Source organism: Silene latifolia, chromosome Y, assembly GCF_048544455.1.
Source record: "Silene latifolia isolate original U9 population chromosome Y, ASM4854445v1, whole genome shotgun sequence".
NCBI lineage: Eukaryota > Viridiplantae > Streptophyta > Magnoliopsida > Caryophyllales > Caryophyllaceae > Silene > Silene latifolia.
Genome location: NC_133538.1, coordinates 182,603,515 through 182,747,693, shown reverse-complemented (window position 1 = coordinate 182,747,693; position 144,179 = coordinate 182,603,515). Strand labels below are relative to the sequence as shown.

Here is a 144,179-nt window from a genome sequence, read left to right as displayed (position 1 = left end):
ACTCGATCGAGTACTTTTGCCAAGAGAATCACTCGATCGAGCAATATTTCTACTCGATCGACAAGCTGTGAATTCACGTTTACTCGATCGAGTGATTAGTTTACTTGATCGAGTCCTTTTTGACACCAATTCACTCGATCGAGCTATTCCAAGCCACTCGATTGGGTTGTTTTGTCTTCCAGCCGCTACTTTTCGTCTGTTGAGCTACTGCTTGACTTCCTTTGACCTCCCATGTTCATGGTCGGTTTGGGAAGGTCTCTCTTCACGACGTTTTGTAAGTCTTCTGCCTCGAGTTATCCTTTTCTCCTCAGTTTGCATTTCTTTCCCTATTTTTGGTACAATGAGGGCATTGTACGGTTTGGTTTGGGTAGGTAAGCATCCATATCTGTGTCTGCATGTTTTCTTGCATTTTCGTTTGCACATTTATTTATTTTCGCATGCATTGTTGTTTTTAATTAAAAATTTCCAAAATCACATAAAAATAAAAAAAATTCACGTTTATTTTGAGTCGGAACGTTTGAACTTTGACGCTACATTGAATCTTTACCTTAGCCTTGCATATTCTTGACATCTAGTTGGCATGATTATGTGCATGATCTACGAGTTTTTGTTTCTCTCTTATCTGAACAAATAGACTTGACTCACATACCGGCAAACTACTTTACATTCTGAGGTTAGAGCTTTGTAAACTGGTGACATTCATGACCGATTTCATTTAGGATGTGAGTAGTACTCTCTGTAAGGCATGTAACATCAACTTGCATAAGCATGAGTCTAGTCTTCTTAATACTTGTATGAATTTGGTCTGTGGATGGTGACACATGTTAGGAGAGGCAGTTACCTTTTATTTCATTCTACCCATGAGCCCCACATAGCCAAATTGCTTTTTTTGTCCTACTAGCTACAAACTATAATTTTTCTTACCCTAGCCAAGCTAGTGATGTGTAGCTGTTTGGAATGCTTTACTGTAGTTTGGTTACTTTTATCTGATTTCAGAAGATGGTGGAAGAACTGAAGGGAATGAAAAGATAAAAATGATGAATGAAAACGAAAAAAAAAAGAAAAAAAATGAAAAGAGAAATTTGGAAATACGAAAAAGAAAAAGAAAAAATCATGTGCGAGAAAAATGAGAAATTGTATGATGCTTTTCACTCCCATATTTCATTTATATTTTATGGGGAGTTGACAAGTTTATGGTGTAATCGTGAGTTGAGTGCATTGAATTTGCACCGTTTTGTTTTGTTATATTGAGTACGAAGTTGGGATGCAGTTCAATATTTTGATTCGTTGTTGCTAGCCTGGCTACTAACTCCACATATCCAAATTCATCTTAGCCCCTTCTTACCCATTACCTCACTTACCCAAATGTAAGTCCTCGGCATGTGTCTTGGTCATTAGTATGGTTGGAATGCGTATGTATGGTTGCAGAGACTTTATTCATGTTAACTGCATGCATGTTCTTATAGGTCGAGTTAGGTGAGTGTCTTTACTTCTTTCTATCTTTTACATATATACTCACCTTGTGCCTAATTTTGAGTGATGAGCGACCCGTGAGATTCCGATACTTTTGAGTCTTGCAAGGTCGACGGTTCAGTAAGTTTGAGACATTGATTTAACTCGTTTGCACTCATCATTTGCCACTCTGTTAGTTGTTGAATTAAACTGGTTTTGGTGGATGATTTGTAGCTGATGCATTGGTCCCGTTCTGCTGTTATTTCTTAGTTGCATTCATAGTTTGCTTGGGGACAAGAAAAGGTTTGGTTTGGGGAGATTTGATGCGTGTATTTTATATAAGGTTTTTACCTAATTTCTACACGCATTTCTGTACTATTTACGTGGCATCTAGCTACAAATACTCCCGAATAGTCTACTTTGGTTCGTTTTATGTAAATTGCAGGAATAAACCAAAGAGGAACTAAATCAAGCCTAAACTCGTCCCATTTGCATGCATTTACGGAGAACAAGGAGTCGGAGCTTGGAATCTATCACTTTGAAGACGTGTGAGCTGGTTTCAGAGGTGTCATGATGTCTAACGTGCCAAGATAGCTCGATCAACTACTTTTCTAGTCTATCGAATGCTTTATATAATGAAGGTTACTCGATCGAGCAGTTCGAGTATTCAATCGAGTAGACATTACAAGGAGTTAGTCGATCGAGTTGTTTATTTCCACTCGATCGAGGGGTTTGTCACTTAGTTGCTCGATCGAGTGGTTTATTTTCACTCGATCGAGTGGTTTTGTCTGTAATAGAGTTTTTCCGCCTAATTTCGTATGGGCTTTTGTAATTAGGCTATGGATTAGGTTTAGAGGAGGATTTTCGTATGCTACTAAGGCGTTTGTTTCGCGCATGGGTATGGGTTTGGAATCAGGAATCATACCTGGGTGGTATGGGGTTGGAACTCCATTCCTCATACCATGTGTTTGTTTCAATTCTAAGCGGTATGGGTTTGAAACTCGATTGGAGTTGAAATATGTAAAATAATATATTTTAAATAATAATTTTTGATATTATAAAATCATGAAAATAATTTTTTGCTCAAATAAGTATATAAAAATTTTATTTACAATATGCCATAATTTTTGTTTTCACATATGTTACTCATTCTAATTTGATACCCATGGGTATCAATCTCATACCCACCCCCCTCCTTGGGTATGAGAAACCCATACCTCATGGGTTTGAGGTATGGGTATGAAACCCCTATAAATCTCAAACAAACACTTGGTATGGGTTTGGCTCATTCCAAACCCATACCTCATGGGTTTGAGGTATGGGTATGCTACTAAGGGAGTAGACTGCGTAACTCTTCCTCATGGACTTTCACACTATATTTTTCTACTGCTTCTTCATTTTACTCTTCTTCCACCCTTTGCTACTGGGATTCGGATTTGTGATCGGTATTATTATTCCATTTTAATTCCATAATCATAATTGTTGTTTTATTCCTATCTTTCTTTTATTGCTTTCATCATTACCCTATTCAATCTTTACTAGCTTTATTATCATGTTTAATTCCTATTATTTATATGTTATTGTTGTTGATTCGATAGTAATGCATAGCTAATATCCCTTTGCTAAGACTAGGGGATCCATGATTATGAAGGGATAGTAATTGCCATTTTAGGTGTTGTGCTTGTGTAGTCCTTGTTGTTAATCGCTGCATTTGTTTGTATCTGTCTAATTGAGTCGACGCAATTAGGCATTTAAATCATAGTAAACCTTGACCTAGACTGGAAGGTGGGAAGGGGTGAGACTCGTAGCGAACATTAGGGCACTGTAGTGAGGGCGGAAGCTAAGTTATTTGTGCTTTAGGGCGAATTGAGACCGGAAGGAGATTTTCACTGCTCCTTGGACCGTACTTGCATTCACCTGGGACCTAGATTACTTGACCGAATGATCATGGTGAACCGTCTGTCTTAGCTGCTTTCTTTATCTGCTTAATCTTTTTTCTCTACCTTTTTCTCTTTCTTATTCTCATTAGTTTAGAATAATTACTCAATTAAAACCCCCCAATTTGGTTACCGTGACGAACTTAGACAAAGCTGACATTTTCCCATCTCCCTGTGGAGATCGACCCGACTTCCCTAGCTATATTAGTTAGAGCCAGTTGGTTATTTTTGATAGGTATACGATTGCCCTGTCAGTTTAGAAAGGGGTTGAGATGGCAGGTAGGTAATGGTAGCAATATCAAATTTTGGACTGACAATTGGGTCTTTTCTTATCCTCTTACTAGAAATATATATGATCATAGTAACCTTGATTTAAATCTTTTGGTTAGAGATTTCTTAACCCCTGATAAACAATGGGATGTCAATAAGTCATCAGATATAGTAAATAATGATATTTTTAACCAGATAGTTAATATTCTATTGCCGCACAATGATATTCCAGATACCCTTCTTTGGGGGTTGTCTGTGGATGGAAATTTCTCGACCAAAATAGCGACATGGTTAGTGCAAGGCTTCTTCTATAGAAATATTGATAAATGTGAATTTTACTGGATTTGGAAACTAAATGTTCCTCCAAAATTGAAATTTTTTTTTGAAAAACTTGTGTAGATGGTCTCCTTACGAAAAGTAGGCTTCTAAAAAATCATATAATTGTCCCACCTCAATGTATTTTGTGCAATCATCCAATTGAAGATAAAGATCATTTCTTTTTCAAGTGTTCCTTGATTGCATCAGCCATCCAAGACATGAATAGCATTAGGTTTAACAATTTTTTGGCAATATAGGATAATATTGCAAGTCAGAGATTTATAGAGAAACTTAATCATCTTAAAATTTTATTTCCAAAAGCCGATTCCATTAAGATTGTATTTATTTGGTGAAATGCATGGTTCCATAGAAATGACATTATTTTTAATGATGTTCATTTTAATATCAGCAAACTTATCCTTTTATGTAATAATATCATCAAGATTTGGAATGAAACAAGACATAAAAATCTTAACAATCCTGATAAAGACGTGTCAGTTAGAAATACTATTAGTAAGGAAGAAATTTAGTGAGAGAAACCTAAAAATGGGTTTCTAAAGCTAAAATTTGACGGATCAAAAATAGATAGTGATAAAGCTGCTCTAAGATATGCTATAAGAGATTATAATGGTAAAGTCATTTTGCTAGGAGCAAAAAAGTGCGGATCTAATAGTATTCTTGTTGCTGAAGCTCTCACTTTAAAAGAAGGCATTTTAGCAGCTAAATACTTAGGAATCTCGAAGTTAATTGTAGAAAGTGATAATTTATGTGTTATCAACTCAATCCGTAGTACTTGGCAAATTCTTTGGGAAATTTCTAGTATTATCAAGGATGTAAAATTAGATCTTCACTTCTTTGATGATGTGATAATTAAACATTATTTTCGTGAAGCCAACAAAATTGCCGACTTTATGGCTTCTATTGGACATTCATGTCCAACTCTTTCGAGGTGGTTTGAAAGCCAGTGGCTTCAACTTACCTCTATCATTCGAAAGGATGAGATAGGTTGGTCCTACCTTAGAGGATCAATCTAGTTTTATTACCTTAAAAATTAAAAAAAAAATGCCTCAAATACAACATATGAGGCGTTTTTTATAAAACGCAGCAAAAAAAAATGCCTCACATGTGATGAGGTTCAACACTTTCCCAAACTTACACAAAATAGGGTACTTTTATTTAGAGGCAAAGCAAGAAAATGGAGTTTGTAATTTTCTAAAAGAAGCCTTTGGTTTTTCAGAAAACAAAGGGTGGAAAACAAGTCACAAGGTGACAAGTTTTCACCAAAATGGCAAAAAGGAAACCTTGTTGTATAAAAGACCAAGGAGTCAAATTGGCACAAAGAGGAAACAATTTGAATTGGTAATTAGCTAAACTCTTTTTCTAGAAGCCCAATTCTTCAAAGATAAATCTTAAAGTTTGTTTATAAAATCCGAGTTGCTTTAAAAGAATAAAAAGGATTTTCGAAAAATAAAAATAACTTTCAAGTGTTACGGATCATAGTGACAGTCTAGGCTATTGTTACTTGTAAAAGTAACCGTAGTCTTGATTTGTTTTTTCTTTGTAAAAATCGTACTCTCTAACTTGTACATTAGATGACGCCTATGACTCAATACTTTGGGTGATCAACAATTCAACACGTCTTAATCCAAACTTGATTTGATCATAAATCCTGAAAAGGTAAACTAAGATAACACACATTAAATGCGCATGTTATCATCAATCAAAGGAACCCAAAAATCAATTTTACAGATCGAACTTGGGCGACTTGTATTTGAAATTGAATCGAAGTTTTAAGAAAAATTAGTCGACACTCGGATTTATTGCTTCTTTTATTGTAGTGGTGCAACATTCACATGATAAAACGATCCATTTTTGGTTTGTTGCTACATGAGGTTTGGAGCAAAATTCCGGTAAGAAGCTAAATTTGGAATATGATCAAATATCACGCCTGCTAATAAGGGAACGCCGACAAAGTGAATTTGGTAAATGAGGTTCAAAGGAAAAGCAAAGAAAAAAAGTGTAGTGTACAGCAAAGAAGCAAAGCAAATTCCATGTTCATAGAAGTCAAATAATGATGAATCATTTACACACCTTGCGTGGCTCAATATGCAATGGAGTCTGAAACTGATAAGAAAATGAGTGTATGAGTGTATGAGCATACACCATGCAGCATCCGTGTACAGGGACGAAGCTCGGACCAAATTTGGACCAAATTTCACCCCGGGCCGAAATTTTTTGTTGCGTTAACTATAAAATCGCTTTCTTATGAAGGCTTTATGTAATAAAATATTACTCTCGTAGGTGTATTTGTTGACGGTTCGTTTGTCTCTTTTTTTTTTTTTTTTTTTTTTGACAGCAGTAAAGAAAGTGTTCTTACAAAGTACCTACCCGACTCTCGGAGTCGGATTTAATACTACATTATTAGGAAAAGCAAATAAATTACAGATGGGGTTGATAACCAATAAAGGTTTCTTAGCAGGACGGTCAGAGCTGGCCAATTGAGCAAACAATTCTTTTCTCTTCTTTAACAACTGAGCCTCAGAGGAGTACCAAGACACACTTACGCCACGAAGACGTAGAAATTTATGGGAGAGAGGTCTACTTTTTGAGAAAGTAGATAAATTGTGTCTTGGAGGTTCCTCCCCTTTGCTGTGATTCCTCTTGGCCGTGATGATTCTCCGTCTCTCGCGCATATGATTAGTAGAGGGGTACCTGCAAAACAGAGGAGTAAAAGGGGCGGCTGATGGCTTCTCAACTGAGAGAATCTTACACTTCTTAGGGCGAGCTGCAAAGACGAAAGGTTGATGGACATTAGAATCATCCTGAGCTTGGGGGACATGAGTACCGAGAGGAGTGAAATTGTCACAAACTGAAGATGCGCAAGACGTCCCGGCCCCAGTAGTAGACGAGCTCAAGCTTACGCTAGAAATATCAGGTTCTACCTTGATAACATCGGAGGGGGGAATGTCTTCCTTCATTGCCCCCCTCATCTTAGAATTTCCCTTAATAGAACCTCTCCTCTTTTTCTTCTTCCTCTTCTTCTTCTTCTTCTTCTTCTGGTAACGGTGTTCATTTATAGAGTCTATCTCCTTAGTAGTCTTACCCTTAAGGATTCGAATTGTTAAAGTTGACAAATCACGTTTACGGTAAAAACTCACCGTTTTTCCTTCCAGTAATTTTTGATAAGAATTTACTGGGATCCTTAAAGTAGAACTACCACCTCCCTTTTTGGAGAACTGAAGAACTGACTTATTAGCACAAATACTTTGAACCTCCATCTCTTCCATATTCACACTCTCAGTGTCCCTTATACTCATATTATTTTGTTCTTCCATCACCCCCGTAACCACGCTTTCACCAGTATCATTAATACCCACATCAGACGCCGAAACATGGACAGACTGCTTGTTGTTTTTCTCCACGCCATCTTCATTAGCAACCTCCAACACTCTTTTTCCATTTTCCTTTATGAAAGGTGACCCTTTACCACCTCTAATTCCCTTAACACATCCTTATTACTTGGTTCCACCATTAAGGCCTGAACCAGATCCAATTCAGCTTTCGAAAACCTTTTCAACTTCATATAAGCAACCGCTCTACGAAAAAGTGCCTTAACATTACGAGGGAAGGTGTTCAAAATCATGGAGCATAAACCCGAGGCGACTCTCCGTATTCCTCAAGTTCGGGGCACATGCGGCCATATTAGACATAAGAGAAAGCGCAAGGTCGGATAACGATTGAATATCTTCACCTCCAATATCTCCCAAGCTCAGACTAAGTAATTTACAAGCTTCATCGTAACACTCCGCTGCACTATCAAAATCATTTTGCCTAAAAAGACCGTTCCCCTTATCTTTAAGCTCCTTCACCTCAGCTAAAATTAATGGAGTTGACCCCTGCAATTCCATAAAGTAGCCTAGCATCCTATCCCCATTATTCTCCATAAACCCATCGCTGACATGGGCACTAGCAAAAGTTTCAAGAAACTTTTGATAAATGTTAGCGGAAGACATAGATACACAATTCCTAAGAAGGGATACAACACACCACAACACCGACCCGACTCAGAAAAACTGAAAAAACAAGAGCAGACCAGTACACCACAACATCGAGCTACTTCAGAAAAACTGGGAAAGGGAGAGACCCCTCGACAGATGAAGACCTTCTAAAGCCTTTTGCTCCAATCTAGTTACAAAAACTGATACCGCCGATTGTAACCAGACTGAACGAGAACCCAGCAACCAGGCTGAATGAAAAGCCCAGAGAAACAAGCTGATAGACAAAAAACAAAACACCAAAGAAGACGATCGGAGAAGATGAAGTCCCCGGTGACTTAACAGCCACTAATTAACTAACAATAGCAAGAAAACAGACGATTAAAATAAGGCGATAAAGGAAACAAACCCGGACCCGAAAATGACAAAAATCAAGCTAGAGGGGAGCAACGGGCCGAACCCAGAAACAAACACCACAGAAGGCGATCGGAGGATAAGCGATTGCCGGATGAAACGGGTGTGCGACCTAGCGATTGATAGCTGAATACGAACACAAACGATTAAAGCGAACAACTCACCGGATGACAGTGAAAGGAAGGATTATAAAAGGTTGAAATAGTCTCGCCGGCGACCCAAAGAGGCGATCGGAGAAGCCGCCGGCGAGGAGGTGATCGATAATTGGGGGTTTTTTAATTTGGGGGATTTTTTTTATTTTCTCTCTCTTCGAAGTTAATTTATTAAGTTTATATCTTGTTATTTACATGGATTTGTAGTGACATCGAAATGAACAATTATTTCGTATGCATTTGGTGCAATCTTCACTCGATCAATTGTAGATAAAAGAATTCCATCAAAAACTCAAATTTTTGATGAATTGAAGGACATGCCTAACAATTTTTCAGCGCTCACCTGAGCAGCTGAGTTAATGTGGCTGTGCACAATGATTCCCGGTTCGTTTGTCTCATTTGTCGAAATTTCACCATTTTTCCTCTCGAAAAACTCAATTATTGTTGGAGTTTAGTTGGAGTTTTTACCTATTATAACTTTTAAAAAATATACTCCTTATATAATATTAAAGTTACGATGTACTCCGTAACATTTTATTTGATGAAAGAAGAAATCAAAAATAATTGAAGGGCAAAATTAAATTCACCCAAGTCCCTAAAAATTACTGACCCACCATACCTCTAAATCCAATTAGACAAATTATTGCTCCCATTTCTATGTAGTAAGCCCGTACGGAGCAAACTCCATCTTCAATTTTCTTATCATCTGAAAAATACAAAATCAATTATTTTTGATTTCTACTTTCATTATTTACAATAAGGTAAGTAATCTATCTATGTTTATGAATTTTGCGATGAAATAAAAATTCAATAGTTTAATTGAAAGTTTCAATCACCTCTAGTTCAAAATTAATACACTAAGCTTGTTAATTGAAAGGAAAAAAAATAAATTAGATAAGAAATTACTTGAAATTGATCTCCAAATACCGAAGTATCTACTTCCTATCAACGCAAATCGGCAATGGAGACTCCTCGACTTTTTGTATAATGGCCTTTTGTTTTATTTACTTTATTTTCCAGTAGTACTTATAATTTTTTTTACCATATATAACATAGAAAATTTTAATTTTTTTAATTATGGCATTTATTCTGCAATTAATTTCTATACAAATTTAACTATGTTTCTTTTTGTTATGGCAACAATGAATATGGAGAAGATTCAGAAAAGGAAGGAAGGATTTTTTTAAAATTTTTAGTAATTTTTTTTAAGTGTAGAAAATTTCCGGAAAATCCGCCCAGGCCATGGCCCGCCTGGCCAGGCCTGTGCTTCGTCTCTGTTACCGTGTATTAGCTAGCAAGCCTCTATGATGATGTTTGGTATCGTATATAAATAAGATTGGTGTGGAAAGAGCTTTTAAAGCTGCTGTTACAAAAGAATCGGCTTTGTAACCTTGTTTCAACGGGCATAGGTGTTATTATTCCTATTAAACACAAAAGATATGGAGTAATTAGCTTTGACCAAAATTAAATTCAAGCCACAGAATTTCGGTTCAAAATATGATTTGTGCAAATTGATTTGTTCATTAGTTTACTGGCCAAATTGTTATTTGCTCATTAAGCATGTAAATAAATGAGGGGATAAGGTATTGACTAAGTAAAGGCATAATTGTAGGAGGTTATCTCATAATCTCGTTTGGAGGAAATGTCAGTCCTGTGCGTACAAGCAGGTGCGTTGTGTATATTGTCTGTCGAGGTACCGAAGCTATGGCCTATGGGTTAGTCAAAAATTTGTTGACATACATTTGTCTGATGTTTACTACCGAGGTTACAAAATTACCACGGTAAAGGTAATGACTAAAAATTGGTACAAAGTCGTCCGTTAAGTCACATTGTCAGGGTGATGAACCAACTTTTACATGGCACTCTTTTAAAATGCTTATAGACCTTCAAGTCGAGATGAAAGGGGGTAAGACAAAAATTACATGGTTACTCTTACGACAAGTTAAGTACTCATCGATTTCCAAGTCATTCAAAAATTCACACGGGTACTCCTACGATAAGTTAAGTGCTCGTTGACTTCCAAGTCAAACAAAATTCACGCGGGTACTCCTACAACAAGGGGTTGTTTGGTTGACACTTGAAAAACACAGGAATTGAAAAATCCCATGAATTGCTAAAACATGGGTTGTTTGGTTGCCATATTTTTTTGGAAAATGGGGGAATTAGAAGTTCCCAGGAACTTCCAATGCCTACATGATGTAGGAATTGGCTTACCTACTCCCCCCTTGGTCATTGGAAGTTCCCATGGAATTTAATTCCAACATGAGCAACCAAACACTTTTGTCAAATTCACCCGAATTGGATGCAGGAACTTAATTCCCATGAAATTGAAGTTCCTAGGAAAATTAAGTTCCTTGATCAACCAAACGACTCCCAAGTTAAGTACTCGTAAGACTTCCAAGTCAAGCAAAAATCACATGGGTACTTTTACGATAAGTTAAGTGCTCGTGGACTTCCAAAGTCAAGTAAACAAAATTTCACATGGGCGCACCTACGATAAGTTAAGTGCTCGTGGACCTCCAAGTCAAACAAAAAAAGTCGAGACCTCCCCACGTCAAAAACACTCAAACGGTGCACGTGACAAGGTCTCGATGGGACAATTTGTAGGCACATAAATTTTATTAAAGTGTCGAAAATAAAATAAAATAAATTATTTTTAAGTTAATATCAAATTTTAGCTTAATTTAATTATATTTGTCCCGTTTAATAGAATCCGGATTATAATTCATATTACAAATTGAGTTATTTGGGCTCTAAAGTAAAGTAAATGGTCAATTAGGCCCAAAAGAGAAATCAAGCTCACAAACAAAGCCCAAACTTCAAGTCTATTTACCATGAGAGAAATCTCTATAAATAAGAGACTTCCCCACCATTTCAAAAGGAGTAAAATCATTTGAGGCAAACCACCTGTGAAAGTTAGAGAAAGAAAGACATCAAAAGCTCTCAACTTCTCTCTACAAATCTCTCTACAAATCTTCTTGGCAAGTAGACAACAAGTACCATAAAATTGTGCCGTCTCTCAAGAAGCTCAAATCAAACTCAAATCGAAGGGTGATTCAAGTCAACGTGACCCTCTCAAGAAGCTAAAGTCAAACAAGCCGGCCTGGTAGATGATAGACTTGTACCTTTAATATTATATAAACTCATTTGTCTATGTGTTTTGTGTTACAGTTTTATTGCAATACAAAATTTGTTGTTACCGCAGTCGGCAGTCACCATTCATTCATCAGCCATAACTCGTAACCCGCCCTTATCCTTCATCGTTCATCACCCTCAACTTCAGCACCGTCCAAGGCGGACCATCGCCGCTCACCACCGACTCGCTCACGTAAGTTCCCATCTCTCTCGTCTTTTTCCATCTCGAAATTTCTTGCTTTTGATTATCAGTCGTTCTTTTTTCGAACTTGATTATTGTTAGTTAATTCAAATTTATGTGAAATTAAGGTTCACATATCTCCTATTGCAAGTAAATGTAACTGGGTAGACAAATTTAGGAGTAAATATGTATGATTTGGAATTAGGGTTTATGATTGGGTTGGGGGTTTGAGGGGATTACTGTATAAAATTCAAAATTTGTATAATTTTTTGTATAATTGTTTACATTATGCTCCTAGAAATTCGAATTAGGGTTTAAGATTGAAGTGTTCTTGTTTTACTTTTATGCATCTGAGTGTATGTATTTGATGAATTGTCTCGATGAGTTTTCAATATGTTCATGATTTTCTGTAGTTTGGCAGTACAATTTCGCATTTATTTTCTCTAATTTATTAAAATTAAATTCACTGTTATTCAATTAGTTATGTAGTCTATATGTTCGATAAAATGTTCTTATTTTTTTGTGGGTTTGAAGTACAATTTTGTGTTTGTTTTTCAGATTTATGAGCTTAATTTTTAGTAATCATTGTATCTTGATGAATTTATGATCTTATTGTTGTTTTTTGTGTATATTAAGATGCATTATGGACGATCTAATCAATTTCTGAGTTATAAATCGCTCAAATCTCAATACGTAGTGTTTTCACATTATAATCATATTGTTGTCATTGTTATAACTTGTTTATATTTATGCTCGCACTATTTGTTTCAATCATAGTAGTATCATTTATATTTTTTTACCTCGCACTAGCACTATTTGTGTCAAAAGCTCTTTATTTCAGATCATGTATGTTGTCTGGTCATTTTTTGTGGTTATATTACTGCTGGATAGTCACGCTGTTATATTACTATACTACTAAGTGCATATAATTTTTTTCCCTTTGCATGGGGTTAGTTTACTTGTAGTCTAGGTAGCTACTTGCTTTTCGGTTTTAAGTTTGCTTGGCTGTTATTATAACTCACTATAGCCTCTCATATGTATCTTTGTCTCGTTAGATATACAAAGTTTAGCTGACTGTAAGTGTGGGGGACGGATTTTTTTCAAGTAATTTACTAAATATCTTGCTCACTATAGCCTCTCATATGACCATGTTTGGACTAAGGGTATGTTTGGATTGAGGGATTTAAAGGGAAAAGAAAGGGAGGGAGAGTAGGGGATTTAAAATCCCTTGTTTGGATAGCAATTAAGGGTGAAAGGAAATGGAGGGGGAAAGATTTGGAGGGATTCAATTTCCCTCCTCCAAGCCTAATCAAAATCTCTTCACAATAGGAAAGATTTGGAGGGAAATTGTATCCAAACACCCACATCCCATTCCACCTCCCCTTCTCTTCCCTCCCTTTTCCTTCCCTCCTTCCCCCTCCCCTCCCTTTCCCTCCACTTTTGCTATCCAAACAAGCCCTAAGACGTTTTTGTGGCTCTAATTAAATCTTGGATTGAGTTTTGATCTTGATATCATTTGTCACGGCCTGATCTTGGTCTTTTTGCTATAGTTGCAGCCGACCTCGCCTCTAATTTTAGTCAAGGCAATCTTTGTAGCTTTGATAACATGTTCACTATGCATGTAGTCCACTCGTTAAAAGGGTGTCACAAGTCACAACAGATGCTCCCTTAGTTAGTGAAATGTCTAAACTCCAACAAGAATAATGACTTTTATCTGCTGCTTCGCCAATGTCAACTTTGACCATTAATCTAATCATTTTGTAAAAATTCAGTTAAAAAGACTAAGCCTTGATAAGTAATACAGTCATTGTTATGGTCATTGTTTAGTTCAGTTAGTCTGATATCAAGTGTGTTACTGCAGTTCAAGAGGAATAATGTTGTGTAACCAAAAGGAGCATCACATGTGACAGCAAGGGCTAAGAAAATTATGATAATGGCTGGTATTCGATTCATTGGTATATTCTTGTCAAGAGTCCTTGTTAACGACCAGTGTTGGATCACGAGGTTACCATGGAGGTTGTCTTTCTTTCCCTGAATTATTCCTAGTTTCTGTGTCTTATTGCTTGCTCGATTATTTCGGCAGTCCTGCTTATATTAGTTCTCATGTAATAGGGTTTTCGTCTTAGTTGCTCAGTTTCTCTAAACTGTGCAAGTGAAAACATGAATTTATGCACGTGCTGATGTTTGTTGTTCTGATGCATATGAACAGTTTGTATGATTCTTCGTATTTTTGTTTTTACCTGATGCTCATAGGGATTTCTAATTAGGGTTTATGGATTCCAATTAGGGTTGATTGAATTCAGGTTGTGGAGCGTTTGATTGTATCTGATTTGTGTGCCTTGCTAACATCCTTAAGGTATGAGATCGTTTAACTGAATGCTCATTTCATCAAGTATTAGAAAAAAGTTCATTTCTTTTGGTGTTTTGTTCATAGATTTGCTCCAAAAGCAATCACAATACTACCTTAACTTGCAGATAGTATCACTTAAGTTAAATATTAATTTAACATTTCTTTCCAATCTGCCATTTCAATGCACTAGCTCAACTTGCAGGTAATCAGCTTTTGTTTACTATATCATGTCAGTCCTCTATACGGCTATGCCTATAGTTGAAGACCGTCTGATACCAAATTGCCAATATATTGAGATTGAGCTAGTGCATTGAAATGCGCTATGCCTATTGTGGACTCAACAACATAATCAGCTCGTTTGGTGAATCAACTGCTCTTTTCGCTCAATATATTGCAGTAGTAAGAAAGGATAATTTAATTCGGATATAGTGATATTGCCTCAACAATAAGTTCCAGGTCTTGTGAATCTTAGATTCTATACTGTCTTTTCCTCTTTATTTATGTATCTGATGTATTGTTTATATCATTATAGTCACTTCCTGAAGACGATTCTCCTGCCAGAGCTTAACATTGTACCCAACGCTATCTGTGCCACCAACTGCTCGTGTAGTGGGGATCTCCTGTACATCAGAAACCATGATAGATGCATAAGTGAGTTAATTAGCCTTGACACTTGTGTGGGGTAATTGTTTATTTGCTAAAACTACGAGTCCATTACTAGTCATCCATCTCATGTAGGTAAAAATGGCTCTGACAAATTTCTTTTGGCAGCTATATGGAGTATTTTGTTAGGCTTGGCTATGTCTGTTGGTAAAAAGAAAACGCCACATTTACCCTTTATTTAAACTTCTCACAAATTCTAAGTGTCTTACGCGAGTGACTGTATCTTTACTTCAACCTACATTGTTGTTAATCAATGTTTCTCAGACATAGCTATAACTGTCTTGCATGAGTAACTGTTAAAGAAGCAGCCATGGCTCACCATAGTGTTTGTACTTTGTGTTGTGAAGTAGCAAAGTGTTGATGTCACTTTGTGTCACAGCCCATAAGGAGTGTCATGAGGAAATGTAGCCATGTAGGCATAATTTGTCCAAGTAACATAGATGTGAATGCCACTTCATTTGGTTTTGTTTGTGATTCTCACAATGTTTCATTGTTACCCTGCTAGATTATGTATATCCTTTGACAAAGTTGACAGGTGAAAAGCTGAATGTGAGGAGGAATGTTGGTTAGAAAAGTATAGCCAGGTGAGGATGCTTCACTATTTTCCTTTTTCTGAGTTCTTCAATGTTTAGTGTGTGATTCATTATCTCCACCCTTTCACTTCTTTGGATGAATGATGAATTGCTCAATGATATCACCTTAGGTTACTCTTGAGAATAGCTCATTGTGAATTAGTTACTCTTTTTAATTTTAGGGGTATTTATGAGTTTCCTAGCCGAAAATGCTTGTTTTTCTATGTATAGATGATCGTTTATGTTTGCACAATTTGCTTGCGCATTTCAAAGTTTGAATGTGTTTCACAACTTTCTTTCAAACCAGCTTTAAGGGGGGCTTCCCGGATATAGAAGAAAGATATGGTGGACCATTTTCTGACATCCTAGCACTAGGTATAAGCTCTAGAAGGCGAGTATAAACTAATCAATTTCTCACTATTGGAGGTTAGTGTGTTAATAATTCTTTTCTAGCTCCGTTTGGACTAAAATTCTTGATCTTTTTAGGCCTTTTTGCATTAGCTGAAATTGCTAAGTTAAGAATTAATTGAGTTGCGTAGATTTCTCAGATATGAAATAAAGTAAATTTTCTCTGTTAGACTATAAAGTTATGGTTCATATGAAAACTTAGGGCCTTCGTTATAGATAGGGGTTCCATTTTGTTTTTTTACAAGGATTGTGGAGTTCACTGAACATTACTTGCTAGCTAAAAAATGTGTATCCCCTATTTACTCACGCGAAACCCAAACCTTTTACTGCTAACCCATTGGTGCGCCACCTGAATCTCACCCACCACCGATTTTTTAATGTCAATGGATAAGTCAAGAGTTGTCACAGCTCTTACTCTTCTGAAGTCTCATGTTTTCAGTTTAGATTCTGAGGACTCTAGTTCAACCGAGCCCTCGTATATAAATAATATTAATTTCGTTCCTGGATCGGAAGATTGGAATGAACAGACAAGCATAGGGATATTTAATTTCTAATCAAACTAGTGTGTAACCCGTGCATAAATGCACGGGTATAATATGAGCCTATGTATAACAACTTATTTATGCAGGTAAAATATTTGTTACGAAAATGACAAGTAATTTGTAGAAATATTTAGATGTTTAAATAAGTAAATAATTAGATGTATGATTAATATAAATAATATTATGAAAATTGGTAATTTCATACATACACTTGGTTACATATTATTAAAATAGAATATAGTGTATACTTACAACAAATAATATTACAAATACTCAAACATTTGTTGATAAAGAACAGTTGAAAGAACATTACATATTTCCGCATTCGTTGTTCCAAATATTCAATCCACTTTTGCTGATCACTTGTCTCGAGATAGCAATATAGAGTTGGCCATGACAACAAACGGGTTTAGAAAGATAAAGACCAACTTTTATTGATTGTCATCGCAAAACATACGGTCACTCGAAACTATCTTCCTTCAAACCTAACCGAAAAATTTGTTGAATCTGAAGGTGTTAACGTGATTCGAGCAATATGGACTCTATCTCCCTTATTAATGCAGGATAAGATAGTTGCCCTAATAACGCGAACACCCAAATTTGTTGCGGCCAATCTCGTGCCACTACACAATCCTTTTGGTTGACCAATGTTTCTTAGTAGCATTATTGTTGCCCCTACCTTCAATTCAACTCGTGGTTCGGGAGACCAGAACGTTTAGTTGAATTGAGAAAATCTGCAGAGCAAACTTCGTGCATCTCTGAATTGCTCTCGTCTTTGTTTATTTGATCTGACAATTGTTGTAAACTTTGTCTTCACCGGGAATAAGAGACAAAACATAGTCATTAATCGTCTCCACAATCTCGTGAGTTGGGGCAAGAATTGATCTTTTTTGAAGATAATCTGAATTCCGGAATTGAGTAACAAAAGATGGATAAGTATTATGAACAGTAGTAAGATCATTGACATTCTTAATAAGGATATTATCGAGGAGTTCTATATCAACTTTTCCGTCATTTTGTTCTCTTGCTATACCATCTCCGACATTCAAAAAATTTTTGGATTTCATTAGCAATAGAATCCGAAATTCTCGATTGTAGACGCATGTTTTTCGTTAGCGTTAGTACCTTGTAGGATAAAAATGTAATAATGAGCAAAAAATCGTAGAAACAAAAAAAAATTTGTCCTCAATTCAGAATTTTATGAAAATAGAATTACCTGGCAAAAAGACCAAATATCATTTATGTATAACATTGTACTTATATATGGCAAAATCATGGACTTAGTAGAAGCACTGTTTTGTATAAATAGGCAACTCTTTTCTTCACTACAAATAGAGAAAACACGTATTTCAAACATCTCCACAACCTTTTTTTTTTTTTTTTTTTTTTTTTTTTTTTTTTTTTTTTTTTTTTTTTTTTTTTTTTTTTTGTCAGAACTCCACAACCTTGTGATGGGGCAAACACACTATCTCTTGAAGATATAGTGGATTCCATAACTAACTCTAAAATATGGAAATGTATATGTAAATTAAAATCAATAAAATCAATTATCGTGGGTATTGTTAATTTGTGATCATATTCTAAGTGACTAAGAATTTATATACACCATTTGAATTTTTTTAGTATATCTCCTATATATAACATTACATAATTTTATTGCCAATACTTTATATTTTTTTCCTATTTTTCGATTTAACAAAAAAGTCGTGTAAGAATTTATATACCACAATTTTGATTTTTTTTTTGTACGGAGGTCCACATTCTATAACAATATATTACATAATCTTTTTTCCCAACATCTTATATTTTTTTTTTCTTATTTTTCGATTTAACAGTAAAATCATGTACTATGTTTCAGTAAGCATACCACCGAACCTTTTCTAAATTAGTCTGCATTGACATAATCGTTGAATCCAAGACTAAGTGATACTCCGTACTAAAAGAGATTAAAAGGTTAAAAGATGTGTCAAGGTGATTACAACTGAGGTGCAATGGCTAATGGGTATGGCGGAATTGGTGGCTATATTTCGTTGAGAAGCGATATTGAGTTGATCGTATGGAGAATTTGAAATTTGTTACTACCAAAATGAAAAACAAACAAAAACTTAATCCAACAGCCCAAAAAATTTACTACCCTTATTTCTCACCTTCTTGTATGAGAATTAGGAAATTTTTCTCTCTTTTGCTTTGAGTGCCAATTTCCTATTTTCCCTTATAGTACGTTAAGTTACAGCCTTCTCTATATTTGTGATATCACCATTCACATCGCTCCTACTTGACTTTTTAGTGTTATATGTTTGTTGGTTTATTACTTTATTTATAGGCCTCATTATTAGAATTATCTATTTAAAATAACCCAATAGCCCAAATAATGGAAAAACACTCACCTTGGACTCTTGGAATTTATGTCTAGTTCAATTTGACATAGATTTAAGTATTACAATTCCATTTATGTTGATGTTAAAGGGTGCAGCTCAGGAATGCATATTGTAAGGAGCCGCAGTTGTAGCGCACAATCCCTAAAAATTGTGTGCGCGGTCTTTCCACTTCGAGCCCTTAGATTTCTTATTTGTACTCATGTATTTTCATTTCTATTTTTAGTTTCATTTAGTACTCCAAGACTACTTCCTGCGTGTCGAATCTTGGAGTCTCGTTTTTAGTTTAAGATATGTTTTTAGGCGTTTAGAAAACATATCGCTATTGTACGCATTCAATGTATCCTGCTACCAGGACCAAACTATTAAATTTGCCTCTATGAGAGGTGCTAGTCAATCAAAAATCGCTTCTCATCCAAAAGCTTGATATTGCTTGTTTCTTGCTTTCAATAATCGTATTGCTTACTTTTATTGCTTTCGTGTGCTGGACTTGATAATCGTGACTAGGATTCCCGACACACGCTACCGAGACCGCTTACGAATGCACTAGTGATCCCTCACTAGTGCTTGACGCTCTCGCTTGCATTCTTGTCGTGTGTTAGACAAGGGTGCGCGCCACGTTCCGGCTCAAAGTTTCGGACCGTGACATTTGGTATCAGACTCGGCCTTCATGACGAGCTGCTGCATACGATGACGAGAAAGATCGCAAAACCGAGTGGGAACAAAGAAGAAACTAGGACCCGGGTGTCGGCCTTAGAGAAACTACTTGAGGAGAAACTTCCTTATTTGGAAGGACACGTGGTGAGTCTCGGGGGCGGTGAGTCTCGGGGGCACTCACCAAGCCGTAGATGAGACGGTAAGGGGGCATGAGGCTCGCCTAGAAGCCGTAAACGAGACGATAAAGGGGCATGAGGCTCGCTTTGACGCCGTAGAGGCATTGATCCCGCGTGAGTTCGTAGAAGAGATGGGCTATGTCCACGAGAGACTCGGACAGCTCGAGAACATGTGCAATACATTGATGAAAATAGCCGCAGACGGAATTTTGGTGGGACTCCCAAGGTGAAGCCGCCTGCACCCCACAAGTATAGTGGGGCGATAGACACGAAAGAAGTTGATAACTTCCTCTTCGACATGGAGCAATTCTTCCGAGCGAGTGCGCTCGACGAGACAGTGAAAGTCACTACCACGAGCATGTATCTAATCGATGATGCCAAACAATGGTGGCGCTCCAAATACGCCGAGATTTAGGCAGGGAGCATAGTGTTGGAGTCATGGGATGATTTCAAACGACTCTTCAAGGAACAATTCTATCCGGAGAATACCGACTTCCTAGCTCGAAGAAAACTCAAGAGCTTGAAGCATACATGTTCTATCCGGGAGTACGTGAAGGCCTACTCGACGTGTATGCTGGAGATAACTGATATGACCGAGCAGGATCGCGTGTTCCAGTTCCTCGATGGTTTGAAATAGTGGGCTCAACGAGAGATCATGCGACAGAGACCCGAGTCCGTCTCTGCTCCAATGACCGCGGCCGAAAGACTAGTCGATTATTATACTGAGCGTAAAGCGGCGCAGAAGAAGGTATTCCCAGCAGCAAGCGGGGGTAACCACAGATTTGGAGGAAACACGTCGCAAGCCAAAACTCCTTCTACGGGAAACAGTCGATTCCGTCCAGGAGGAGATTATCGAAAGTGGGGGCAAGCTAATTCCACCCCAACTTTCTCGAAGGGGAGCACGTCGGAAGCGTCTACCGCTAGGAAACCGTTTGCTTGTTTCTTATGCAAAGGACCACACCGAATGTCCGAACCAGGGGGAGTTCAACACCCTCAAGAAGAATTTGTCTAAGATGTCGGTTGAACCAAACCCCGAAGGGACGGACCATGAAGTCGACCCGGGGGACGATGACGAGTTCAACGAACAGGGAGAAGTGGCACGGATGGGCGCGGTGCACATGATATGTTCGATGGGAAAAGGCACCAACCTCTCTGAGGCCAAGTCCACTGAGCTCATGTACGTTGAAGTAAAAATTAATGAAATTTGCACTCGTGCCATGATAGACACTGGAGCCTCCCACAATTTTGTCACCCCAGATGAGGCGAAGCGGCTCAGGATGGAGATAAACTGAGAAGGAGGAAGGATAAAAGCTGTTAACTCCAGTGCTAAGCCAATTCAGGGCGTGGCCAAAGATGTTGTGATCAAGATGGGTGAATGGAGCGGGAAGCTCAACTTCACCAGTGTCCCGATGGATGACTTCAAGATTGTCCTCGGAATGGATTTTCTAAAGCAAACACCGACCTTCTTAGCACCCCATAATGGTTCCCTTATGATGGTCGGGTCAAACCCTTGCTTGGTGAAGGCCGTGGGAGGAGATCGTAAGATGAAGGGACCCCTCCTTTCGGCGATGCAATTGAATGGAGGACTTCAAAAGGGCGAGCCAACTTATTTGTGTACCGTGGCCAAGAAAGAGGACACTTCTGCCGAATCAGAGCAACCCTCGATAATGCGGGTGTTGGATGACAACAAGGACTTGATGCCAGATTCTTTACCTATGAGTCTTCCGCCACGACGCTCGGTAGACCATAAAATCGAGTTACTTGTAGGGACAGGACCTCCTGCTCGAGGACCATACCGCATGGCGCCTCCCGAATTAGCTGAACTTCGAAAGCAGCTAGATGATTTGATTCGCTCGGGGTTGATTCAACCTTCTAAAGCTCCTTATGGAGCCCCAATGCTCTTTCAGAAGAAACATGACGGTAGTCTGAGATTGTGGTATTGACTATCGGGCCTTAAACAAGTTGACAGTGAGAAATCGCTACCCCATTCCTCTGGTAGCGGACTTGTTCGATCAGTTACAGGGCGCTGTGTACTTCACCAAGTTAGATCTGAGATCGGGTTATCATCAAGTTCGAATTGCCGAAGGAGATGAGCCAAAGACAGCTTGCGTGACGAGGTATGGGTCTTTCGAATGGTTGGTCATGCCTTTCGGGTTGACGAACGCACTTGCCGCGTTTTGCACGCTGATGAACCATGTATTCCATGAGTACTTGGACAAATTCGTGGTGGTGTACCTGGATGATATCGTTGTGTATAGTCGCTCTTTGGCTGAACACGTAGAACACTTCAAGCTTGTGTTCGCCAAACTGCAAGACAATCACTTATTTGTCAAAAAGGAGAAGTGCAAGTTTGCCCAACCTGAAGTCAATTTTCTCGGCCATATCGTGGGAAAAGGGAGACTTAGAATGGATCCGAAGAAGACAACAGCCATCAAGGACTGGGGCACCCGAAGAAACGTGTATGAGCTTCGCTCTTTCTTGGAGCTAGCAAACTACTATCGGAGATTCATTCGAGAGTATTCAAAAATAGCCGGCCCACTTACCGATTTGCTGAAAAAGGATATCAAGTGGGAGTGGACTATCGACAAGAGAAGGGCCTTTGAGAGGCTCAAGGAAGCGGTGATGCAAGAGCCCGTATTGGCGCTGCCAGATATCACAAAACCCTTTGAAGTGGAGACATATGCGTCTGATTATGCCCTTGGGGGAGTACTCCTCCAAGAGGGTCACCCAGTGGCCTTTGAGAGTAGAATGTTGAATGGGGCCGATACTCGGTATGCTGTTCAAGAGAAAGAACTTCTCATTATTGTTCATTGTTTGCGGGGATGGAGACACTATCTCTTGGGATCGAAGTTCGTTGTCAAGACTGATAACACCGCGGCATCACACTTCCTGACTCAACCTAAGCTCAACAGCCGACAAGCTAGATGGCAAGAGTTGTTAGCGGAGTTCGATGTGGAGTTCACTTATCGACCGGGAGCAGCGACCCTAGGGTCACTGATGCCTTCAGCCGTAGGTGTGACTTGTCTGCACTACATATGATTGCTCACTTGTCTACTACTACAGTGGTCACGGATATTCGATCTAAGGCGAAGGAACACCTCGACCAAGACCCTATGGCGAGGACTCTGAAACAGTTGGTTTTAGAGGGGAAAACTCGTAAGTTTTGGATGGAATATGGACTTCTATTCACGAAGGGACATCGCATTTTCATTCCGAAGGCCGCGGGATTAAGGAAGATCCTCCTACAAGAGTGCCATGATACCTTGTGGGCGGGTCACCCGGGATGGCAGAGAACTTTATGCCTATTGAAGAGGAACTACTATTGACCACAAATGAAGGATGATGTGATGGAGTATACGAAGACATGCCTCATTTGCCAGCAAGATAAGGGAGAGAAACAGAAGCCGGGAGGGCTGCTAAATCCTTTGCCGGTGCCAACACGGCTATGGGAGAGTATCTCAATGGACTTTATCTCCGGGTTACCAAAGGTAGGGGCGTTAAGTGTGATCCTTGTCATTGTGGATCGATTCTCGAAATATGCGACTTTTCATTCCCCTTCCTAAGGCGTGTAGCGCTGAAGAAACTGCCACAATGTTCTTCAGGCATGTTGTGAAATACTGGGGATTGCCTCAAAGTATATTCAGTGACCGCAATTCTCGCTTCACGGTACTATTTTGGGGAGAGTTGTTCAATCTCCTGGGTTCCAAGCTGCGGATGTCCTCAAGTTACCATCCCCAAACGGATGGCCAGACTGAACGATTCAATAGCATGTTGGAAGAGTACTTGAGACACTTTGGGGGCGCAACTCAAATGGAGTGGGTGAGACTCCTTGATGTTGCCCAGTTATGTTCTTTTTTAATGTTCAGACGAGCTCCCCCTCCAACAAGAGCCTGTTTGAGCTTGTTAGAGTTCAACAACCGTTATTGCCTCCCACAGTTGCCGATACCTTTGGAGGTCGGCAAAGAAAGCTCACGAGTATGTTAAAGAATGGAACGTGAATGCCGAGATTGCTCGAGCTTACTTGGAGAAAGCGCCTCACCGCATGAAGAAGTGGGCAGATCAGAATCGGAGACCAAGGGAGTTCAAAGTAGACGACATGGTCATGGTGAAGTTGAACAAAGAGCATATGAGATTCCTCCGAGGACGGGACAAGCGACTAGTACGAAAGTACGAAGGCCCCATCCAAGTGATCAAGCGGATTGGGGAAGTAGCATACAAGCTTGACCGCCCTGCCTGGATGAAGTGTCACCCTGTCTTTCATGTGAGCTGTCTGAAGCCTCACCATCCAGATCCTGAAGATCCCACCGGCAACAAGAGCAAGCGTGCCAACATTCGTTCCAATCAACTTCCAGCGACATCAGCCGGAGCAAGCGTGCCAACATCCGTTCCAATCAACTTTCAGCGACATCAGCCGACTGAACCAACCATGCAGAGTTTCAAGCGTTGCCGAGGACGGCAACAAATTAGGTGGGGGAGAGTGTAAGGAGCCGCAGTTGTAGCGCACAATCCCTAAAAATTGCGCTCGCGGTCCTTCCACTTCGAGCCCTTAGATTTCTTATTTGTACTCATGTATTTTCATTTCTGTTTTTAGTTTCATTTAGTACTCCAAGACTACTTCATGCGTGTCGAATCTTGGAGTCTCGTTTTTAGTTTAAGATATGTTTTTAAGCGTTTAGAAAACATATCGCTATTCTACGCATTCAATATATCCTGCTACCAGGACCAAACTATCAAATTTGCCTCTATGAGAGGTGCTAGTCAATCAAAAACCGCTTCTCATCCAAAAGCTTGATATTGCTTGTTTCTTGCTTTCAATAATCGTATTACTTATTTTTATTGCTTTCGTGTGCCAGACTTGATAATCGTGACTAGGATTCCCAAAACATGCCACCAAGACCGATTACGAATGTACTAGTGATCCCTCACTAGTGCTTGACGCTCTCACTTGCATTCTTGTCGTGTGTTAGACAAGGGTGCGCGCCACGTTCTGGCTCAAAGTTTCGGACCGTGACACATATGCATACCATGTATACAATGACCTGAGATAATGAATGTCTAACCGCCATAAACACGTCATGCCTCTTGATCTATGATTATCCAGAAAACAATACATTATTTAGCAATGATCGTCGTAAATAAACGCAAACAATCGTTTCGGAAAAAAACAAAAAATGCATCCATATTGTGCAATAACCCCCTCAAATCTCAAATAAGGTAAAAGAAAATGAGGGACTAAAAAAGCGATGCGAATATGAGTATGGAACTTTTTCAAACTCTACATTTGTCAAGTTTAGAGACAATTTTTTGGAGAAGCGTATTAAGAAGAATCCAACATTTGGCTTGATCGATTAACACAAACGTCTTTTGGTTGTCGATGTAAACAACTTATCCTTCTTTCCACATGCACCTTCCTTGAAATTTTGGACAAAATAGCAATATTATCACTAAACAAAACATAATAAAATTTGATCTCTATTTCTTAAGCAAAAGCAACAATTAGCAAGTTAGCAGCTAAAAAACAAACTTCAGAAGTAATCGTCAATCTGATCCTAATATATAGCAGCTCCTCCTACGCGGATGAAAATGAAGATAATGATGAACTCACTTCTTCAGTCATACGGAGTCAAATATTAGAAAATGCATTTCTAATAGATAATACGGTTAAGAGGTTCGATCCGAAAATCCCAATTAGTACTCTGATTGGATCGTTAGCTAAAGCGCAAATTTGTAACCGATTAGGACATCCTATTAGTAAGTCGGTCTGGATCGATTTATCGGATTCAGATATTATTGATCGATTTGGGCGCATATGCAGAAATCTTTCTCATTATTATAGTGGCTCTTCAAGAAAAAAGAGTTTGAAACGATTAAAGTATATACTTTAAATTTCTTGTGCTAGAACTTTGGCTCGTAAACACAAAAGTTTTGTGCGTGCTTTTTTAAAAAGATTAGGTTCAGAATTTTTAGAAGAATTCTTTACGGAGCACTGTGATGCTCGGACTCTTCACCTGACCCCGAGGATCCGGTGGACAGGATCCGGACACGGATCCGGACATGATTCCTTGACGGATCCTTCTATGAGAAATCGGTGTGACGATGTTTTATTTTTAACCTATGTTTTGTACAGCAGCCCTATATCAAGAGTGATCTTGACATGAATTTAATGCTGTAATAAAGTCAACATAAAAAAACTACTTTTCCTTTCTTTTCTTTGACTTTTTAAACTAATAATCAATTTATTTTCAAAAAAATAAAACATTAGCAGAGTGCAAATTCAAATTAGGATCCTCGTATCCGAGTCCTTGTTTTTTAGATTTCAAGGATCAGACCCTCGGATCCGTGTCCGTGTCGGATCCTCGTATCCGAGTCCGAGCATCACAGACGGAGCAAGAAAAAGTGCTTGCCTTGATCTTACCAAAAAAGGGCTCTAACTCGTGGGGATTCTATGGAGGATCTATTTGATATTTGGATATTATTTGTATTTATAATTTGGCTAATGAAACTTATCAATAAAACAGAGTCATCATACTTCTGTAGGATGATTAAAAACTTATGACTCGTGAAATATTCTTAAGTCGTCATTCACACTCCAACAATAAAAATAATAAAATAACTTTAGAGAGAAAATAAAGTCACATACCTTAACAAACAAAGCAAAAAAATAAAAATAAAGGAGTAATATTACACGTGACCAGCACATATGTCATTAATTTTAAACCTTTGTGTTGTTCAAGTACTACTCCATAATTGGTAGGACACTAAATAGTCTCTTTGAGCAGAAAAAAACTTTTTTTTTTTTTTTTTTTTTTTGACAGCTGTAAATAAAAGGTTTCACAGTTTAATGGCCTGCTTAGCTAAGCTATGCGCAAGACCATTTAAATGCCTTGGAAGGAAACTAAAGCATAAACAATGAAAAAAACTAAAAGCTTTCCTAATGTCTTCTAAGATCCCTTCAATCATATGGCTACCTTTGTCAACCTCTGCAATTTGGTTGATAAGTTGCAGACAATCCGATGAGATATCCAGATGATAAATCCTCTCCTCGCATGCCCATGCCACAATATCACGGACGCCCAATGCTTCAGCTTGCGGCGGTGATTACGCCCGCCTGCACGCACTTGCCTTCGACCCAGCTCCTGCCCCGTATCATCATACGCAACCCACCCAAAGCCCGCATCAAAGGACCTGACCCAACTAGCATCCACTTTAACCCTTATCACAGCACATCCTTCCGGTTTACCTAGGATGTGCACAGGATTGCCATTGCGAATAGCCATAATCTCCCTTTGGGACGATCCGTCTTCCCCAATTTGCCTGTCATTCCGAGTCTGTTTTGAGGCCAGATCATTGCACAAGATTTTTGCTCTCTCCCCAACGACGTTGTAGAACATAGTCGTGATCAAATGCGAGTGTACAACCTGATCCTGGAATTTTATTCTATTTCTCAGATTCCACAGACCCCACAAGACAGCCAAAAAATGAATCACCTGGCACATCCCCTCCTCTCGTTTGCTCAGATAGTATATCCAGTCGTAAATCCAGTCAGAAATGGGAGTGCCTCTAGCACCTTCTACCCTTATACCAAGAAAAGAACCTGCCCAGATTCGACTTGAAAAACCACAGTCCCTAAAGAGATGCTCAGAGGTTTCCATGATTCGTTGGTCCCCCTTGCACATACCACATAAGAAGTCTACTTCAATGTTCCGCTTGGAAAACTCTTGTCCAGTCGGTAACACATTGGTAATAATTTTCATATGAGAAGTTTCCACATCTGAGGTACAGGTAATTTCCATAGCACTCTCCGACAAAAGAGCCGACCTCGGTCATTCAGTCTACCGTTGTCCTTTATAGTCCCCGCATTTTTCATGTGTTCTTCAAAGATAAGACCATACCCACTCTTTACCGTGTAGCTGCCCGACGTTGTGCGTGGCCAGTAAGCTCTATCCCCCATTCGCAATTCATACCTCGGAATAGCAAGAATCCGTGTAGCCCATTCCTCCGTGAACATGCCCTCTATGAATTCTTTATTCCAGCTACCATCAGGCCGGAGGAGATTCTTAACCTCTAAGTTAGCAAGATGATTATTTCCATGATTTAGCCTTTCAATCCTAGGCTCCGGTCGCTCTCCCCCCACCCATCTCGCAGTCCAGACGTTTAACCTCGAATCAATACCAGGTTTCCAGCCAATATTTTCCATGACAATTGAGAGCCCATGCAGAATACTACGGATGCCCCACGAACATCCAGTGCCCCTGATAGGTGTCATACCCTGTAGAATTACTTGAGTCCCAAAGAGCTTTTGCCTGAATATCCTGCAAAAAAGAGATGACTCTCCAGAAACAATTCTCCATCCCAGTTTGGCTAAGAGAGCTTGGTTAAGGCATTTGACATTACGAATGCCTAACCCACCCACACTCTTCGGCAAGCTTAGGAAGTTCTTCTTTGCACCGGTGGATATTATTCCCCATCTTACATCCCGTCCACAAAATTGTGCCAAAATAGAGTTAATCTTTTTTGCCACACTTACCGGAACTTTAAAGACCGATAGAAAGTAATTTGAGAGATTGGATAGAACCGATGAAATCGAGTAAGACGCCCTGTTTGGTGAGAGAAAAATCCCGTTCCACGAAGAGATGCGTTTGGTGACATGATCAATAAGTGCATTGAAGATGCCCTGTTTTGATTCTTTAAATTCACAAGGATACCAGGTATTTCCCAATGCCATTGTTCTTCCGATGTTGAAGGCTTTCATAATTTTTTGCGCTTTAACCAAGGTAGTACTCGGACTGAAGAGTATCCCTGATTTATCTACATTTAACCTTTGTCCAGACGCATCACAGTAATCCTTTATGAGATGCACCAAGCGGGTCACCGTATCCCCTTTATCCTTGAAGAAGAAAACCGAGTCATCCGCAAAGAAGAGATGTGTAATTGGCCGAACCCCCCTAACTAGTTGAATTCCATGAATCAACCGGAGATTATGCTCGTGATCAATGTTGCGGGAAAGCACTTCCATACACAGAATGAAGAGATAAGGGGATAGGGGTCACCTTGTCGTAGGCCACATTTGGGCTTAAATTGTGGTAAAGGGCTGCCATTGACCAGAATTTCATAGCTTACCGTCGTCACGCAATTCATCATGAGTGCAATCAAATGCGGCGGGAATCCGTACCTTACCAAAACTGCTTCCAAGAAATCCCATCTGACTCTGTCATATGCCTTACTCATATCTGCCTTAAAAGCACCCAGAGCCTGTCTCCCGCATCCATGGGACGAGATTTTATTGATGGCCTCATGCGCCACAAGAATATTGTCACTGATGCTCCTTCCCGGAAGGAAAGCATTCTGTGTCTCACTTACAAGCGAGCCCATCACCTTTGCCAGTCTATTTGCTATACATTTCGTCACAATCCTCATCACCACGTTGCAGAGACTAATAGGACGGTAAAGTAACTCCCCCGGTGTTCTTTCTTTGGGATAAGCGCAATAAAGGTCCTATTTACCTCTCGTAGTACCCTTCCAGAGTTCAGGATAGAGAGAATGGCCTTTGTAAAATCACCTTTGACCATTGACCAGCATCGTTGGAAGAAAACCGTCGGTATACCATCAGGACCCGGAGCTTTGAGAGCACCCATTTGGAAAACATTGCGCGGACCTCCTTAGCGAAAAAGGCCTACTTAGTCGATCTAGCTCATCCTGTGGGAAAGCATGGTCAATACACTTGAGCGTAGACTCAAACAGGGAGCGGTCTCTCCATTCCACGCTGTCGTCCAGGGATAGATAGAGATCCATAAAAGCTTTCTGGAATTCTTCGCGGACCCGTTCCTCCTCATAGAGCCAAATTCCATCCGAGTCTTTTAACCCGTGGATATAATTTCGCCCCGCTCGACCTTTGACCCAATTGAAGTAGTATTTTGTGCAAGTATCCCCATCAATCATCCACTTAATCTTTGCACGTTGTTTCCAGAAAACCGCCGCCGCCCTTGCAAAATCCGTCACTTCTTCATTAGCTTTTGTGTACTCCTCATCCCCATTCCCTGCAATGGCCTGAGCCATGCCATGTTCTAATCGTTGATCAAAATCATCCCATTTGAGCATCCATTCGGCTCGTTTATCCAATGTCCACCGTTTAACACTCATTCGGATTCGAGAGAGTTTCCTACTGACTTGATACGCCGGAGAACCCTTATCACTTCTTTTCCAATCAACCCGAATTTTTTCCACACATTCTTCATGATCCAACACCCACGCATCAAGTTTATAAGGCCTATTTCCGGACATGGTTGCGAGATTTAAGTCCACTTCAATGGGTGCATGGTCCGAGATTTGGGTAGGGTAATGCTTGATACCCGTATTTGGGAAAACCGTGAACCAATCCTTCGACCCAAAAGCTTTGTCTAGTCTTTCGTAAACCCGTTGTTCCCCCTTGCGATTGTTACACCACGTAAAGCATGGTCCCTTAAAGGGGATATCCAAGAGTTCATTTCGAATTTTCCAAAGACTAAATTCATCCGCTCCTCCTATGGGTCGCTGACTCGAACTGGGTATCTCTAATGCATTTTAATTTAAGTATATTCTTTAACAACTTTTGTAAAAATGTTCTAGCTTCAATACATAAACCATAGAGAACCCACTTCTGTTTTTAATGATATATCCATTAATCCATGAAACAGGGGTAGTGCACTCCATGAGATGAGATTTTCTTAAATCTTACTCCCTTACTTTTTTCTTCTCACTTCTTCTATTATGTGAGGAATAACTTTAAAATATAAGAGGGATATGCAAAAGTAAGGTTGAAAAATGTAAGAGGGATAGGCAAAAGTAACCTTGAAAAATTATTTCTTATCACTCTTGGGAGGAAAAATAATTAGAAGTATGGAAGGCAATGTGAAGAACTATGATAGAGAGAGCTAATGTTCATAGGCCTATTAAGAAGTAATGAGACCAACAAACAATGTAGGTTTTTACCGTTTAAGAGGCGTAAAAGCCTTGATGTCTAAGAAGTTGGTAGAGGAAGCAAAAATAAGTGACTTTCAAATTTCAATGCTTTCACTCACCTAAGAAGTTCGAGCATCTTTAAATGTTATAATAGATATGATCCCAAATTTTCACTTAAGTCTGAATATTGTTACTAAAATTTATAATTTGCATCTCTGTTTAATTAGCTTATTTTGCAACGTCAAACACAATATAATAAAATTAGTGAAGTACTCCCTCTAATAATTGCCCTATTGTTCAAAAACACCATCAATATTTTTGAAAAATGCAACAATTCTAAAAAACAGATGTCTCAAAATGATTTACGAAAACTGACTTATCCTAAACAACTGAAGGTCGCATAATTGATAGTGCAACAATATATAATGCAACAAATGCTTATATTAACTTCAAACAACTCATTTACTTCAAATTTATCTATCAAAGAAGTTTCAAACCCAGTTATCAACCTAATAATTTCATTTTTGTCCTCTTCAATAGCCAATCGTCATCATTCATATATTTAATCTTAAAAACAAAATTTTATAGCATAGTGTGGTTAATCAAGAAATTGCCAAAACTCTCACTCAAGATTAATAAACAATTACTCTGTATAATGCAAACAATTACATCAGTGAGAGTTAGAAATTCATAGCCAGCAAACACAAATCCTGATTTAATGCAAACTTAAAATTTACAAAACGCTTAACTCCTACCTCTAAAGATTAGTAGGTTTTGAGCTAATTTCTTAAAAGATAGTTGTATGTCTATTACATAAACAATTTATGCAAGGTGAAGCAAAATGTAAAAAATTTTAATTTTACTTTGCAGGAGCGTCAAAGTACGTATCTAAGAATGAGAAACATATTATAGAAAATGATATGAATAATAGAACACTGCAAATTCAACTGAATACCTGTGCAAGAAAGGACAGAGAATTGATTCTCTATTTTACCACTTGAAGTGGATTTTGTGCAACTTGGTAAACGATAATATATTCAACTTCAAAGAATAAATACGTATTGAAAACACTAAAAATGTAGAGAGAGAGAATGTATCCACAAAAAATAAAAAAAGTAAATGACACAAATTCAACCTTTTTTCAGATGGCACCACAAACAACAACCCACCGCCTCACCGAGCCACCCCATCATCTGCCGCCACCATCTCTCGGCACCATCCCTAGTTCTCCTGCCACCACGAGTCGACAGAAGCCAGCGCACAACCGTCACTCTCAACCGCCCATCTCATCCCCGCCTCCACCAACCTCCTTCACCCCCAAAATCTCCCCCCCACCTTACCTCAGCCACCTACCGAGCCGCCCTCACCAACTCTATTCTCGACCCAGAAACCCCCGACCCTCAAAAAAACACCACCCCCACATCAAACACCACTCCCCCACGCTTTTCCCCTTTCTCCGCTGAGCCTAGAGTCATCCTCCCGCCGGCAGTTGTTAATTCTATCAAATCAACCTAGGAAAACACACTTATCATCAAACTCACCGGTAAATCAATTGATTCAATCCACCTTGCTACCTCCCTTCGCTCCCTCTGGAACTGCCGTGACCCGATCCATTTAATTGGTTTGGGAAAGGGTTTCTATTCTTGCAAAATCAAACACTCCTCGGATTTACTCAACATCAACAACAATGGACCGTGGTTCCTCTTGGGGCACTACCTGCACATCCAACTTCCAACCATCTACTGCAACCATCAATTTCGTACCAACTTGGCTAATTCTACTAGAGCTACCCATTGAGTATCACCGGCCTGACATACTCCGTGCTATTGGTAATTCACTTGGCCGATTTATCAAGTTCGACTCCAATGGATTAAGTAATAACAACGCGAGGTTTGCTCGGATTTATGTTCACCTCGACCAATCAAAACCACCACCAAGCAGAATTTGGATCGGAACCTTCTGTCAAGGAGTCAGGTTGGCAGATAAGCAAGTCTTCTGTTACAAGTTCCAGAGTCGGTGCAGTGGGTCGTGCACAGTCAACGCCACGGCTCCGGAGGCGTCAATTTCAAAGCCCTTTCCTGCTGATTTGTCTGATACTGATAAGTGTTATCAGTCACATGATGTCCCAGTTACTTTGCAGGATAAACATTGGTCTATTATTCCCTTTAAGGAGAAATTTAAGTTCCCTCTTTTTACTCCGAAAACTACAAACATTCCATTTCAAGCTCCCACCCTTCATATTTTTAACCCCATCCCTCTGGCTTATAAGACCTCTCAAACCTGCCCTCTCTCTTCTATCAATTTTCAACTTTTTTTTGAACCACTTTCCCTTAACCCTTTACTTTACCAACCACACCTTTCCCTCCCCCCGGATTTCATCTTAAAATCTTTCCTTCCCCACTTCATTAAACCAAACAAATACAGCAACAAAATCAACCCCCCTGGAAAAACAGAACAACAATGACGACAACCGACCCCGTACTCGCACGTTGCCTTCTCCCCTCTTCTTATCGCCCACCACAACTCCTCTTCCACCCAAACCAAAACGACCAAATCTTCCCCACTCCCCAGACCATGCTCCTCCTCCACTCCGAGGCTCCTCTAAAGGCCTCCTCCCAACCCCCACCACTCACCCATCCGGAAGTCCCAATCAACCAAACCATTTTCATCCTCGAACCTCGCCTCGTCTCATTACAAGCAAATGCCCCAACTCTCAGATCCATCCTCGCCAACCCTTATTCCCCTCCTCACCACTGCCTCAACCTGAGCCTTTTAACCACCCGACTCCCCTCCCGCTTCATAGCGCCAGCCCACCTCCCCGATTTCTCGGATCTCCAAGCCCTGCCACTTGTTCTCCGCTGCTTCCTCCATTGGTCCGTTCAGTTCAAGGGTCATCCGTCTCTAACACCAGCCGTCCCACCTGCTCTGGAATTTCTAGTGGACCCCACTCCCACCTTGCCTCGATTGTGGACGGTCTTGTTGTTGACCTCTGTGGAGAGGGAGCTAGTGGTACCGAGCTACTCCAACTCTGTCCAAGTCTTCAGGACCTCGGTCATAATGAAAAAAATGACCATTTGGCTCAGTTGGGCTGCTGCTCTGGACTGGGACCAGAGGGAAACGCTCCTATCTCTACTAGGCTTGGTAGACGCCGCATCCAACGCCCCACTGACCAGAAACCCAGGCGCAGTGGAGGACGAAACAAATCAAAACCGTCTGAATGAGGCCACGGTTCCCTGCTCCCTCCCTGCCAATATGAATATCTTGTTTTGGAATTACCGAGGCATAGCCAGACCGTCCTTTACTACCCATTTCTCTTACCTTGTCAATGCTCACAAACCCCATATCGTTATTCTGTCTGAAACCCGTACAAACTCCCCCAACTCTGTGACTATTGTGCACAAGCTTCCTTTCGACTCGTTGGAAATTTTGGATGTCGCTGGCTTCACTGGTGACATTATAATTCTTTGGAATGCTAGGGATGTTGCCATTAATCTTGTGGATAAAAGCTCCCAGATGATCAATGTGGTGGCTCAGGTGACTCTCAATAACTTTGTTTTTCTTTTATCTGTTATTTATGCTAGCCCAAAATTTAAACACCGTGTTAATCTTTGGTCCGGTCTGAACGCCCTCTCCCAGAACCACCTCACTCTTCCCCGGGTCTGCATTGGCGACTTTAATGAGATCATTGACCCTTGCGAAAAATTTGGTGGTAATAGTATTAAGTGGAACAGAGTGAATTTGTTTAAAACATCCATGGACTCTTGTAACCTTATTGACCTTGGATTCTCTGGCCCAAAGTTCACCTGGACTAATAAAAGATGCCACAACCCCATCCTTGAAATACTTGACCGTGTGTGGGTCAATCAGACCTGGCTCGACTAATACCCCAATTCCCATAATGCCCACCTTACCCACCTGTCCTCTGACCATTGTCCCATCCTTTTGTGTTCTACCCTACCTAGACGTGTCCAAGTTAGAGCCTTTAAATTTGAGTCTTTTTGGTTGTCTAACCCGAGCTTCCTCCCTACTGTTGAGTCCTTTTGGTCTTCCACTGGTGGGGATGTCCCCACTAAGCTTCTTTCTCTTAGTATTACTCTTTCGGCTTGGGCAAAAAACATTTTTTGGGAACATCCAAAAGAATAAAAATGCTCTCAACGCCCGTAACCTCTGTCACGCTCCCAACTCTGACTACCTCAACCATCTCCATGACTCCCTTACTCACGACCTCAATCGAGTCCTTGACACTGAACACTCGTACTGGCAAGACAGGGCCCGTATTAGCTGGCTCATTGATTGTTACAGAAACACTACCTTCTTTCAAAAGACGGTTACCCTACGACGTAGCTTTAACCGTATCATCTCTTTGGTTGATGAGGTCGGCCATACCATCTCTGGCCATGATGACCTGTCTGCCCACATCACTGCCTTCTTCACCACTCTTTACACAACTGGAAAAATGACCACCAACCGAACCGTCCACATCCCCCCCTCACCCATCACCTCCCTCATGATCCCTTCTGAAGATGAAATCCGCCTTTCCTTGTTCACCCTTGGATAAAAAAAGGCCCCTGGACCTGATGGCTTCCATGAAGGTTTCCTCAAGAATTGCTGGCACATCTTAAAAATCGATCTCATTCCCTTTATCCAACGTGTTTTCCTTGAAAAGTGCGTTCCTGAGTGTATCAATAAAACTGCCATATCTCTCATCCCCAAAATCCCTTCCCCCCAAACAATCAAAAACTTCCGACCCATTAGCCTCTGTAACACCTCTTACAAGATCATAACCAAAATCATCGTCAACCGACTCAAACCCCTCATACACAAAATTATCTCCCCCAATCAAGGTAGCTCGATTCCAGGCTGAGGTACCGATACTAACTTCATCATAGCCTCTGAAATTCTCCATTCTATGCACATCTCTAAATGTAAACTTGGATGGTTTGCCCTCAAACTTGACCTTGAAAAAGCTTTTGACCGTCTCGAATGGGACTTCATCCGCCTCTGCCTTTCCAATGCTCAGATTGACAATAACACTATTTCTCTTATAATGCATTGTATCTCTTCCTCCTCCACCCAGGTAGCTCTAAATGGGACCCTCCTTCCGAGCTTCTTCCCCTATAGAGGCATTAGGCAGGGAGACCCACTCTCCCCCTACATTTTTATCTTGTGCATGGAAGCACTTTCAACCCTCATACACTAGTCTTGCGACAACTTCGACTGGTCTCCTTTCCCCCTCGGCAAGGGTGGAGCCTCCTTCTCCCACCTCGTCTTTGCTGATGACATCCTCCTCATCGGACGAGCATCGGAAAAAAATCTGTGTGCCCTCCAAGATATTCTTCATACCTTCTGCTCTTCCTCAAGACAGAAGATCAACTTCTCAAAGAGCAAGATCATCTTCTCAAAACATACCACAAATGATCACATAAACATGTTTGAAACCGCTCTCAGCATTAAAGCCACTTCTAACCTTGGTACCTACCTGGGATTCCCACTCAAAGGGACTAAACCCAAGAAAGCTGACCTTCGACGCATCATTGATGCGATCCATTCCAAACTTTCCAACTGGAAAGCCAGCTTCCTATCTAAAGCTGGAAGACTTTGCCTCATCAAATCCACTATTAGTGCCATTCCCTCTCACTCCATGAAATGTATTCGCCTCCCCTCCTCCATTCTTGGTGATATTGATAAGCTTACTCGATCCTTTCTCTGGTCGGGATCCTCTTCCAAGAAACTCCACCTTTCCAATTGGGACCTTGTGACCCTGCCCTTGTCCGGGGGGGGGGGGGGGGCTTGATGTTAAGGCCGCCCGTCCCCTCAACGATGCCTACTCTGCTAAGCTCAGCTGGAACCTTCTGTAATACTCCGTATTTATAAGTCTTGGGGTACTCTATCGAGTAGGCCTTACTCTGTCGAGTAAGGGTAAGTTGCGTTTTAGAAAAGTTTCTGACCTGTAGGGTACTCTATCAAGTAGCCTTAGGTACTCGATAGAGTAAGGGGGTACTCTATCAAGTAGCCTTAGGTACTCGATAGAGTAAGGGGGTACTCGATCAAGTAGCCTTGGGTACTCGATCGAGTAAGGGGGTACTCGATCGAGTACCTTGGGTACTCGATCGAGTGTCCGGTTTTACGGGGAGTTTTCTCGAGTTTTGTTAATTATGCGATTAAGGTATTTAAACATAGCCGTCATTGTTTTAAATCACTTTTACAAAACCTAAAACCCTGTTTAAGAGAGAAAGCAACAAGTCCATCTTCTTAATCGCATTCTTAGCAATTCCCGGAGTTCAGACGGTCAGTTCTTGTCGTTGTTCGTACCGTTGAGTTCCTTGCGTCGAGGGTAAGATCTATGTACCCTTTTTATTGTATTTCCTTTGATTTGGTTAAACCCTAATTTAGGGATTTGGGGGTTTTTGTGTAGATTGTGATTCGGTAGTGTTTGTATGTTTGTATGATAGGAGGAGGTTTTGTAGAAGAGCCTTTTTGATACAGCTATAGATACCGTCGCTTGTTGTGCTTTCGGGTAGGATTTCTACTCGGTATTAGTCCCATAATGGGATATTGGTGATGTCTTTCGATTAGTTGTTTGATATGATGATTGTGATTGTGATTGTGATTGTGATTGATTGTCTATGGCTCTCGAGATGCGTTCTCGGCTGAGTGGGGTCACTTGCGGGAGTGACTTCACGCCCTAGTTTCGCCCTTCGTGAAACCCGCCACGGAAGGGGATGTGCACATTAATGGGACAGGGTTATCGCTCGGTATGATGAGCGGGGCTTAGGTGGGAACGGCTGCGGTCCCCCACTGGCAGGGCTGGTCCAGTGGACAGTCAGTATTGAGATGATGGGGATTGGTTGGTGGTGTGTGTGTGTGTGTGTGTGACAGTTCAGCTGTCTGTTTGTCTTATTATTGATATATATATATATAAGTTGTGTGATTAGTACTGACCCCGTTTAAATGTTTTAAAAACTGTGGTGATCCATTCGGGGGTGGTGAGCAGTTGCTTGGCAGGTATATCTTGGATACGCGTGGGATCTAGCTGGGGATGGAGTCATCACATATCAGAGTCTTTAGTCTTCCATTTGTGTTTATTAGAACAGTTCCTTTCGGTTGGTTTATAGTTTGAGAACAGTTGTATTTTGCTTACAATTGGTTTTATAATGTAATCACTTAAACTTATTTAATAAAGTATGTTTCTTCATTGTCATATGATTATCATGCCTCGGAGTAGCAGAGATGGTAGCATCCTTATACCTGAGTGGTCCTGGTAAGGCACTTGGAGTATGGGGGTGTTACAAATGGTATCAGAGCGACGATCCTGAAACCTGTAACCAATGAATCTAATGAATCTAGGGAGTCAATTAAAATGAACCCGGGGTAAAGGTTGTAGGAGCTAATGCAAAGACTTGGGAGACGTCCTAAAGTCGCGAACTCGCCCTACAATTTTGAACCGGTCACCATGGGATATGTGTCGGGATCGTTATGTGCTTATTGTGTGCTGTGTGTATTTATGTAGTAGTATGTTGTATGAATTGATGGATGAAAGATGATAATAACGTGAATTGTATGTTGGTTGATTGTAAAGCATGAAAGTATAATTATTGATACATGTAATTTGACATGTTATAATTACGCAAGGAAAAGTGTTTTGTCTATATATATATATAAAGCGATGTGTAAGTATACATGTTGTTGTCGTGTTGAGTAAAAGTACAGAAGGTTAGGAGTATGAATTGAACATGTCTTTGGGTGAATATGTTGAACGTATATGGTGGATAAATATGTGGTATGATGGATGAATTAGTGGAAAAGATGAATCATCGTGGTAGTAACATTTGAATAGGGGACTTGATGTCATGTATTTGTGATTTTGTTTACGAAAAGTGATAGAATAAAAACATGTGGGTAAGTCATAATTGGCAAGTTAGATAAGCTAAGTGCATGATGAATGTTGTTGTTTGGCTTTTGAAAATAGTAACATATGATTATGAATACTGGTTTTATGAGTTTTGGGTTGTTTTTGTTTAACTTGGTTGTTGTTTGGAAGTAAAAATCAAATAATTATGTCGTCTGATTACAGCAAAGTTGTCTTTAAACTGTTATAACTTGAGATGCGTAAATGATTTTAATGTGATTCCAATTGGAGGTGATAGCTTGCTCTTTTACGATTCTAACGATAGGTCACACGTCCAAAACGACCAAGAAATGAGTGAGTTATGACTGCATTTCGAAAAACTGGACAGTCTTGAGAATTGGGGTACTCGATCGAGTAACTAGGATACTCGATCGAGTAAGGGGGCACTCGATCGAGTACCTTAGCTACTCGATCGAGTAGCCCTGGTGATTTGTTTTACGTGCTTTTGATCTTCACCTACTCGATCGAGTAAGTCACTTACTCGATCGAGTGGCCTCAGATTCGATCTAGTGACCCCTATTTTGGGTCATATGTTTATCTTTTGACTTCGTTGCATATTATGTTTAATTCAAAGGCGTTATTTTGCTTCTTTATGCATTGTTTTACATGTATGTTGGTCTTGACGCGTAAGTTACCCAATTTTGTGGTGTAAAGAGTGGCACCTATGATGAGTATGAGTTCGGTGGGGAGGACATGATTTATATGTGTTGGGATTAGTAAGACTTAATTGAGGCATAGAGCATGTTGTGTGAGACGAGATGAGTGACATGATTGTATGTTGAGTAATGAAAATGTAAGTGAATGTGGGCAAGGCATGATGTAAGTTTAAGGAACGTGAGAATGAAAAGATTGAAAGAAAGGATGTGGATAGTAGCAACCTGAGATGTATAATAAATTATGGAGGGAGATGGTTAGAAATAGTGTTGAGTAAGAACATATGTAATGAAAGGTCGTTTGGAAATAGTGGTATATAGCGAACTTAATGGGACATGTCGTGACGTGGATTTGCAGGTAGTGACTGAGTTTGGAAATTTGTGTTATCGAGAGACAAAACTACTGTGTGATTTCCTTGGGTAATTAACGGTATTAAATGAATTATGATTTCTAGAGATGTAAAAAGGGAGATGCAATTGTTTGAACATTAAACGTTGATTCTATGGATAGATTAGTGGCAAGTGTGAGTGATAGCATAATAAGAGAAGATCCATGGTAAGAAAGAGTGGGATGATGTCGATAGAAAATAATGGAATTTGAGTTTTGGAGCAACGAAAGGGTAACTGGATTTCTAAAGAGTTAGCTAGAAAGAATAAGGAGTTGAACTATTAATTGGTATTATTGAGTGTAAAGAGAAAAGAAGGATAAAAGTAAGCTGAGGAAAATATTCACCGGAGTTATGTGATATAAAGGTAAGGAATCATCGAAATGTGTGATATTATCATGAGGATGCTAGCTAATGGTTATATGGGAGCTTCAGGACAACATGTTTAATAATGAGTTTCGAGAAATTAAGGAAAGTAAGAAGTTAGTAGAATATCTGCATGATATGAGATTTTGGTGGAAAAATGGATGATGATTCAATTAAGGAAAATATTAGGAAGAATGTTGAGGTAATTTTGTTCATGGATTCGATGTTCGTTGTTTGGGATGTTAACCAAAGATAGAAAAGAAATCATGATGTTTAGAGATGAGTGAAGAGGTTTGATGTCCGGACAGTGGTAGTGTTATGGTCTTTGACTAGTGGTTAAGGTTAAGGGTATATTAGAAAAGTGGCAATTCTAAAGAGGCTGATTTTGTAAAGACTGAATTGATAAAAGTATGGTTGTCAGGAAGTATAAGACATAGTCTTAGGAGGTGGTTTCTCATAATGAGTGTTAGTTGTATGGTTATGTATAGCAGAAGGTGCTGGTGATGCGAATGGAAGAATGTGATGAGGGGCATGCGAGTTAAGCTCGGACAACAGGTAACCTTTGTTGAGTGGTAACTTACGTGGTCAGGATTGACTAGTTGGTTGTTATTACGGGTCTATGATATGTGTAAATGTTTGTGTGAGGTTCTGACCTCACAAGAAGTGGTATGGTGTGATAATTATAAAGCTGTTTTATGAATGTTCTGTAATATATATGTTGGACACGGTAGTTTAATTGAATGATATCCAAAAAGATAATAATTTGATTAATTTGACATGGCTAGTTATAATTTTATGTGTATTAATAACACATGTGTATTCCGTGAAATGGTAGAGATGATGTTCATGAGATGCTTATCTGTTTATTCAAATAATATGTTGCGTTGTGATTGAGTAAAGTGGATTTGAGTAAGTTTTCTTGTCCGAAAGGTTATTTCCGAGTCAGTATTTATGGAATTGTATGTAGTTGTGATGTCTATCGATGTGGTTGGGGTGCCTCGGGTGGTGATCCGGGCTCGATATTTAGTGATGTGATGCGGGTATTTTCGCACTACGGTGTGGCTGTTGGTGGCGGTGTTGTGATGCCGTCACCGGTTGTGGTGGAGTAGGCGGGATGATTATGATACGAGTTTTCGAAAGTGCATACCAGTTATACATAGATTGTTGTTTTGTTTGCTGTTGTTCTTTGTGAGTTTTGGTTGAACATGTAGACAGTTGTCTTGCTTATTGATGTTTTCTTTACCAGGTTAAGTTAAGAATGAGGTAGAGTATGATATGAAATAGAGTTGAATATGTTTTCGTTGTTGTCATGGTACAGTGATGTTCTATTGATGGGACACGGGCTGAGAGGTTGTTACAGTAATTTTGATCTTGTTCTAGATAAGGCTTTAGTAGACATGGTAATGGAAAATGATTCGTGGAACATGTGTTGTAATGAACTGAAAGCGGCAGGTAGTTCATAATCTTTTGTTGGGACAGTGAGTGTAGGGTGTTGGGGGAGTTAGTGTCATATTAAGTTATGTATGAGTTTTGCGGTAATGAAGAAAAGAACTTGAGGATCTAGTGTGAGTATAAGTAACGAGTGTGGATCGGAAGTTATGCTTCTGGAAGATAAGTGCTTTACATAGCGAGGTATGTTGGTTTGCAGTGATAATGGAGAGTTAGTATGGTGATTTTGCTACGAGCCTTATGGTATAGGTTAGGGGTGTGTGATTGATTTGAAGTATGAGAACTGTTGAAGTAAGAGAGCCTTGAGAAATAGGAGTGATTATGGAAATGAAGTTATAGGCAGTTATCTTTGACATATGGTGGTGATGAGGATAATGAGATAATATAGCTAAGGGTTTAGTATTAGTGAGTTACGAGGACGTAACATTTGTCTTAAGAGGAGTAGGATGCAATAAAAGAGAGTTTCATGGTGGTGCATGCGGTAATATAATTGGAAGTAGAGTGTTAGTGTAGCGTAAAGGAGGGATTTGTTTTGTGGACAATACTTATAAAAGGCCATGGCCGTGCTTGTAGTAGTGTGATGCTTCAGAGTGTGGGAATATTTTATATAATGTTGACAGTTGGAGGATGATGTTATGAGTCTGAGTAAACTTCGAGGACGAAGTTCCTTTTAAGGGTGGTAGAATGTAACATTCCGTTTGATGTCTAGGAGTGTCTTGATTTTGGATTTGATAGTGGATGATATTATAGAGCTAGCAGTGTTAGTGGATGGTGGTTGGTTATGTATGAAGTTGGTGTCGTGAGAGATATATATGTGGTGGATACGATATCGTGAGTCATGTTAAGGAAGTAAACATAGTTGGTGGAGTGGGTGTTAAGAGTTCATGTTTTATGTTTGGTCGAGTTGTTGAGTTCTTAGTTATGTTGTTGTGTCTGGGTCGAGTTAGTATGGTTGTTTTTAGAGTATGGGTTGAACTTCGGGGACGAAGTTCTTTTTAAGGAGGGAAGACTGTAATACTCCGTATTTATAAGTCTTGGGGTACTCTATCGAGTAGGCCTTACTCTGTCGAGTAAGGGTAAGTTGCGTTTTAGAAAAGTTTCGACAGAGGGTACTCATCAAGTAGCCTTAGGTACTCGATAGAGTAAGGGGTACTCTATCAAGTAGCCTTAGGTACTCGATAGAGTAAGGGGGTACTCGATCGAGTAGCCTTGGGTACTCGATCGAGAAGGAAAGTACTCGATCGAGTACCTTGGGTACTCGATCGAGTGTCCGGTTTTACGGGGAGTTTTCTCGAGTTTTGTTAATTATGCGATTAAGGTATTTAAACATAGCCGTCATTGTTTTAAATCACTTTTACAAAACCTAAAACCCTGTTTAAGAGAGAAAGCAACAAGTCCATCTTCTTAATCGCATTCTTAGCAATTCCGGAGTTCGACGGTCGGTTCTTGTCGTTGTTCGCACCGTTGAGTTCCTTGCGTCGAGGGTAAGATCTATGTACCCTTTTTATTGTATTTCCTTTGATTTGGTTAAACCCTAATTTAGGGATTTGGGGGTTTTTGTGTAGATTGTGATTCGGTAGTGTTTGTATGTTTGTATGATAGGAGGAGGTTTTGTAGAAAAGCCTTTTTGATACAAATTGTAGATACCGATCGCTTGTTGTGCTTTCCGGGTAGGATTTCCTACTCGTATTAGTCCCATAATGGGATATTGGTGATGTCTTTGTAGTTAGTTGTTTGATATGATGATTGTGATTGTGATTGTGATTGTGATTGATTGTCTATGGCTCTCGAGATGCGTTCTCGGCTGAGTGGGGTCACTTGCGGGAGTGACTTCACGCCCTAGTTTCGCCCTTCGTGGAACCCGCCACGGAAGGAGATGTGCACATTAATGGGACAGGGTTATCGCTCGGTATGATGAGCGGGGCTTAGGTGGGAACGGCTGTGCGGTCCCCATTTGGCGTGGTCGGGTCCAGTGGGGTCGGATTGAGATGATGGGGATTGGTTGGTGGTGTGTGTGTGTGTGTGTGACACGGTCAAATTGTCTGTTTGTCTTATTATTGATATATATATATAAGTTGTGTGATTTATCTTCCCGTTTAAATGTTTTAAAATCGTGGTGATCCATTCGGGGGTGGTGAGCGGTTGCAAGGTGTATATCTTGGATACGCGTGAGATCTAGTGGGATGGAGTCATCACATATCGTAGTCTTTAGTCTTCCGTTGTGTTTATTAGAACAGTTCCTTTCAGTTGGTTTATAGTTTGAGAACAGTTGTATTTTGCTTACAGTTGGTTTTGTAATGTAATCACTTAAACTTATTTAATAAAGTATGTTTCTTCATTGTCATATGATTATCATGCCTCGGGTAACCGAGATGGTAGCATCCTTATACCTGAGTGATCCTGGTAAGGCACTTGGAGTATGGGGGTGTTACACCTTCTCCTCAAAAACAATTCTCTTGCTCCCATAGCTATCCGAAGCAAGTACCCGACCCATTCTTTCTATTCCTTCCGCAAGGGCTCCCACATTTGGAAAAATGTGGGCATTGACTTTCCCCTTCTCCATGACCATACCATTTGGTCCATTGGTAATGGTGACTCTATTTGTCTTTGGACTGACCGCTGGTCCTCCCTAGGCCCCCTTAGATCGGTTATCCATGGACCCCTCAATGCTACTTCTCATAATGCTAAGCTCAAGTTTATCATTTCTAATGGCACTTGGGCTCTCTACAATCTTGACTTCGTCCTCCCCGGTGATATGTTAAACACTATCCTTGCCATCCCCCTTCCCTCCTCCTGTAAACCCGACTTACTCACCACCTGTCTTGCTCCCAAAGATAAATTCTCGATTAGCTCCGCCTACTCCTCCCTCCTTGACTTGAGTAACCACCCCCCATCTTTCACCCCTACTCTTGACTGGGTTTGGGACCTCCCTACTCTTCCAAAAATCAAATTTTTTCTTTGGCTTGTTTGGTGGGACAAGTTACCACGCAATAAAACCCTTTTTAAAAGAACTATCCTCCCCTCCCCTTCTTGCCTTTTTTGCCCCAATCCCTCCCTGGAGGAATCCTTTATCCACCTCCTTCGCGACTGTAGTATAACTACCTCTGTCTAGGCCCAGTTTGATGTTGACCAATCCTTCTTTTCCCTTTACCTCCAGCCTTGGATCCATAAGAATTGCACCTCTCGTAATTCTTCTTGGGCTACTCTCTTTTCCTTTGTCTTATGGCGCCTTTGGACCCAGAGATGTGATTCGTCCTGGGCCTCTGCCTTGTCCTCTAGCCTACCACCCTCCTTACTCGATCCTACCTCTACCTCTTACTACCCTTGTAGTTTGGCCCTTCCCCTGCTTTGTTGGTTCAAAATCAAAATTGATGCGGCCTTCTCCCCCCTCTCTTCCTTAGCTTGTATTGGGTGTGTGGTTAGGAATGACATGGGCTCGTGGGTGCGGGGTTAGTCTAGACGGCTCCTTGCTCCTAACCCCTTTGTTGGTGAGATCTTAGCCATTAGAGAGGGTCTGAGGGCCGGTCTTGCGTCCATGGATCGTTTTATTATTGCCTCTGATTGCCTTATTGCTGTTACTTCTATTTTGAGGAAGGTTCCACCTTGTGGTCAATTTGCTAATGTTATCCTTGAGTGTAGGGATCTGTTGGAAAGCTCTCCCCGATTGAAGATTGTCTTTGAGAAACGGACGGCCAATGGAATTGCGGATGCTCTCGCCAAGGCCGGTTTAGTTGACAATAGTTTAGTTCTAGTAATGGATGTATTAATTGGGACTCTGCACCACCTTTTGTTCTTCGCTAAATTAAGGGTCTTCAGAATTCACCTTACTTCATAGCCAATCTGAAACTTAAACAATCGAAAACTTAAAACAATTTGAAATTAGTAATCTACACCTCCTTTGTGTGAATCAACATTCCAGTTCAGCTTTAGTAGACTGATAATTCAACATAATTAGGTAGAATGATAGAAGACGGTTTTTCAGGCGTATACAAATAAATCAGCCATCGCAGTAGAGAGCAGTTTTAGTATCAACTCAAATGTGGCGTCTTTGAATAGACAACTAATGTCTGTAAATTTAATCATTTGGCAATAGTTGAATACCTAAATTTGTAATCTAATTAACTTGTAAATATTGTATTGTTTGTACAAAAAAGCAAAAATCCAAACGAAAATTGATAAGAAGGAGAAAAATAGGCAGTGTACCTGTTTCCAAATAATGCTAAAAATCATCATTTTTGGCGAAGATATACTTGCCATCCGTAATCAAGTTTATTTCTCGATAATTAACTTGATTAGTTTCGCAAATTGAGTGATTTTCGCGCGGAGCACTTCAAATCATTTTCGCGAATTGAGTCGCTTACCACCAATCGAATCTGCCATCATCAAACCAGTAAGTTAAGTTATCAGCCTTCAATTAAAACCCAAATGTTATCCTACAAAAACCGTATCGACTAAAACGACTTCGACGGAAAAAAAAGAAGGGAATTACCGGGTAATTAAAAGATGATCGTGGTAATCCAGAGGATGAAGTTCATCTTTTTCATCAAACCCATTCAGTTAAGCTAGGGACTAAATCCCCCAAATTAAAAGACGATTAGAAATATTTCTTTGGTTACTCTGATTTTGATATGTTGCTTTGATGGTAAGATAGGATTAATCAAAGCTAAATTAAGGGTTGATTATCTTCTGTCTAATTAAAGAAATAACAAATCTAAATAGTATAAAAGCCAGATTTTTTAAAGGCTTCTGACGAAAAAATTCAGAAAATTGGCTTTGTATGGGTTCCCCATGTTTCATCTCATTTAATTACCCTCTCTCCTCTGTAATAAACTAGATTTTGTGCCCGTGAGTTGCACGGGTTTGAAATTTGATTCTCCTTTAATTGTTGTGGAATTTTTTTTACCATTTTAAGCGGTGTTCACAATTATAAATATTGTTGCCCGAGATAGCTGATTGTCTTGTTGGTTAATATTAATGATTTTACTTTTTTTTTAAAAAAAAAATGCAAATACTTCGTATGAGTTTTAGTGGGTAAAAAACTCAAAATAAATATGTTTTATTTTTATTTTAGTGGCAATTGTATATATTTTATTTTAAAACAAAGTTAACCTAAAAAAATTAATTTATTTTTATTTATAAGTAAAAATATTAAGGTCATATATAAATTATTTTATTTTTCTTCAATTATAATAATAAAATTTTAAAACAGGTCGCGTGAAGCGCGGGATACTACCTAGTGTTCTATATTTATCCGGTACACCATTCATTTTATATTATTAAAACACTATTATCTTTTCTATTTTTGCATTAGTTTATTTTTATTGATTTTTCTTCCATTTATTTCTCTAAGTAATATACAATTGTTGTAGGCTTGTAGCCAATAACATCGCTCCAAAAGTTCATCTTTTTACTTTTTAAAAAATAAATGCAAATACTTCGTATGAGTTTTAGTGGGTAAAAAAGTCAAAATAAATATAAATAATGTATAATTGAAACCAACCCAAACACTATAACATTATTTTATTATATATACACCTTATATATATAGGCTCCATCTACTATATATAACAGAGCAAGTTATTTTGTTAATTGTGACTGACTTTCTTTGACCACCACCGGAATCGACTTCCACAAAAACCTCGCGCTATTACTGGATACCATCGAGAACAACAATAACAATCAAAAACATAAATTATTGAACAAAGTTACAATTTTCGAGACGGAATTAAATTAGATCAAAATTGATTACATGTCGCCATTGTAGATGTGTGCTAGAAGATGAATCGCGTAGGGCCAATCGTTCTGGAAATTGATGCCTTCAGCAGATGCCTAAAACAGATAAGATAATTAATTAAGTACGAGTAAGTCTCTTGTAAGACGGGTGGAAGTAATCAATTATAACTATTGCTTCTTTTGTGTTGAGTTAACTGGCGGGATACCAACTCCCCTAGCGTTTTTCCAACACCGCGTTTCCGTATCACCATATTTGTGCGTCCTTGTCCTCTTACTCTATTCTTGTATTAGATGAACAAAAATTATAGACTAAGACCGTCTCATAATATTCTGTACAAAAAAAATATATTTTTAACATTATTAAACCGTCTTATAATATGAGACCGCCTCACACAATAATAAGGGGTTGTTTGGTTGATCAAGGAACTTAATTTTCCTAGGAAAATGCAATTCATGGGAATTAAGTTCCCTCATCCAATTCAGGTGAATTTCGGAAAAGTGTTTGGTTGCTCATGTAGGAATTAAATTACACAGGAACTTCCAATGACCAAGGGGGGAGTAGGTAAGCAACTTTCCACATCATGTAGGCATTGGTGTAGGCATTGGAAGTTCCTGGGAAGTTCTAATTCCTACATTTTGTAAAAATTATGGCAACCAAACGAACACATGTTTTTCAAAATCATGGGATTTTCCAATGCCTATGTTTTCTAAGTGACAACCAAACGACCTCTAAATGTTTGATGAGAGTTTTAAGACCCAATTTATGAATATAGTGTTTGAAGCTGAATAAACATAATTCATATCATAGTATAAGGCAATATAATATAATGACAATACTCATACGTAATGTTTGCACCAAAAAAAAATATACATACGTATAATTGTAGAACTTGTAATCGTGCTGCAAAAACCAAAAATGGAAAAAAGAAATCATTAATCATCAATCAAAGTAATACTATAAACAAAGGGTTGCGTAGAAAAACAAAAGAAAGAAATCAAGAGGTCTACGGTGAAGCAAAAGCATTGAGTATAGAGATATATATAACTGGAGGCAGGTAGTATTTGATTCATACTATATTAGACTCCTTTTTGTTTCGTGAAGATTGTGTTACCAACCTACAAACTTTATCTTTAAATAATCTTGAGTTCTATTGCTGTGATGATTGTGTTACAAAATTTATCTTTCAGTTTGATTGGACTTTGTTTAGATTTAATTTATTTGTTATTGTATATCCTTTGTTATACGTATTAAGTTTTAGTTTTAATAATATTAATTTATTCATTTAATTTAAGATTATTTAGGTGTTTTAGAATAGTTGGAGACTCTAGAATTGCCTCGAAAAAAACTCTTATCTTATATATATATATATATATATATATATATATATATATATATATATATATATATATATATATATATATATATATATATATATATATATATAGAGGTGGGATCCGGTGAGAACGATCATTCGGTGAGAACGGTGAGAACGCATATCTACCATTAGATTAGACTAAATATGAATGGTTGGGATTAAATCTAAATTATCCCTCCACAGCTCCACTAAAGGCTAATCAGTAATCACCCATCTTCCATTATACGATACATTAACCCCTGTTACCTACAACTCCATTCACCGGAGCTCCGGCGAGATTATCCTCGGCATCCCCTTCAAATGGTCTCCAGCGTTCCGGCGAAGCCCGCCATCAGTTCGTCCCTCCTAGCGTGCCCCTCCTTTCCGTTGGTGCACAACTACCGTGTTACCATCGTCGCCGTAACGCCGACGATAACATTTTCGACAGACAATCACACTTTCCGAGGAAAATTTCCCGAAATGGATGGTCGGTGGTATACAATCGGTTGATGACGTTCAATATTCATCAAGTCCATCACTTTGTTGGAGCTAATCGAAATTAGTGTATTGGTTTATATATTGATGTATCTCAAACCAATTTTGATGTACCTAATAACTAATTGGGTGTATCTATGTTAAGATCCATTAAAATAGATGCTAGATACATCAAATATTAGTGTACACACATCAAAAATTACTGTAGATCAAGAGAGTGGAAGAGAGATTTATTATTTAGTTATGGTAAAATGAAAAACTCAGAAACTCATAGTTAAGTTATAAATTGGTATCACGCGCCTTAAATATTCAGACAACAATATCAACACCAAACAATAAGAAAATAATTTATCAACACCAAACAATAAGAAAATAATTGGCATACAACTGCGACGATCTTTTCTTATACGGCGCTTGAATCCGCCGTTTACTCAACAACGACATCGTTCCGAACAAAAACGAGCAGCATGTCATAATTGGAGAGCTCATGTGTCGAGTCATGCTCCACCGTTGTTGCCCTCGACGATGGTGGCGGAAGTCGTATCAAACCAAAATGGCATCGTTTAGTTTTTGAACTTGAACTGGCATTGATCTTGAGTGCGACGAATTGTTTCGAGAACCACGAAATGGAGTTTTCTTTGAGCAATACTAGGCATTGAAGGATTGATGAATTAATCAATTATTATCATTGTAGTTTTCTGGCTGGTGATCTCGACATTGAAGATACAATTATAATTGTAATTAATCAATTGAAGGGATGATCAGCAGGTTAACTACTTAAGCTATCATAATTGATGGAATAATAATTGTAATTGATGGGTTGATTGGCAATTTGTTTGGAATACGGGTGTTTGAAATTGGCTAGTAATTTGAAAGAGAAAGATGAAGCTGTGAAAGTGATGATTACTGAGTGTATTTTATACTGTATTGTCATTATAATGTATGTGCACGTGGTAGGAGCGAAAGGTTATTTATTATTGTTCTCACCGTTCTCACCGAATGATCGTTCTCACCGGATCCTACCTCTATATATATATATATATATATAGGCAAGATCCGGTGAGTCCACCTATATTTTTGAGTCTCATGAGTCCACTTATGTATCACACGTTGTACACAAGAATATCACTTGAAGAAAAATTCTGTTTCGACACACAACAAAAAAAACGAGGCTGTCTTGAAATCCATTACTGCCCCCACAAAGATAATAACAAACAAAAAAAATGGATAATTTAAAATTGGATAATTTAGTTTTCAAGTGTCCATATATTACTGAAATGCTCCATGAATAACTCCCTATAAATTCCCCCACACTTTCAATCATTTATCATTTTCATTCATTCATTCTCTCTTCTCTGTTTCTTTTTATTCAAGTTTGTTATTATTATTACTAACCCAACATCAACATGGTGAATCCCGATACTATTTGAAACATCCTTGGAATCATTGGTTCGTCCTTGCTATTTCGCCTTCTTTTCTGTTTACGTCGAAATTCATAATCAACATTTACCATATTGTTATACTGCTTATACATATAGTTATACGCTTATTTCTGCTCATATGTTCACTAAATTTACGCTTCGTTGCTTTAATCTTGAATATATGCATCATGTTATGAATTCATAAGAATTGTAATTGATCAAGAAGTTTTAATCATAGTTTGATGATGCTTGTTTCAAGTATATTTTAGACGGAATTACTATGGAGGCGTAAATTGGTAGTATTATGGTTATATCTATCATTGTTTTAGTTACAAGTACTAAGGAGTATGATTCTTGGCTGCTTCACGCTTTTGGCATTTTCGTATTTTCTGGTATAATCATTATTTTCATTTGGATTTGTTATTTTGCAGGCAATGTCACCTCTTTCCTCTTGTTTCTTTCCCCAGCGTATGTCACGCTTAATGAATAATTGAAACGTGAATTACTTGTGTTCTGATATAACGTGCAAGCTTTAGAGAAGTAGTTTGGCATATTTTGGGTTTAGTGGTGTGATATTGTATAGTATAACCCGTGATATTATTTAGTACAACCAGTGATATTGTTTATTGTAAGGTGTGATATTGTTTTGTATAACTCGTGATACTCTTTTACTGGACTCACAGACTCAGATACAATATCATAGGTTATATTAAAAAATATCACAGCTTTTTTTTACAAAAAAATAAAAAAATAAAAAAATAAAAAAAAAACGTGATATTTTTGTGTCGAGCGTGTGATACATAAGTGGACTCACGGGACTCAAAAAAATAGGGTGGACTCATGTGATCCTAATTCTATATATATATATATATATATATATATATATATATATATATATATATATATATATATATATATATATATATATATATAGAAATAGTATCTCGTGCGAACTATAAGTTCGGTGCGAACTTACGAACTACTTATCAGCGCTTGGATCAAATTAAACCCTTTTATCACTTCTCCAATTCTCCTCTTCCTTCAAACGTAATCCCCAAATCTCTAACCTCCCTCACCTTTATCCACCACCACCTGTCTTCACCGTCGGCCACCAATTCCACCGTCACCGAAGCTCCGTGACCCAATCATCTCACCGGCGCAACACCAAGCACTCAACACTAGCTCTCATGCCGGCATTAAACCCTTACAAGAGCACCGAGCACCGTCGATGTTGACATTCTCGATGAGAACTATTTTAGCATCAAAATCTGTCGTCAGACCCGTCTCCTCTTCTCCATTTCGAACTCAGTATCGTTTTTCGACCAACAATCTCCTTCGAAAACGACATATATAAAGAAAAATCGATACTTAATTCTCAGATCTACAAAAAATAGCGAATAATTGTCGAAAACTAAGATGGTCAGGTTTGTTGAATGAGTTGGATCTGATTGGGTTTGACGGAATGGGATGATTAGCGCGTCGACCGAGCTATAGTCACGAGGTGACGCGAGTCTAAGCAGAAATGGTGTTGTAGGTGCTGTTGCTTGATGTTTATCGGAGTTTTCGGTTGTGGTGGAGAGAGGATAGGCGTTGGGCGTGGTGGTTTCGTGGTAGTGATACGAAATGGGGGTGACAAAGAGGATGAGTGGCTGGTGTGGTCCGTGGTCGTTGGTGGCTGTGGTGTTTGCCTTAGTGATAGGAAGTGGTAAGTCTAGTGTTAGTCATGGGTAAAGTTGGTCAGTCTTCGTGGTAGTAGTCATAGAGGTTGGTGGTGGTGTTGGTATGGCAGCAGTAGGCAGTGGTAATTTATGGATAGGTGGTGGTTGCATAAAATATGACCTCGGATACACAAGGTAATCCTACTAGGTACAGAAGCTAAAACTATTGGGTACACAGATTATGTGGTAGTCGTGGGGATGAAGTTGGAGAGCTAGAAGTGTTTCCGGTGTTGCGGATTTGGGTTCATTGTCGGAAAAATTGACAACGATGTTCTAGTCGTCCGCCGACGAAATTAAATCGTGAACAATGTCGAGGTATACCATTTTATGGCTCTAAATTTCCCGACAACTTTATACTTAGCTATCTGTGTCTTACCATTGCCAATAACATCTGGTATTGTTTCATTTTCTTATAATGTATACTATGAGATTGGCGGTCTGATATGGCCATGTATTGGAACCTGACCAATTTTGAATAGTGAAATTCACCTGAAGCAGAGCTTTCCTTTTGCGAACCTTTTGTCTTATGCTTTCTTTTAGCAGCAAACTAATTTAACTTGTACCTGAAACTAATTAATTTACTGTGCTCTAGCTAAGCACCAAAACAAATCTGAATGCAGAACAACCTGTACCAAAATAACCCTCCACCCTGTATCATAATAACTCGGTTGCTCAGTATACTTACTATCTTGTCATTCATGTTATACAACTTTGTGAAATTTTTGTTTCGTTTCTATTTAAAAGTATACAGGACCAACTCGTAAAGGCTGCTGCATGCTTTTTCCGGAGTTCTGATTATGTTACATTTTGACAGGATTAATGTGATTTTCGCCTCCAAATTCGACATCGTGGAACTCTAGTACTTATCGTTGTTTCTTGGACGATCATGAATAAAGCAGAGCTCGGGTGATACGACAATGGTGAAGCGTAGTTTGTTTAATAGCTAATCATTCATTTAACTTCAGGTAAATTAATTAGTTTCATGTATGAGTTAAACACTATTTCTTTCTTATAATGTAATCCCAGGAATATAGCAAAGAACTTATTTGTGGCTTTCAAGCTTAGAAACAGCCCATATTTGATCAATCTTTAGGGAAGGCCATCCTTGTTTTCGTCAAATATGGCATACGAGTAAAACATTGTGTTTCCGCGGAGCATTACATACCCACACATTTTATGCAGATGTTTATTGATTATTATTCCCTAAGCAAAAATAGCGAGCAATATTTAATTAAATTAGTTAACAATTCATTTAAGTCAGGCCGGTCACCTTCTTTGCCACTAAACTAAGAACTCATTTACCTAGTTAGATACACATATCTCACAAGCTAGACATGCTCCTTTAAATTACTAGATACATGTCTTTAAATTGCTAGATACACTCCTTTAAATTGTTAGATACACATCTATGACAAACTAGATACACTCCTTTAAATGGCTAGATACACTCAGTTATCTTGCTAGATACACATATCTGGCAATCTAGATACACTCATATACCTTGCTAGATAAGTTTTTAATAATATCCCAAACCTATTATTTTATAGGTTTGAAGCTGTTGATTTTACCTTAAATTGTTGTTGTTTTGCAGGTACTTCGAAAAAAGTTGGACTTAGGACGAGCTATGCCTATCCCTGGTGGCATACTTATCAATGTACATTCTAAAAATACTGTCTTCACCGGTGAAGCAGGTAACTAACCATGTTTTGCTATGTTTCTGGTAAAATGGTCCAGTGATAAGTTGCAGTTAGACCTGAGAAGGTCATCGCGTTCAAGTTTAGATTAGGTTATTTAGAGTGCAGTCTTGTTGGGCCATTTTATGAACAGGTCAATTTGTGTAATTTTCCGAGTCAGTTGACCCACGTCAGGTCATTTTAAAGAATGTTTCAGATCATTGTTATTAAGAACTTGTATATTAAGATTAATTGGGCCATTGTTATTAAGACCAGTTTTTCACTTCTATTCTAATTTAAACTAAATCTCAATTTTTATTTGGGTTGTTATTTAGTTTTTGTATGGATCAATTGAGTCCCTATTTTTGCAATTGAAGTATTTTGTTGAAGTTGTGTGAAATTGATTGAGTTTGTATGGATTGATTGAGTCCCTTTATAGAAGCGTAGAGTATTTTGACTACACTGCACAGCTTGTGATGATTACCAAGTTAGGGATTTTGAGTATGAAATTCTCACCTCACAACTTCTTCTTGGTGCTGCTTCTTTGATTTGTTTGTCATATAAAATTAACAGAAAAGGGATCAGGAAGTTTTTGTTTGTTGATCGATATCGAGGCCACACATCCAGGTTCATGGACATCTACATTCAGAAGATTAAGGTAGTTGCTCAACATTCATTTTTATCATCTTTTCAGTTTTTCTGCACTTTTGGTTAATGTTCGTTATAAGCGGTCATTTGACGTGATTCACGTACCAATTTTCATTGTGAGTCATCCGGAAATAGTCTCATGTTAATTCATTGGTAGGTTGTGTGCTTACTATACCTTACTTCGCTTTATGGGCAATCTTGAGGAATACAATAATGTTGTTGGTTGCTTGTATTCCATGTTTCAGTGATTCATGCTGATGGTGCATATGCTTAAGTGTACATTGGTTAATATGTGTATGTGGACTAAGTAATATGTGTATCTGGGTAATAGTAGGCTTCAAATCAAAAGTGTTTGTGGTCGTTCAGGTGGTAACCACGTTGAAAATGACGTTATTGTTCGGCTATTCTTTTGTCATTGATCGTTGTTTGTTGATGTTTTCGGTCTCATTCTGAATAAATTATCCATTTAATGTGAAGATTGCACTTTAATTTATCTATACGTAAATGATACTTTATTTCGAGTTTGAGCGGTATAATATTGATGTTTGTGTGAGTACTTTCAATTTATTTATTGAAATTTAATTTAATTGTTTCTTTGGTTCAATGCAAGCTCATTGATGTCAATAAGTAGATGAGAATCTTTGGTACTTCATATTCATCTCGTGAACAACCACATTTTACATTTGTTTTTCTTTGAGGAAGGTAAGTCTTCAGGGGGAATATTAGATTCATGTCAGTCGATCCAACTCTGGTTTCGAGTTCTCGTTGTAGAAATCACTTTGAGTTAGCATGGCGACTGTTTGAAATACTTGGAATTGTATACTGAAAGTTGTAGAAAACCTTTGCACTAGTATTTGAACTCGACTTTTTTTAATGTGAGGAAATAAAGGTAATTAACGACACCAAACTACAGGTATGAGTAAAGAGTTTAGTAAAGAGCTGAGTTAGTTTAATTTTGACAACACATGAGAGACAAGAAGCTAAAGCATATTCCATTGATATATCATCTTACTGCGGGAGGTAGGTATTTTACAGAAAGAGAACACTTTTCAGTATTATTTTGCAGGCATTTTCTTGAATTAAGAGGTTTCTAATATATCTGTTTTTATAAAAGTGGAGCAGTTCTTTGGAGGAAAGCGAAGATGAGGCGAGTGTCTTTCATGTGCTCTTGTTTCATTTATTATAATGGTTATCCATGCGAAAATAAGAGTTCTGAATTTTGATTTGAGTGGGTACTGATTGGCCGAGTTGATAAAGAAAGGATCATCAAACAAGGAGATATGGGTAAGGTGCTTTGCGAAGATCTCAGTCAACACTGCAAGAAGACCAAGTAAGATCATTATTCGTTAGTGCTCCCTTGTATAATAATGTGAAGTAGTGTAGGCGTGTAGCTGGCTTTAATAAGGATTACCCAAATGTTTTGTTGTTGTCGAGTCTGTTTAATGTGAAGACCAAGGCTTAATAATTTACTCCATTCTTATTGTAGCGACTCGGAAAGTGAAAATGACTTTGACACCGAGGACTCAAACTATGAACTCTGAAGATGTTGGATACCAAGTTTTGCAGGAAGAACTCTTATTGCAGTGACAAATACGGAGTAATTGTTAATCTAACGGTTCCCTAGATGAAGCCATCAGTTTAGTAAAGAACATAGGAGGTATGGACAGGGCTCGAGAATTAGAACTGGAGAAAGTTGATCGCACCCTGAAGAACCTTGAGTGCCTTCCCGAGAGTTCGTTTTGAGTAGCCCTTGAGACAATGGTTATGTATAACCTTGAGAGGATTGATTAAACTTCATGATTGAGTTCATTTAATTGATTATTCCAATGGAGATGATAATACCATCATTTTCCACATAGTTTTAATTGATACCCACCAAAAGGATATGGATTTGGTGGGTTGTATATTCATATATAAATGATTTTATGAAGGTTTTCGACATAATTAATATTTGATTCTTGTATTCTTACTACGAAATGATAATTGAAATAGGTACTTATGGGGTGAGTCGTACTTGGACCAACTCATAAATGTTGTGTATCGAGTGGTATAAACACATTTTCCATAGGAAATGAACGATCTGCTTTGGTTACGTTAATATTTCGAGGAAAAGTCTTGGTTATCTTGAATGAAATCAATTGATTTTGATATGAACCTTATTTATGGGCATAAAAAGTCGACTATCTCGTCCACTTGGGTGCAGTGTGGTGATTCCTACAGTTTTAAACATTGATAATATGTTGTGCAACTTGTTGTATGCACACTTTTCCTTTTGTTTCTTAAATTTATACTTTCTTTTAAATTAATAGATACATATTTGAAAATATACACTCCTTTAAGTTCTTTGATACACTCATTTAAGTTTACTAGATACATTCTTTTTCTTCTTTGGATACACTCGTGTAAATTAGTAGATACACTCATTTATATTACTAGATACTCTCCTTTTGTTTGCTATATACGATCCTTTGAATTAGTAGATACATATTTTAGCTAGTTAGATATATTCCTTTCAGTTCTTTAGATACATACTTTTAGCTATTTAGATACATTCTTTTAAGTTACTTGATACATTCTTTTAAATTGCTAAATAGTAGATACACTTCTTTAAATTACTAGATACATACTTTTATTTAAACTAAATACACTTCTTTAAATCTTTAGATACATTCATTTAAGTTGATAGAGACACTCTCTTAAATTAGTAGATACATACCTTTACCCAGCTTGCGAGATACACTCCTTTAAATTACTAGATACATATCTTTAGCTAGCTAGACACACTCCTTTTGTGTACCCTTTTAATCTTTACTAGTATATAGTTTACCATTTCACTTGAGATGATAAGTCGCATTTTACACAAATAAAATAAAACATACCGAATTTTTATGAAAAAATAGTCACAATAGCAAACAATACAATTGGAGTAATGAGTAGAGGCATATACTCGTAATATAAAGAATAAGCCAAAGCCTGAATGAATAATAGAAGCAATCCATAAAATGGGATTAAGCCTGAGGACGTCCATCATACTCAAAGCCCCTATCTCATCCATCTTCCACTCACCAATCTCACCTATTATTAAATCAAAATCTCATTACCATACTTAAGTTGCTGCTAAAATGAGGTCGACAAATTGACATCAGAAGATACGATATATGTAAAAATAAAATCATCTTGTTGCAGCTACCAACATTGCTCAGGTAGGATCAGCCTCGAGTAGCTCAGGTTGAGACTTGAAGTGTTGATAGTGATTTTTTCAGCTGCAAATAATTTTGTCTCACCTCCGACTAGAACTTGCATCTAGGCAGCATGTTCATTTTTATTGCATCAGCAACCCAACAACCGCAATTCCTGCAAAATACAACAACTCAACCAAGATCCGTGAAATATGGTGGTGGCAAAATACCCAGAAAAGTAGCAGCAATTTTTAGTTTTTCTAGTTTTTTTGTGCAACCGACACTATTAACACCCCCTACAAAGGTTCTGAAACTCAGGGAGGAACGTAACCCGACTCGACTAAGTAACTAAGAAAACATATAAAAATTAAACACACATGAAATCAAAAAGAATTTAAGCTTGGGCTGAATCTCAAGAAGCGCCTTGGTTAATGTCGTGGCTCGACATACATCTACCATCCTCAGAAATCAGTCAACTCTTAATAGCAAGCACAGACATGTTACCCAAAATAAGTATTCAAATTCAGCTCTTCCGTTGATACATCAGTGGAAATAATCTTTCTCATTAAATTTCCATATATCCAGTATATGGGCCTAGTTACCATGGGTAAAAAGTTCACCATTGCGACGAAGAACTTATGTATATATAGAATACTAATTGCAAAATTAATGGTTAACCTTTGCACCCATTGATCAAATCCAAAACCTTATATTTATCTAGAATTCACAACGATGGATAAACGAATAAACATATAGGAAGTTGGAAAATAAACCATGGAAGTCGTCTTAAAAAGTACCAGATACAATAGATACACATGGTATTACTACCGGATACACATGATATTACTACTAGATACACAAATCGATTTGTGTATCCAGTAGTAACACCATGTGTATTCGGGCTGGTATTTCGTGTATCCACGATCAACTACGACCAACAAACTGGCCATCACAACCACCAACAATACCACCACCACACCTACTTCCCTTAACTAACCCCACAACCAGCCCCGTCCCTTCCATCAGCCCTGACAGAACCACTCAAATGCAGTATGCCAAGAATTGTCCAATTTCATTGATCACGGCACATATCGTCTACTCCATACTTGACCCTGTAAAAATATATTGTTGAGTCATGAATATCACTATATGCTTCGAATAGCATCCCATTTCAAGGTTTTAAGAAAAATGCAGGCAGGGTCCAAATGGACACTTCTAATTAAGGAGCTTAGTATATAGTCAACATGCTCAGAGTCTACAGTTCAATGTTACGCTAAGTCAAAGCTAAAATAAGATATCTACATTTAGTCTAGACTCTGCAGGGAGTCACTAGAGGAATATCAACGATGATGAGTTTCAAACCCATGTTAAAACTAGCTGAAATTAACACAACTATAAAGTGAGAGAACATAATGTTGACCAAAATCAATAGAGATGGAGCAGTTCAGAGTAGCACTTACTTCCATTTCAATTCTCGCTGTGCTTTCTCGATTGAGGCATATACAACCTCAGCATCACCAGGACGTCGCGCAACCATTACAAGAGGAATTTTCCGTGATGAGAGCTTCATCAAAAAACGAGTCTGGAAAGGGATCTTGCATCCGTGCAACGTAACTTGGAGGGTCTTACTGACACTTTAACCACTCAAATGCAGTCTGCCAGGAATCGTCCTAATTGACTCTCTTTATATCAGAATGCTGACAAATTTGAGTCTGAAGTTAGACACTCATTAGCCGGTACTGTTGATTGCCTTGCTAGAATAATTTGGTGTAAAACTAGACCAAATTATAACCCTAAAACAATTAAAAAAAATTATACAACATAATAAAATTAAACCGTTTAGTCAATCCTGGCTTTCATTATTTATTCCACAATATAATACTGAATACTCCTCTAATCATCTCTATCCAATAATTAAAAAAAAAACAATTAATAATCCATCAAAAGACAAAATCAACCCACATACTTTAAAAAAATCAATAATAATAGTCACACTTGGTATCCTCAAATTTATGGGTAGATTTAGTATTATTCAAAGGCACCTTCAAATCACACTTAACCTTAGGCTTCCAAGTAACAGTCTTAAACAAACCCACTTTAAATCTAACCCTTAAGTGTAGCTTCACGCCTTCACCTGCATCTCATACACTACTTCACTCTTCTGATTCTCATAATCCGTATTCCCATCACTTCCAAGTATAACCAAATTCTGTACCTTAAACACCAACCGTCCAAACGATGTCGTATTCTTATATCCCGGGTAAAACGTGGTTCCTTCAACGGTCTGTGGTTTGGATTTTATTCTTAGCCTTCTCCTTTTCAATTATACAAATCTCATACTGAAAGAGAATAATGTCACCTTTGAAGTACCAGACAAGGTGTAGACAAGGTGTGTTGCTGTTTTTCCGGATAAACAAGGATTCCTTGTGCGTGCATAATTTGTTATGTCATTTGCATGCATGATTACACTGATAGCTTACTAAGACTAAACTTTTGATTATCTATTGCTTAAAAGATACACATGGTATTACTACTATATACACAAATCGATTTGTGTATCCAGTAGTAATACCACGTGTATCCGGACTGGTATTTCGTGTATCCACGATCAAAAGATAAACTACGACCACCAAATTGGCCATCACAACCACCAACACTACCACCGCCACACCTACTTCCCTGGACTAACCCCACAACAAGCCCCGACCCCGAAGACTGACCACCTGATGAACCGCTACTCCAACTGAAAGGTTAGCAACAAGGTGTTGTTCGTAAATGTAAAACCTAGAATGGGTTGTCACTCTTAAATTGTAACCAGGCATATACAACTCAATCGTAGTTAAATTGAATGAATCAATAAAATTTTAATAAATGAATGCCATTCTTGAACATTCCTACAGCACAACTGCACTGTCAATAGTTATTACTTACATAACAGACGATCTGAAATGGCATGCAGCCCAAAACTCAGGGAACTTTGAAATGGAACATGAATTTACATCACGAGACACATTTGAAGAGAAAACTTGGTCTCGGTGCGTAGACAAACCGAAGCTTCAACATGGTACCCAGGGATACAGCAGACAACACATGTTATCTCCCCCTATCCTACCAGTAAAACAACACAAATTTACAACCCTAATTACACACCCATGGTTGCTTTTCGAAGAACCTGCTCTGAAAATATTTTTAAGCGACATGATAAAAACATTGACAACCACTTGAACTTGCATCAGCGACATCACTGGTGACATAAACGACCACCTCAGACCGCGACGGGGACATCACCCGTCACCACAATACACCACAACATACATCTCCAAGGCCACGATCAGGCCAAATTATAACCCAAAAACGATTAAAAAAATAAAATTCATAATGGTCAATTTTTATAAACCTAATTTTTAATTAGAATTCATACCTAAATATCAATTTTCAGAGATTAAAATAAGAATTGAAGCTCACCTTTCTTCTATAATAGACTGAAATCTGTTCTTGGGTGGTAGAAGCGGCGGTGGACATGGCGGCCAACGGTGGAAGTAGCGGCCGACGGTGGAAGTGTGAGAGGCGATGAAAGTAGAGTGTTTGTGGTGGTTTGGTGTTGAATTGTTTTAGTTTGGCAGAGAAATAAAAAAGAGTGTTTGAGAATGACTTTAATAGGTCAGTTCGTACGGTTCGCACCGTACTTTAGTTCGCACCTGACCCCGACCCTATATATATATATATATATATATATATAGTGTAAAGTTCTTATGAGTCCACCAAAATGTTTGAGTCCATAAGTCCTCTCTACATCCCTTAGATCTTCCACTAAGGATGGTTGAGATTGAAAGCAAAAAAGTATACTTAACACTAATGAGTTTCCTATACACTAATTAATCCACTTTATCTCTCTAGCTTTAATTATACATTCACTAATGGATTAATTATACAACAAAAAAATTTTTTGAGCATAATTTTTTTTTTTTGGACTGAAACTTTTATACAAATGTTACTACACTTTCACTGTTTTAAAAGTGTAATTCCAACGGAAAAAAGTGTAATTTCAACGAAAAAAATTACGGTTTGACGGATTTTATTTTCAAATTCAACGGAAAAAATTTTGAAGTTTATGAAAAATTTGTTAACATTTTTCCTGTTTCGTTTTTTTTCATTTTTTTTTTCGAGACAAGTTTTCGACATTTTAGGATTTTACGAGTGTAATTCTAACAGCAAAAAGTGTAATTTTAAGGAGTGTTTTAATTTTTTGTAATTTTATCACAACTTCTTGTAATTTTAGCATTTTTCGAGTGTTATTTTAACGACAAAAAGTGTTATTTTAGTCAAGGAAAGTGTAATTTCAGTCCAATGAGAGTGTTATTTTAGTCCAGGAAAGTATTTTTTTAGTCCAGGCAAATGTAATTTCAATCCAATGAGAGTGTAATTTTAGTCCAGAAAAGTGTAATTTTAGTCCAGAAAAGTATAATTTCAGTCCACTGAGAATGTAATTTTAGTCCATTGAGAGTGTAACATTAGTCCAATGAGAATATGAGAATATGACCAAGTCCATTGAGAGTGTAACATTAGTCCAATAGAAAAAGTGTAATTTTAACAGAAAAAAGTGTAATTCTAACAGAAAAAAGTGTAATTCTAACAACAAAAAGTGTAATTCTAACAAAAAGTGTAATTCTAACAAAAAAAAGTGTAATTCTAACAAAAAAAAGTGTAATTCTAACGAGAAAAAGGTGTAATTTAACAAAAAGTGTAATTCTAACAGAAAAAAGTGTAATTCTAATAGAAAAAAGTGTAATTTTAACAGAAAAAAGTGTAATTTTAAAGAAGAAAAGTGTAATTTTAACAGAAAAAAATGCAATTCTAACAGAAAAAAGTGTAATTCTAACAACAAAAAGTGTAATTTCATCCGAAAAAAGTGTAATTCTAACAGAAAAAAGTGTAATTCTAACAACAAAAAGTGTAATTTTAGCCGAAACAAGTGTTATTCTAGCAGAAAAAAGTATAATTTTAACAGAAAAAAGTGTAATTTTAATAGAAAAAAAATGTAACTTTAATAAAGATAATTGTACTTTTAATAGATCTAGGTCTAAAAAAAAATAACAAGACAATGAAATGAGAACAAAAATTAAGAAGAGCAAAACAAAATTCTGAAAAAACAAAAAAAATAGTGAAAATGATAAGAACAAAACACAATAAAATGAGAAGAACAAATAACAACAAAAAAGAGTAAAATAAGAACAAATAAGAACAAATAAGAACAAAAAAAAACTACAACCACACAAAAAATCAGAAAAAAAAATAAATAAAAAAAAAAAAATAAAACAAACACAACAACGACAAACACATGACAACAACACCAACAATTTAAAAAAAAAAAAAAAAAGCTAACAAAACTACAACGACAACACAGTGACAACAACACCAACAATTACAATTTACAAACACCAAAAAACGACAACAAAACAACCCGTGGGCGGCAGTGCGGCGTGAGGCGGGTGGCTGCGTGAGGTCGAGGGGTCAGATGTGGCGGTGGTGTGCGTGAGGTTGAGGGTCGCTGGTGGTGGTGGTTGCGTGGTTGTGCGTGGCTGTGTAGAGGGTGGTATGGTGGCTGTGGTGAGGGTGTCGTGGGTGGTGGTGGTGGCGTCACATGGTGGTGGTGTCGGGTATGGTGGTGTCGAGTGAGGGCTGGGTTGTTATTGTCGGCCGACGGTGGTGGTGGCGTCAGATGGTGGTGGTGTCGGGTATGGTGGTGTCGGGTGAGGGGGTGGGTTGGTGAGGAAAAGAGGGGGAATTTTTTTTGAATTTTTAGGTTTTGAATTTATTGGGTTTTTGATTTTATTGGGTTTTTGATAGAGAAAGTGAATGAATTGTGTGAGATGAGAGATAAATGGGTGTGATAATAAATTATATATAGTGAAATTAGTGATAATTAGGGGGGATTAGTTAAGGTAGTGAGAGAGAGTGTTTATTTAGCTAATTAATCACCTTTTTTTGCTTCCAATCTCAACCCTCCATCTTCCTCATCCATTGGCCCTAAATGGGACTTATGGACTCACACCTTAGAGGTGGACTTATATGATCCTTATACTATATATATATATATATATATATATATTAGATTTAATGCTCGTGCGATGCACGGGCCATTTGTAAAATTCTACAGTGTAAAAATGTTGTAACTGAAAAATGTTAACGCGTGTAAGTTAAAACTCTTATAAAAATTAATTTAAATATTTTTTTTCTTACATAAATACACACTCACTCTTAGTACTAAAATTTTTACATGTTTTAATGTTTTTCTCATACTTTTTTTACCAAAGTAATAATTTCAACGAATAATAATGAATTAATTACATCACAAAAACCATATAATATATTCAATATATATAAATAAACATTTCAAAACGCTCCCGGAGAACTATATTATACACTCGCAAAAACAATAGGTTATAGTATTATTGTAATTACTCTCTCCGCTTCAATCAATTGTTTACCTATTCCATTTTAGGTGACTCGGTCAATTGTTTATATCTTTTTATTTTAGGAATGCCTTTGATAGGTAACTTAATTCTCTACACTCAATTTAACCCACTTGTCATGAAAATCTCTTAAAACTTGCATGGCGCTTAATTGTTTGTTTTTCGATATGATGTCAAATTGTATACGAAGTTATACTCTATATTGCTTTGTAATATAACCAATCAAATTCTTAATACCCTTGTTTCAAAACAGAAGTCATATACACTACGTAGCCATAAGTAGATCAGAGTTTGACGGCTAAACTTATTACTCTCTTTATCCCACTCATTTATTTACCTTTTTATTCTTTATAAAATATATTTTATTTAAAAGTAAAAAAATGATTGGAACGAAGGAAAAGAGGTAATATATTATACTCTTACTTTTATAATCTTCATCAAAAAATTAGTAGTACAATACGGCATATAATCGCAGATAGCTGGAGTATACTTTGATTAAAATTTAATTTTAAAGGATGTTTCGAAGGCTTATTCAAACTCTTAGCGGAATTTTCTAGAGGTTGTTTGCTCTCTAGGCGTTGAACTATAACACTCTCTAACTTTCTTTTCACGACCTGGTCACTTGAATTGGTTGGGATCATCGTCGTCAGGAGAATATTTACCACTTCAATGAGATGAGACCGTATAACATTGTCCAAGTAAATCATTATGCTTGATAGATTTTTTATAAAGTTGATAAGGAAAAGACAATAGATGATAGACATATTTATAAAAGCTTTTATAATTAATATCTTTGCCATATGCAGAACTCATTACGTAGTGTCATGCGTGGAAAAATTATTCAGAATATTGTAGATATATATAGTCTCCCAAAGCATTCAAGCTATTGTACGTAAAGATTAATAATTTAGCTAATTTAGAGGTTAATAGCATGAACTTTGTATACAATTTGACATCATATCAAACTTCGTATACATGGTGCTTAACTGTTAGTTGTTATACTCTTAGGTTAATAGAGTATGAACTTCATATACATGGTGCTTATTGTTTGTTATTCGATATGATGTCAATAATTTAGAGGTAAATAGCGCATGAACCTGACCTCACTCAAGCACAACATACACCAACTTATTGTCGAAAATATGGGATCAGTTAACTTTTTTTTATAATATGTATTAGGTAACTACATAGATAATTGAGGAAAAAATTGAAAAACAATGTATTGCGCCAAACTTCTAATTATCTGCTATGAATTAAAATTTCTCGAGGTTAAAAAGTTACACACAAATTAAAACATCTATAATCTCAACAACCCTTAAAATTAATTCAAAACTCCCTAAAGTTTGGTAAATTATTTCTCACAATCTGGAATATGATATCGAGATGGACTTTAATATCTAGTGGTTAAGTTATATGTATTGTGGACAATAGGTCCCAAGTTCGAATTTTCCTCCCCTCCCCTCTATTGTAATGCGACCAAGTACGCGATTCGTTAGAACCAAAAAAAAAAATATGTGCAACAAAACATGCATAACCTGAAACGGATATCCTCGTCTTAAATAGGAAACTACCTTGGTACACCTGCTAATTGTGTGGTATAGTAGTTCTCTAGAGGAAGAAACCTTCAAATAACTTCATGTTTAGCATGCTTCAAAATCCTTGATCTCCAACGTGCCTTTGTCCTCTCTTCTTTAAAGTATTCACACCTTCATTCAAAATTACAAAAATTTAAAACTAATTGTCAAACTAATATTATGATAAAAAAAACTATGATTACCAATTAATTATCGCCAATTAGAAAATAAATACGGGAGTAGATTTAAACTAAAGATATGCCATATCGATCAAAGTCACGTGTTTACTAATTTACTGGTTCACTATGTATAAATTATTAAAAGAGACGATAATAGAAGCGTGAGATACCGTAAATAAATCAATCTATAAATACGAAAAATGCGGGTACATCGTGTATACAGAATCTTGACATCTTGTAGAGTATTGACGCTATTGCACTGCACCAAACAAAAACAAATTTCAATCATAAGCTGGAACTAAGATTATTATTATAACATACATTAAAAGTTACAAATCATTATCAGGAAAAAAAAAAGATCACAAGTAAAAGAGGAGGGGAAGGGGGCTCTCTAAAAGGAAGAATTTGGGGAATTTAAATCTACGTGCAATGTGTATATATACACTTTCCTATATTCCACGACGGAGTTATTCGAGATTTAGTTGACTTCTATAAATATTTTTAATTTTTATTAATATTAAGTTTCATAGTTTACATGGAACATTGTTCTCTTTCCGATTCCAAATATTTATCAGTTGCTTATTTAATCATCAAATAGTTATCTGTTGCTTATTTAATTATTAAGGTAGTTCGTAAAAGTTGGAGTCTATGTAATCGCTCGAAAAAAGCTTCCTTTATTAATATAGATAGATTAGAGTTAATCCCCGTACAATGTACGGGCGCTAGCCCTGATGCGACATGGTACTTGGTGATTTAAAGTACCATAATCATTCTCTATATATACTTCCTTTCGCCCGAGATTTGGTACTTGTATGTCGAAATGATGAAATCCTATGCTAATCGAGTTTGTATAATGTCAACAATTCTAAAATCCTCCATTAATTGAGTTCATGCAGCACAAGTAGAAGGTTATATGTTTTTAAAACATACAAAGTTTAAAAATAGGACAATATTTTCATTAATTGAATCAACTTGCGTAAAAAATTAAGAGACTATCTCGTGTTTTATAATGACTTCACATATGACTATATCTTTAGTTAGAGTTCAAAAAACAGACGGAAAAATTCACTTAAGTTAGAGTTTTGAAGCAATTTTTGATAAAAGTGTATCTTAAGGAATTAATTTTAGGAATTTCTTTTTTTTTATAAAAGAGTAATTTTAAAAAAACGGAATTTTAAAAGGAGTACTAAGAAAAAAGTCAAATATCATCATTTTCTCCTAAAAAGGCCTAGATGTAATATGTGAATTAGTAGATTTTTGTATGAAAATATGTCATTGGAGTACTACATAAATTCTTTACCATCAGGCATCAGTCCATCACTCGCGTAATTTTGTCCTCCATTAACTAAATCACAAATTTATTATACCTAGGAAAACATTAGGCATATTCCATAATCCTAGCATTTAACCAACTTAGTTACCGTCAATAACATTGATAACTAATAAATACTAAACTGATTATTGATATTTGTATACATTCGTTATAAACGTCAAGTTTTAATGTGCGACTCAAAAACTTTGATACATTCGGTGTATATAGTTAACTTGAATATGAATCGCAACGAAACACTATAGAGTTGAGTGTTACATAGTTGGCCAGTCATCCTTTTATGATGAGTAGCGATTTATGACTTCAATAGTGATGAGACATATTCAAGAGGTAAGGCTTTGCAGCTTTGCAAACATGTTTATTAGAGTTGATTTGTAAATCACTATTTTAAAATAGATATACATGCAATAACAATAACAACAAATAACTAAAAACAATTTATGTAAACATTAAAAAAAAGGTTAAAATCAGGGAGGGAAAGATGACCCCTAGGGTGATAATATACCTATGCGTTATGAGTAAAAAAAAGAAGAGATTTCTATGATATATATACCATCGTATTTTTCCGCATTTTAAATCGTACTCCCAAATTTTTTTTAATTTTTTTTTAATATATCCTAAATTACATTTTACTTTCTAAAATATCTAAAGTATCAAAATTCGAATTCTGTAAGCTTGGCTAAATTCGTGTCACAAATTACTTAGTTTGACTAAGTAAGCATTATACTATACATATGTTGGATGCATGGACAATCTAAAACTGTCCAATATAAAATTCATTCATTCAACATTGTACGAAGTAAATAAAATTTAAGCAATTACAGTAGGTAGTTGCTGAAACATTATTTTGAGTTTAGGGGAGATAGGACACTTTTTTCATACATCGCATAAATTATTTGATGCCAATCAAACTCTTACCAATCTTGTATTGATAATAGAAGAAAGAACTTGCATTCCACAAGCAAGACTGAAATAGGTTTAATGTATAATTAATTGCGGTAAAAAGAAATATAAACGGATCAATATCAATATTATGAGGAAAAAAAATTAAAACTTCCAAGATACCTACCGTATATTTTTGTCAGAATTGTCACGTATGCGGTGGTTTTTAGAAGGCTAATGAACATAAACAACCTGAAAATATATAACAATCAAATGTAAATAAATATTAAAAATAAAAATAAATAAACGCAAGTTACTAAATTTTCCGGCAACAACATCGTAATATTGCGCAATCGAATTCATAGATCTCCTACAAAAAACTCCTAACAAAAAAATTAGTTAGTAGCATGTACTCCGTATATACAATATAATGAATAAGAGCATGAAAGAAGCACAATTACATGAAAACAATAGAAATCGTTGATTAAGGAACCTAGATTTGAATAATTATGGTATAAATCTATCTATATATAGTAGGCATCTACGTGAAATTAGATTGTTTATAAGATATGTAGTTGATTCACAAAAGAGTTTTTTGAAGCTATTCTTTTAATATCATTCTACTCCGTATGTTTTAGGTAGTTTTATTGTTACCATTAGCTAAAAACTCTATCTTCTAGTCTTAGGCTCTGTTTGGCAAAACAACCTGAAAAGGTAGCTGAAACCTGAAAAGGTAGCTAAAAACTGAAAAGCTAACTGAAACCTGAAAAGGTAACTGATAAGGTAGCTGAAAAGTAAGAGATGATAAGGTAACTGATTATATAAAAATGTGTTTGACAAACTAGTTAAAAAGTTAGCTGATTTTGGTAAAATGACGTAAAAGGATATGAAAATTATTTAATATTATAGAATAAAGGGGTACAAAATGTAAAATAAGTCATTTCAGGTACCTGATTTCTCAAATGCTACCTGAGGTAACATTTCATTTCAGGTACCTTATTTGACCAAATAAGCTAATTGCCAAACACTTGCAAAAAAAATCAGGTAGCTGAAATTTTGGTCAAATAAGTTACTTTGGTCAAATAAGCTACCTGAAGTGTTGTGCCAAACGGAGCCTTAGCTAAAAACTCTATCTTCTAGTCTTAATTTTAATTGTTTTAGGTAGTTAGTTGCTTTAGGTAGTTCGCAATAATTGGACTCTCTGTAATCGCTCGAAAAAAGCTTCCTTTATTAATATAGATAGATATTGATTCTTACTCCTGTTTTGATTATTCAATTGTCAATTCTTAATTACTCAAAATTAGTGATAATAATTGTAAACCAATTATCACTCTCTAACCCACTTTAAATAATCTTCTTGACTTTAATTTCAACAAGTCACCTGTTACATAAAAAAAAAAAACAAATTAAAAGAAAAATACATGGCCAAGTAAAAAAAAAAAAATATTTACGAATAATCCTTTAAAAAACACCTTTATGAATCAATCAATCATAATATATATATATATATATATATATATATATATATATATATATATATATATATATATATATATATATATATATATATATATATATATATATATATATAGATAGATAGATTTAGGATCCGGTGAGAATGATCACTCGGTGAGAACGGTGAGAACGATCTTTAGTCATTGGATTAAAACAATCAAGGGTCTGTATTTGAAGAAAAATACGTGGCCAAGTAAGTTCATTCAGCATTTTACTCCCATCCCTTCGTTTCTCCTTGAATTGATCACCCACTACATTCTCATCAACATTTCAATCAGATGTCGATGACAGCTACGACACCACCGCTGATCACCAACCTCGTCGTCGACGTCGACCACCAATTTAATCGACCTGCATCATTATTCTTTCCTTTTTTGCATATTACGCCGACAATTACCATCAAAATCGAACGCGACTATTACCACTGCACGATCAGTACTCCTGTTGGTGGGCGACATAGATCTTGTGACAGTTATCGATGTCGGCTCAACTACGGCCGATCAACCAGGCTATTTATCTTACCCCAACTTTCCTGTTTATCATCTCCATACCCTCACTCCTACTGGCTGCCACTGCCGGCGAGTTTCAACAATGACGACACACCATCGGCGATGGTCACAAGCGACTCTTCCTCCCCATAAGAGCTACTACTTTCCGATCTAATTTGTTGCGTATCTAGCCACTATTTCAATGTATCTAGCCACTATTTTAATGTATCTAAGATAGATACACAAAATTTGTCATTAGGTACATCATAATTTGTTTGAGATACATCAATAAATAAACCAGATACACTTATTTTGTTTAGCTCCGACAATGGTAATGGTTGGTTGGAGAAAACAGAGATGACGATGAGGAACCCATTGATGAAAGCCGACAAATTATGTTATAAAAAAATATGGCTGCTCATACTTTTTCTTGTCTGAAGAAACAAGAATCTGACACCAACTAATCTCCTCTGAAACTTCCGGCTAGATCTGGGATGTCGGCTGGGGTGGCTGCTTCCGGCGACTGATGTTGGTAACACCAATAATTTGTGAAACACCAATAATTGCCGACTAGATCTGGGACGCCGGTTCCGATGAGAAAATTGAAAGGTTGAATGGTCAGAGAATACGTCGGAGATGGCACCCGAGAAGAGAATTGAACGCCGGAGCTCCGGCACCACGCAAGGCGATCCACAAATTAAAAAGAAAGGAAAAAGAAGGGACGAGAAGACAGTCAGACACGCTTTAAGTGGTGGTCGAAATGACGCTGTCGGTGGCGCGCAGTGCGACCCTTTGGGTAGCGGCGGTGGACGACGATGACGGAGTTGGTGATGGGGAGTTTTCAAATCGTGTGTCGTGAAAATGGCAGTGAAAATGTTAATGGAGGTGATAATGTTAATTGGTGCGTCACTATGTCAGTGAGTTTGTGCCACTTAAGCGCGTGGGTTACAACTTACATATACGTTCTCACCGTTCTCACCGAATGTTCGTTCTCACCGGATCCCACCTCTCTCTCTCTCTCTCTCTCTCTCTCTATATATATATATATATATATATATATATATATATATATATATATATATATATATATATATATATATATATATATATATATATATAAGAGAGACTTTTTTCAGGCAATTCTAGAGACTCCAAGTTTTTTGAAACACTCTAATTATAATAATAATAATAATAATATTGATCTAAAAAAATAACAAAATTCGTAAATATTAATCTTAAAAGATAACTTTGTTTCATGGAAACTTTATCTCTTAAAATAAAAATATGGCAAAGGGAGAAACAAAAGAGATAATTAAATGGAATTTCATAGGCAAGGAAGATGTAAATAACAATAATAATAGTAATAAGAATATTACTACTACTAATAATAACAATATGAAGAGTTATACGGTACGAGAAGCGAGAACAATGATAATGGAGACGATGAACCCTAATGATAAGAGGTCAATGCTTGCACTTAGTTTCTCTTTACTAATAAAACGTAGTACTATATTCTTTAACTACCAAAAATATATGTATGATGCTTTAATATGTATACCCTATTTAAAATATGGTATGATGCTGTATTAGGTAATGTTTGTATAAAGTATATCTCTGATTTTTGGTAAAAATCTCATAAACCGAAGTATTATATTAGCAACATGCAAAGTTGTTAATTTCCTTAGTAGTGAATTAAACGTTTGGTTATTCTTTTAGCAATCAAGAGAAGGAACGTAAAATAACAATGGTAATGGTTGATTGGTCTCGGCTTCCGGCTGATTTATTGAGGCGAATTGTTGAGAATTATATGACGAGAGTGGAAGATTATGTCATCTTCTCTTGTGTTTGTCAATCAACGTATTACTGAATCATAAATACGAATGTTATTTGATATTTAATCATACTGAATCATAAATAAATTAATGTCCAGTAGAAGGATAGGAAATTATGAACAACGGAAAGAAACAAAAATAATAATACAATACAAATACGATAATTGCTGCTACCCAAAACAGTAAATCTCCTGATAAACCGTCTCTGACTACATTAATAAGAGACAACCAATAAATAAACTAAAAACTAACTAAAAAGATAAAAGATAAAAATTAAATAAATAAAAATAACAATAAGAGACAACCAATAAATAAACTAAAAATTAAAAGATAAAAATTTAAATTAAAAATAAAAATAATAACTATCTATAGTGAGAGGGGGTTTTCACAAAAATTAATGAAAAACTGTCTCTCTTAGAAATTTATGGAAAAGTATAATGGGTACAATGTGTACAACAATGCGAGCTTTGGGTATTAGTTAGGTGATTTATCTCTTTTTAATAATATATAAAGTAATATATCTAATCTCAATCTCAAGGAGTATATATCTTTTCATTATTTTTCACTTTCTATTTTAATCGGGTCAATATAGTGTGGGAACACGAAATGCACAATCTCATTTGCGTACAGAGCACTATAATTTCCGCAAGTTTAAATACTTCTACGAATATATGAGTACACGAGGATAAAATTTTAGTACAACTCCTAATAATACTCATATAACATCCCTCCAATTTGTTATTATCTTCCCTCTTTCTCTTTTCAAACAAGTTTGATTATCTTTCGTCTTTTCTTTTTTGGTAAGTTTCATTCATTTTCTATTACAATACTTTATTTTTTCTTTTTTCCCTCTCTTATCTTTTGTGCCAAAAAAAGGAGGAAGATAATAAGAAATTGGAGAAAGTACAATATTGATCTTACAAAGTACATTATATATAATTTTGAAGTCATTAGTTACTTACGACAATATAATTACATTTTTCACAAATTCACTTTAAAAATAAAACAATTTTTAGTAACCGTGCAACGCACGGGCACTAAATCTAGTATACTAAAATATAACAAATAAGAAATAGTCAAATAAGGAGCATTTTAAATCTGAAAAAATCTTGGAAAAAACATATTGACAAAATTTTAAAAATCGAAAAAAAATATGTACTTTGAAATGGACCAAGCGAATAAAAGAACCCAGATAGTATAATTTTTGGATCATACTTAAATGAATTTCTTCTACTTATACTCTTCAATTAACTCCAATATTGACATTAAATTTATTAAATTCGAATCTAAAAGGCATTAAAGATTAAAGAATATGTATATTGATGTAAATTGTCGATGAGGCGGAAAATTAGAGGAAAATTTATCTTTGTTTTTTCTGTTAGAGTGGAGACCCGATATAGATAGGAATAAGACGTGAAAAGTGTGAGGGTGATACTTGAGAATGGGTAGGATCACAAAAAGGAGAAAGATGATGATGAACAAAGATTGGTTTAAAGGAGCTTAAAAATATAAGAGGTGACTGATGAGGAGTGCGGCGGAACTTTAAGATAGGGTTAGAGAGCCACATGAAATGGGATGAGGGGTAAAATGATTGAGGAGGTGGCTGGGTAGGGTTAATTACTTAAAACATATTTTTAGTTATGTATAATTTGTTTAGCTTTTAAGTTTTGGTGGGTTTATCCGTTTATATGTCAAAATCAGAATTTATAGGTAGGTAATACGGACTTACGGAGTACGTAGTAGTGAATAACATGGCGTACGATAGTAGTGAATATTATGGGATATGATAGTTTTTGTGAAGCGGTTTTGCCCGATAAGACGGTTTTATTGTCTAAAAATTCAAATTATTTATTAGCATTAAATAAAAAGTTTTCTAATAAAAATAGACCGTTTACAGTATATTGTCATACTATTCTATAATTTGTGTAAGGGCATATTTGTCATTTTGTGAAAAGTTATTTACCTAATATGGAAATAGATAACGAATTAATAATATACTTAAATTAAAAACAGATAACAAATGATCCGGTCGGAGGGAATAATAGTTTTGGACTCATATTTTAGTCGTATGTGCATTTAAAGAACTGAGAATGTCTGCCCATTTACAATTTAGGCACATTAGAATTGTTGGTCTAAATATTGTAGGAGTATAATTTATAGATATACATTTATTTATTTTAACATGTCGAGATAATATATAGTTATTTTCACTCCCGTCGGCCCTTCATATAAGATTTTTCTTTGTTCTTTATATCAGTTTAAATGTATTAAAATCATGTTATATTCAATAGATACTTTTAATCAATTTAATTGATCATGAATTTAAAATTCATTTTATAAACATATACTTATATTTTGCTTTTATCTTTACTGCTGGCAAAAAAAACTTATATTTTGGCTTGAATATATTCTCATTGCTGTTTGTTTTGCGATGTCAATAAACAAAGTCAAGGATAATCATACTCATTTAAGTGCTCTTATATACAATGATAAATTGATAACGCATGTTATTAATTACGACCATGCATTTTTTGCACGGGTTTAAAACTAGTTGATGATTAAAGAGTATGAGATGAGATACTGAGATAGTGATTAATTAGTGAGCAGTTTAATGAATTAACTGACGGTTCGTATTTTTTTTTTAGACAAACATGTACTATCTTATATAAACTATTAAGAAGGAACTACATAGTATCCGATTACCATACAAACATAGGGGAATTAGATACCCCTGAACTACTAGAAACGGAAAAAGCCGGGCTAAAACTAGAAGCGAAACTATTTGGAATTGAAAGACGACATTTCTTAAAAGGTGGATGATAATAGTCCGCGAACTGGAGCAAGTCAATCTCCTTTCTTTTACAACTTTTACAAGCAATGACTTTTTCTTTTTCTGTGTACCTGCAAAAAAAGGTAAATTGTCAACAAAACCTAATGATCTCTTCCTCGAAGTCGAACCAGACTTAACCCTTGGAGTTCTCTCCATCTTGCGACAACACTTCTTGCTCAAGGAGTTCTCCTTGACTGCAACAAATTGAAACTGAACCATGGACAATTTACTATCCAGAGACAAATCACACGAAAGCCGTTTCTTCTTGGCAACATGCGAAACAACATCCTCATGACCCAACTAATAACTCTCCGGCCCTAAATGCAAATGTGAATGCTGATGGCGCACTTCATGTAAAGGATAAGGAATGGGAACTGCTGCTTCCCTTGAAAATGCTTCATGGGGAGTTCCCGTCGAAATAGAAATTATAGAGATGAGGGGACGAACCCTCAGTGATGCCAAAGATCTTGGATGGAAAAAAAAGGATATCCTTCCCGTGTAATAAATTCTCATAATCTTGGGATGACAAACGCAAATTATTTTTAGGTTAATTTTTGTTAGAGAAGGAGTAATTTGTAGGTCATGAGGCAAAAGTATTGGAAGGAATACCATCATCCTTAGTTGGCAAAGCGGGATAAGCCTCATTAAGATTTTCCTGGAATAATGTCAGAACCAGTGGCCGTAAACAAAGAACCAGTCACATTAGCAATGTCGGAATCACTAATAAAAGCAGAACTAGATGTAACTTCAGTGTGAGGAGGAGAAACATGGTCTGTAAAACTAAATGTAACTTCAGTGTGAGGAGGAGAAACATGTGTAACCAAAGGAGCTGTACTACAAGATGCTTCATTCAATCCAACATGGATCGCTAACTTATCAACCACTTCATTAGCAAGCAAAGGTTTCTTACCTTTCTTGTATGAGCCCAAAGGATTAAAGGGATAAGCGACCCTTTTCCCGTTTAACATTTAAAAATTAAAAGGTCAACCACAGAATGGAGTTCCCGATTAACATATTTGTTAAGCGGATCAACTTTCACATCATGTTCAAAGTCGCCAAGAGACTTATTGAGAAGATTCAGGTGCTTAAAAGCCAGGCCCTACGATAAAGGGCCTTGACATTGCTCGGATCAAAAGATAAGACGAACGTAGAGTAACAGCAAACCCGATTATTCTGGAAAAGTTTCAACTCACAACCCGCTAAATTAAGGACAAGAGAGAGGTAGAGGGAAGTGGCTACGGGCTGGTCATGTACAGGTGGAAGGCCTAAGAAACACACGAGTTTAAGGGCTTGAGTATAGTGACGAGCAGTCAAAACAAAATTACCTTCCCTGAAAAGGGAGTTTCCCCTGTCTTTCACCAAGTGGACATTGGTGATGGATGGTACGCCCAATTCCATAACCAACTTAGCAAGGTCATCATCATCGACACCATTATCACCCACAACAACCAAATCACAAAGATTAAGAAGAAGAAACTGATATTCCATCTAAGAAAGCAACGAATAAAGCCTGGATATAGCAACAACTATTCTTCTCGATCAAGTCGTCACAGTATAAACAGCAAAAATTAACCAGGAGAAGCCCGACAAAACGCACAACCAAAGAGGAAAAACCGAGGAGAAAGTAGAAGAAGCAGACGATAGAACTAATATCAAAGCAGAAAAAATAAAGAGAAAACCTGATTAGATAATAAAAATATGGGAAGTTGTAACAACAATCGGAGATCAGGCTCCGGACGGTCACCTCTCCGGCGAAGCAAACAAACAGAAGTGAGGTGATGAAGCGGTGAGGCGGCTTGATATTTTATGAATTAGGATTTAGGAAAGGTATAGAGTAGGGGGAAGATTTTCTCTCTCTACCTTCCTAAAGTTTAATTTGAAGTTTACAAACTGTTTACGTATATTTCATACGTATAAAATATGGTGAATCAACCATAGCTTGACACATCACCTTTTAGGGCTTGCTTGGGATGAGAGTAATGATTAAGGGAGTAATAGAGCGAAAAAGAACTAAAAAATGGAGGGAAGGGATGAGGGTTGGAGATAGAAATGGGAAAATATAATGTAATAGTCCCTCCATTAATGACTAAAAAGAACTAAAAAATGGAGGGAAGGGATGAGGGTTCGATCTCGCTACAGGTCCCTAATATCACTAATACTAACTTTCGTCCTGAAAAGTGACTAAAAAGGCTAAATTAACTCATCTCTCGATCTTATTAATGTAGTCGTCTTAATTAGGTAGGCTATCTCCCTTCCCTATCTTTCGATCTTTATTGGGTCGGTCAATTCCTAGGCATTCAACTAGTCGCGTGCACTCGATTCGTCAAATATGGAAATTAAATTAATTAAAACGAAACTAATACTCACGTGGCTAGTCGATCGACCAAGGTGTGCGGTCGATCGACCGTGGCGCGATCTAGGTCTACTATTCTAATGTCGCCTACTTCTACAGATTCCCTACATCCTAATACAAGGGATTTAGCTACTCATACTGGAAATAATGACAGCAATAGACTTAACAATTAAAACATTCGAATTCATGCTTAAAATAATTAAACAAACAAATAACATAAAATGATAATTTCGGCTTTGGGAAACTAATCTAGCAATTCTATATCTATGAACAAGTAGAGTAATAAAACTGAAATAAGAGCAGAAGATTACCAAATGGAATAGGAGGAAACCGAAAAGTACGAAAGAAAGTAAAGCAATAATCCGATTGTATTGAATAATTAAACTTAAATGCAAACCCTAATATTTCCCTAAAGTTTTCTGATAAAAAACTTGATTCCCAACTGAAAAGTGTCAGGTTACGTTATATAGGAATATATTGTAACACTCTTTCCTAAACCTAATACACAACGGGCTTCTTAATTCTCGATCTCTTAATTCACGCAGATTAGCGGTGTGGTCGATCGACCACTGTGACCGGTCGATCGACTGGACTGCAGTGTACAGTAGCTCCTGGAACTCGTGCTCTGGTCGATCGACCATAGGCATCAGTCGATCGACCATAGGCATCAGTCGATCGACCGAAGTAGCTGATACTTGACTTCTAAATTCTCGTGGATTTGTCTTTCGGGCCTCGAAATGCGCACCAAGTTCATTTCTTGAGTAAATACTTCATGTCAAATGCAATACAATGTATTCGGGGACGGATTTAGCTTGATTTCTACTCATTTCTGCATAAATTTGCAATATTACATAAAAATATGAAAGTAGACGAAATGGGGCAAATAGTAGCATAAACTACATAAATGAGCTCTGAAATGCGTGTAAAATAGGGTGTAAAACATCATATAAAAGACACGCATCAACCTCGTTTAACTTTCTCGCGAACAAAATGAATATCCATTTCAATGTGCTTGGTTCGGTGATGTTGAACCGGATTTCCCGAGAGGTAAATAGCGCTTACGTTATCGCAATAAACAAGAGTAGCTTTAGGCATGGGAATATGTAGCTCGACAAGAAGATTGCGGAGCCAACAAGATTCGGCGACGACATTTGCTACCCCACGATACTCGGCCTCAGCGCTAGACCGTGATAACGTTGGCTGTCTTTTAGAAGCCTGCGAGACTAAGTTATTTCCAAGAAAGACACAATAGCCAGACGTAGACCGCCTAGTATCCGGACACCCACCCCAGTCGGCATCTGTATAAGCCGTGAGAAGTGACGGAGCAGACTTCAGAAGCAATAAACCGCGGTGGAGAGTGCCATTTATATAGCGAATTACACGTTTAAGGGCAGCCATATGTACCTGCATCGGATTATGCATGAACAAGCACACCTGTTGCACCGTATAAGAGATGTCGGGTCTTGTAAAATTAAGGTATTGAAGAGCTCCGACAAGACTACGGTATAAGGTGGGATCGTCATAAGGAACGGATGGTGAAGCACTTAATTTAGTTAGTATCAACCGGAGTGGCAGTCGGCTTACAATTCGACATACCAGCGCGCTCAATGATTTCAGTAGCATACTTGGCTTGAGAAAGAAACATACCCGACGATGATCTTGTCACGGAAATGCCCAAAAAATAATGGAGAGAGCCGAGATCTTTCATAGAAAATTCGGATTGTAAGGCATGCATAATACTCGTTCGAAGGTGCTCTGAGGAACAAGTAAGTATGATGTCATCGACATAGAGTAACAAATAAGCAAGATGTTTACCTTGTCGAAGTATAAATAACGAATGATTGACTTTGCTATGAATAAAACCAATACGAGCAATATAATCTGCAAACCTTTTGTACCAAGCACGAGGTGCCTGTTTGAGACCGTAGAGCGATTTTTTAGAAGACAAAAATGGTCGGGCCGTGATTTGTCTCTAAACCCAATCGGTTGATGCATATAAACCGTTTCATTAAGTGTACCGTGTAGGAAGGCATTCTTCACGTCAAGTTGATTAATGGACCATGATTTTGACAAAGCAAGAGATAGGACCGTTCGAATTGTGGCGGGTTTAACCACAGGGCTAAACGTTTCCCCACAATCAATAGCAACTTGTTGTGTTTTCCCGTCACCTACAAGACGAGCTTTATACCTTTCAAAAGAACCGTCAGAATTAAATTTATGACGAAAAATCCACATAGATCGTATGACATTCACGTTCAAAGGACGAGGAACCAAGACCCACGTCTTATTATCAATTAGAGCTGTATACTCATCATCCATGGCCAATTTCCAATTTGGGTCACGCAGGGCTAAAGTCGGAGATTTTAGAATAGGCGAGATAGTCACTGTGTGAGACAAATTTCGTGGTGGATTGGGTGTTGAGTATTTGAGGTTTGGTTTGTAAATGCCATGATCAGCGTGGGTTGTAGGTTTGGGGCGAGTAGGATTGGGTATGGGTCGACTGGTAGTGGTAGTCGAGGGTTGGACCGTGTCAGAGGGGCCTGGGCGAGAGGTGTGAACGGTAGCCTGGTCGTTGCTGGGTTGGACAGCTGAAGTGGTGGCCTGGTCACGGTTCGGCTGGGCTGTAGGTAACACGGTTGGTGTGGTGTATGGATGGGTTGGGGTCGAGGTCATGTGTCGAAGGACATAGGGGGAGATGATAGATGAACCATCTCAACCAAAACCTTTAGGTGATGGTTGAGGCCCAACTATTATAAATATTCTTATTACGCTCCCTCACTCAAATGCCCGTTGGGCTTGAAGAGTGGTTAATTGTGCACCGGCTCTCTCGTACCGTGTGCTGGGTTTCCACATCGAGTTTTTGAGGAGTTTTGAGGTTGCCAGGATTTGAACCCGTGACCTTAGGTCACACGGGCTATGATACCATGATAGATGAACCATCTCAACCAAAACCTTAAGGTGATGGTTGAGGCCCAACTATTATAAATATTCTTATTAGGAGACTCCATCATCCAAAAAATCATATGTATGTGTGTCGGGTCGATGTGAGGACGCAAAAGGGAAGACCGTTTCATTGAATATGACATGACGACAAATAAGAATTTTATTAGTAGACAAGTCAAGACACTTATATCCTCTATGATCTTTAGGATACCCAAGAAAAACACACGGAGAGGAACGGGGCTGTAATTTGTGAATGGTTGTAGACGGTTTAAGGGGAAAACATAAACAACAAAAAATTCGAAGATGATTATAAGTCGGAGACCGATTATAAAGAAGTTGAAGAGGAATAGTATAGGCAATAGGCTTACTAGGAATTATGTTCAATATATATGTAGCTAAGTCAAGGGCGTGATGCCAAAACTTCACGGGCATTGAGGCGTAAAATAGAAGGGCACGCATGATATTATTAATAGAACGTATTTTGCGTTCGGCTTTCCCGTTTTGGGACGATGTGTGAGGGCAAGAGAGTCGAAAGACTAGCCCTTGATTCGCACAGAAATTTTTTAATAGGCCGTTTACAAATTCCGTTCCATTATCGCATTGTATCGACTTTATTTTACGCTCAAATTGTGTTTCGACAAAGACATGAAATTTCAAAAGAATGGAGCTGACTTCATTTTTGTGAGAAATGGGAAAGGTCCATAAGAAATTGCAATAGTCATCTAAAATTACCAAATAATACTTGTGACCCATGGAGCTCAAAATTGGAGAGGTCCATAAGTCACAATGAATGATATCGAATGGCAAATAAGTGCGAGAATTAGACTTAGCAAAAGGTAATCGAATATGTTTTCCTAGAGGGCATGAATGACAAATAGAAGTTTTTGAATTCAAATTACAATCAATCAATTTATTTTGCATAATAATATTAAGAATTGGATCACCGGGATGACCCAAACGACTATGCCAAGTCGATGGAGCTAAGGCTGCAAATGTAGATGGTGCAGCTGAATTTGTAGTGGTTGAGATAGGATATAGATCGCCCCGACAATTACACCTCATGAGACGAGTCCCCGTCCGCAAGTCCTTCACACAAAAACCAAACGGGTCAAATTCAACGGTGACCTTGTTATCGGTTGTGAATTTTCTAACGGAAACTAGATTTTTAACTAGGGCAGGGGCATATAAAACGTTTTTCAAAACGAGGGGTGGGTGTGGTGTGGATAGGGTGGTATGTCCGTATCCCTTAATCGGAATTGACTGGCCATTTCCGACAATTATACCATTACAAAAGCTCGAATTAATAAAAGGCGAAAGAGTACCTTGATTCGACGTCATGTGAGACGTAGCACCAGTGTCCATTACCCACGGCTCAGGGGGCGTGAGTCCTAGCGTGTACATTGCGGCCTCAATGTCCGTCTGAGTAGGCATGGATTACGTGGTACCATAGGCCTGATGTGGCCGTGGTCCCAAAACTCCAGCCTGGTTGCGTGCCGTATAGGGTGAGCGTATCCACGGACCAGAGGGGTAGGGACAAGGTGGATAGCCCCAAGGAGAGGGAGGCCATTGCCACGGTCCATACCCAACATGCCATTTGTAATACTCCGTATTTTAATATTAATTTATAAGAATAATTGATGTAATTTAATGAGTAATTAAATGACACTTCTAATAATAAATACAAGTAAGACGTTAATTAAATAATAAATTAATAATTCAAGTCGGGAATTGGGTTTGGCTAATATTTGTGCTTTGGGCTTAGTTCGTAATCGAGTGTTGGACTGTGTGCTATTATTATATGGGCCAAATTTATTAAATTGGTATTAGTGTAATCGGGATTTATATCGGAAAATTTATAATAATATAATGAGGAAATAATAATATATAAAAGTAATAATAATTATATCAATAATGATAATAAGTTATGGCAAATAATAAATTAGTAAGTATTATATGAGGAAATCATAGTTATGTTAAGATTAATAATATGTGATAATAATGATATAATTATAATGACAATTCCTATACTAATTAGAATAAGGAAAGTTACATAGTTTCTTAATTGGCCTCGTATTCTCTAAATCTTACACTATAAATACCACCTTAAATCTGAGAAATAATTCACAAATTAAAAGAAGAAGCTCTAGGAGACGGAAGAGGAAGAAATTAACATAAATCAATTAATCAACTCGAGGTAATTATTCATCTTAAATCGGTTTATATTCTTTTCATGCAAGCATCTTTAGATCTATAGTATGACTTGTATAGGCCGCCATAGGACTCGGGAATTGGACCTATAGTAACCTTGGACTGCAAAGTATCTGACCTGACCATTGTTGACCATTGTTGACCTTGTTAGGGTGGCTGTTTGGGCGGTTGAAAGACGGCTGGTCAGAGGGGATTTCGGGTTGGTGTCGTGGGTTTGGGTGGTTATTTAACCCACTAATTGGACACGACCTGACCCGGGGTTTGGGTGGTTGGTGTTGTCGACAGGGGGCGGTTGTATTGGTGGTGTTGGGGGTGGCCAGGGATGGTGGTTCGTGCGGTGGTGACGGAAAACAGGGGAGTGACTCGTGTTTTGGGCAGGCTGTTTCGAGGGGGGTTTTAGTGGTAGTAGGAGGTCTGGGTTGGGGTGGTTTTGGGTGGCTTTTGTCGAGGGTAGATTGGTGAGTTGATTAGTGGTTGTAGGTGGCGGTGAAGGTGGTGTTAGGTGGTGGTTTTGGGATGGGTTTTATGGGGGTGTCAGGTGAGTGTTGCTGATGTCGGGGGATTAGGGCGTGGGTTTTATGGGTTGCTGGTGGTGGTGGAGCTGGTGCTTAGGGGAGAGTTGGGTGCGTGGGACTGCAGGCTGCTGGTGTCGGGCTTGGGTGGTGTGAGTGGTGGCTTGTGGTGGCGTGGAAGGAGGAGTTTAGGGGGGGGGGGGGTGTTTGTGACGGGTTTTACCGGTGTAGTTGGGTGTTTCTAAGCGGGTTTTTGCTTTGGTTTATCTGGTGACTCGGGTTAGTTTATAAACGGGTCTCTAATATCGTAATAATTAAATAAATGAGTCGGTTTGAATAATTAATATAATAAGACGAATAAATAAATAAATGAAAGGAATAAATAAATAAATAAAGTTAGTAATTATAATTGTTGTAATTGTTATTATTATATAGGTGACGGAAATTGTGAAGAGTTTATAATCGGATTTGTGAGCTTTAATTATTAGATTGCGTAATTGGAGTGCTTGCTGGCCAGGTAAGGATAATCCTATTCAACTCGACTTTTAATTATCTATGTTTTGTATGGTGGATTACTTACGTTAAAGTGAATTGATCGTATGTGAATTGTGTTGGTTGATATAATCGTAATTGTTGGAAGGGGGAATCATATTGTATATGTTGGTTGATAATATCGGTGACTTATGTTGATTTGTGTCGGTTATATTGATGAGGTGAATTGAATTGTTATCGTTGATTGGAATGTGGTTATTATAAAAAGCTGTGCGACAGTCAGTTGTACGTTATTGAGGGAGTTTGTACACTGGGGTGATGGTAATATGTACGTTGTGAGGGAGGGGTACTATTACATTTTGCGGTACGTTGTTAAGGGAGGGGTACCAAAGTAATGTGAGCACGTTGTTAAGGGGGTTGTGCTAAGTAAAGGAAAGGAGCACGTTGTCAGGGGGTTGTGCAATGAAAGTGAATTGAATTAGATTGATAATTGTATGTTCTTGTTGTTTAGTTTTATTCCTACTCAACCTCGCGGTTGACTGTGTATTCGTGAACACCTGCAGTGAACCATTTTATGGGGAGCAGATTTGACAGGTAGCAAAGATTAGCTGACTTGGGAGCATTGGGATGAGAGCCAAACATGGAACCTTAGATGAAGTCTAGATCACATATATAGTTATATCACTTATTTATTTTCCGCCACGAGTTGTATTTATTTTTATATTAAGTTTTAGTTGATTAAAATTGTAAAACATATGTAATCATTAAAGTTTTAATTTAAAGTACTTTGGTATTGTTGTACTTTGTTATCTACTACCTCGGGAAACCGAGATGGTAACAGTCCTATTTATTTGGGAATGTCTAGCGAAAGGCTCTCGAATAAATGGGGGTGTTACACTATTGTTGCGGTGTAGACGACGGAGGAGCGGCAGAAGTCGTAGCAGCAGGAGTAGAAGGTGAGGCAGATGTCTTGCCTTTCCCGCCTTTGTTACCCTTCTTCTTATTTGACCCATTACCACGACCGCCCTTACCTGTAGCAGCAACCACCTTGGATGATTATCCACCAGAATCCGTGTCCACATTGCCCCGAGAGTATAGGGCCTTGGAAGAGCCCGTAGCAGCCTGTTTCGCGATTCCTGCTTCTTCAAGCGTTAGCATAGACCGCGCGCGATAGAAAGCCGGAAGAGGATTGCTTTGACGAATAATCGTCCCAACATTCTGGTATGCCGGAGATAGGCCGGAGACTAACTGAAGAACTAATCGGCTATTGGACACGGGAGAGCCGACGTTTTTCAGTTGGTCCGCCAATGATTTTAATCGTTGGCAGTAGGCGGATACGGAGGAAAAATCCGCCATCTCGATATGCGAGAACTCTTGCTCAAGAGTCACAGCGCGAGAATTTTTGTTGTCTTGAAATATATCAGCGAGACGATCCCACGCTTCCCTAACGGTGGATTCGGCCTTGACGATGGTTTCCAAGAGCTCCGTGGTTATGGTGGAATAAATCCACTGCAAGACTATAGCGTCGAGTGTCTCCCACATTTCTTGCTCGTCCGCCGTGTTGGGTGCCCTAGGAGGAACCTTAGGTGTGACGATATGGTGGAGAACACGATTAGACTTCGCGTGATTTGTGAGCAACGCAACCTACAACGGATATTGGTCGTTGTCCATGCCGAGTTTGACAGGGATGTGGTTGGTGATGTTGTTCACTGCAAGCGTAGGATGAAATTGCGACTTTGGATCAGGTGCCATTTGTGTGACGTGAGGTCGGAGGTTGAAGAGAGAGCGGAAGCAGAGGTTGATCGATTAGGGTTCCTGATACCATAAAGGAATGTAATTGGTGAGTATTATTGATAATATCACAACGTATATATACAAGAGATGGTTAGCTACTAATTAGGATGGTTAGCTACTAATTAGGAACTAAATACCTATACAAAATAAACTAAGTTAGGTAATTAATATTTAGTAAATAATTTACATATTTACTAATATTTTATCAGACTCGTCAATGTTGTGTCTTCCATACTTGGATAAGATTTAAGTTGCCTCTTATATTTGTACTCGTCAAAATTTCTCGTCAATCAACTTTGTAATCGATGGCATTTCGTGTGTTTTTATAGGAAGGCGAAGGATCATTGAAGAAGGCCTACATTTGAAAAACAAATTGGGTTGCTTGAGTTGAAGAATTAAGGCAGTTACTCATCCTCAAGGAACTTGTCAGTCACCAAAACACAAATGACTAGAAAGAAGCCCGTGAACATTTGGAGAGGGGTTTGTTGAATGAATGTTGAATGAAGCCTGAGATTAGTATCAAACACGAGTTACTTTTTAATTTTGTAATTTAGTGCCCTTGTAATTAGTTCTGGATTATTGTATATTTGTATGTGTTTTATTTTTATTTGATGTATGAATTTAGAATTCTACTAATTTTTTTTTTTGCTATTTGCGGCGTTTTTTAAAAAGAACGCCGCAAATATCCATTTATTTGCGGCCTTTTTTAAACACCGCAAATAACTTTGATATTTCCTGCCCACTCATTTGCTGCTACATAAAAAACGCCACAAAAGGCACCTTTTTTGGCGCCGCAAATAAATATTTTTGTACTATTGACCATTTGCTGAATCATCTCAAAGCCCGCCCCAATGTAACTGCATCAGATTTATCATCCTAGCATATAGGACTCCTCCACTTTCTTTCATACAACACCTCAAAAGGTGCCCTGCCCATACTAGCATGGTAACTGTTATTATAAGAAAATTCAATCAAATCCAACCTTTCTTCTCACTCTGATACCACTTTGTAATACCCCATTTATTTAGAAGCCTTTAAGCGAGGCATTTCCAAATAAAAGGTGCTATCATCTCAGTTGCCTCAGGTAGTAAGTATAAAAGACAAAACATGCCACAAAGATACTTTAAATAAATCAAGTTAACTGAATAAACTGTGATAACGGCTTTATTACGTGTAACCAACTATTTAAAGAATAATAATACAAAACTCGCAGCGGAATAAAAATAGGAATGGTTTATAAATAATAAATGTCTGCTTAACTAGGTGATCTAGAGACGGCTATAATCATCGCCCTAGTCCCATTCAGCATTTAGCACACTCCATGTACTAACCTGCTAGTCAACTGTTTTCATGAAATAAACGTTAACATACATTAACAAACACACATAAGTCAACCTAAATGAACATATAAATAAATAGGACTAACATGTGAAAGACACTGCTAATACTTGCATACTTGCATACTTAATAAGTATAACAACCAGAAATAATAAAAGAGGAAGGACATCACACACACACACACACACACACACACACACACACACACACACACACACACACACACACACACACACACACACACACACACACACACACACACACACACACACACACACACACACACACACACACACACACACACACCTTTCTTAAGGCTCACAAGCCAATTAATAATCACACTTAATAATCACACTGTCTATCTCAACCTCGTGTCATAAGTGGTCTGTTGCCAAGGCTCTCACAGCCCAAGCTCAACCACACCATGTGGGCATGCCACGCCAGGTCTAGGGCCAACTCCTTACACCATGCCCTGCCTGTCCTATACGTCCAAAGTCCACAGCTCTTCCACATCCCCGTGCCTGGCCTATACAAACTCTTCTCATCTTGCAACCTCGTTGCCCAACAATACTAATATCAATGCCAATTCGTGACAATAGAAATATGCCACAATATATATATATATATATATATATATATATATATATATATATATATATATATATATATATATAGAGAGAGAGAGAGAGAGAGAGAGAGAGAGAGAGAGAGAGAGAGAGAGACTCGTGTCATAAGTGGTCCATTGCCAAGGCTCACAGCCCCAAGCTCAACCACACCATGTGGACATGCCACGCCGGGTCTAGGGCCAACTCCTTACACCATGCCCCGCTGTCCTATACGTCCAAAGTCCATGCTCTTCCACATCCCGTGCCTCGGCCTATACAAACTCTTCTCATCTTGCAACCTCGTTGCCCAACAATACTAATATCAATGCCAATTCGTGACAATAGAAATATGCCACAATATATATATATATATATATATATATATATATATATATATATATAGAGAGAGAGAGAGAGAGAGAGAGAGAGAGAAGGGATCAACTAAGTCCACCATATGTATTTAAGTCCATAAGTCCTTCTAAGAGCCATTGGATGAAAGCAATGGAAGGTTGGATTTGATGTCAATATGTGGCTACAAATTAATCCCTCCACCTTTTCTCTAATTAACTCATCAATTCAATTAACCTACCTCACTAATCATTCATCATCTCATTATCACAACTCCTTCTCCTCTCTCTACATCTCACTTTCTTTTTCCTCTCTAAATACCCAAAAAAATCATAACCCAAAAAAGTATAAAACCTAAATAAATCATTCATTCATTACTTCTTCATTCACCACCACCCACCACTACCCCACCCGACACACCACCGCTGCCGCCGGTAACTTTTATAAATTCGTTTTTTTTTTAGATTTTGCGTCTCATTATTTCCGTCACTTTTTTTTTTTTTAGATTTTGTGTTAAATTTGTTGTTTGGGGTCGGTTTATTTTTATTTGTTAATTTTTGTTATTTATTCTTTTCAAATCTCTTCTTGTTATACGTTTTTTTTTAGATTTCGGGTTTTAAATCTCGTTTTTTTTGTGAGATACTTTTTTTCATCTAAGATCTACTAAAATATTCAAAAAATTTGTTGTTTTAATCTTAGCTATATAAAAATTCTTATAATTTGTTGATTTTAATCTTATATTTCACATTTTTTATATAAAAATGATATAAAATGACTAAAGTTACACAGTTTTGGGCAAAAGTTATACTGTTATGGACTAAAGTTATACAAAAATGGACTAAAGTTATACAAAAACTGCCTAAAGTTATACAAATATGGACTAAAGTTATACAAATATGGACTAAAGTTATACAAAAATTGACTAAAGTTATACAAATATGGACTAAAGTTATACAAATAAGGACTAAAGTTATACAAAAATTGACTAAAGTTATACAAATATGGACTAAAGTTATACAAATAAGGAATAAAGTTATACAAAAATGAACTAAAGTTATACAAAAATTGACTAAAGCTATATGAACTTCTACTCAATGAATGTATAACTCTAGTAACGATATGAATAACTTCTACTCAACGAATGTATAACTCCAGTAGAAATGTGTTTAACTTCAATGAAAGTATAACTTTTGTTTTCTCATTTCTCTTTGTTGACAAATGAAAAAAAATACTCCCTCCATTCAATTCCACTTTGCAACTATGCTTTTTGCGCGGGTATTAAGAAACGGATTAAAAAAACTATTAAAAGTACATAGGGAAAGGGAATGGTAGGGTTAAATATATTAAAAAAATATAAAGGTGAGTTTTATGGTGGATTTGTGTGGGGTATGAATGACATTTTTTGTAAATATAGATTTTCAATAAGGATAGAAAGGTCTTTTACATGTCCAAATAAGGAAACCTGTAAAGTGGAGTTGAATGGACGGAAATAGAATACTTGTAAAGTGGAGTTGAATGGAGGGAGTACAAGTATAACAACAAAAAATTAACAAATAAAAACCAACACTATAAATTTGAATTTATATAAGTATTGTTTGTATAAATTTAGTCCATATTTGTATAACTTTAGTCCATATTTGTATAACTCTAGTCAATTTTTGTATAACTTTAGTCCTTATTTTTATAAATTTAGTCCATATTTGTATAACTTTAGGCAATTTTTGTATACTTTTAGTACATTTTTGTATAACTCTAGTCCTTATTTGTATAACTTTAGTCCATATTTATATAACTTTAGTCCAAAATTGTGTAACTTTAGTACAAAATCGCATAATCCAAAATCGTATAACTTTAGTCCAATATATAACCGAAATCCTAAAAACTACAAATACTAACTTTAAACCAACAATACTAGATCTGAAAAAAAAGCGTAACTTTAGTCTTATAGTCCATTTTTTGCATAATTCATATTATGGATCTAAGATTAAGTTAACAAATAAAATCATCTCATAGAATAACTAAAAAAACAAAAAAATAACAAATTTGAAAAAAATTACCAACAATAACAGAAATAGACTCCATTTTATTTATTATGTTGAATTTATGTACTTTTAATACAAAGTCTATGTAACTTTAATGTTTGAAGGGTATAACTTTAGTCGTAAATAGTATAACTTTAATGTTTCAAGGGTAAATCTTTAGTCGTAAATAGTATAACTTTAATGTTTCAAGGGTATAACTTTAGTCGTAAATAGTATAACTTTCATGTTTCAAGGGTAAAGTATAACTTTCATGTTTCAAGGGTAAAACTTTAGTCATAAATAATATAACTTTAATGAAATACAAAACAAAGGAAATCTAAACAAAAAAATTAACAAAAAGATCTTAAAAAACCGTACTTCGTCAACAAAAAATTTTAGATCTAAAAAAAATATATGATAAGACGAATTTAAATCTGAAAAATTATTAGATCTAAAAAAAATACATAACAAGACGAATTTACAAGACAAGATTTGAAAAAATAAATATAAGATGAGATTAAAACGAGAAAAGCAAGGGCATCTCTACTCACCACAACACCAAACAAACATATAATAAGACAAGGATTTGAATAAACAAATCTTAAAAGAAAAAGAAAAAAAATGAAAAACAAGAACAACGCAGCAGCAACATAACCCACCATTTTAACAAAAAAAAAGTTAAACGAAACAGAGAAACAAAACAAGAAACAAGAAACAAAACAGAACTAGTGGCCTTTGGTTTCAAGTCGACTGAAACAAAAGAATGGTTTGTTGAGGGACTGGGACTGCCGGCGTCGAGTTGGTCGGAGTTTGATGAAGATAAAGTGGCGGTAGGGTAGGATGAAAGAAGAAAGAAAGAAAGGAGGGTGGGAATGAGGAGTCGGTGTTGTTGTTGGTTGTTGTTGTTGTTGCTGTCGTGAGATGGGAGAAAGGGGAGGTGTGACGGTGGTGGTGAGCGATGAGGGAATGTGTGATGGAGGGGTGAGGGGATAACGTTGAGATCTGAAAAATGGGGAGAGGAATGCGACGATCGTGTGTGGTTGTTAGTGGGGTAACGTTAGGGCGGTTGTGGTGTGTCGGGTGCGTGCTGGCGGTGGCAGCAGGTAGGACGGAGGGAGGAAGGAGTGAGTTTTTTTTCTCAGATTTTTTTTTATTTGATTTGTTTTTGTTTTGATTAGGGTGGATTTGTTTTCAGAGAAAAATGAGAGAGAATGTAGAGAGAGAGAGGAGGAGTTTGTTATAATGAGGGATGAATGTTTAGTGAGGAAGGAGTTTGTGATAATGAGGGATGAATGGATTAGTGAGAAACTTAATTGCAATTAGGAGCTAATTAGACAGAGTGATTTGTAGTCATCCATTGAGATGTAATCTCATCCCTTCATTCCCTTCATCCAAAGGCCCTTAGAAGGACTAAGGGACTTATTAGATATGAAGGACTTATGAGAACCCCTCTCTCTCAGTATATATATATATATATATATATATATATATATATATATATATATATATATATATATATATATATATATATATATATATATATATATATATATATATATATATATATAGTATTGGGTTCATCTAAGTCCACCCACAAACCTTGAGTCCATAAGTCCTCATCCAAGCCCTTGGATGAAGAAGATGGGTGGCTTAGATCAAACCTCCTAAATAAAGATTAATTAGCCAATCTAACACTCTCTCTACTCTTTTTAATTAATCACTAACTCATCTCAATTAACCACTAATTAAATATATATACCTTTTCACTCACCCATTTCTCTCACCTCTCACACAATTTCATTCCTCTCATCTCTCTAAAATCTAAATAAATCAAAAACCTCCAAAAATCACCCAAAAAAAAACCCAAAAAAACCCAATAAAATCACCCCAAATAATTCACCCTCTCTCCCACTAACCAGTAACCACCACCCCAACCCATCACACACCACCCCACCCAACACCCCACCCGCACACCCACCGCAATCGTCACCAACCATCTCGTCACCACGCCGCCACCTTCCTCCTTTCTTCGTTTTCGTTTTCGTTTTTTTTTCCGAGTAAAGTTGTGTGTGGTGTTGTTGTGATAGTGGAGATGTGAGTCTTTTCTAACAACTGTCACCAACCACGCCGTCATCTTCCTTTTCGGTTTTTTTTTTTCTTTCTTTCCGGTCAGATCTGAAATTTCTAATTTTTTTTTCCTAAAAACAAATACTAAATGTGGTTGTTTTTTTTTTTAATAAAACAAGTACATCATTTACATTAGCATATTTTAGATCTATTTTTTTTTTTGAAAAGAAATTGTGATTTTTGTTTTAGATTTAGTTTTTGAAAAAAAATTATAATTTGTTTAATTTTAGATATAAAAAAGATCTCAATAAGTTGTTAACTTTTAGATCTTGTTTAATTTTGTGAGATCTTTTTATTAAAATTACATTTTTCTTTATTAAAATTGCATTTTTCTCTATTAAAATTACACTTATTAAAGTTATACTTTTTTCCATTAAAATTACACTTTTCTTCATTAAAATTACACTTTTTTCTATTAAAGTTACATTTTTTCTGTTAGTTACATTTTTCTCTATTATTAAAATTACACTTTTCTCTATTAAAATTACACTTTTATCTATTAAAATTACACTTTTTTTTGTGAACTAAAATTACACTTTGCTTTATTAAAGTTACATTTTTTTCTGTTAAATTTACACTATTTCCTATTAAAATTACACTTTTTTCTGTTAAAATTACACTTTTGTCTGTTAACATTACACTTTTGTTAGCTAAAATTACACTTTTTTCTGTTACAATTACACTTTTCTTAGCTTAAATTACACTTTTGTCTGTTAAAATTACACTTTTGTCTGTTAAAATTACACTTTTGTTAGCTAAAATTACACTTATCTCTACTAAGGTTACCCTCTCAATTACTAAAGTTTCACTCTCAATGGACTAAAGTTACATTCTCAATGGACTAAAGTTGCACAATTTGGACAATTTGGACTAACTAATGGAGTTATTAGTAATTTACACAATTTGGACTAAAGTTACACAAATTTGGACTAAAGTTACACAATTTGGACTAAAATTACACAATTTGGACTAAAATTACACAATTTTGGACTGAAAATACAAAATTTGGACTATATTTGGACTAAAAATGCACTATATACGACTAAATTTGGACTAAAAGTACACTATTTACGACTAAATTTGGACTAAAAATACAAAATTTGAATAAAAATACACTATTTACGACTAAATTTGGACTAAAAATACACTATTTACGACTAAATTCGGAGTAAAAATACACAGTTTGGACTAAAGTTACAAAATTCATTTTTTTTGAGTCATTGAGATTGTGCAATTTCAATCATTGTCCACTAAAGTGTAACTTTAGTAAATTAATAATGTGTATCTTTTATCATTTTATGAGTGTAATTTTAGTCAACAAAAGTGTAATTTTAGTCTACAAATGTGTAACTTTAGTACATTGATAGTGTGCATCTTTTATCATTTTATGAGTGTAATTTTAATCCACAAAAGAGTAATTTTAGTACACAAAAGTGTAATTTTAGTCCACGGAACTGTAATTTTAGTCAACAAATGTGTAATTTTTGTCCATAAAAGTGTAATTTTAGTCCACGAAATTGTAATTTTACTCCATAAAAGTGTAATTTTAGTCCACAAAAGTGTAATTGCAGTCCACAAAAGTGTAATTTTTGTCCACGGAAGTGTAATTTTAGTTCATAAAAGTGTAATGTTAGTCCACAAACGTGTAATTTTTGTCCATAGAAGTGTAATTTTAGTCTATGGAAGTGTAATTTTAGTCCACAAAAGTGTAATTTTAGTCCATAAAAGTGTAATTACAGTCCACAAATACGTAACTTTAATCCTCAAATGTGTAACTTTAGTCTACAAAAGTGTAACTTTAGTTCATTGAGGTTGTAATTTTACTCCATGACGATGTAAATATAATCATTTTAAGTCATTTTTATATGAAAATTTGAAAAATAACAAATATCAAAAAAAGACCAAAACATCAAAATTGAAAAAATAAATAAAAGAAAAACGCAAATGAAAAAAAAAACGGGTCAATGAAAATAATATTTGATCTATTTTATTAGATCTAAGATCAAAATAAAAGAAACTCACAAATTTGAAACATGATTGTATAGCAAGATGATATTTGCGGAAAAAAAAAACAAAAGAAAAAATAAAAACATCTAAACATTATTTTTTTTTTTAAAAAAAAAAAACGTCCTGGTGGTGGCGTGGTGAGGATGGCGACGGTGGTGGTGTCGGGTGGGTGGTGGTAGGTGGGTGGTGAATGAGAAATAGATGAGTAAATGATTTATTTGGATTTTTTGGTTTTTTTATTTGTTTGATTTTTTGGGTTTTTTTCTTGGGTTTTTTTATTTTTTTGGGTTTTTTATTTTTTGGGGTTTTGAGAGAGAAGAGTAGTGAAATGTGTGAGATGAGAGAGAAGTGAGTGAGTGGAAAATATATATAGTGCATTAGTGTTTAAATATATTGTTAGTGATTAATTAAAATGGGTAGGAGAGAGAGTGATAAATTAGTGTTAATGGTGCTTTTTGGTTTCAATCTTCACCATCTATATTGGATGATCCAAGGGCTATAGTGAAAACTTAAGGACACAAAACATATAAGAGACTTATAAGAACTTTACTCTCTCTCTCTCTCTCTCTCTCTCTCTCTCTATATATATATATATATATATATATATATATATATATATATATATATATATATATATATATATATATATATATATATATATATATATATATATATAGGGGCGGGGTCTGTGCGAACTAAAAAATGCGAAGTGCGAACTCGAACTCGGCTTTACAGTAAATTCGGATACATTAAATAATAAACAAACCCCAATATAATCTCACCTTCTCTCCCGAAATAATCAAACAACCCGCAACAACTCACCCGACCTATCATCCTCGCCGGACCTACCACTGATCACCACCTTCTACCACTCGTAAACCACCGTTGGAAACGCCGGAGACCTTACTCCACTTCATCCCCGTCGAGTACCAACCACCACTTGAAACGCCCTTAATTTGGTACCAATTCTGGCGCCGTGAAAACCGCACAGACACCCCGGTGGTGACCTTTCCACCACTGTCGCCTCACATCACATCCGGACTCGACCCAAGCCACCACCTACCCGAACTCCACCTAACCATCGCCGCGGAATCTGGGCTGCTCATTGTCGGGTAAATAGAGTGATGTTGGCTCTAATGTGGGCTCCATTGTGGTGGTCGCCTATGGTGGCGCGAATGTATGACTAATCGGTGGGAATGATGAGGTTGGAAGAGAGAGAATGTCGTTCAGTTGTGCCGTTGTGGTCCTCGTGGATGGCGTCGGTGCAGTGGATATGACGATATTATGTGATAACCATATGATTATTCAGTGAGTTTGGATTGGGAGAAAGAGTGTTGTGTTTTGATTTTAGTGTTTAACTGGATTGAAAGCAATTAAGTTGGATTTTTTGATTAACTTTGTTGCTCATTGGCCGTATCTGGATTTTCGAAATGTGATTAAACATTTTTAAGCTTAGGCAGGTTGAATTTTAAGGGTCATTGAAGCTTGAATTGTGAGCTAAAGGAATAATCGAGTTGTACGACTCCTATCGTTTTGGGGAATGCTAGAATTGATCTAGTTAAGATTATCAGTTCTAGAAGCGGCATGATTGGAGAGGTGGGGTGGTATGTCCATTTAGTAGTTTGGTTTTCGATTTGCAGTTGCTAGCCTTATTAATCAATATATCAACATAGGCACACAAATGTGTTTTGTATGCATCGCAATTGCAATTCCTCTCTCTGACTACCATTTGTGGATAACAGGCTTAGTCGGCAAATGCCAGCTATTACCATTGAATTTCTTTGGTGAAAGAATAATCATATGGTTATAAGTAGAATTTTACATTAAACAGTTCTTAACACGAAGACATAGCAGATTAGCAGTTAAGTTATCGGAATTGTTGTTCAATGGATATGACGATATTATGTGTTGATATATTAGGATTTTATGTATATGTGAATATATGTTTGCTTCTTCACATTCCCCTTAATTGTGGGAATGCAGGCTGCCAAGATCAGTGTGAAAATATGACAATCGTATATCCATTTGGCACCAACAAAAATGGCTTATAATTAGCATAAGGGAATGAGATCTAGCACCAACAAAAATGGCTTATAATTAGCATAAGGGAATGAGATCAAACACTAGTATCTAGTAATGTAAAGATATGTATTTAGCAAGGCGAAGGGTGTATCTAGTTTGTTAGAGATGTGTATCTAGCAAGGTAGAGATATGTATTTAGCAAGGCGAAGGGTGTATCTAGTTTGCTAGATATGTGTATCTAGTAATGTAAAAGAGTGTATCTAGTTTGCAAGAGATTTGTATCTAGCAAAGTAAAGGTATGTATTTAAGGTAAAGGAGTATATCTAGCAGAGTAAGGGAGTGTATCTAGTTTGCCAGAGATGCGTATCTAGCAAGACAAATGAGTGTATCTAGCTTGTCAGAGATGTGTATCTAACAAGGTAAATGCGTGTATCTAGTAAAGCAAAAGAGTGTATCTAGCTTGTCAGAGATGTGTATCTAACAAGGTAAATGCGTGTATTTAGTAAGGCAAAAGAGTGTATCTAACTTACTCGATGTGTGTATCTAGCAAGATAAAGATATGTATCTAGTAAGATAAATGAGTGTATCTAGCTTGGTAGAGATATGTATCTAGTATATAGTTTGCAAGGTTGAGGTGCATTGAGCACAACTCATGAAATTCAAATTTTTCAGTCTTAGTAGAAACTTATATAAAAACCAATTCTTAGAAGAAGCGCATTTGTTCTTTTATAATAGCTAATTTCAATATTACGGGTTATCATTCACACAAGCTAATTGAAATCAAGACGCCTTATAAAACTTGTATTGTAGTAACTAGTACAGCAGCATTATAGTCTAATTTGTTATATTGTGATATGTTCATTTCTATCATTTTTAATGAATTTTAAAAACTAATTTAACACAAGTCAATCATATATATCCACCAAATCATATGTATCCACCACCCAACTTAGACTATCACACCTCAACACCACCGGACCACCGCCACCACCAAGCACCGTATTAACCGCCACAATACCGTTGTCGGCGTCGACGACTTGACTCGATCCCATACATTTCTTTAACAGAATGTTTTTACTCCGGAATACAATTTATTTACCATGGAATGACAAAGATTTGACTCAGGAAATCGATCTGAACCAAAATTCTCTTTGTTCCACAGATGACTTATATCAGATCAAACTTTAAACATATTTACCAACAGCCTGTTTAGTTTGGCGAAAATTATTCATGCCTTTTACACCCACCACATATCCCCTACCCGTACAACCACAAATTAATAACACCAGGTGTCGCCGACGGCCATCCAGACCGTGTCGGTCAACGACCACATTTCCGAGGTGTGCGACTCATTACTTCATCGTCTTCCTTCCTCTACGGTTAATCAACCACCAGCACCGAACACACCAATCACCCTAGTTCGCATCCAGATTCGCAGTCGGCCTCCCCAATCTCAACACCGTTCGACGACCATCCCACCTAGATTGGTTAGTTTCGGAAATGTAATCAAATCATAAACCTATGAAAACACAAAGAAGGATTTCAAAGAATTAAATGCACAAGTGACATTGTTGGACGATTCCGAGTCAAATTATGGTGGTGGTGGTACGGCCACCAGGTGCAGCGTCGCGGCTGGTCGGAGATTGAAGGTTGTTACTGCTGCCGATGTGTGGGTGGTCGGAGTAAGCCCTGCGAATGGGTGGCCGGAGATCGGAGGTGTCGACGTCAGTTGGTTTAATTTGGGGTGAGGTGACTTTATGTGAGAATGAGAAAGTGAAAAGGTAAGGAACAGAAGTGAGAGAGAAGTGGTAAGATGCTGAGTTCAACGCGCGTGATTATTGTATGATTTAGCTTTTCTAGTCAGTTCGTAAGTTCGCACCGAACTTTAAGTTCGCACGAGATCCTATTTCTACATATATATATATATATTTAGGATCCGGTGAGAACGATTATTCGGTGAGAACGGTGAGAACAAACAATGACCATTAGATTAAAAAGAAATCCACGGCCGAAACAATTCCAACTCAAATATTCAATTGACAATTTCCTTCTATTCACCATTATTAACTATTAAAGTTAAAGTCAGCCACCACCTTCCTCCATCATTCCATTCTTGAACACCAACACCTCGATCAATATATTTCTGCATCGAAAAATCCCCATAATTGTTTGGTACTGGTTGTTGATCGAAAATGGGTAGGAGTTGCCGTTGTTTTTTTTTTTGAGGGGATGGAGTTGCTGTTGTTGTTGATCGTTCGCGAATTCCCGTCTCTGAGCTTCTCTTCTTCACTCTCGATCGCCTATTTTTAATGTAACTACTCTAGTTTTTGACGTATCTAACCACTATTTTAATGTATCTAAACATAGATACACAAAATTACTTACTAGGTACATTAAAATTGCTTTGAGATGCAACAATATAAAACCCAAATACATTGATTGTCGGTGTTTGTTGCAGTTCATGGAATACCATTTTCCAAAGGATCCCGAGTATTTCAGGCGATCCATAATTGTATAAGTTCATCAAGGAACGAAACAACCATCCTTCCCGTTTCAGCGTACATTATTGATAGTTTAATGGCACCGCGATGTGAGATACGATCGGAGTTCCGGTGATGCCAGGGAATTAGAATAGAATATAAAGAGCGATGAAGGGGCATGATTAATGTGACCCGTGGTTTGGCGGCGTCATCTGGATTGACGGCATAATTGGAGCACCAACGCCGGTATATGGCAGGAAGGAGATATTACCACCATTGTCTGGCCGGAGGAAGGACAATCGAGACCTGAGGTTCATGAATCAGGAAATGTCAGGGTTGGTGGTGATCAATGGTGTCACCGAATTTGCGTCAGTGTAGGGGGATGCTCGCCGGCTCTTTGACATTTCCGGTGATTGTCGTCGGTGACGATGACCGGGGGTAGGTTGTAGTGGATGGAGATGGCAGCTGGTGTGTTTGTGCTAATTGAAATGAGAGGGCAGAGATATTGGTTGGGCTTTTTCTATTTCAATGTGATGGGTAATGTTGTGCGTTAATAGTTTGGCGGGTAGTATCAAGTTTGTTCTCACCGATCTTACCGAATGATTGTTCTCACCGGATCCTACCTCTCTCTCTCTCTCTCTCTCTATATATATATATATATATATATATATATATATATATATACCAACCACAATGCAAAGTTCCTTTATAAATAAAAATAATCAAGCGAGATGAAATTATATGATATATTATAACTTAATGCCAAACTATCAATGTCATGCCAATATGCTTATAAAGATAACGAATAACCACCAAATATGCACCCAACACACACGACTAGAAGCCACACCAAGTAACTCAACATACAACAAGCCAATTACAACAATGCAACCTAAATAACACATAATAAACCCCGCATAGAAGTGTTGAGTAGCTAGCCTACCTTTAGCAAAAGTCCGAGCTCAACAAAAAATGCTAAAAAGCTTTCTTGACAAAGCCTTCACCTAAATGAGACAAATAGCACACAATTACTAACTTACTAATTAAATTACAATACATAAATAGCTAAACTAATCCGTCACAATTCTACCCAAACACCCAAGTACACGGTCATCCCCCTTAAGCAGCCACAAACCTCCACATTCAGCACCCTATTGCCGTCCAATACAGCCCATAAATCAGCCCATTTGCAGCCTACTACCATGCTACTACACATCTACATCCCCACACACCCGGCAGCCGCCATAGAGAGCCATCAGCAGCCCCAACAACAACTGTGACAACCCCACAACACACCCAAACCTGCTGAAATTATAATAACAATAAACAAACACAATACACCTTTACAACCCATGTACAAGACGGCCCGAAACAAGCTATAAGATGGTATAATAATTCAATACAACTCATCCTAATACCAACTAGACTAACCAATCCCCAATCCATGATCAATTTACATAAATAAAACCGTCTCAACAAACCATAAACAAAACCTCCAAATTCGGTTTCTAGGGTTACAACGAATTGAGGCAAATATTACAATCACTAAGCTAATAATTGAATAAAATGGATTAGGATAGTCTACTTACGAATTTAGATGAAGAATAGCTAAGAAATCGTCTTAAAAATCTAGTACAAACCCCTCTTTTCCCTTCCTTTTCTCGCGCCGCTGCTATGTCATCTCTCCCGACATTTTTTTTTTTTTTTTTTTTTTGTGATTGTTATGATAAGGTAAGATGAATTTCTAAATTTATGAGTATATATATCATGGGTAAGCTGGGCTCATACTACACAGCCAAACCGAGTATACTTAACTTGTTTCGTTTTTTCTTTCTTGAAACCGTCTCACTTATTAATCCCGACTCATAATAAAATGAAATATAAAATGCTAATTAAACCTTAATAAAATTACGGGTATCACAACGACTTCTCGGTATCAAAATAAGTTTAAAAGAGTGCCTTAAAAAAAGATTTTGTTTTGAAAAGATGTTGAAAATGTGTTGTTTGAAAACATGTTGATTAACGTGTTGAGTTGGTCGAATTGGTCAGGCAAATTCAACGGCGATGGTACAAAACAAAATGTGTAAGGTTTGCATTTCGGATCGCTAGGTCTGAAACACGTGTCAATTTTTTACTTAGGAAGTCGAGGTCGAGATTTTTACGGGAGATGTGAGGGGGCGGACTCTCGTGTACCCTAAAGATGTGCACATGATTACATGAGGGGATATTTATAGAGAAATGTAGGGTGGTAAGTCCGCTGAGTTTGCTTAGTGGCTAAGGAGAAGCCCAGAACAATTCTTATATCCTACACCCATGTGTAGGGTACTACATACTCCCTCCAACGCCCCCACTCTCCACTCCCCACTCATCCTCAACTTTTTTTCTTTTTTTTTTTCTTTTTTTCTTCTTTTACATTTTTTTTCTTTTAAAGTTTTAAAACAAAAATTAACTTTCACTTTTAAGAAAAGTTACCACGGTCATATTCAGTTTAAGTGTTACGTAGTGTTACATTCACGATATGACACTATTATATTCATTTTAAGTTAAGTGAATATGACAATATTGTTTAATGAATATGTGCTTTAAAGTGCGATATTCACAATAGGACACTATCATATTCACTTTCAGTTTAGTGAATATGACAGTGTAGTTTGATAAATATGTATTATGGGGTGTGATATTCATCTGATGGTTCTATTATATTCACTTTCACTTTAGTGAATATGACATTTATAGTTTAGTGAATATGACTTTATTTGTTCAAATATATTGAACAATAATCATGAACGTTTAATTTCATACCAAAATCGCATAATACAAAATAATTTAAGGAAAAAAAATTACGTGTTATGATATGAATATGTCAATTACGTTATGTTAATATATGAGGAAAAATAAAACAAATAACAAAATATATCAAATATGATCTCAATTTGTAGAGGAATAAAAATTATGAATAATAATATATTATTTATTATTTTCTAATTTATTAAATTTATAATTTATTTATTATAAGAAAAAAATTAAGAAAAGGGAGTACAATGCACAATACTCTTGGGTGCATGGTGTAATTTACCAGCCCAGAAGGGACGCGAGTTAACCTGCAAGGGAATGGAGCGTCCTGTCCTTTTCGCAAATTTGGATTTTCCTCTTTGTTCTATCTTAGGTTTTGGTGGGTTGTGATTTGTGTTTGCTTAGCCGTGTAAGCTTGCTTTGGGGTGTTATTTGGGGTAGGTATTTTGTGTACTTCACTCGGGTTTGACCCGTGTTGAGTCGAAATTTGAATTTTGTGTCGGATTTGGGCCCGGAGTCGGTTTTAACTCTAAATAGTGTTATTTTAATGCAAATGACGTGATAAAACCATTTATGGCATTATTTTTCATGTTCGAGACTCGAATTAACTTGAGTTATGGTTTCAGAGTCGGTTATGGGCCCAGAATCAGTTTAAACTCTAAATAATGTTGTTTTAATGCAAATAAAATTAAAAAACCATTTTTGAAATTAATTTTCATATTCGAGTAACGCATTAGACCGTCTCATATATAGCCAGTCCACGCACGCGTACCAAAATCACGTTGTAGTTCGATCATCATCGGGTGTTTTTTGGAATGTGTAGATACTGGGTATCACAACTCCCTCCATTCAACTCCAAATACATCATTTCTCTTTTAAACGTTTGTCAATGCACAAATTGTAACGCAATTATCTTGAATTTTACATCATAAAAGCATATAAAAGTTTGATATTCTTATTGTACTTATAAAGGCGGATCAAACAAGATCTCAAATAACTATATTTTATCTTATATATTGCACAGAATATTGAAGATTCTTTTCATTTATGTATAGTGCCAAAAATGAAATAATGTGTTTGATTTTGAATGGAGGAAGTACAATATAGTATTTCAATACAATTATTATTTCAATATACTATACTATAAGCCTTTGAGGACAAAAGTGGAGGGAAAGGGAGGGGAGGGGGAAGGGAAAGAGAGGGGAGGGGGAATGAGATGCAGATGTTTGGATAGAATTTTCCTCCCAATTTTTTCTATTGTGTAGAGATTTTGATAAGTCTTCGAGGAGGGAAAATGGATCCCACCCCCCATTTCCATCCACCCTTGTTTGCTATCTAAACAGAGGAATTTAAATCCCCTCATCTCGCTCCCTTTCCTTTCCCTCTAAATCCCTCTATCCAAACACACCCGAAAATATTTTTTCGTGTAAATTGAGCTACATAGGCAATTCTATTGCTGATAGATTTGAACTCAGATCACGAGATACAAGTTATACAATGCTGATAACAAATTAAACAGACAACAATCAATCATTAGTTAGTTTCACTATCCATTCGAATTCACATTAGCTCGAGTCGCTATTTATAAACTTACATTTTCATGTGAGTCTTACCCACAAAGTCGATAATCAAGTACTTATCTATTCTTCATTAAATTATTTGAAACATTAGTTTGTACCACATGTAAGAAAATCTTATAGAAGTATAAAACCAATTCATAGACTATATATCCAGATGTACAATGCTATTATACATTCAAGGTTATTTTAGTCTTTCGTAATTACTTTTGTTAAAACCTAAAACAAAACTAACGTAGTCCAATTCATCCCCCTTCTCTATTTGACTACTTCCATCTTTCTAAATGCTCTTCATCTTCCTCCATTATGTAGTTAATTAATCATCTTATCTCCTTCAATTATTTTATCAACTATTATATTTCTCTTTCTTCAGCCAGAATCAATAAGCGTTTAATCAAGTTTTACCATTAATAGTGGATCAAGCTTCGATGACGAATGAAACGTCAAATGTATCATCATCATCAATGGAACATGAACATCAAAGGAGCATGAAACTTTAATGGAAAATAAAACATTTAACTCAGAATCAATGGCTTTGTAAAGACAATTAGAAATTACATCTCCTTGTATTATTTAAAGTTTAAGCTCGTATTGTTTTCATAGTAGTTCGTATTCTTTTCATAATAGCTCGTATTTTTTAGGGTTATTTAATGACAATTCTCAAAACTATCGAGGTGCTTCATAACATACTCCACACTTTATTTTAACTACCAATATACCCAACTTTCACACCCCTTCACTACTACAGATACAGGCTATAACAACGGTTAAAAACCGTTATTATATAAAAAAGCGGGCGTTGTTAAAGCGGGCGTTGTTAAAGCGTCCGTTGTTAAAGGTTTTAACAACGGTTGGTTTTCCTAAGAAACCCGTTGTTAAAACTATTAATAACGGTTTTAAGTATAAAAAACCGTTGTGGGAAGGGTGACTAAATTTTGGTGGGAAAGTTATAACAACGGTTAAAGTATAAAAAACCGTTGTTATAACTAAAGACAACTTTTTTTTTTAAATAACCGTTGTTCTTTATTTTATTTTTTTTAAAAAAAATTAAATTATATATTACTTGATGTATGCATTATTATCCCCTTAGTTATAATTCCGATGCAGCATGCATTATTACTGCCAAATCCTTGTATGAAAGGATAATAATATATGGAATGAGAAGGGTTATAAGATTTGAAGCAGATATTATGGCACAACTTCCTAAACATATATTAATTAAAAACAACTCAAATGACACATTAATTAGTATAAATTTATGCATTATCTCATAAATTAACCATCCATTCCATTATCTCACTATCTCCAAACCCTAAACTGCTAAAACAAACTCCAAACCCTAAATCTTTCAAACAAACTCTAAACTTCCTCAACAATGAATGATACAATTGTGGACGTAGGCCCACCTGCGTATGCCCAGCTCGATCTATGGACAATGGCAGCGGTCTCTTGAAAGCCACGGTCGGCGGCGTAAAAATGCTTTCGACCGGATCGTTTTAGATCGGTCGGTTTCGTCTCGGTAAGTGTCTCGAAACGATTAGAGATGTTCGGAGTCGCCACCAAGCATTTGTGGGATGCTTGGAACCCGTTCGAATCCACTTTATACCTCGGTCAAACGAATCACAAAGCAGGGTTTGACATAGGTACTAAAGATAAGGAATCGTCCCTCTTTAGCATCCTATCTCTAGAATGACTCTCGTACGCCCTGGATAAGGTCGTCCACTATCCAAAGTTTCTGAGTAAGAGGTGAAGGTACGTATTGGGAAGCCCTTTAATCAGACACCCAATCCCGCCCGCGGTAGCGGCCTCTACTTATCGATCTTGGTTGGTTGAATGCAAAGTTGATAAAACGGTTTAAATGCATGAATGCGTATCTAATAATTTAAACCTAACATGTGAGAGCTTTCTAAGTCGGTTGATTTAATCCAATTATCAAGTATAATATGTCGAGTTGGATTAATGATTGATTTGCATGCAAGACGGAAATTAAACATCCATTTACCGTATTAGGTTTATGGTGCATAACGTGATCCATTTGTCTTAGTAAGGCATTTTGCAAATGTGATTTTGAATGAACAAATAGTCATCTGATCCGTCCTATATCCGGGCTAACCGGAGTCGGGATCGTACTAGACTAATGCTGGAAGGGAACATGCCCTGTACTAGACGGCTACATGAGGCGCGAGCCAGCCGGCGGTGTAAGGGGCCTCTCCCTGGTTTTGGAAATGAGAAACGAAAGGCCTGTTTAGGCGCGTGTCAGCCCACGGTCATATGCCTTATTCTGAGTATTTGAAAAACGTTATAAAACGTATAAAAAAATGGGTATTTGAACCCGGTTTGATTTAAAAGGGTCGTTTAGACCGTATTTGTTGATTTGAAGAATTAGACTCGAATAATCATCATGATTTTGATAATATTCGGCGTCGGGTTCGATTTGACAAACTTGACATGAATAGTTTTGAAAATAATTATGAACTAATTGTTTTAAGTTCATTTGGATGTAATTAGTCGATACTCATCATCGTACCCGGGTTAAAATCCGGCATGGTATGTAGAATCAAGGATGACTTTGTGTTGGTGACTAATATATTTATTTTGGAAATGTACAGAAATGAAATAAAAGGTTTTAAAATACCTTTTAAACGTCATTAACCAAATATTATCACCGAAACACGGATTTAACCGTCATGGTATGAGGAACCAAGGGTGAAAAATGTTTTATGGTTAAAACAAATAAAATGAAATAAAAAGGGTTTGAAAATATTTGAAATGGTAAAAACCGATTACAAATATGAAAATGAATTAAAGGGGAAAGACGAGAACAAACACGGTTGATCTCTGACCTGGACACCCCATTTAGGCGCGGGCAAGCCGGCGAACCAAGGGGCTTCTGTCCCAAGCTAAAAATCAGTTTTGGCTCGTTTATCCCATGTTTTGGTTCATGTTATGCATGTTTTAGCATGTTATAGCCATGAAACAAATGAAAACATAATAAAAGAGGATTTTTACACCCTCATACTTACATGTTTGGTTATGGCGAGTGGCCGATGTAAGTGTAACAACTCGTTTGGTCGAAAAAGACTCGGTTTAAAACCGTTTTGGTAAGTAAAAAGGGTGTTTTAATATTAGTGACGGTGTAATGGTCGAAGTGGTCGGTCAAGTGATTTAATGCACGATGACGGTACCAAACAATGTGTAAGGCTTGTATTTACGATCGGTAGGTCGTAAACACGCGTCGGATTGTGAATTAAAAAGTCGAGTCAAGAATTTTAAGGGAGAAAAGAGGGAGCAAACACTCGTGTAAGTCTCAAATGGGGGGCATTTGAGGGGTATTTATAGGAGAATGAGTGGTTGTGTGAGTTTTGAGCGACATGGCCACTTGGGCTGCTCAATGAGGCGCGAGCCACGTCGCGGTTCTTCGAGTTGTCTTGTCACTTTCACAACAAACGCAATCATGATTTGTTCTATCCTAGGTTTTGTAGTCATATGTTTGGTACTTGACCAAACATAAATCCGGGAAAACTTAAGGTAAAATGTTTGAAATTTTTTGTTTTTGGTGGTTGACTCGTTGTTGGAGTCGGGATTTGAAATTTTGAGTCGGTTTTTGGTCCGGTGTCGGTTTTAACTCTAGTTAGTGTCATTGCGACCCGGTCGTGGTGCATTAAACACTCCTGGTATTTTTAAAATGTTTTAAAATGTTTTATTTTCGAAATCGTTTTAAGTTTTCCGACGTAAAGTTGTACACAAACAGTCGATCAAACGTCGCGATTCCAAAACATGTTATAGTCCGATAATCATCGGGTGTTTGTTGGAGTCTTTGCAGATACTGGGTATCTATAGAGCCCCCACTTTGACTGAGGCTTGGACAGGGCGAAAGTCAAAGTAGAGCCCCCAGGTCAATCAAAGATTACAACCTGGAGACCCAAGCGACGTCGAGGCGGCTCGAAAGGATTCGGGCCAAGGACCTGCCGTCGGGAAGGGCGACGCCAAGGCGACTCGAGAGTACGAGTCAAGGGCCTGTCGTCGGGAATTGTTTAGAGTCTGTCGACTGTCCGTGCGGGTCATTTAAAGTCTGTTAGACTACGTTCAAAGGCTCACCAGCTATAAGAAGGAGTCATACCTGAGGCATCTTCGGATATGTCCTTGCACGTTTGCGGGCAAAGGCTCGCCAGCTGTGATAAGGAAATATACCCGAGGCATTTTCGGGATATGTCCTTGAGTGTTTGCGGACAAAGGCTCGCCAGCTGTGATAAGGAAATGTACCCGAGGCATCTTCGGGATTTGTCCTTGAGTGTTTGCGGACAAAGGCTCGCCAGCCATGATAAGGAAATGTACCCGAGGCATCTTCGGGATATGTCCTTGAGTGTTTGCGGACAAAGGCTCGCCAGCTGTGATAAGGAAATGTACCCGAGGCATCTTCGGGATGTGTCCTTGAGTGTTTTCGGACAAAGACTCGCCAACCATGATAAGGAAATGTACCCGAGGCATCTTCGGGATATGTCCTTGAGTGTTTGCGGACAAAGGCTAGCCAGCCATGGTGCGTAGTAAGGCTCGCCAGCCATGGTGCGTAGTAAGGCTCGCCAGCCATGGTGGTTTCGGTTAATGGACCGTGAGGATAGCCGCGTCAAATGGGCTTGTTTTGAAAGTAGCGAACTCGTGAAGCCGCTGTGGAAATAGTGAAGTCGAATTTTCACTATCACTGTTTTTGAAATGAGCGGGTTCCGCGAGGAAGCCCCCTGCTGGTATTTGAAGGAATAGTGAATTTGGAATCTTCACCATTTGTCGTTCATTTTTGAATTTGAAATGGCGGTTTCGATCGCCGTTTGTTTGAATTTTGAAGGAAATAGCAAATTTTAAATTTTGCTATTACGTTTGAAGTGACGGTTTATGTGCCGTCGTTGATATGTGATGGAAATAGTGAATTCGGAATCTTCACTATTACGTTTGAAGTGACGGTTTATGTGCCGCCGTTGATATGTGATGGAAATAGTGAATTCGGAATCTTCACTATTACGTTTGAAGTGACGGTTTATGTGCCGCCGTTGACATTTGAAGGAAATAGTGAATTTGGAATCTTCACTATTGATCGAAGTGACGGTTTATGTGCCGCCGTTGATATTTGAAGAAATAGCGAATTTTGAATTTTCACTATTATTTTTGAAAATTGAAGAAAATAGTGAATTTTGAATTTTCACTATTATTTTTGAAAATTGAAGAAAATAGTGAATTTTGAATTCACTATTATTTTTGAAATTGGCGGTTTTGATCGCCGTTTGTTTGAATTTTTCGAAAATAGCGAATTTAAATTTTCACTATTTGTTTTTGTCTTTGAGAAAATGACGATCTTTAATATCGTCAATGAAAATTCGAAGTTTAATATGTGAAATTGGGCCAAAGCCCAAATTTCGGTGAAAAAGCAAGGGGAGGCCTGATTGAGGCGCGAGCCATCTTGCGAACCAAAGGGGCTTCCCTTTATTTCTGTAAAAGACGCGAGTTCAGGCTGCATTTCATTCCTCATCCGTCTTCAACCTTTGACACAAAATAAACCCAAGAACGCCATTGTTGACACTAGGTTGCATTGTAGTTGGGAAAACCCGTATCCGCCATTTATGGACCTTCGTTGGGTATTGTGGGCAAAATTCGAATTTTTGCTTTTTGTGACGGTCTTATGTCTGACAAAATAAGCGCCTGTTTGGGCTTGAATTGAGTCAGTTTGCCTTAAAATGGACCTTATTGGTATTTTAGGTCACCCTGAGGCGTGATAAAATCACGTTTGCCTTTTTGCGGACGTTTTTGAATTTTGACCGGCTTGTGCTCAAATTAGCGCATGAATTGCCTTTTCGAGCCGTGGAAAATTTTTCTGTTGCATTGGTAACGTATTTTGGTTTGATGGCGGACCTTGTAGGGGTCTTGAAATGCCGATTTTTTGTGGTTTTGACTCGTCTTTTGCTTGAAAAGATGGGCGAGTCGTTTTTTCGTGTGTTTGTTTTGTGTGAATTGTTTTGTTGCTGTTTTTTTTTGGCTGGGTTTGGGCGGGATTGCCCTTGTTTTGTTTTGAAAGTTGCTTTTGTTTTGGGTTTGTCCATTTCACGCCGTCATAATGCCGAAATTTCGGCTGACTTTCTTTGTTTGTTTCTTTTTGATCCCAGGGTATCATTTGGGACTTATGGGGTCTGCCGTGGAGGCCTTGGAGGAGGAAAACGATCCCGGAGGAGCTGCAGTGACCGAGGAGGCTGCCGGATTTGAGGCGGTGGTAGAGGATGCTTCCGTAGAGGAGGAGAGGCGGCTGATATCTTGTCCTTTTCATTGTGACTCATAGACAGGATGGCTGATGATTGGGGGTCAGCACCGGGGTGGTGCATCGCATCACGGTTCTTGGCCTCCTCATCATCCGAAGTCTGAAAGACACTGTCTTTATTTTTGTCGTGGAGTAGGAACGAGGTATTACCGTCATGGTAACCACCTCTGCTTCCGCTGTTTCTCCTTTGTTCCCCGTGTTGCTCCTTTTCTTTTCCGATTGGAAGGGTAGGGAGTGCTTAGTTCGGTAGGTGGCGGATAGCTCCCAGTTTGTTGTCTTAGGCCTGTGTCTGTATGATAGATGTCTGTACTGGATCCTGTTTGTACGGTTAGTTGTCCGTATCAAACGTGTGTCGATGTATTTTACGTGAGGCAGTTTGTATATATATGTTTTTGGATTGTAGCTCATTTTGTGATTTTTGGCTTTTTGTGTTGTGTTTCGGAGGAGCGCTGTCGGCTGTCGATTCTCCTTTTGCTTTGCATTAGTTCCTGCATCATTAGTATAGAAAAACAGGCAACAGGTAGCACATATGCATGAACGTAAACATGTAAAAGCATTTGATTGAAAACAAAATTAACCAAGATGACTTGAAGTTAAAATTGATATTTGAAAATTCCGCGACAAGTTGTCACGTTTGGATTCCCAAAAGGAATTAATTTGAAAATTGAGCAATTAACTCGTGTCTTGAATTAAATTGCATCGGAATTGTTGAAATTGATTTGTGACTCGAAAAATTTCAAACTCAAACCGTCAGGATGAATTTTAGAAAGAGATTTTTACGAGTATATTTGATTTGATTTTTGTGAGGTCAAGACTCGAATTTGTGAGTGCTTGAAATTTTGAGGAAAACTGATGTCGTGTTATCAATTTTCGATTTTTATTTTGATGGAAAATTGCGAAAAAGAGAAAAAATTTCGGAATTCGACCGACATGGAAACGATCCGTCGCGGATCGGAGAGACTAGCCCTTTCCCCTGTAAAAAAGAAAGAAAAATCCGTATGTTTAAAGCTGCGTCATGGAAACCGTGTCGGATTTCGTAAAACGCGAAAACAAGGAAATGTGAGTGTGAGGAAACACAAAAATGTCCTGGGTCATCTTGAAGAGGCGCGAGCTTCCTGGCGGGAGGTTTGAGGTGTCAAGAGAAAACACAAGTTGAAAGAGACAAGTCAACAGCGGGAATCCTGGGGAAGCCTCAAAGAGGCGTGAGCAGCCTGACGATAGAATCCGACTCTCTCCTTTTTCCGAAAAACGCGCTGATCAGTTTGTATAAATAGTGATGTTTGTGCTTCATTGTTTCATCATCCGAAACACAAAGAAACATCTCGACAAAACTTCTTCTTCTTCTTCCACAAAAATATTTCATGGATGCTTTTGAGAACGCATTGCGACAATGGTGCCGAGATTTGTCGCCTCCCGAAAAGTATCAACTCTTTTGCATGGGAGTTGGTCAATTGTTGGTGCTCCGTCAAGTCACGGTGCAACCTTCATTTCTTGAAGCATGTTCTCGGTTTTGGGATTCGAAACACCATGTTTTCTTTTTCCCGAAAGGTGAGATTTGTCCTCTTGCCGAAGAAGTTGGAGCCATTGGTGGGTGGCCGGGTTGTGTTCCGGTGCTTCCCCCGACTCGGTTGTGCTACAAGGAGAAATTCCGTTCCATGTTGGGCTTGTCAACAAGCCAAATCAACTCCCTTCTTGCTCCACATGGTGTGGATATGTTGGTTCTTATCAACATCTTTTCAAACCGATTAGATGCCAATATCTCGGAGGTGGCTAGAAGAAGGGCTCTTGCCTTTTGTCTTGTCCATGTGTACCTCTTTGTTGATGTTTTGAAGAAGGAGGGGCCAAAATGCTATGGTAGCATGACCGTTATCCATGTGGTTGAGAAAATGGAGCATGGTAGGGATCCATCATGGTTGGTGCTTGGAGAGACCGTCCAAGGTTTGGACAAGGAAGGCTCTTGTAAAGAAGCTCCTTCATTCGGGTCTCCAAGGATCCTTCAAGTGTGGCTATTGGAGAGGCTAAGGTATGTAGAGCCTCCGGTTGATTCTTCTTCTTACTCCTTCCGTCATCTTACCATGAGGAAGAAGTTGTACCCGGATAGCTTCGTTTCCACCGAGGCTTATTGGGCCGCGAGATTGGTGGAGGAGGGTGGTCCTCACATCCGTTGGATTGTGCCATGGTGGCACTTGAGGTCCTTCACGGGGTTGCCCGCTTCGGGTGCTAGTCCTCGTTCTTTGATGGTGGTGGGCTTGAAGGTTGTTTCCTTCATTTATCCCGAAAGGCTCATGAGGCAAATGGGGCGTCAACAAAAGGTGCCCGCTCAAGATACTCTTGTCCAAGAGAATGTTTTCCGGAACTCCGAGCTTGTGGAAATCTTTGAAAGATGGTGGGCCACTCGGCCACTTTGGGAGGTACCCAACCCCGTTGCCACGACATGGGTGACTCCCGATTATGTCAAGTGGTCACGAGCTCCGTCCTTGGAAGAGAGGTCCAAATTTCGTAAGGACGAGGTTGTCGACTTGAAGTATCGAGAGGTTGACAAGGCCAACCGTGCCTTCTTTGAGGAGTATGTTAATGGAGTTAGCCCGGATGTGATGAGACCACCGAAGAGGAGGAGTTCGGGTCCTAAGAGTATGGTGAACCGTGCATTGTCTCTTTTTGGGTCGAGCATGGGGTCTTGTGCTAGACCGGAGGCCGTCGCCGTCTTAGATCCGTTGAGGATCCGTTATGAGGAGGAAGTCCATGCTAGGCGGGCCAACAAGAAGAACAAGGGGAAGATGTACCCCGAGGGAAAAAGGCAAGGGTAGAATGGAAGAGTGAAGACCTCCATTACCCACTTTATTATTATGTTGTATTATTGTTGTGAGTTTTTATTATGTTGTACTAGCTAGTTATTGTGTGTTTTGTTCTAGTTTTATTATGCGAGGTGTTTTAGTCGACACCTTAGCTTTGACAAGTTGTAGACTCGTCGAGCTCTATTTTTTGTTGAAAATGTAATCCCTCCCATTATTAATTAAATAAGAGGATTGCCCGTGTCGAAAATTGTGAACGGTCGTTTCTTCCATCCATTTTGTAAAGGCAATTCAATTTGAATCGTCCTAAACATTTGTACTTGGGAAAGTGGTATTTTGTGAGGAAGGGAGAAAGGCTTATTTTTGTATTTTGTGGGAAAGGGGAGTGGTTTCCCTTTCTTTTTTGATGGGGATGTTGTTTTGTATGTGGGTGATGTGTTTTTTTTTTTATTATGGGGATGGTTGTTTTTTGATTGTGGGAATGGTTGTATCCTTCTTGTGTAAGAAAGGACTGCCTACGTATTCACCTGAAGAGGTGAAATCAAACCATGATCGTAGTTCAGGGTTTTTTTTTGTTTTAGTGCAAATGGATGTTGCCTTTGACAGATCAAAGGACCTTTGAAACGGGGAAGGTGCCGCAACTTAGACTCGATAAAACATGCAGTTTCAAATCAAAACATGTTGAGGAACTTGACTTGAAAAGGGGTTGATGTGGTTGCTAGTTGTAAAACTAGGCTAGGTCGTTGGTTGCTACGGTTCAAGGGTAGTATTTCTTGAGTTGGTCTAGGTTGGTCGGGTTTGTAAAATCCTCCCCATCTATGTCACTAAGTCTCACTGCGCCCCCCCGAAAGTATTTTCTTGACCAGGTATGGCCCGACCCAGTTGGGTTTGAATTTCTCCCTCGGATCGACGGGTAGCGGTGCTCGAACTTATTTGAGGACTAAGTCGCCCTCCTGGATATTCCTGGGTTTAACCTTCTTGTTGAATGCCCGTTGTATACGTCGTTGGTATAGCTGGACGTTGTGCAAGGCGTTGAGTTGCCGTTCGTCTAGAAGAGTGAGTTGCTCGTACCTTTGACGGGTCCATTCCGCCTCAGGGAATTGACTCTCTAGTAGGATGCGTAGAGAAAGGACCTCTAACTCTACCGGTTAAACTGCCTCCATACCATATGCTAGATAGAAGGGTGTGGAGCCTGTCGGTGTTCGAATGGAGGTTCGGTATCCCCAGAGTGCGAATGGGAGTTTGCTCGGCCAATCGCAGTAGTTGTCTTGCATCTTCTTGATAATGGTGACAAGAGTTTTGTTAGCTGCCTCCACCGCTCCATTAGTTTGGGGACGGTAGGGGGATGATTGATTTCGCTTGATCTTGTATTTGTCCAGCAAAGCTTGAGTTTCCGCCCGGAAATGAGAGCCTTGATCGCTGATGATTTTATGGGGTACCCCATATCTGCAGATGATGTTGTTCTGGATGAACTTGGCCACTTGTTTGGCGGTTAAGACTGCATATGACTGTGCTTCCACCCATTTGGTGAAGTAGTCGATGGTGACGAGGACGAAGCAATGCCCCTTTGTGCCTACCGAGTTGACTTTCCCGATGATGTCGATGCCCCAGGTTGAGAAAGGCCAGGGTGAGGTCATTGTGTATAAAAGAGATGGTGGTATGTGTTGTATGTTGGCGAAGATTTGGCAATTGTGGCAACGTTTGACGTAGTTACGACAGTCAGCTTCCATGGTGGTCCAGTAGTAGCCTAGCCGTGTGATTTTCCGGGTACACATCATTGCGCTCATGTGAGGGCCACATTCTCCGTCGTGAACCTCTCCCATGACTTTTTTTGGCTTTGTGATGATCAATGCAAAGGAGGAGAATTCCTTGGGGTGTTCTTTTGTATAGTTGGTCTTGGTTCATCACGAATTGTGATTCAAGCAAACGGATGGCTCTTTGTCCTCTTTGATCAGAGTTGGGAGGGAATTTGTTTTTGGTCTTGTAGTTAAGGATGGCTAGGTATTAAGGTTCATCATGGCTTACCTCGTCGTCGTTGATGGCACAAATGTGAGCTGGCTCGCTCCTTCTCTCGACACATAGGGGTATCGATGTCATGTCGTCAGGTATGTTGACGAGCGCGACAAGTTTTGCCAGGGCATCAGCAAATTGATTTTCCTCTCGTGGCAAGTGGAAGTAGTCAATTTGGTCGAAGAACTCGGCCTTATGATTTATCTTTGCTCGGTAGGGAGCTAAGCTGTCGGATCGGATTTTTCATGATCCGGACACCTGATTGATGATGAGCGAGGAATCACCGTGGACCCTCAGTCTCTTGATGCCAAGTGTTATGGCTGCTTGTAGGTCGATGAGGCATGCTTCATATTCAGCGGCATTGTTGGTGACGGTAAAGTCTAGCTTGACCGAGATCGGAACATGTTCTCCCTCCGGTGATATTAGAAGGATTCCTACCCCGAAGCCTCTCAGATTAGACGCACCATCGAAGTATAGGTCCCATGCGTCAGAATCGGCACAAAGGATGTCTTTGTCAGGAAGTGACCATGTGTCGGTCGTTGAGTCCTCGTTGACGGTATTTTCTGCTAGGACATCGGCAACTGCTCTTCCCTTGATAACTTTGAGGGGTAAAAACTTGAGATCGAACTCGAACAGCATGAGTGTCCACCTAGACAGCCTTCCGTTTAATACGGGTTTTTCGAAGATGTATTTGACCGGGTCCATCTTGGAGTAGATGTGGACCGTATAGCTGAACATGTAATGCCGCAGCTTCTTTATCGGCCATACTAGGGCAAGGCATATCTTCTCCAGCTGGGTATACCTCGTCTCGTACTCGATGAACTTTTTGCTAATGTAGTAGATGGCTCGTCCTTCGTTGCCAACTGTTTATGCCAGCATAGCTCCCATGGCTGGGTTTGTGATAGTTAGGTATAGGGATAGAGGAATCCCTGGTTGAGGTGGCATGAGGACAGAAGGTTTGGATAGGATTCCCTTTATTTTGTCGAAGGCCTTTTGATAGTCATCGTCCCTTTCGGTGTGATCGGAGGCGCGCAGTTTCTTGAATATTGTTTCACAAATCATAGTGAGCTTGGCAATGAAGCGGCTGATGTATTGAACCTGACCGAGAAATCCCCGAATCTCCTTCTCGTTCTTAGGCCGAGGCATTTTTTGAAGGGCTTTGATTTTGGTTGGATCAATCTCAATGCCTCTTTTGCTGACGACATGTCCCAAGAGTTTTCCGGAGGTGACCCCGAATGCACACTTCTTAGGATTTAGTCTCATGTTATATTTCCGCAGACGAGCGAAGAACTTCCAGAGGGCGTTGATGTGGCCGTCCCGTTCTCTGGATTTAACAATCATGTCGTCGACATACACCTCTACCTCCTTGTGCATCATATCACGTAGGAGAGTAGTAGCGGTTCTTTGATAAGTAGCCCCGACGTTGATGAGACCAAAAGGCATGACCGTGTAGCAATATGTACCCCACTGTGTAGTGAACGCAGTCTTGTGCATGTCTTCCTCAGCCATTTTAATCTGGTTGTACCCAGCATACCCGTCCATGAATGATAGGAGAGCATGTTCGGCAGTATTGTCCACCAGAATGTCAACATGTGGCAAAGGAAAGTCATCCTTTGGACTCGCCTTGTTTAGATCCCTGAAGTCGACGCAAACCCGAATTCTTCCGTTCTTCTTTGGTACGGGCACAATGTTGGCCACCCAATCAGAGTATTCCGACACTTTGATGAAACCAACCTTGAACTGTATGTACACGTCTTCCTTGATTTTCAGGGCCCATTCAGGACGCATCCGGCGTAGCTTCTGTTTCACAGGTTTAGCTCCGGGTTTAATGGGTATCCGGTGCTCTGTGATTTCCCTGTCAATCCCAGGCATATCTTTGTAGGACCAGATGAACACGTCCTTGTATTCGTGTAGGAGGTCAATGATCTGTTGTCTTTCCGAGGGGTCCAGGGTCGTCCCTATCCTAAGTTCTTGAGGTATGTTGTCGGTTCCTACGTTAATAGGTTCGGTCTCCTCAATGATGGGGGTTCTGGTTTCCCGTTTGTCAAGTTCTTTGGCTAGGTGAGGTGGGTAGTCACTCAAGTCAAATTCCTCAGAGTCATTCAGAATTGCATTGCAGTTAAATTGAGATGAGTCATAAGCAAACTTAGCGTTCATTAAGTTGACACGGGCGAAAAGCTCAGAGAGGACAGACATTTCGTGGTCAGTCAGAAGCGACACTGTAGAGGAGGCGGCCCCTGGAACAGGCTCCAGGTTGTCACCTTTCATGGGAGTGGGGGTGACCCTAGCAGACTCCGCCTCTGAATCAGCCACGACTTTTTGATAAAACAGTAGGAAGAGGACCTTGAGTGGGACATTAGGAGTGTTAAGAGCTATGACAGACTCTGACTCCGACTCAGACTCAGATTCAGGTTCTTCTTCGCTTCCCTCTTTGAACATAGGGCCTTCTCCAGTTGTGATCTTGAGAATGCGGCTTTGGCGATCAGTCCACTTGACGGTCTCCCTCCAGCCTTGCGTAGCTTTCTCCAGGTCAGTGTCGGAGATCAAGGCGGTTGGGTCAAACTGATTGTCCTTCAGGGCGATGTTGATAATGTCCTCATAGTCAAGGTGCTTGATGTTATCTTCCCCAAAGAGAAGTGTGACAGCTTGTCCATCGAGGCATGACGACGGCTTAGACTCAGTTGATACAGCTTCGATGTTGTCGGGGATGAAGTAGCAGTCCTGGAAGACTTCCACACCCGAGTACCTAGCCTTGGCCACAGAGTCATAGATTGGCTCCGGAAAGCCATGGTAGAGTTCGGACTCTCCCTCGGGGACAAAGTATCCATTGAGGGTTAGATGATAGGGACGGAGGATAACTCCGTGCTTCTTGCGTTTTCGAACTAGAAGGTTCATTTACTGGATATCTTCATCGGTAGGTTCATATCCCAGTACAAAGGGAATGTTGGGGACCTTAGCCTGTTTCAATGGAGGCAATGGGTCCTTCAGTGGATTAAGGGGTAAGCCCAGGAAGTAACCCTGGCGCATCATGATACGGTTGACTGTGAGGTTGGCAAACGGGTCACAATCGAAGGGTGTTGATTCATCAGTTATGGCATTCACAGCTTGGAATCCCCACATTTCGTTATCATCCTTCTCAATGGTTTGGGAGGCTATTTCCTTTCTCATGACAGCTTTGATCAGAGAAGCAGGAATTGTGATTGTTTTCCCGTTGAAGGGGACCCTGATTTTCTGGTGGAGAGTCGAGGTAACTGCCTTGACGACGTGAATCCAGGGACGTCCCAAGAGCATATTGAAAGAGGCGTCGATGTCGACCACCTGAAAACTGGTTTGCCTTTTCAGTGGTCCGGTTGCAACAGTCAAAGTGATAAGCCCTGCGTCCTTGCGACGAGTGCCGTCATAGGCGCGTACTCCTTGGTTTCTCGGGACCAAATCATCTTCCTTAATACCCAGCTTGTGAGCAGTCTTGAGAGGGATGAAATTCACTGCGGATCCGTCATCTACGAGGACCATGGGTACATTTTTCTTGAGGCATTGTACGGTGATGTACAAGGTCAGGTTATGATTGGCTCCGAACGGAGGGATATCCTCGTCAGAGAAGATGACTGGGTTGTTCAAATCAGGGGCGTCCCTCGTCATATGTGCCACTATTTCTTCTGGGGAAGAGGTGGAGGGCACGATTAACTTTCCCAAGGCCTGTAGCAAAGCCTGTCGATGCTCAAAAGATGTTGTGATTAGTTGCCAGATTGAGATTTCGGCTTTTACCTTCTGAAGTTGTTTGAGGATCAAATTTTCAGGAGCCTTTGGTTGAGTGTCTACTTCCGGGATGACTTGGTCATTCGTTGTTGGAACGACCGTTGGATTGTTCGGGTTCTGATAGGGGCGTCTGGACCGGGTGAGGTGTCCGATCTCTTTCGCCCGTTTCTCTTTCCTCGGGACGATATAGACGTCTTCAACATCATCTCTCCAGATGCCATTAATTTCAGAGTCTCGAGGGTACCTTGGAGGGGTATTCCTCGGTGGGCAGTTCTTGTGAGGGATATTTTTGTGGGGGTGATTTTTGTGAGGGTGATTTTTATGAGGGTAGTTATTGTGAGGGTGATTTTCATGAGGTACATGCCAGAATGGTCGCGGGAGCAATCCATCCTGGTGTGGGTAGTTTTGGGCGCTCGGGGGACTCTCCCTTGGGCGCGGTGGTGGAGGATTGAAGATAAGTCGACGGTAGGCATCGTCAAGTCGGGTGATACTTTTGGAAAGACTTGCTATGGCTTCCTCGACCTGCTGGAACATGGTAAGCATAGTGGCCGCACTGAACATAAATACCCCGTCCAAGGGATCTTTTTCCAAGGCATTCACCTCATCATCGACTGGGAGGATGAGGTGAGAGTAGTCCAGGGTCGGCTCAACATCAGAGATGGCGTGGATTCCCAGAGGATTTGTTTTGTTGTTCGGTTTTGTAGGCGGGGGTAGAGGCAAATCTCCTTTCTCAATCATGTCTTGGATGATGTGCTTGAGTTTGAAGCAGGTTTCGGTATCATGCCCTTTCCCTTGATGGTACTGACAGTAGGCGTTGGGGTTCCAGAAGCGGGATTTCTTAGCATCGGTCGGATCCGGGGTGGGTCCGTTCGGTTGTAGTTTCCCCTGGTCCATGAGCCTCTTCAGAGCACTTGCATAAGTTGATCCTATATTAGTGAACACTCTCTGGGGGCGCTCATCTCTCTTAGTGGATGCTTCGACGAGGTTGATCTCATCGATCTTGTTCGTTTGGCCGTAAGGGCGAGATCCGGTTGACGTGGATCCTTGGTAGCCTCTGCCAGTGGTCTTGGCCAAGACACCCTTCTGGAGGTCATCTTCAATACGTGTCCTCAGAATTTGCAGGTCTTGGAAGTTCTTGATATTTTGGTACCTTAGCAAGTTGGCATAAACTGGGCGGATATTGTTGACGAACTTTTCCACCAAAGTTGATTCACTCGGCTTACTGACCAATTGAGTACTCACCCTCCTCCAACGGGTTAAGAACTCGGTGAACCCCTCCTTATCGTTCTGGGTTAGCACCTCGAGAGTACGGGTATTGGCCTGGATTTCGACATTATCGGCATATTGTTTGGCAAACTCAACTGCAAACTTATCCCAAGTAGTAAGGTTTTTCGGATCAAGGGAGCAGTACTATTGTCGAGGGATTGGTTCCAAGGAGGATGGGAAGATCCGGGTAAAAAGCTCCTGTTTGACCCCTTTAATGGCCATGTAGTCTTTGAAAGCACGGATATGATTGCGCGGGTCCTCCACTCCTTTGAAATTAGGTACATCAGTTAGGGCAAAGTTGTCGGGTAATTGATCCCCAACAGGTTCAAACCTTCGGTTGTTCTCGAGATGGATATTGTTGCCCCAGGCTACGAGCTGTTCTTCCAAGAGCTTTAGCCTCTTGTCAGTTTCAGTCAGAGGTGGGGTATTATATTTCCCAGTTTCCTTGTTCTCTAAGGCATCGATACGGGTCTCGACGCGATCCAGGGTGACCTTAAGAGCGGTGAGAAGGCTGGCTAGCTGATCAGTCGTGACATCTCTGTTGTTATCATTGTTGTTGTGGTTGACAGACGAAGTTGAAGACGAGGCCATGGCTCTGAGGCAGAAAAACGGCTCACATTACAACTCAATCCGACACGGTTCAAAGACCGAACGCAGACAACACAAAGGACAAGACAGAGATCAGACTCGACAAGACGAGGGTGACCGTGTGTAGTTCCTCGGTGCTGACTTGATTTATGACGTGAGGGTGTTGATCGAACCTTTGACACGAGTTCAACATGACGGCGCGACGCCATTGGACGGGTCTCGTGGTGAGAAGACTCATAAGTAAAGACCCATAAGTACGTTTGCTTCGAGTCTGTAGACACGAGGCGGAATTGAAATGGTGGACTGAAGTTTTCGAAAATAGAAATTTTTAAAAAGATTCATTTGTCGCTTTAATGGACGGCTTCCGAAGATAGAGATCTCTGCAAGTAGATTAATTGAAAGAGTTGACTTAAGTTTATTTGCAAAAGACAGTTTTGAGTTTGAATCGGCTCGGAAAACAGTGTATTGTCTCCCAAGACTATTTTTGAAATTCAACATTGTATGTTTCGAAAATCGGGTTTGAAATGTTTGAAGAAGTCTCGGGGACGATGTATGGTCCTCGGGATCTCGAAAGTGTCTCGAGAAAAGGGTGTGTGCTTTTCTCGGGTTTTGAAAGAGCCATTGTGGGCGCGAAACGGGCTAAAATTCGTGTCTAGACGCGGCGATTATAACGGCGTAAAAAGGTGATTTGAAATGGTTGTAGAAAACTGAGTTTGAAAATTGTCATTACGACGGCCTAGAAAGGCGTGTTGAAATGGTATAAAAAACCGAGTTTGAAAATCGTTATTACGACGGCCTAGAAAGGCGTGTTAAAAATGGTTATAAAAACCGAGTTTGAAAATCGTCATTACGATGACCTAGAAAGGCGTGTTGAAATGGTTATAAAAACCGAGTTTGAAAATCGTCATTACGATGGCCTAGAAAGGCGTGTTGAAATGGTTATAAAAACCGGGTTTGAAAACCGTCATTACGACGGCCTAGAAAGGCGTGCAACGGTCGGCGAAAGACCGAGGTTTGAAATGGCCATTATAACGGCGCAAAAAGGTGATTTTGAAAGTTTGAAAATGACACGGAAGGACTTACGATCAAGTAGCACATAAGCACTCACAGTTCATTATATTATGCATTATGCTGACACAGGTTTTGGCTTAAAAGGGTGAGTTACACGCCAAGCAATCAAACCCCGATTTGCGAGAGGGATACCAATCCAAGCAAAATGTGTAAGGAGGGTGCCCTAGCCTCGTGCTCGAAGGTGATGAAAGCTCTTTGACGAAACAGAAATGTGTAACGTCAATGGTATGCTTGACTCAATCGGGATTCGAAACGCGGGTTTAAGAAAAACTCACGCCGACAAGACGAGCCAATTGGTCGAAAAGGGTTAGGTTATGGGCCCGGACAAGGAACCCGACCGTGACCGTAATATCAATTAATGCATTCCAACCAAGACCTTGTTCGAGTCTCACCATCTAGGGATCACAAAGACGTAAGTGTTCTATTTTTCCCCAGCGGAGTCGTCAATCTGTGGACGTGGGCCCACCTGCGTATGCCCAGCTCGATCTGTGGACAATGGCAGCGGTCTCTTGAAAGCCACGTTCGGCGGCGTAAAAATGCTTTCGAACGGATCGTTTTAGATCGGTCGATTTCGTCTCGGTAAGGGTCTCGAAACGATTAGAGATGTTCGGAGTCGCCACCAAGCATTTGTGGGATGCTTGGAACCCGTTCGAATCCACTTTATACATCGGTCAAACGAAGCACAAAGCAGGGTTTGACATAGGTACTAAAAATAAGGAATCGTCCCTCTTTAGCATCCTATCTCTAGAATGACTCTCGTACACCCTGGGTAAGGTCGTTCACTATCCAAAGTTTCTGACTAAGAGGTGAAGGTACGTATTGGGAAGCCCTTTAATTAGACACCCAATCCCTTGATGTAGCTCTCTACTGATCGATCTTGGTTGGTTGAATGCAAAAGTTGATAAAACAGGTTAAATGCATGAATGCGCATCCAATAATTTAAACCTAACATGTGAGAGCTTTCTAAGTCGGTTGATTTAATCCAAGTATCAAGTATAAGATGTCGAGTTGGATTAATGATTGATTTTCATGCAAGACGGAAATTAAACATCCATTTACCGTATTAGGTTTATGGTGCATAACGTGATCCATTTGTCTTAGTAAAGAATTTTGCAAATGTGATTTTGAATGAACAAATAGTCATCTGATTCGTCCTATATCCGGGCTAACCGGAGTCGGGATCGTCCTAGACTAATGCTGAAAAGGAACAAGCCCTGTACCAGACGGCTACATGAGGCGCGAGCCAGCCGGCAGTGTATGGGGCCTTTCCCTGGTTTTGGAAATGAGAAACGAAAGGCCTGTTTAGGCGCGAGTCAGCCCACGGTCATATGCCGTATTCTGACTATTTGAAAAACGTTATAAAACGTATAAAAAAATGGGTATTTCAACCCGGTTTGATTAGAAAGGGTCGTTTAGACCGTATTTGTTGATTTGAAGAACTAGACTCGAATAATCATCATGATTTTGATAATATTCGGCGTCGGGTTCGATTTGACAAACTAGACATGAATAGTTTTGAAAATAATTATGAACTAATTGTTTTAAGTTCATTTGGATGTAATTCGTCGATACTCATTATCGTACCCGGGTTAAAATCCGGCATGGTATGTAGAACCAAGGATGACTTTGTGTTGGTGACTAATATATTTATTTTGGAAATGTAAAGAAATGAAATAAAAGGTTTTAAAATAGTTTTAAAATACCTTTTAAATGTCATTAATCAAATATTTTCACCGAAACACGGATTTAACCGTCATGGTATGAGGAACCAAGGGTGAAAAATGTTTTATGGTTAAAACAAATAAAATGAAATAAAAAGAGTTTGAAAATATTTGAAATGGTAAAAACCGATTACAAATATGAAAATGAATTAAAGGGGAAAGACGAGAACAAACACGGTTGATCTCTGACCTGGACACCCCATTTAGGCGCGGGCAAGCCGACGAACCAAGGGGCTTCTGTCCCAGGCCAAAAATCAATTTTGGCTCGTTTATCCCATGTTTTGGTTCATGTTATGCACGTTTTAGCATGTTATAGTCATGAAAAAAATGAAAACATAATAAAAGAGGATTTTTACACCCTCATACTTACATGTTTGGTTATGGCGAGTGGCCGACGTAAGTGTAACAACTCGTTTGGTCGAAAAAAACTCGGTTTAAAACCGTTTTGGTAAGTAAGAAGAGTGTTTTAAGATTAGTGACGGTGTAGTGGTTGAAGTGGTCGGTCAAGTGATTTAATACACGATGACGGTACCAAACGATGTGTAAGGCTTGTATTTACGATCGGTAGGTCGTAAACACGCGTCGGATTGTGACTTAAGAAGTCGAGTCGAGAATTTTAAGGGAGAAAAGCGGGGGCGGACACTCACGTAAGTCTCAAATGAGGGGCATTTGAGGGGTGTTTATAGGAGAATGAGTGGTTGTGTGAGTTTTGAGCGACATGGCCACTTGGGCTGCTCAAAGCGGCGCGAGCCACGTCGCGGTTCTTCGAGTTGTCTTGTCACTTTCACAACAAACGCAATCATGATTTGTTCTATCCTAGGTTTTGTAGTCATATGTTTGGTACATGACCAAACATAAATCCGGGAAAACTTAAGGTAGAAGGTTTGAAATGTTTTGTTTTTGGTGGTTGACTCGGTTTGACTCGTTGTTGGAGTCGGGATTTGAATTTTTGAGTCGGTTTTTGGTCCGGTGTCGGTTTTGACTCTAGTTAGTGTCATTGCGACCCCGTCGTCGTGCATTAAACACTCCAGGTATTTTTGAAATATTTTGAAATGTTTTATTTTCGAAATCGTTTTAAGTTTTCCGACGTAAAGTTGTACACAAACATTCGATCAAACGCCTCAGATACTGGATATCTACAACTATCCGTAAGACTGTTACTATGACCGAGTACAACAGGAGTTTCATCTGCCAGTTACTGGACATCGAGGACAGGTTCAGGAGCTACTTAGATGAAGCTCGATCCGCACTCAAGGACACCAAAAAAAAATGGCTTGACAGAGCAGCAGTTGTTGCAGCTATATGACGATATAGCAACTACTGAACGAAACCTCCAAATAGCAAAGGAGAAGAGGATGGATATCATAGAAGAGAATAAGACTCTCTATGCATATCTAAGAATTGCATTTTTATCAATGTAATTCGTTTTTTAATTTATGTATTTATATATATATATATATATATATATATATATATATATATATATATATATATATATATATATATTAATTAAGTTTATCATGCATTCCTCTCTATCATCTTGCTTCTTCTTTGTTTTATTTTATTTAATTTGTTTTAGAAGCTAATAAATGCAGAAAAACAACAGTGACAAAACTAATTAAGCAAATAATACCTAGAGAAAGAACATAATGATCGATAAAAAAACATGCAAATCAAATAATTAGAGAAAGAAAATAATGAGTGAGATGACAAAACCTAAATTAAACCATGCATATTTACTTGATAATTAGAGAAAGTAAGAGACGATGAAACCAACAGTGACGGCGAGATGATAAAGCGACGCTGAGAAAGAGAGAAAGAGATGATGAGAAAGTGTGTGTTTGTGTTTGTGTATGTTTGTGTTTGTGTTAGGTTTGTGTTTTGTGGCTGTAGCTGATCTATGTTTGTGTGGTTTATAGTATGGAAAGTATTGACAACGGTTGTTAAACAAAAACCCGTTGTCATTACAGAATATATTAACAACGGATCCATAATAAACCGTTGTTAAAAAGTATTAACAACGGGTTTATAAATAACCGTTGTAATTACTTTTCACTAACTTTGCGTCAAATTATTAACAACGGTTGTGCATGTTTGACCCGTTGTTAAAACCTATAACAACGGTTATCGAACCATAACCGTTGTAATTAATTTTAGTAAAATTCGCGCCATCCGTTCTACAACGTCTTATGGTGATTTTTGTGAATAAGCGTTGTTTAAGGGGCGTTGTAGTTGCCTGGATTTGTAGTAGTGCTTCCCTTATATTAGAATAAGTAGACCGTCTACTGCTTAGCAAGTAAAAAACTGATTGAACCCTCCTAATAACATCTGTTTTTTTCTTTTCTATTGTCATCTGACCTATATTCCATAACTCCATCAATATCCTCTCATTCTAAAAAATAAGGATACTTGTTTAAAAACTCATAAATTGAAATTAGTGTTGATTTTTTTGAATCACTTTTGAAGACAGGTTTACCATTTCCGAAGCTAAAGAGGGTAAACTTGAAGAAGACGGAAATCCCATTAAATTAGGGAAAGAAAGGTGGAGTTTTAGAGAAGTTTTTGAGGCTAAATAATGTACAAATGATGAAATTTAATTTTTATGAAGAACTGAAGATATAAAAAGTGGGATTTGAAGAGGGATTTTCATGAGATTTGCTGGGTTTTAAAAGGGATGAATATGAGAGACAAAGAGAAATAGACAACATAGTTGAAGACAGAGAGAAAGACATCATATTGTCTTTGCAAATGCCCATAATTAAGGGAATTAAGCCCCAATTCCTAAAGTTAATAAGCTCAATGGCCGACCCTTAGATTATGGTGCTTATTGCTGCTGCTTCTTATTCTTGTTGTTGTTGTTGTTGTTGTTGTTGTTGATGATGATAGGGAGAGAAGAAGGCGACCGCAATCAAGGAATTTTGGGTTATGGGCTTATGGCTAGAATTCGTTGGAGTTGTATCTAAAGCGATGGTAGATTGGTAGTTGTTGAGATTTGGTATTCTGGATTTGTACTTTCATAGATTTAATGAGATAAGGGTAAGATTGGGGACTGAACTTTATGTTTTTTTACAGTTAAGGACCCAAACTTTAAAATTCTTCAGTTAAGGACTTCTTATTCCTTTCCGTTACCCTGCCGTTAGTTTTGGGTTTTGCCAGTTTACATTTTTTTTTAATTAAAAGTCAACCTCTAATTGACTAAGTATGTCTTTCCCTTATTCAGTTTACTTCTTCATTGTTTTTATTTATTTTCCTTCATATATTTCTAAGGCAAATTATATCCTGCTCCCAGGAGGAGGGAGCAGGATACTCTCATTCAGTTATTTGTATTAATTAAAAAAAAAAAAAACTCCCCACTACAACACTACAACGTCAGTTATGCATACTCTCTTCCAGTTTTCCCAAATTTTCCAAGTTCATAGTTTCCAATTATTTGTATTAAAAGTTAATATCTCTACGCTAATTTTTTCGGTGATTTTCATATGGAGCAAATATTTCATGATCATCATTCAATTGATTTGAATAAATCTGCGAACGAAGATATTGACATTGAATTCAATGTCACAAATCAAGGTATGTTTGCATTCACTAAAATTGATTTCATTCGATGATGACGACATATTATCTTTATCCTATGAATGTTGAATGATTCAGAAGTTATATGCATAATCTTTTATATGTATAATCTTATTTACGACACAATTTGCAGTATTTGATTTTTTGTTTTTATTGTTTTGTTTATTGAACAAATTTTCAGATAATTTCGATATGCATAACTTTGTATCTCATTATTCAACTGATACTTTGCTAACATGTTGTATATTCATTACTTAATATCTCCATATTCATCGAGTTTTCTGTGAATAAATATTATATTCACTTCTTAATTTCTTCAGATTCATCATTTTGTGCTAATAAGTCGTATATTCATTGCGGTCTATGAGCATATTCATAAATATGAAGTCAATGTATATATTCACTACTCAGTACCTGTGTATTCATTTGTCTTAGGATACTACATTAAACATATAAAAGAGCCAGTATCATGAAATAAAGCTTTTTTTTATCCTAATATTATAATGATTTGTTTCATAAAATAGCACTTACGTATTAATTACGGGAACATATTTACAACTAGTACAAATTATTTTTGCAGCATATGAGGAGTTCGTAGTCATCGAAGCCGATGAATCTGAGCTTCTACATAAAGAGGTAAAGAATGAGCAAGAAGCCTATGATCTTTACAATGACTATGCGTTTTTGAAGGGGTTTAGCATAAGGCGAAACAAGCAAAGGAAAAGATCAGATGGATGTGGCATATCAATGAAACAATATTGTTGTTCGAAAGAAGGCAATAAGAAATCAGATGCTAAATGTTACACAAAGCAAGATATAAGAACAGATTGCAAAGCAATGATTTGTTGTTATGTTGATGAAAAGGGAACTTACATCGTCACAAAACATCACATGATCCATAACCACAAGCTATGCCCAGAGAACAAGCACCACCTTCTCCGTTCCCATAGAAATGTAAGCAAAGAAGACATTGACTGGCTTATGAATTTGGTGGGCAGTGGCATTAAATTATCTGATGCTGTAAGACTAATCACGAAGGAAAAAGGTGGACTAGAAATGGTTGGATATACACCGAGAGATGCTTACAATGTGATTTCAAGGGAAAAGAAAAAGTGTATTGAAGGTACAGATGCACATGCCGTTATTCAAATATTCATGAGACGTCAACAGCATGAAGAAGACTTCTTCTTTGACTTTGAGCTAGATGAAGAAGGGAGATTATGTAATTTCTTTTGGCGTGATGGTCAGATGAAGAAGGACTACGATTTATTTAGTGATCCAACAATTACCGACACAACTTATAGAACTAATCGATACGACATGATTTGTGCTCCTTTTGTTGGAATGAATCACCATGGGAGAAATATAATGTTTGGTTGCGGCTTCGTGTTGAATGAGAGAACCGAGTCCTTCATTTGGTTATTCAAAATGTTCTTAAAATCAATGGGTGACAAGAAGCCATCGACAATAATGACTGATCAATCAGCCGCAATGGCAGGAGGTATTAAAGAAGTGTTCAAAAAGTCATGCCACCGACTATGTGTATGTCATCTAATGGAGAACACAAAAAAGCACATAATACATCTAAGAGCGCGAAAAGGATTTGTTGAGCTTTTTGATCAAGTTTTGAAATACGTTGATAGCGTTGCAGAATTCAATTTGTACTGGAACAATTAAGTAACTTGTATTTTCCTTCTGCATACATATATTACATTCATGCCACATTTGACGATGAATATGATTGTTAGCTTTTAGATATGGTCTTTTGTGCATAATTCATTATATATCTTAAATGTACTTTCACCATAATGAAAATAGTCACCAATGCAATTAAGAAAACTACTGAAATATTTTAAATGACATATCAACTTGGCATATGTCACACCATTCTTCTAACGTATTCATAACATGTGCTGCCATATTCTCATTTATTTTGTTATACGGACATATTCATCAATATGTACTGTCATATTCATCATAATTTCTAAATACGTAGCAATGTAATGAATGTAGTTCACTAATCATTAGTTCATTACAATGAATGTAGGATGGTCACTACCTATCAATGTGGGGACAATGACTGGCTTCTGAAGCTGTATAAAAAGAAAGAGCAATGGTGTCCGGCATATTCTAAAGAGCATTTTTCGGGAGGTATTTTATCATCTCAAAGGAATGAAACAACGAATGATTCCATCTCAAGAAGGCTTACTGCTACCGCTGGACTTTGTGATTTCTATTCTTGCTTTGTTGATGTCATATCTGAGTGGCGACGTAGAGAGAATGGTGAAGATTTTGACCGCCTTCAAGGGAATCCGGAAATGATTGCAAATCATATAAATATATTGACACATGCTAGAGAAGTGTACACCATTGAGCTTTACCATGTTTTCGAAGAACAATTTCTGAAATCTTGGACACTTCATCAAGATCTTTTTGAAAAAAATGATGACATATTCATTTATCATGTAGGAAGAGCAACAAATGATCAGATTGCAGGCTCAATAAAGCATGTTGTCATTTTCAACCAGAAAGAGAAGTCTATATATTGTACATGTCGGATGTATTCACAAGTTGGCATACTTTGTAGCCACAACTTGCGCATCATGAATTTACATTGTTTGGGGGATATTCCGAAGCAATACATTCTTAAAACATGGACAAAGGAAGCAATATCAACAACATCCAGTAACATGCATAGCCACTTGCCGCGCAAGGACAATATTTCAACTTACGTGTGGAGAACTCAAATGACAAGGAAGTTCAACGAACTTATTTCTGCCTCACATTGTAATAGCCGGAGTAGACAATATTTGGAAGAAGCATATCAGAAAACAAAATAACTTATAGATGATGAAATAGGTTGTATCATTAGTGAAGAATGTGATCCTATGCACGGTGATGAAGGTAATGTTGTGAGCATCCAAAATCCTGTGAAGTCGAGAAAGCCAGGTCAAAAAAATAAAAGGCGGAAATCTACGGTTGAGAAAATAAACAACATTGTGAGAGGACGAAAAGCTAAGAGTTTTAGAGTTGCTAACCATACAAGAAACATTGCAGAAGCTTCAGTTCAGGTAATTTTTCATTGTTAGCGAGTGTAGTTGTTATACGACTATGTGAATGTTTTACTTACCATTGTGAATATGAATTAATTTCATTGTGAATATGCTATTTATCCGTTATGGTACCATAATATAATTCTGAATCGTGTTTTGTTGGTGATTTTGTAGAGTGATGTCAACAACGTTGTTGGGGATGGTTATCTTGTGCATCCAACTAATGGCGGTCCTCTATTGATACCAATTCCAATAATTGATCAATATCTAAGGGTGCCATTGATGAAGACTCCTACGGAGTCTTACGTCCAAACCGCATGTTCAATTGGACATCGATTCAACCGCTTTACTCAAGCTCCAAATTCGGCCTCAACATCCAAGAGTTGTACGCCCCCTCAACATGAATACTTCTACAGCAACAATAGAGTTTAAATCCTTAGGAAGTTTTACATCTAGAATTCTATGTAGCATATATTCTCTGTTTTTCCATTGTCGTATTGAGTTTACACGTCGTTTTCATTGATGTGCACACTTATGTATTTTCTTGAGTTAGACATAGTAATTTTCATGAATATGAAGTTTGCATACTCATCTTATTGAAGAAAATCTATCAATTTTCTGAAATGTTCAACAATATTTATGTCTACTCTCAGGTACACTTGGGATTTCTGTCATATTCACTCTAACATGGAACATATTCATAGGTACTGATATTGTCGGCAAATTCGTTCAACATCTTGTTAAGTAACCATGAAAACAAAGATTGTCATTAAACTAATTCCATTCATACAGTACAAATTAGATAGCCATGGAAAAACACTGTTCCAAAAAATATGAATAACATTTAAGTTGCTTTTGTCCTCGACATTTTGGCCATTTTAACAATGAAAAACCAAGAACCACCAGCATTGACTTCATTTGTCTTCTCATCCATATTCAGATACGAGGAGTAGCACGATGTAAAACAATGCTCTTCTCTTCACTCATCATCCTCCTTCTATTTTCTTTACTTAGAATTATTGATGCACAATACCGACTTCGTAGATTCTTCAATATACGATCCTTCATTCCATAAATTCATTCAATATTAGGTAAAAAATTATTAAAAACAAAAAAACTATAAAGTAAGTAATATAAACTCACAATATTATTCTTAAATCCACTTTCCTAATTCTCGGTGTACCCAAAGTATGTTTCCATGTGCCACATAACATATACACCGCAATCATCATTTTTTTGTGAATTTTTCCAAGGCATATTTACCACGTGCATCGCGAAATCATTAGTATCAGCAGCCCTTGCATCTTTTGTCTCGGCCATGAAAAATACAAATGAATCCCTCTATGAAACACGAACATGTTAAACGTAAATTGGAATATAAGTTATATAAAATAATGTCACTTTAACGGAAACAAATGCTTACGATTGTTTCAGCTGTGTTGCCATATTGTTTTCTCATGTCAACTCCATCTGGAAGTTCTTGATCGTCTAAGATATGGATAGCATGCTTCTTGAAATGAATACAAAGAACATAATAATGACCATAATCATGTATAACAAAGAAAACCTACAAAAAAAAGACGACATAAACCATATTCATAGCTGCGAATAAACATATTCACAAGAAAGATAATATGTATTCATCAACAGAATTAAAACACACCATATCCATTTTCAGTATGTCTGGTTCTTTACTAGCCTCGAGCTCACTCCTAACGGCTTTATAAAACGCGTCAACATTACATCCTTTTTTACCTTTCGAAATTGCCACGTTTTTCAGTAAGGCCTGACAACCAACAAATGCCAACATGTAGAAACAAGATTCATTCAAAACGTATAATATCACTGAAGGAATGATATTAAATAAAAACAATTAATTACGATATCTTACATGACATGTAGGAGAGAAGAAGAACCGTTTGGGTGAACTTTGTGAGCGTTTCTTTTCCTCAAAATTTAGTAAGCGGCACCACACACTCAAAACAGAGTTGCAAACATGTTCACCTCCTACCAATGAATAAAGACCTTTTCTTGTACAAGATAAATAATTATCACTTTACATCTCCCTTCAAAATCGAAAATGACAATAAATATTAGTCGTCTGATCTGGATAACCTTATAAACTCAATATTAGGCGCAACTCAATTTTTGCGAAAACTTACTCATTTTCATCACCATTGTGAATATCATAATTCACAACGCTCCTTTGCAAACTACTCAAATCCTTTTGTGGGTCTACACATCGTAAGCAATATGGTGACCGCAATGCAGACACAAGGGTTTTTTGCTGCTTAGACCGAAGAACCATTTGCATTTTAGATTCAGTTTTATTGATGCAAGAATCAGCTTCAGGTTCAATGTATGTGCAAGAATTAGTTTCCAGTTGTTCATCACCAGCTTCATTATTTTATTCACCAGAATCTTCATTGTTTAGGTCACTACTGATTCCCAAACTGAAACTAGGCATCATAGGGTCAACCACCCTATCGATCTTTTTCTTCCTTCCGAGTCTTTCAATAACTTGAAAGACTTCCATAAATTCATCTGATTCAAATATTTCGTCGTCTTCACTGTTAAGCCGTAGATGATCATCATTTGTATCCTCCCCACTTACTTGACCTGATTTCTCTTCTGGAGAATGAGGATTGTCATCACCCAAATGAACGACAAGTTTGGGTATTTGTTTCAAAAACTTACTGCAGGGAAAGAACTTTGACGCCTTGTTCATCACTTCATTCCACTCTAGAAGACTTGTAGATAATTTTTTGTTTACAGCCAACACACTTTCAATGTACGCCTATATAGTAAAGAAAGAATCAGTTACTGAAACTTATATATTCATATAGCAGAAATAATATTCATAAAGGACTACCATATTCATAATATAGAATTAACATATTCATAATTATTAATTCACACTAATCATTTGATAGACTATCATATTTCGTCAATTGAACTGTCATATTCAATCAATTAATCAAACACTTTCATAGTTTTGAAATAACATATCGCTAGTACATATGATCAACACATTTAGAGAATCAACGGATATAATATCTACTTTAAAATATAAAACAAGTGTTACCTTCTTCTCCTCATGTATTTGTGATGAACTCGTCCCCTGGTCACCTTCCCCTCTACGTTCACCAACATCAGTACTTTGGGGTATTGCATCAATATCTACACTTGGGCCACCTTCTCTCTGGTTATAAAGTCTTGGCAGGTTCATCAGAATTTGCTTCAGTCTAACAAAGTCTTGTTGAGGAACATACCCTAACTGGTATAACTTAATCAAATTCATAGGAGGCACCACGCAACCTTGTCCATAACCACCTGCTCTTAACTCGTTATTCTTCCTTTCTGTGACCTTCTTATCATCCCAACCCAACAAAATCGGGAATTTTCTTTCGACGGTGCTGCTTTCAAACTCAACTCTATCTAAATAGAGTAACTACAAAATTCAGAAAATATAAGATCAATACAAAAAAAAAAAATTACATTAATATGTAAATTTATTGACAACCAACTTACCAGAACTACGATGAGAGGTCCACAGAAGAATCCTGATGGATTCTTTCTAAATTCTTTTACAGCTTTAACTAACGCTCGTATCACATATTCACACCAATTAAAGTTGCAGATTTGTGATGGTTCTAAAAGCGCCATTAGTAGCTTGTAGTTACAATGTCTTGCTTGGTGTCCATAAAGTAGATTAGAGAAAGTATATATAACAAAATCGACTTTGAAGTTGTCACCATGGCCATGAGTTAAAATTTTGTCGGGCATCGTAGTGGTAACAGGAGCAGTCACACCTTTTCTTACACCCCAACGTTTCTTCCAATTTATGATTGCTTCTTCGACAACCTCGTCATTACCTCTATCTTTAGCTTCCTCGACATATTTTGGACCACATGGTAATTTAAGTGCTAGATAAACATCAACTTCGGTAATGCAAAATGACGAATTAGGCGCCAATGATAATGTTAAAGAATAAGGATTAATGTTTCGCACTAACCAAATTCCCAGATCCCCACAAATTTGTGTAATATCCAATTCTAGAAGACACCCAAAACCAATTTCATTTATAGCTTCTCTCTGCTCAGGACTCAATCCTTTCATAAAATTCTGAAACTTAGCTATGCAAACTCTTGTTCTAAGAGACTTAGGAAACACATTTACCTCGCTAGAGTCTATTTCCATCGGAATTCCTCGTTTTCCACGACTTTTATTACGCCTGGCAGGAGTTTTGTTGCTGGGAACAATTTCTTTTGAAGCTGCATCTTCATTCCATCAACCCAATCGCCCACCTCCTCACCTTTACTCTCATCAACGCCATCGTCCTCCTCCTGACCTTCACTCTCATAAACGCTATCGCCCTCCTCCCCACTTTCACTCTCGCATTCCTCCTCATCATTACTACTATCACCTTCACCATCACCATCACAATCTTCGTCCCCATTTTCATCTTCTTCTTCATCTTCATATTCATCTTCTGACATATTTTCTATAGTCAAGCTTGTATCAACTTCATCATCTCCTAATAAATCTTCGGGGTTATTAGGTTTCTTATGCAAAATCGGATCTTCACCTGTTTTGCTTCGAACATTTTTAGCTCTACATTCTTCATCACTATCGTTGTTTCTGGTACCAACACTGCATCAAAAATCATAAAAAAATTACACATATTCACGCCATAAAGTGGTTGTATTCACAAGCCTATTGATCTCATATTCACACTATCTAACTGTCATATTAATAGAACAAATAGACATATTCACAATATGCAGTTGTAGTATTCACTTGCAAATTGTTCTCATATTTTCAAATGTCCAAGATTCAGCCCATATGTGATTCATATTCATACTACATAACAATCCCAGCCATAGTCACATAATATGTATGTCATATTCATGATAAAGAACTATCATAGTCACACAACCTAATTGCCTAATTCACAATGCGTTCATGACATATTCACACCTGATATCATTCACATTTACAGTTTGTGCGATATTCAAAACTTATAGTTGACACATTCACGCCATAGAACTATCATTGTCACATAACTTTGCTGATCTAATTGACATTATTCGCTCAATATATCATTCATTTTCACAGTTGTTCAATATTCACAACAAGAATGTGTCATATTCACAATAAGAATGGTACTTTATTCACATAAGCTTGCACACATATTCACACCATTTTTATTCAAATCAGCATGTTCTTTGATATTCAAAATTTATACTGGACATATTCACCATACTTTTAATAATTCATACAACTGATTGACATCTCCCTTTAAGCCATTTTCGTGTCATATTCATATATTCACATATTCACAATTTATAGCTATATACTCAACGAATATTCACAGTTTGTACGTCTAAAAGATAATTATTGTCGAAAAACTCAGCGTTTTAATCCTCCGCGGCTTTTAATTTTAGGATAACCCATAATCACCTATTATAACAAATTAACAATCAATGATGACCGAAAAACATAAATATAATTGCAATTACTAATCAATATTGAGAGAACATACCTGATTAGACGATTAAATGAGATTAATAGTGTATATTTTGTTGGGTTTTGGTGAATATAATGCAATGTTTGAAATTGGGGAAAAAATTAGGGTAGAGGTTTTAAGCAACTGTTTTTGGAAAGGAAGGAGAAAAATGAGGAGTGGGTTTTGGGTAGTTCCAAATTTGACGGTTGACTTTGTTAATTTTTTTTTTTTTTAATGTATAAAGAGTACATAGTACTATACTCCTGGGAGTATAGTCTAAGGATTGCATTTCTAATGCACACCTCTTAGATCTTGATTAAGAGTTGTAATGAATTTTTTTTGGTCATTTAGTGAATGTACTACCCGATATAGTAAAAAGAGGATAATTGAAGAAAAGAGAGGTCAAAATATTTACCAAAACTTAAAAGACTTTTGTTCTCTACATGATTTATAGAGAAAAAAATTAAAAACAAATTTTATCAATTAATGAGTTGAGGGGAAAGTGAAACAGTTAGGGACGTTATGCATAACTCCGTCAAATAAGATAATTTCATTTAAGTATTCAAAAATTTAAGTTATAAAACTAATTAAGAGCATGTTTGGCCTCGATTCTCAAAAATGGGTTTTTGCTTTTCAAGTTTAATTTTTCAAAAGCGTTTTTCAAAAGCAGAAGCAACAAATTGCTGCTTCTATTTCTATGGGCAAAAATATGGAATTTTAGCTTTTGAGAATTTTTTTTTAACTTTTAGAAAATAGTATGTTTGGCCAAAAAGTGTTTTTGAGGCCAAAAACACTTTTTCAAGCTAGGTCAAACACACACTAAATCCGACACATGAAAATGCACCGGCTGATTTCTTTTCGTAATTTTAAGAAAATCCTTTATTTATAGATGAACTAGTATATTCTACTCATACAGTCATACTAGTTAAAATATAATCTCAAATTATCTTTTCTTCACAATTCATTGTTTTTTCTTTCTTCAAGAATATATAAACTTTTAAAACTTCCACATAGACACAAGATAATAATCATAACCACTCCGTAACAACAAATTTGTGTTAATCTGCAAGTAAGAGATAAAAACACAAAGAAATGCAACAAAATAATAATTTTATTAATTCAAAAGATTTCAGGTACAATCTACTAGTTATTCTACTGATTCGATTTTCGCAATTTGAATGAATAGGAGGGTCTTGATTTGAAGACTTGGTTCTCCTGTGACGCTTTTGATTTGCTTCTCTTCAATTGACTGTAATGTATGCTTGACGTCGGGTCAAAGAATAGTTTAATATCCAAATCTAGATGACTAGAAATGAATATATTTTCTCTCTTATTTTTCTCTTGGGAGTGATTTTTTTGTCAAGAGGGTTTTGTGGAGAGGTTTTGATTTTTGTAGGATGTACTTGTGAATTTTGTAATTGTGGTCATTTTTTGTGATTAGTCCCAAATGAGAGTGTTTGCTCTTCATTTTATAAGACTCGCTCTTTTGTGTTCGGTAAACACATGCAACCAATTCCCCTTTCTTTCTCGTTTGCCTTGCTAATCTCACGCTAGTTGCCCATAATTGGTGGAACAATATTCATACTGTTATTGACCAAGTCATCAAGTATTTCTCTTAAAAAAAAAAAAACAATCATTATCCTATGATGAAATATGTATACACATGGCCAACCTTTACGTCAACAATGCATGGTCTTCCATTTCTTTGAGAAATTATGGGCTTCTTGAGTCCAATTTGGACTTAGCACTATTATTTTCGGATTTATCATTTACGTCCCATACTTTGTATTAGATATATAGTATAACCCATTTTCCGATTGAACCGATTTTATATCTTGACAAGATGGACTAAGTACCGTATATTTGTTCGGGCTAAAATTCTCCGACCCATTTCTCAAACGATAAAATTTCACATAAGTTAATATTTGACCTTGACCCCATTTTAAAAATGTAACACACATTTTTATGTCTACAAATTTGCCCCCTCAGAATTGAGTCACGTACACGAATTTGAGTGTTTAAGCGTGAGTCAATCCCAACATTTTACTTGTGTAGCCATGTGGAGAATCATTTACATTTTGCAGGAATGTAGCAGTTTGTTGTTCGCGAACTACATAGCTGAAACTTGGAATTTTTTTTAGCTCTCCTTGCACAAGTAGGACTTCAAGCAAATTAAACTTAGCTGGTATCAAAATCTCGAATCTCCTTAACAAGATAGACTTTAGCATCTATCATTGACCAAACTCTCTATCTCCTCAAGCCAACGTTGCCATATAAAAGGAAGAGTAGGGCTTTCATTTTTTTTTTACAACAGACTTTCTTCTACGTCCGAGATAATTTACAATAAAAAAAATTTCTACTCCGACCAAAGGCACGCCCGACGAACAGGCTGCACTCAAGTCCGCCTTCGTAAGAATTCAAAGTTTACTTCGACCCTCGCCGACGAAACAAAAGTCACAAAGAAACGACCAAAATTACAGGTTTGTAGGTGAGCAAAATTTTGAGATTTTACTCACCAATTTTTTTTTGTATGCAGCAGTGTATCATTCCCGGCACCGTAAAATGAACTCCTCGTCATTACGAACAACTTCATCCTCGACGTGTGCCCAATGCTCATTGTTAACTCAGCGCGGTCCACGATTCTCAAAGTTCAAAATTTACCCCTCTTTTGGCGTATGAATTGCGAAATCAGGGTGTTCGTTGAGATTTACATTGGGTATGCCTCGTTGACCAGTCAAGTGCCCCGCCAATAGTGACGCCATGCTTCTGAATTCACCTTACTTGTGACTTACGGACGCCCAGATTAATGGTTCTCGCCATCTGCATCATTCTCAACATTTTATTCGTTGACGATAGCAAAAACGCCACTTGCTTTGTGAAAGACACAAGGAACCAGTCCCGATGATTCCCTTTTTGACGATGACGAAACTCCGCAATTGACATGATAGCTGCAAGCCCAACGCAATGCCTCTGCGTCGCCTTACTCGTGACTTAAACTCGAATCCGGCGGCTAGATTAAACTCCGTAGAGAAACTGTGCAACCAGTGATTTGTCAAGTGCCACGCACAACCACGGTAAAGACGGCGCTAATTGGAACTAAAATTTATGCGCAAAAACTGAGCTCGTGAAACTTGACCAGAATCCATATCGGCTGAAATGAAAATCGACGCTAATTGGAACTAAAATTTATGCGCAAAAACACAAGCAGTGTCCACCTCATCGACTTATAGACGCCTCTGCTAGTCTGCTTGTTGACGGAACGGTCCTAGTACTTTTATTTTACGACGACGAAACCCGCCATCGACCGGATATTATCTCGATGCCGCCAGAACACGTCGACATCTGCTTTCGAAGACGAATAATCAGTCACCTATTGAAGGCCACGCTATGACATCTGAAATCTGAGTGTGACTTTTGGGACTCACGAAGCGGAGCCAATTGTTATCTTTGGTATGAAACTATGACGGCGACCGAAAATAAACTTGACTTAGTGGGCAGTTTGAGATACAGTGGACTTGAATATGAGCCAAATTGAGATCAGTGGCTGATTTGTTTGACTCTGCTTCCATTTTTACGAAACACAAAATCTCATTATAGACGCCACATATCCGTCTATAACTCTAAAGACGGGCCAAATACAATACCACATTTCTAATAGGACAAGCAACAAGTGGGGTGTTGGGGCCAAAAATGTCACTACTTTCAAGCTCTTTGACACGTCTTTAACTATAGACGAATATATCCGTCTATAGCAAGACTCGCTGTTTATGAAAATGGTTTGGTTTTATGGATTTTCAGGGGAACAAGGAATTTGTGTGAAGACTTTGACTTCATTTTCTATATTTTATATTTCAATGTCACGTTTCATCATACACCCCATTACTTCACTTTATATTTCTTTCCTTGTTATTTTTTTAAAGAAATAAATAATTTGAATTGTCTTTTTAATTTTTTTTTTTATTTTTTTAATAAGGAGATAATATGGTGCATTTCATGACGACGAATTCTCAGACGATTGGCAAGGAGTACTTACTAACGGTCGAACAAAGGGAATAGATAACGGAGTCAAACACGCCATCTTGCCCCCTGTTGTCCCTTTGCTAAGTACTGTTGATATTCACCGAACTTGTACTATTAGCGGCTAGAAGTCGAAGGCTCTTAGCTGCTGCTCTGTTAGTTGTATGATCAAGATAGCAACGTCGTGCCACCTTTTTCCGAAGTTGTTACACTCTAGACTCTCCAAAGATAAAATTTAACAAGCGTCATCGTTAGCTTTTGATTTGAATCCTCCATATTCGCGTTAATGGGAATGGTTAGAAGACATTTTTTTTTTACACTTGGGAGTGTATTTTTTTTTAACCATGCATAATAATAAGTTGAGCCATATTTGTTTTTTAAAAAAAATTCTCAATCTCGCATATCCATTTTTGTCTTGCCGTACATAGTTTATACTCTTATTGGTCCGGAGTTAAAAAAAGTTTTTTTTTTTGTTTGGTGTCGTTTGGGTGGTTTTACAAGAGTGAGGATTTCTTTTTTGTTGCCAATAGTTTTGACTTTTTTGTATTTATTAATCAAATTTTGAAGTAAACACACTTTTTTTTAGGGTGAGACGGTGCCTTGGAAGCTTTTTCCGAATCTCACTTGTGTTTGTTCATTGACGACGACGCTTTTGTATTGCGAGCTTTCTCTATTTTTCTCAGCATTTGACTTTATGACAAGTCTCGGTTCTTTGAAGCTTTTTCCGAGTCCCAATTTTTTTTGATCGTTTGACGAAGATTTTGTTGCTTGATGACCACAGAGTAATTGTCAATGTTCATTACTCAACTTTACAATGAAGACCTCGTGCTTGAGAGCTTTCTCGAGATCGAAATCTACAAGTATTTATTTGAAGAATTAATGCTTGAGAGCTTTTTCCAGATAGAGGTCCAATTTCACCATTTAATTTTGATGAAGTCTTGGTTCTTGTGAGATTTCTCCAACTGTTCATCGTTCAACTTTACGACAAGTCTCGGTACTTAGAGTCTTTCTCCGAATCTTCATCATCAAAGTTTATGGCATAGTCTCGGTGCTTGAAAGCTTTCTCCACGACTTCACCTATCTTTGATAATTTTGACCAAAACTTGAAACTTGTGTGAATTTTCGCCAAAATTACATCGTGACAATTAAAGACTTTTGGTGCGTAGAAGCTTGAGTGCTTTTACGTCAAAATAGTACATCTCGAAGGATAAGCAACGATTTGATACTTAACGATGCCCCCAAGATACGAACGTTGAGTTTTTTTTAGGTGTGGCTGGACTTGAGTAAGGCTCAAGCTGCCTACGTACTCGTAAAAATAAGAAATTATTTGATCACATCAAGCCAACGTAGTTCCTGCAAAACAAAGTCAATTTTGTTCAAGGGTTTTGGCCGCACCTAAGCAAAAGGGTTTTACTTAAGCTGCCTACGTACCTACAAAGTAATAATACTTTGCAGGATCAAGTCAACGTAGTTCATCAAAGGGAAATTTGTGTTTGGAATTTTTTTGGTTTCGTTTTTTTTTTTTCCGGTTTTTTATTTTTTTTTTTGGTTATTGTGCAGTTTAGGCTCGTGCTCAGGAACTTGTTGCGAAATCGTCATCTTACGCGTAATAGCGTTTCAAGAACTTGGCATTGATCGGACCAACACGTACTCCATCACTATCGACAAACTTGTACGTGCCGTTGGTATAGACTTCTTGCACAACATATAGTCTGTCCCACTTGGAAGTGACCTTGTTTTCGGACTTGGTCTTCAGACTACTGCCCCTCGGAACTTTGTCACGTGTACCTTTTTTGGTGTCTTAACGTGGCGGGGTCCCGATCCATTTTGCTTTGACTTGAAGTCGATAACGAGCGCCCTAACTTGTCTCGAAGGCAGATTCACTTGGCTTGACTTGGAAGTCGATAATGAGGACCTTAACTTGTCGTAAGAATGATCCATCTTTCTTGTAATATCACCCTGTCATTATCTAACTTGGCGGGCGAATTTGTGTTTGACTTGGAAGTCAAGGCGTACCAAAACTTGATGTAAAGGTAATGGTTTTTTTTTTTACGTCACCCTGTCATTATCGGACTTGGCGGATGATCAGTCGTGAGATAACTTCTTGAGTTTTTTTTTCTTGACTTGGAAGTCGATGGCACCTCAACTTGTGCCTAGGTTGATTTTCTTCATGTCATCAACATCGCTTGGACACCATCTTCGAGAGTTTTAGGAGTTTCACCAACTTCCATCTCATCATCCGAATCTTGGCACTTTTGTGCCGTCACATGGTTGGACGAGGCAATATCCCGAGCGATTTTCCTTTGACTTGACTCCTCTTGCGGATTTGTGAAGATGACGGTACGTTCTTTTATTTTTAGTGACCTACCCGTGGTTATTTCCACTTTAAGATGACGTTTCATTCGAGAGGGAATTACACTATTGGTATCCTTGCTGAGGTCGACTGCAACATTTGTCTTTGAGGACTTCTTGTGCTTTCGTCGACACCTCTTTTGCACCTTTGAGCTGCCAATGCGATTGAAGAGTGATTTATTTACCTCACTCCCTCCAATGCGAGTGAATACTAACGCATTTGGTCTTTGTTGTTGAGAACATGATGTTAATTGCACCCGGACGGTCTCTTCCCTTTCTCCGAGCCTGTCGAACACGGAAGAGCGAGGAGTAGAAGTTGGTTGACCCAGCCTGTCGAAAACAGACCTTTGTGGCAACATTTCTGTGTTATCGCCTTCACTTTCCGTCAGATCTGCCACAATATATTGTGATGACGCTTGATTTGCTGTACTTCGTGCATAAATTTTAACGGGCTCGGGAGGCGAAAAACCAATACCAACCTTTCCGATTTCGAGCTTGTTCCCTTGAGGGAATTTCTTTTTCATTTGGTTTAAACCATACGGGGTGACTTCAATCACTTGGCCTAATGGAGTTGGATCTTTAAAATCGTACCCGGACTTCGACATGAACTTGTAATAATTTGGATCGAATCTTCCCTTTGTCGACTCTTCGCCACATGTTTGGTCCTCTTTCATCGACGCTGTCGTAAAACCGGGCAGAGGTTGTTTACTCTTCGTAAAGCGATTTGTTCTTGCAACCGAAACGATGACATTGCTTTTCAAATTTTGCAGATCGTCATCATCAATTGTTCTAGTTGATGCGGATGCTTTATTTCGAGGTGTGCACTCTATGAAAGGTGTCTCTCCATCTTTACGCTTTGATTTTGGCACGTACATAAGGATTGATGTTGCTTTTTTGCGTGATCGGAGCAACTTTCTTTTCGGCAGAGTTCACATTTGTTTGACTCGTCTTTATGAAGACGCTTTCATGATGTTTGACTGTTGTCAAATCCTTTTCGGTAGGAATTTCGGCGTCATCCGTCTTTTTCGGAACTTTGGTCCCAGTCGAAGAGATCGTTGATGGTAGCATCTCAGTTGGCGTGTCGTTCTCTTCCTAGAATCGAGCATCAGCAAAGTAGGACCCCACCGTAGAAAAAGGCTTCACATCGCCATTTATTTTTTTCTCACCGTCTCTGTAGTATTTCAGGCATTGATGTAGGGTTGACACTACAACACCATTTTCGTGAAGCCAAGGTCGACCAAGTAACAACTTGTATGACGCTTTGGCATCGATTACTTGAAAAGGCGTGGTGGATAACATATCTCCCATTGAGATTTTGACACTGCTCCTGCCAATTGCTTTTTGTCCACCGAGATTGAAGCCTTGGATCATCAAACGACTTTTGGCGAGCTCGCTTACAGAAATCCCAAGCTCTTCCACAGTGGCTTTCACCATTATGTTGACGGCTGAACCTCCGTCCACAAAGATGCGACTCACCTTCCTTTCCTGAATGTATGCAAATACAAACAAAGGGCGATTGTGTAGCTTTGATCCTAATAGCAATCTTCATCAGTAAAAGCGAGCGCGGCATTGCAAGCAACACATTTTTTTGATTGATCTGCAGGCTCTTCTGCGACTTTAAGTTTATCAGCATAAGCTTCTGGGTGAAGAATCGCCAAAGACAATGTTTGACGCATCTCTTCGGGGACGTGAAACATTTGTTGCCATCCCATACATGCAGGCAATGCGTCTAGGATTGCATCAACCTTTTCCCCATTGGTCGAATTTGACGAGGATTTTTTAGTCAGATCGTCTTCACTGCGATTTTCCTCAACAACGACAGAAGACATGGTGTTCACCGAAACTTGTTCAAGGTAATGTTTGGGAAAATAGTCTTGTAACACCATGACTCGACGTGACTTTGACTTGACTGTCTTAGACGATACGACATCTGGCGAAGAATCCATGACGATTCCTTAATCTTTCTTGTGTGAAGATCTCCGTACTTTCTGATGATTTGATCTTTGATTTTGAGGCACCGACGCCTGACTTTTTTGCTTCTTTTGTCGACGCCTAGTCACAAGGGTCCACCCTTCATCACCGTCCTCTAGATTCTGAATGCGAGAAGTTGGTGATATGACGAGCTTAGACTCATTGGGCATAACGACGATCACCGGCTCAAGAGTTCCAAACTGAATCATTCGTGCACATTCCTTTACTGCCGAAAGAGGACATGTCTTAACACCTTCGACGTTTACACGTGCTACGATGTAATTGGATTCGGCGGTATCTTCATGGTCCAAGAGAATCTTCCCTTCTTCTGCTAACTGCATTATTTTCTCTTTGAGGGTTATGCACTTTTCTAACGGATGACTCACAACCCTATATGATATCGGCAATACTTCGGATCAGTCGTACGTCCAGCTTCATTTGGTCATTTAGACTCAGGAAGCTCGATCACCTTCTTTTCCAAGAGATCATCCAACATGCCGGCTAGATCGGAATCCGAAAAAGGATACTTCTTCTTCTTGAGCTCTTTCAAAGTTGGGCGTGGCTTTCGTGTATCCTTTGAAAAGGTTTCCATCTTCGTGTCTGTTTTAGGTTGCGCCGAGATTTTCACACGATTAGAAGTAAAAATTGTCATAACCTCCCTTGAAATGCTACTGGACGCCTTGTCGTTTTTTTAAAACTCTTTTCTCTCTGTCTTTGGTTCTGAATAAGTAAAAGTCATCCTCCATGGTTAGCGATAGTAATATCCATATCGTGAGCTCGAATGGCTAAATCCTGGAATGTTATTGGCTTGTTTCCTTGGAGGATGTAGACTAGCTCCAGATTCATTCCATGGATACACATTTCAATAGCAGAAGTCTCAGACAGACGATCTTTTCACTCGAGGCTTAACGCGCGCCACCTATTGATGTAGTCGATAACGGGTTCGTCCTTCCATTGCTTCGTGTTAGTAAGTTCCGTCATGTTTACAATACGCCTGATACTGTAGAAGCGATTAAGGAACTCTTTTTCCATCTGGTCCCAACTGTCGATTGACTCGGCGCTTAGATCCGTATACCAATCAAAAGCAGCCCCCTTCAGAGATCGGACAAATTGCTTGACGAGGAGATCATTATCAGTACCGGCAGTGTTACAAGTTTCAATGAAATGGGCGATATGTTGCTTGGGATTGCCCTTTCCATCAAACTGCTGAAACTTCGGTGGTTGGTAGACAATAAGCATCCTCAAATAATCAATCCTCTTATAACTTACGCATCAGGGCTAACACATACGTAAAACAATGCATAAAGAAGCAAAAGAACACCTTTGAATTAAAGAAGCAAAAGAACACCTTTGAATTAAACATAATATGCAACGAAGTCAAAAGATAAGCATATGATCCAAAACAGGGGTCACTAGATCGAGTGCAGCCTACTCGATCGAGTAGGTGAAGGTCAGAAGCGCGTATAAGAAATTACCTGGACTACTCGATCGAGTAACAAGAGGTGCACTCGATCGAGTAAAGGCCACTTGATCGAGTACCCTACGCAGTTCTTAGCACTGTCCAATTTTTGTAAAACGGTCATATCTCACTCGTTTCTTGGTCATTTTGGGTGTGTGACCTATCGTTAGAATCGTAACAGAACAAGATATCACCTCCAATTGGAATCACATCAAAATCATATATACATATCAAGTTATAACAGTTTAAATACAACTTCTCTATAATTGAACAACATAACTATTTGATTTTCCCTTTCAAACAACTTAAATATCAACAACGTGAACGAAAGAGACTCGATACTTGTAAAGCCATTATCCCTAACCACATGTTACTATCTACCAAAAGCCAAACAATAACATCTATCATGCTCATATAACATTCAACTTATCAATCATGTACTACCCACATGCTTTAACTTTATAACTTTTCGTAAAACAAAACATACTTATACATTACAA

At 38.0% G+C, this 144,179-nt stretch overlaps 4 protein-coding genes and 3 long non-coding RNA genes across 9 annotated transcripts; 3 read left to right on the top strand and 4 right to left on the bottom strand.

Annotated features, from left to right (window-relative positions):
• Window positions 1-32,222: 32,222 nt before the first annotated feature.
• Window positions 32,223-34,417, top strand: LOC141629570 (uncharacterized). Its single transcript, XM_074442548.1, has 2 exons — window positions 32,223-32,686; window positions 33,619-34,417. The coding sequence occupies exons 1-2, from the start codon at window positions 32,223-32,225 to the stop codon at window positions 34,415-34,417; spliced, it is 1,263 nt and encodes a 420-aa protein (XP_074298649.1).
• A 10,424-nt stretch (window positions 34,418-44,841) lies between these two features.
• Window positions 44,842-45,928, bottom strand: LOC141626766 (uncharacterized). The gene is made up of 2 exons (XR_012536348.1): window positions 45,788-45,928; window positions 44,842-45,671 (listed from the first exon to the last, which is right to left on the bottom strand). It is a non-coding gene; the product is annotated as an uncharacterized LOC141626766 (long non-coding RNA).
• A 5,379-nt stretch (window positions 45,929-51,307) lies between these two features.
• Window positions 51,308-54,751, top strand: LOC141626490 (uncharacterized). Its single transcript, XR_012536071.1, has 3 exons — window positions 51,308-52,985; window positions 53,612-53,711; window positions 54,267-54,751. It is a non-coding gene; the product is annotated as an uncharacterized LOC141626490 (long non-coding RNA).
• Window positions 54,752-57,194: 2,443 nt separating this feature from the next.
• On the bottom strand, window positions 57,195-61,163 carry LOC141626956 (uncharacterized). Of its 3 annotated transcripts, none has more exons than XR_012536518.1 (3): window positions 60,986-61,163; window positions 58,981-59,313; window positions 57,195-58,632 (listed from the first exon to the last, which is right to left on the bottom strand). It is a non-coding gene; the product is annotated as an uncharacterized LOC141626956 (long non-coding RNA). The 3 variants fall into 3 exon arrangements; XR_012536516.1 differs by lacking the exon at window positions 60,986-61,163 and adding an exon at window positions 60,452-60,951; XR_012536517.1 differs by lacking the exon at window positions 60,986-61,163 and adding an exon at window positions 60,452-60,946 and having other exon boundaries at window positions 58,981-59,217.
• A 23,024-nt stretch (window positions 61,164-84,187) lies between these two features.
• On the bottom strand, window positions 84,188-99,077 carry LOC141629568 (uncharacterized). Its single transcript, XM_074442547.1, has 2 exons — window positions 99,009-99,077; window positions 84,188-84,775 (listed from the first exon to the last, which is right to left on the bottom strand). The coding sequence occupies exons 1-2, from the start codon at window positions 99,075-99,077 to the stop codon at window positions 84,188-84,190; spliced, it is 657 nt and encodes a 218-aa protein (XP_074298648.1).
• Window positions 99,078-125,224: 26,147 nt separating this feature from the next.
• On the top strand, window positions 125,225-129,119 carry LOC141629567 (protein FAR1-RELATED SEQUENCE 5-like). Its single transcript, XM_074442546.1, has 6 exons — window positions 125,225-125,315; window positions 125,899-126,979; window positions 127,366-128,105; window positions 128,223-128,389; window positions 128,546-128,756; window positions 129,025-129,119. The coding sequence occupies exons 1-6, from the start codon at window positions 125,225-125,227 to the stop codon at window positions 129,117-129,119; spliced, it is 2,385 nt and encodes a 794-aa protein (XP_074298647.1).
• Window positions 129,120-130,562: 1,443 nt separating this feature from the next.
• Window positions 130,563-132,490, bottom strand: LOC141629566 (uncharacterized). The gene is made up of 3 exons (XM_074442545.1): window positions 131,903-132,490; window positions 131,457-131,822; window positions 130,563-131,168 (listed from the first exon to the last, which is right to left on the bottom strand). The coding sequence occupies exons 1-3, from the start codon at window positions 132,488-132,490 to the stop codon at window positions 130,779-130,781; spliced, it is 1,344 nt and encodes a 447-aa protein (XP_074298646.1). The 3' UTR covers window positions 130,563-130,778.
• Between the last annotated feature and the right edge of the window lie 11,689 nt (window positions 132,491-144,179).

Excerpts from the sequence above, each read along its gene's own strand:
- LOC141629570 (XM_074442548.1), top strand. The coding sequence starts at position 32,223 with ATGGACCGTGGTTCCTCTTGGGGCACTACCTGCACATCCAACTTCCAA. Across the intron at positions 32,687-33,618 it reads ACTTTGCAGGATAAACATTG|TTGGGCTGCTGCTCTGGACT; the intron begins GTCTATTATTCC and ends CATTTGGCTCAG.
- LOC141629568 (XM_074442547.1), bottom strand. The coding sequence starts at position 99,077 with ATGGTAGTAGGCTGCAAATGGGCTGATTTATGGGCTGTATTGGACGGC. Across the intron at positions 84,776-99,008 it reads ATAGGGTGCTGAATGTGGAG|GTTGCGTTGCTCACAAATCA; the intron begins GTTTGTGGCTGC and ends TATCCGTTGTAG.
- LOC141629567 (XM_074442546.1), top strand. The coding sequence starts at position 125,225 with ATGGAGCAAATATTTCATGATCATCATTCAATTGATTTGAATAAATCT. Across the intron at positions 126,980-127,365 it reads AGCGTTGCAGAATTCAATTT|GATGGTCACTACCTATCAAT; the intron begins GTACTGGAACAA and ends CAATGAATGTAG. Across the intron at positions 128,757-129,024 it reads GGCCTCAACATCCAAGAGTT|GTACACTTGGGATTTCTGTC; the intron begins GTACGCCCCCTC and ends GTCTACTCTCAG.
- LOC141629566 (XM_074442545.1), bottom strand. The coding sequence starts at position 132,490 with ATGAAAGGATTGAGTCCTGAGCAGAGAGAAGCTATAAATGAAATTGGT. Across the intron at positions 131,823-131,902 it reads GACCTCTCATCGTAGTTCTG|TTACTCTATTTAGATAGAGT; the intron begins GTAAGTTGGTTG and ends TGAATTTTGTAG. Across the intron at positions 131,169-131,456 it reads AAATACATGAGGAGAAGAAG|GCGTACATTGAAAGTGTGTT; the intron begins GTAACACTTGTT and ends TTTACTATATAG.